Source organism: Lepidochelys olivacea, assembly GCF_965140295.1.
Source record: "Lepidochelys olivacea isolate rLepOli2 genome assembly, chromosome: 4".
In the NCBI taxonomy this organism is placed as follows: Eukaryota; Metazoa; Chordata; order Testudines; family Cheloniidae; genus Lepidochelys; species Lepidochelys olivacea.
This window is the reverse complement of record NC_140414.1, coordinates 144,349,931-144,491,578: the sequence shown is the minus strand read 5'-3', so window position 1 is coordinate 144,491,578 and position 141,648 is coordinate 144,349,931. Positions and strand designations below refer to the sequence as shown.

Here is a 141,648-nt window from a genome sequence, read left to right as displayed (position 1 = left end):
CCATGCTGCTCATTTTAGTGCGCGTCTGTCTACCCATGCTGGGAATCACCCCCCGCCCCCAGCTGCGGTGTAGACGGATCCCCACAGGCTGTGTCCCTTACACTCATCCCACGTGGAATGAAACGGTGAGACGCAGAACCGTGCTCAGGGTGCGGCGTTTGACAAGATCTTGCACTTGGAGCCATGTGAATGTCCCGGCATCTCGGTGACTGGATAATGCTGCTTGCTCTTTACTGACAGCAAGTTCAGAGGCAACAACAAGCGAGCTGGGCTTTGGTTTTCCCGGCGTTTGACTGGCAAATGCGCTGGGCAGGCACAATTAGTGGGCAATTCTTTACCACTCTCATGCTTGCAGAGTTGATCACCCATAGTGACAGAGGGCCACCCAGGCCTCCCTGGCCCACCACAGCTCATTTGTGTTTTGTAGCAACGTAAGGGGTAACCCATCAACCAGGAAGGAACCTTGGCAATTAGTGTGCTGCAGACCGGTGAACTTGCCAGCTCTTGGAAGCCAGGTGTGGTCAGGTCTGTTCCAGACATGAATGGGTGACTATGGAGAATTGGAGGTGGTAGAAGATGGCGTTGGGATTTCTGTAGGTGGCACTCTTCCCAGCTGGGTCGCCCTCCCTCAGGATGGTCTGGGGGCTAAGGCCCTTATCTAAGCCTTCAGGGAGCTGGGTTCAAGTTCTTGCTATTCCATAACCGTTCTCTGTGATCTTGAGCAAGTTACTCCATTTTTGTGTTTCAATCCTCCACCAGTACAATGGGGATCATTCTTTCACTATTGCCTGTTTCTATGGCAAAGCACTTTGGGGCATGGACGACTACCTCCTCCTAGGCAGGTGTACAGCGCCTAACACAATAGAACCTTTAGGTGTTGTGATAATTGGGGGTGGGGGGGGCTCAGTACTGAGCTGAATCCTGGTGCTGCGCTGACGGAGGTGTCATCTCTTGGTTTGGATGTAAAACTCATGACATAAGGAATAACACAACAGTGATCATTAAAGAACCAGTAGCGTTTTTCATCAGGGTTATCCCTGGATACCCAGGGCAAATCCCCATAACCGTCTGCCTTCCTGAATTCCCCCTGCGACTGGATTGGGGATCCTTCTTCACTTCCCATCCTAAACCGCTCTGCGGTGTTGCTGTCAGCTGGCAGACAGCTGGAGCCAAAGTTACAAACGCATTTAGACACGGAAAGAGGCAGGTAGGTGCCTCGTGGGATTTCCACGAGCACCTAAGTGAATTAGGTGCCTAACTTGCTTAGGCACTTTTGTAAATTCCAGTAGGTGCTGATCTGCTTCTGTAGGTGCCTAAATATCTTTGTGAATCTGGCCTTACACCTCAGAGGGGACTGCATTTCAATGGTGGGAGAAGTGATCTTTGTATATAAAGCACCTTGGGGACGAAAGATGGGATATAACTCTTGGATGATAGCGCTGATTACTATTATTGGTGCAATTCCTTTATTTGTACCGGAGTAGCACCTAGCGGCCTTGACGAGGGCAGGGTCCCGTTGCGCTAGGCGCTGTACAAACAGCAAATGACAGCCCCTGCCCTAAAGAGCTCACAGTCCCACAGGAAAGCGATTTCGGTGTTTAAAAAGGCTTTGATATCACTCCGCTTTTCAAAGGGGACCTAGTGCTGGGGTCAGCACTATAGACTGACTCCATGTAGCCACAGTATGGACAGCACCAAAACTAAGGTGACTGCTGCCATCTTAGCCAATACCAGAGGCCTTCCAGAGTATATAAGTGTAAGTCTCACCGGCTTGAGCTAAAGAGATCAGAGCTCCAGCTGGGAGCTGGAACAGACTCATATCCTCTGTGGATCACCTATAGCAAGGATCCCCTATCACACCCTGACCAGTGGTTTACAATTGGACCTGCCATGCTACTCCACTTCCACCCCCGAGTGTCAACACCCCAACCCTGAGCGGGAAGGAGCGCGCCTAGCATTTTCTATGGCCCAGTCCATATTTGGCTTCTCAGCTAGGGACGATGGTTGGAACCCCCAGCCCAGACACCTCCAAACCACATCCACCTCCCTGTCTCTGCTGTCAACAGGGATCCCTGTTTCTGTGATGCAGAGACCTACCATCTAATTTAATGCAGGCCGCTGAGTACGTTTAAGGCCTTATAACTGGTGGATTTCCCTAAGAATGACCTGAGAATTACTTATCCAGCGATTTCTGCCAGCTGAGAGACCAATCTCTCACTGGTAAATGGATTATCCAAGTGACACTTGGGACTGATAGCTCAGTGATGCATCCTGAATGGCCCTCAGCTTGAACCATAACTTTGGGCCAACGACTATAGAACTTCCACCTCACAGGCCCCTTCAGCTTTCAGTTGCCATCTGTACCAGTGACTCACTGCGCAGGTTTGGTCATGTCACTTCCCCTCTCTAACTGTGTCTACACTGCAATTAAAACCCGTGGCTGGCCCTTGCCAGCTGACTCAGGCTAAGGGGCTCTTTAATTGTGGTGTAGATGTTTGGGCTTGGACTGGAGCCCGGGTTGTAGGACCTTGTGAGGTTGGTGGGTCCCAGAGCTTGGGCTGCAGCCCCTTTGCCCGAGCCTCTTAACCTGAATCAGCTGGCATGGGCCAGCCACTAGTGTCTAATTGCAGTGTAGACATACCCTTAGTGTGCCCGTAAAGGGTGGGGGGAGGCACACACTTTAAAAAGGAGATTCTCAGAGGAAAGGCACTGTACACCCTTGTGCAAGTCACTTCCCCTCGCTGTGACTCAGTTTCCCTTCCAGGGACGGGGTAAACAGTGAGGTGGCAAAATTTGCAGATGATACAAAACTACTCAAGTTAGTTAAGTCAAAGGCAGACTGTGAAGAGATACAAAAGGATCTCTCAGAAAGTGACTGGCAAAAAAATGGCTGATGAAATTCAATGTTGATAAATGCAAAGTAATACACATTGGAAAACATAATCCCAATTATACATATAAAATGATGGGGTCTAAATTAGCTGTTACCACTCAAGAAAGAGACCTTGGAGTCATTGTGGATAGTTCTCTGGAAACATCCACTCAATGCGCACCAGCAGTCAAAAAAGCAAACAGAATATTGGGAATCATTAAGAAAGGGATAGATAATAAGACAGAAAATATCATATTGCCTCTATATAAATCCATGGTACCCCCACATCTTGAATACTGCATGCAGATATGGTCGCCCCATATCAAAAAATCTATATTGGAACTGGAAAAGGTTCAGAAAAGGGCAACAAAAATTATTAGGGATATGGAACAGCTGCCATATGAGGAGAGATTAATAAGTCTGGGACTTTTCAGCTTGGAAAAGAGATGACTAAGGGGGGATATGACAGAGTTCTATAAAATCATGACTGGTGTGGAGAAAGTAAATAAGGAAGTGTTATTTACTCCTTCTCATAACACAAGAAACTAGGGGACACCAAATGAAATTAATAGGTAGCAGGTTTAAAACAAAGAAAATGAAGTATTTTTTCACACAACGCACACTCAACCTGTGGAACTCCTTGCCAGATGATTTTGTGAAGGCCAAAACTATAACAGCATTCAAAAAAGAACTAGATAAATTCATGGAGGATAGGTCCATCAATGGCTATTAGCCATGATGGGCAGGGATGGTGTCCCTAGCATCTGTTTGCCAGAAGCTGGGAATGGGCGACGGGGGATGGATCACTTGGTGATTCCCTGTTCTGTTCATTCCGTCTGGGGCACCTGGCATTGGCCACTGTTGGAAAACAGGACGTTAGATGGACGTTTGGTCTGACCCAGTATGCTCGTTCTTATGTTCTTATCCTTTGTCGGTTTTGTCAGTTTGGATGGTGAGCTCTCTGGGGTAGGGACTCTCTCTTACTCTGTGTCTCTTACTCTGTGCCTTGACCCCAGTTTGGGCTTCTAGGCACTACTATAATACACATAACAGGGTTAATCCTCGAACCTGGCCAGAGAGTTGTTGCAAAACCCAAACCATCTTTGCTAGCTCATTGCAGTCTCTTGGGCCCATCCCAGATTATTACAAAGACTTCATTTCCCGCCAGCAGTCTGAGAGAACAGACCAGTGCTGGGTTACATAGCACCTGTTAACATCATTGGGTTGGTCCATTTGTGACCTTTCATGTCATCTCGGTGGTGTTGAACTTTTCTGATTCTGGTAGCTCTATGGAAGGGGAAAGGTCGGGGCAAGCACAGATAACAGGATAGAGAGAGAACAGAACAGTGTGTGTTGGGAAATGAACTGAGGCATCCACTCATCATTCTGCAGCTGTTCATGCTGTATGGTTACCCGTTAGTTGAAGACCATTAAAAACAGCCCTGATATTTAGAGTGACCAGATAATATTGGGACGGTCCGCATATTAGGGGCTTTGTATTATATATGCAACTATTACCCCCCACCTTTGGGGGAAAAAAAGTGTCCCAATTTTTCACACTTACTATTTTGTCACCCTACTTATACAACACTTGGTCTCAAACCATTTCACATGATCTTTAATGTATTTATCCACACAACCCCCCCACTGGATAAGCCAGTGCTATCAGCTCCATTGTACAGGTGGGGAACCAAGGCAGGGATCCTCAAAGATACTTTGGTATTTCTATTGATTTCAGTGACATTTGGGGCCTAGACTAGGGCCTGAGAGGCTAAGTGACTTGCCCAAGGTTGCATAGGCAGGTAGTGGCAGAGCAAGGAATTGAACCCCTGTCCTAAGTTCCTTCCCTGCACAGTTTGCATATTAAGCAACAAGGGCACAAAGTAAGTGATGCTGATGGCTGCATGGACAACCTGGGCTATGTGGTCCCAGTGCTTAAGTTGTAATGAAAGAGGTGCCAGGGCTCAAGGAATATTTTTACTTTCATAACTGATGCGGCAAGCCCAGAGGTGCCAGGGCTATGAAGTGCCAAGCCTAGACATGCCAGGGCTCAGCCCTGGCACAAATTAAGCATTGATGGCACCCTGTTAGCATACTGTCTGCTTCCTCCTGTTGGCTTCACTCTGTTCTTGCTCATCTCACAGCTGATCTATAGTTCTGTATTGAACCTTGCCAGAGAAAAGTCTCATAGGCCAGACCATGAATCCCTGACTCACAGGAGCTGTCCTGCTGAAGTTCTAACCACAAGAACCAGCCTTCCACCATGCTGGCGGCGAATTCAGAAAACATGTTGATTTATTATTGACTTTAAAGGGACCACAAACTGTGCTTAGAGGAAAGGGGATCCCAGACTGGCCCATAATAACTGTCAATATCAAATTGTTCTCTGGCATAACTCCACTGACATCTTTAGAGTTACACCAGGAATATATGTTACTTATATGTGCCCTAAATAATGCTCTGTTAAGTGCTAAGAAGACTGAAGTTTTAGTTTAAAACTGATTCCTCCCCCCCGCCCTTCAAAACAAAGTCACGTTAATTGGAGAAATGCTGGAAAGGGGAGCCTTTGAGGGAATAACGTTGAACCCTGTGCATGATCATAACAGGCAAACACGCCACATATTAGAGAATGATATTGACCTCCTTTGTAAAGCCTTTTGAGATCTGTGGCTAAATAGTGCTAGACAAGAGCTAGGTATTTATTAATTAATTAATATTATTATTAGGGTATTTGCTTTTGGGGAACTTCTCTCTCTTTTTGGTGGTGGGGGTTGATTTCTGCCTAACCCATTTTTTACACGAACTAAGGAAAGAAAAAGAAACATTTTGACTCCTTTTTTGGTGATCTGGTTTTATATCATGAGAGTCAATGGCAATTTTGCCCCTGAATTCAGTGGGACCAGGAACTGGCCTTTGTTGTGATAGATTTATTTAGACCCTCATCTTGTTGATATAGTCAGTAAATTTGGTCTGGATCTCTAACAATCAGGTACCAAAAGATAACTGTAATCCTCAGTGGAGCTAGAGGATATTATTTAGTAGGAAAGCCATAGAATTTAGATAGATGGACAGTTAATGGGTGGATGGAATGGATGACAGTGGCTAGACAGATTGATACAGTGAATAGACAGGTGCAGTAGATAGATACAATGAGTAGATCTATGCAGTAGGTACAATAGACAGCTAGATACCACACAGTAGGTAACAGGTTTCAGAGGGGTAGCCGATAGCTTGTATCAGCAAAATCAACGAGGAGCCCAAATACATTTGTTAGTCTCTAAGGTGCCACAAGGACTCCTCGTTGTTTATGCAGTATGTAGACACTGGAAGATGTAGTAGGTCAGCAAATGGGCATGAGGGTTTGTGGTTTCTGGTTCCAGGGCAGATTGAACCAAAAAGTCTCATAAAAATCCCAAAGCAAGGAGACCAGGCCTCCATCTAACCTCTAGACTTCACTTTCTTGCCTGCATAGCCAAACCAGACAGTCAATCCACAAAATGCCATGGAGCACTTCACCTTCAGCCCATCCCTTTCTTAGGCAAGCTCCAAATGCAATTGGCTTGCTAATGACCATCATTGTTATTAATTAGCTCCGAGCTTCTCTGCTCCAAGGCCCTGTGGATTAAAGAGGTTACACCTTGGGAGCAAGCATGAGACCCATTAGGGATAGTCAGTCAGTTTGCACTCTAATTGTTAACTAATGAAGACTACTGTTTGGGGACTGGCTAAGCTAAGTGTTTGCTGTCTGAAGTGAGTGCCTGGCAGAGAAAAGGGCTGTCCTGTTTATTATTGAGGTGCTCTGGCTCACAATTAGGAAGGCTAGTACTCAGAAGTGTAATCTGCAGAACTCAATGGGCCTCCAAACTGCTCTTTATTACTTAATGAAATGCAGAAAGGCAATGCTTGTTGTTAAATAATGATACCTTGCACCTTCCAAGCTCATGATGGCAAAGCTCTTTGCAAACGCTAATTAATTAAGTCTCCCAATGCCTCCCCCCAGGCAGGGAAGAATTATCATACATGGAAAGATAAGGAAACTGAGGTACAGAGAGGTGGGAGGGACTTCCACCAAGGCACACAGGCCATCTGGGACAGAGCTAGAAGCAGAAACCAGGATTTCCTGAGTCACAATGCTGGGTCTTCTTCACAAGTCCATGCCACCATCCATTCAGAAACAGACTGATTTATGATGAATGTATTAACACACACACTCTCCAGAAGGGACGTGGGAGAGATTAGCCCCCACCCCAGAGAATCTACAGCAAACAGATGAAGGGTGGTGGGAGGGGAGAAGGTGAAAGCAGATAGACAGAGTAGCCTGGGAGATACCTGGCAAAAAATAGGGCAATTCTCAATGGAAATAACAAGCCATTTGCCAATTATGCATATAGTACCTATTTGTCATTTGTTACCATTGTCCATTTTTGCTCATTTAAGCCCTGATCCTGCAAGAAGATCCCTCCGATTGTTGTGTCTAATTTAAATCTATTTAATAACAATTAGATTACAATGCATCTCTTACATGTAATTGTTTAAATTAATTTAAACCACACAGCAGGCTAGGAATTGAACTCAGGCCTCCAGAATCTCCATCCAGTGCTGTATAGGATGCACTACCTCCCTCTAAGAGCTTCATGTGCCAGGATATTCTGCTTGGCACCTTTCAAACGATCAGATGCCAGGGGCCACACCACATACATTGGATGTGCCTGCCCTAGAAGAATCCGTATTCCTGCTGCAGCACTGCCAGTGAGCCATTAGCAGTACGGTATGATGTGATGGAAACCAGGCTGGCTGCATTGTGGGGGCTCAGTTCTTTAGACTGAACAAGGCCTTGCAGTCTGGCCAACCCCAAACATTCAAAAATCCTGAGTCAGGCTCACCAAAAATCCTGAGAGTGGCTTTAAAATCATGAGATTATGTAACAATAATAGCTTTGGGGTTCTTGTTATTTGCCTTCTGCTTTTTGAGCCTTTTAGGTGCACTGGGGTCTCATTTTGAAGCTTTCTCCTCAGCCACGAGGGCTAGCAAGTTACCTTTGCTTTAAGAATGAAGGCGGAAATCATCACATACCCACTCGACTCCAGGAGCCGGGGCTTTAAGGAAAACAATAATTAACTACCAGGAGACTCAGGACCAAATCAGGAGAGTTGGCAACCCACTGTCTGAACCTTATTCTCACTCAGGAGACACAGGGGAGCCAGAAATACAGGTCTGCAGGTTCTGGCTTCCACACAAGATGTCACAAGTCTTCCAGGCCTGGGCACTCAAACCAGACAGTTAATACACAAACAGCTGGGGAGGGGCTAAGCTCCCAGACAGCTTCTATTCAAGGTGCAGTTATCAAAGAAAGCCCACCCCAGCTGACTGACATGAATGGGCTATTGAGGCCTGTATCAGCTCCCTTATGCAGGTGGCCCAGGCCCAGGCCTTTGATAAGCCATCATGATCATCTTTGCTGGGCAGATAACCCAGCCATTGCAGGCCTGTTAAAGGGAACAATGAAATCAGGTCCATTTTCCTCTGGTACCTTGGGGCAGGGCTACCTCCCTGCTGTTATTTAACCCTTGCAGTGCCAGGGATGGGAGATTAGGCCATGCTGAACTGTGGCTAAGGAAGTCAAGCATGGTGAGTGCAGTGTTATGCAGAAGCAGTGTTATGCTGAGGGGGGCAACAGGAGTTGGTAACCAAAGCAAAGGGATCACTCAGTGGGCGAGCATTGCAGGTCCAATGGGTTGGTAGTGGTGGGGAGGCTTTCTGGACTTTAGCAGTGCTTGGGTTCAGGGTGAGGTTACAGTTCATGTTTAATAAATTAGGTGCGTCCCTGAAAACAGGTACCTGCAGGGAAATGAGGGCCATGCTCTGTGCTCTGACACAGCTCTTGCCACCCTGTAACAATCTGAAGTGCTTTACAAAGAAAAGGAACTGTCATTATCCTCAACTGATAGATGGGGAAACTGAGGCACAGAGCTCCACTTTTCAGACTCACTGAAGAAGCCCCATTGACTTGCACTGAAACATAGGCTCCTGAAGACCCGATCCTCAACAGAGTTCGGCCCAGATACTCCTGGGCATTTAGGCACCTAACTCCTATTGAAATGAATGGGCATTAGGAACCTAAATGCCTTTGCGATTTGCCCAGAATCACACAGGGAGTCAGCAGCAATGTCCGGAAGAGAACCAAGGTTGCATGATGCCCAGCCTCGTGCACTAAGCTCCCCTGCGCAGCTTTCTGCAGTGATGACAAGCTCTGGAGGGGGCTGGGTTACAATGGCCCACAAGAGCCATCGGCACTGGGCTATTCTAAAAGGGATGCAGGAGGCAGACCCGAGAAGGCTGCAGCTGGGGTGCAGAGGGTGGGCTGACTGTCAGCTGGGTCAATGGGTGGCACAAGGAACTCAGCTGAAAGTCGGTATTGAGCAAATCCGTTGGGACCTGCACAGTTTCGTGGACGGGGCCTTGGAGTGGGGCTCAGGAGACCTGGGAGCTAGGCCTGACGCTACCACTGACCTTTTGGGTGATCTCTGTTCTTCTGTTTCTTCTTGGATTGGCTTGTCTATTGAGGTTGTACTCTGGGGGGAGGGAGGAGCAGAGACAGTCTCTCACCGTGCGCACGTACAGCACCTAGCCCTGTAATATAAATAATACTGGGTAAGTAAAACAGGGCCTCCTAACGTCTCTGTCCCAGAGCTGAAACCAACAAAGATCAAGCAAAAGAGAAGGATTCCCACACAGCCATACAACCTCCTGTGCCCTTGGGAAAACACATGCCATTGTTTGCAGCTATCTGGCCTGGATGGAGGAGACCTATTCGGTGATGTAATTAAAAGGGGATTACAAACCCTTGAGGAAGCGCACATGCAGGGGTTAATGCTGCCACCTCAGGATCTCAGCAAGGAACGGAGAGCCGCTGAATTAGGGAAGCAAAGGGAAAGAAAGTCGTTTGACCTGAATGTTTTAGGGAGTTTTCAACAGACAGTTTAGGGCTGTTAGCTGCGTCCCTCGAAAGCCAGACAGACTGTGAGACTCCTGTGCACTACAGCATGACCCCCACACACGCACCCTCCCCCCACTTAAAACACTGTCAGGTCCCATCTCTACATATAAAATGGTCAGGGGGCAGATAGAAGGTTCTGGGTTAGTCTGGTCTCCGTACAGGAAAACCAAGGGGGCTGCGGCTTTGCAAAGACAAGGGCAGGGCAGGTTCAGACCCCCGGGGGGTAAGTGAGAGGGTTGGATACAAATTGTCTAGGACAGATGAGTCGACTTCTGGGTCCCACCCTTCTTCCACTTAAGAAAAATGGCAGAACTGCTATTAAAATTGCCCCATCCAGGGCTGCCGATACCGCCCGGAATCCGCTCTGACGATGTGGTTTAGCATAGTGCTTCTTCCCCTGGATGTTATTTTTTTGTTTGGTTTACTGTAACCGGCAATAAACCCAGTGAATGGGTTAGCATGAGCTGAAGCTGTCCCGTTCTCCAGGGCAGGGGAGTGGACAGATGTCTGTGTGTTTTATTGCAAAAAGGAAAGGCCACGCCACCTGCCTGGGTGCTATAAATGAAACAGGACCAGCATGGGAGGAGAGGGAGGTCTGAGAACAGCGCCTCTGCATTCTAAACAGCACCAGCTCCCCAAGTGTTACAGGTTCACATGGCAAACTGGACCAATTCCAGAAGTGCGAGAGGTGCAAAGGGGTTTCCACTCTGTGTGCAATACGGACCTGGGGAGAAGGAAAATCCACCTGAATGTTTTGCTGGGCAGCACTGCTGAGACTGCAAGCTGGGTCTGCAGTATGCACTGTAGCGAACCAGATGGATACATGACATAGGGCTGAGAGATGGAGCATAGTGCAGGGAAATCATTTTGGGGCCTGTTCCTGCTCCCATTAAAGCTGCCTATGTATGAGGACGCAAACCAAAACCGCAGAGCCAAGCCCCATTCCCGATGCCAGGAAAGTCCTGACCCACTAGCTTGAAGCCTGAACAGCTGAGCTGAAATGCTACGAGCAGAAAACGCTGGTCCATGTGCCAGCTTTCTGTCTGCAGCCTGGATGGGGAGAGGGGCAGTTTTAGTGCCAAAGGGAAGGGGCAGGTGGGAGCCCAGCTGTTCCCGGGGGAGGAGGAGAGCAGAGAGAGACACATCTCTTGTAAACAAAGCTGAGGCCAGGGTAGCTTCCCCTCCATTCACTTGCCCAGCAAGGTGTGGGGCTGACAAGGGGAGGGGCTCGGAAGATCTGTTGACCCGCCAAACACGGCTGTGTTTGCCCATCTCTTCTGCAAGGGGATGTCAGGGAGGAAAAGTAATTTGGAAGCTCGGCAGTCACAGGGGGCTGATGCTCCGAACAAGCGTTTGAAGGTGTGTAACCCCCCTGGATTTGGGACGAGGAGGGGGCAAAGTTTGCTGAGCTGCCTTGTTTTGAAAAGGGAAAGTACACACGAATGAAATGGGGTGAGCATGCCCATCTCCCCCTTTTAAAGGAGCCGTACTCCTTTTTATCTCGGGCCTTTCAAGGCTGGTAATTAAGAACTAATAATGACATATCTGCTTTGCAAGGCTGCCCTTTCATCTCGCCTCTCACACAGCCCTTTATTTGCATCGGCCCGCAGCAGATGCTGGACGCTCCCCACAAAGATAAAAAGCAAGACAACCGAACCCAAGCTGGCTCTTCGCTTGTGGGGCGGCCACCTTGAACTTTTATGGCTTCTTCAAATTGCAGCTGGAGCAAATCCCTCCTTGCGGGGACGTCACTGATGGCGATGGAGTTTACACCCAGGGTGGATGTGTCCCACTGGCTCTGTATTTTCAAATCCGCCTCCACCCCACCAAGACGCTGAGGAACAGTCAGGTTGCTGAAGCTGAGTTGTACGCAGTCAGGCCCAGATCCTCAAAGGTGTTTTGGTGCCTAACTCCCATTGGTGGCGTTAGGCTTTTTTGGGGATCTGGGCCTTACTTCCCCCACATCTGGTGCAGAAAGAGAACAGGGTGGGGAGGTTTGTCCTGAAGTCTCCAGGAATCAAAGATTAATCTTTAATGAGAGACGATGTCATGGGATGAAACCTCCAGGTATACGTCCAACCAACACTGGCATCCCTATCTCTGATTGAAAGCCTGGTAACTTTGGGCCCCATCCAGCATTGTCTATTTTCCCTTAGCATCAGTGGGCAAGGAATGCAGCATCCGGCCCTAAAATGTGCTCCTCGGGGGTGGGGAAACCTGGAGCATTTGCAGTGGGGTCAAAGGGCCGGGGGTGAGCGTACACCCCTGGCCGTCATGGGAGCCCAAGAGGGGGCAGCGTGAGCAGGAGCAGAGGGCGACCCCCTGGGAACACCAAAGCCCGTTAATGAGCAGATTAAAACTGGGAAGACAACAGCAAACCTTCCAGCCCTGTGATTCCTGCCTTGTGTGTGCGTGTGTCTGCAGGTGTCCCAACCTGTGATTCCTGCCACCTTGGGGGGGGGGGGTGCGCTGCTTCAAATGAGCCCCATAATGACTTTCTCAGCTCTGGGAGTGGGCCCTTCATTTCCCTTGCTTTTATGGCGGGGCTCTCCCCTCAGCAGGCTCGGTCCCTGGAACCTAGTGAAACCAAAGCTAAGGGGAGACGGAGGGGGGTGGGGGGTGGGACATTACACTGTCTCTTGCCTGGCCTTGCAGGGGGAAACGCTTTGCAGATGTTTTGGGCCCTGGCTTGCTCTCTCCCTCAACTCCCATTTCCTCCCCAATAAAAAGAAAGCCATGCTGGAGTCTGTTGACTGGGGCCAGCCCCCGCCCCCGCAGGGCCCCGGACGGAGGTGTGACTTTTCCCAGCTCATTAGGGAAAGGTGTACAATTTTCAGAATTTCAAAACCTAATGACCATCTGAATCCCATCAGTGGAGCCCGCCACGATGACCAGGTAGCAGCAGCAGCCAGTGCTGGGAAAAGATGCAGGGGTTTGGGTGCTGGCCTGGGACACCTGGGTTCAATTCTCTGCCACAAACTCCTTGTGCGACCTTGGTAAGTCACTTAGACGCAGATCCCCAAGGGTACCTAGATGCTTAATTCCCATTGATTTCAACTTGAGTTAGATGCCTAAATACTTCTGCAGATCTGGGCTGTATTCGCTCTGTGCCTCAGTTCCCCATCTGTAAAATGGGGATAAAAGCATTTCCCTACCTCACAATAATGCTCAAATGCTATGGTAACAGGGGCCATATCAGAACCTGGGATCAGTAGCTCCATAGACAGCAGCAGCACGGGTCTGGGCGCATGAAATGCCGGATTCTGCCACCCCTATGCACATTGAGTATCGCCGCATTCTGCAAGTTGTCCCACTGAAATCAAGCAAGGTGCTTCTCGGCATGAGTGGGGGGAGGGGGGGACAGGATCCGACCCTAAAGGGTTAATTCATAAGAACAAAGAGCCCCCAAATGCAGAGGGCATCAAGCGAGAGAGGGGAGTGAGGCACAAGGAAAAGCAAAGGAATCACTACCTCAAATGGAGATATAAATCGGTGCCACCAATAACCGTGCAGCCTGCATTCCCCTAACCAGGAGGAAGTCCCCGGAAGCTAGAGTGTTCCCATGTGAGCCAAGCTTTGCTTCCTTACTCTTCAGGCCTGTGGGCCCCTTCCACTGCCCTAACTCTGGCTCTGGGGGTGGCATATTTCCAACCAAGGAACCAGGGCAGAAATTGGCAAGGAAAAGGGGGTTGGGAGAGAGGAGACCTTGGGGCGCTTTGCCTCCTGGATTTATGTACATAGAACCTCTCCCCCCATCTCCCGTTTGTTGCCATATCCATGGGCTGGCAGCTCCACCGGAGTTGACAAATTGGAAACAATGGGATGGAAGTGACTCTGGAGGTTTGTGTGTGTGTAAACCCAAGGGGCACGGCACCAGCGACCCTGGGATCTTGGGAGATTTCTGAAGCTCCTGTCAAGTGGATCTCACCCCACCCCCCTTTCCAGCTCCCCGGCCCATCCATTAATTGGATCCCTTGTTGGTCCGGACACCTTTTTCATCTGCTACTTAGGGGCGAACAAAAGCTCAGCAGGAGCCATTAGCACTTCAGGGTCCCTGCTCCGGATATAAGGGAGGGAGCGGGGCTGGCCTGTCTGTATGATCAGGCCAGGAGCGCGCTCAGCCCCTCACCTGCCGCCTCCGCCTCCTCCCGGTGCAGGGACCCCCTCGCCGATCTCTGGCACAGCCTGGCCATGCTGACTACGACCCTGCTGCCCTTTGGGCTGCCCGCTCCGGCCCTGCTGACTCACCCCGGCCCCCAGCTCCCCGGACACTCCCCCAAGGCTCCGGCGGGGAAATCCTTCACCATCAACGCTCTGCTGGGCCGGGCAGACCCCTCGCCGCCGCCGCCGCCGCCGCCTCCTGGCCCCGGGCGCTGGGACCCCGTCTGGCCAGACAGCGCCTGGCCGGGCGGTGCGCTCCAGCTGTGCGCCCAGGCGCATCCCCTCCTGCAGCCTCGGCCGCTCTATCCCGTCTGCTACCCGGGCTGGCGGGCCCCTCTGAGAGCCCCAGGTAAGAGCCTGATGTCCCCCGACTCTCCCCACCGCTCCCCCCGCCCCGGCCGGGGCCCCCCACTCGTGGCCACGCAGCCCGCGCCTCTCCTCTGAGCTGTTTCGTCTTTACGCACAGGGTATCTGCTCTCCAAATGCTGCTTCCCAGGCTTCAGAGCCAAGTCGGGCAAATCCAAGCGGGTCAGGACCATCTTCAGCAGCGACCAGCTGGCCCGGCTGGAGAAGGAGTTCGCCCGGCAGCAGTACATGGTGGGCACCGAGCGGTGTCTGCTGGCCTCCGCTCTCCACCTCACCGAGGAGCAAGTAAGACAAGCCTGTCTCTCCCCCAGCCCTGTACCTAGATGGTAGGGATGGCAGTGCCAGGGGAACCCAGGAGGATAGCGCCTCCTCCGTCTGCAAAGTGGCCTGCGCCATGGCCTGGATCCCCAGTGTGTCCAGCTCCAAGGGGGACAGAAAGAGTCAGATGAAGCCACCCAGGGCTTGAGCCCTACATAGGCTTCACAGGTTTCTCTGCATCCTCCCTGGAGTTGGGCACACATTCCCGTTGACTTCAATACAAGTTTTCCTCCAAATAAGGATGCTCCAAATAAGGGCTGCAAGATGGAGCATTTCCCAATTCTCCACCCCCCACCCCCCAGTGCAGGACTCACTCTCCCATGGGCTTTCTCTAGCTTTTCTATGGGGGGGGGGGGAGAAGGGACTGTATACATAAGAACCTCCCAAGGGAAGGGGAGTAGAAACCTTCTGGAGTCCAAGGCAGACTGAATAAAGTCCTTGAGAACAAATAGGGGTGTGTGTGGAGGGGAGAATTCCAGCAGCAGCTCCCATCTAGGAACAATGTGGAAACCTCTGTGAGCTTGATTCTGTCCTCCTTACTCTAGGCCTGACCCAGAGCCCACAGAAGTAGATGGGACTTCTCCTGCTGGCTCCAGGGCTTTGGATCAGGCTCTCTGAGTAGCTCAATGGCTGTGGCTCAAGGTGCTACTCACTGGGAGTAAGCGGGGAAGACTCTAGTTCCAGAGGCTCTTAAAAGCTGGATTTTTTGTACCTATTTCTCTTGCTGCAGTCTGGGATAGTAACAAGTCTCTGAAGTCTGAGCTTTCCAAAACAGGGCCCAGTATTATTGCTTATATCGCAGCAACAGCTCCACTTAGGAACTGGGTCCCATTATCCTAGGTGCTATAGGACCCCTGGTCAGAAGCAATATCTTCCCCCAAAAGCTTACAATCTAAATAGACAAGACAAAGTACTATTCCCCTTCTTCTCCAGGTGGGGAACTGAGGAACAGACAAGCCTGTAGCAGAACAGGGAATTCACCCCAGACTAACCATTGGACCATTCCCCACTCAACACCCCTGGATGCTGCTACCGTGGCAAGCTGCCCTGATGAGATCCAGCTGATGGCTAGGGCCCAGATCCTGAAAGGTATTTAGGTACCTAATGCCCATTGAACTCAATTGGAATTAGACACCTAAAGAACTCTGAGGATCTGGGCCTAGGTTCTCAGCATCTCACAGGAAGGAGGAATCAAACCCAGCTCTCCTGAGTCAGTCAACACCCCTTTACCCCCATTCAGGGATAACTGGCTCTCTCCAGCAACTAGTCAAATGTGTATTTCGACTGATCCTGATCTGACCAAAACCAATGGGAGTTTGACAGCTAATCGGCACAGGATGGGGCCCTCGGATGGGCCTGTTAGACAGGGATCCATGAGGAGAGGCAGAGGGGGCTGGCTGTCATCTCCCACACCCCCACACAAACTTTTCAACCAGGGAGGCGTCTCTGAAGCTCCATCTACCTCAGGTTTTGCATGGGTGTCCGTCACCACAGCATCTGAGCCCTTCCAACGTTACTAGGGCTGTGTCTACACTGCCCCTTTCAGCGCTAAACTTGAGTCGTTCAGGGTTGTGAAAAAACACCCCCGAGTGACAAGTTTTAGTGCTGAGAAGGGCCAGTGTAGACAGCGCTTTATAAATAATAAATAAATAATAAAGCGACCACCCCTCATTCGGGGGGGGGGGGGGTGTTATCGCCCTGGCAATAAAGTATGTCTACACTGCCCACATCATGGCGCAGCTGCGGCAGTGTAGATGTATCCTAGATCTGCTTAGCGAAGGTCCCTGGTAGAGTCTGGGTTTTAAAAGTGAAGCGTTTTCTGTTCCAAAGGTAAAAGTGTGGTTCCAGAACAGACGGATTAAGTGGAGGAAGCAGAGCCTGGAACAGCAACAAGCCAAACTGGTGAAGATGGGTCTGGCCACTCCCCAAAGGAGCCAGGATTCGCAGACCTACGAGGGAGAGGAAGGGGACAGGGACTTTACCAAGGAATCTACCAATGATCAGGAAGGTTTGTCCTCCCCTCACTTGGAGTAATCTACTGCACATCTCTCTGGACAGACTCTCCTGTTCTGTGCTTCGGGTCCTCACCCCTGTACATACTGTATTATAGCTGGCAACGTGCATATATAATATATACAGTGTAGGGATTATTTTTTGCAGTGCAAAAATAGATTAATTTATGCAATTGTTTAAAAAATAAAACACAATTAATCTGCTACTCTAGCCGGCTCAGGTTCTTACACCAGGCCTGTCACTGGGCTCTGGGCACCTACATGTGAATTACGTAGTCATTGGCTCTGTAATGTAAAACAGTAGCACTCAGTAGGCTTCTCTGAATCGGTGTCAGGATAAAAATGTATCCCAAAGTCATCGCCCCCTTCTTATTTATTTAACAACCCCTCCTCCCCCACCCCCTTCATAATAAATCTCTGATTTAGCCTGGAACGCTGCCTTTCTTTGTTCATGGTAACGCACTTGCAGGATTTTTTTTCGTCTTACTGGCATGACTTCTCGTTGCCTAGCTGCTCTTTGTATAAACAACAAAACTTTTTGGTGAAGTGGGGAGATAAAATAAAGGCACTTTCCCCCACCCCCAAACAGAATGGATTCTCGATGAGTGGGGCATAGTAGGAATAACAGCTTCATTCTGGCAAAAGAATAAGATAATGGACAAATATGGAGATGTTGGGTTCGCTCCTTTCACACACCCTCTAAATCAGAGGATAAGAATCAAAACTGGTGGGTCTGAGAGATTTACACTGCACTAGTCCAGCTGCGCCACTGTACTGCTTCAGGGAAGATGCTACCATGTCAGCGGGAGAGTTTCTCCCATTGGCGTAGCTAATCCATCTCCGCGAGAGGCGGTAGCTATGTCTACCCTGGGGTTAGACTGGTAGCGTTCAGAGGTGTGGATTTTTCACACCCCTGAGTGACACCGTTCACTAGTGTAAGTTTACAGGGTAGACCTGGCCTTGGTTTGTTCTAACCTCTCTTTGTTTCCAGTGTTGTAGCCATGTTGGTCTCAGGATATGTGAGTGCCGAGGCTATCCAGCCAAATGAGAGCCTGTCCAGGGAATGAGGGAGTTTACAGTAGTCCAGACAAAGGGGAGCAGAGAGGCAACGGGACTTGCCCACGGTCACACACAGGGCAATGGCAGTGGCTGGGAATAGAACCCAGGCATCCTGACTCCCACTCGAGCACACTAAGAAAGATAAAAAGCAAACAGCGCTGCTACCTCTGTGTTCGTTATTCCACAAGGAATTTTTGTTAATGCTGAAAGAGAAGAGATAATATTGTGTCTTATAACATCGCTTGGCAAATGCACATTGCCCTTAAAAACGGGCAAGGGCTGCAGGCTAGGACCCCGCTCATGCACAAACAGCTGGGAGTAGTCCGAGCTTCCAGGTGCCTTATGCGTGGGAGTAAGCACAGTTTCCCCACTGAGTGTTTTCAGAAGCAGGGCCGAAAGTAAGATAAATGTGGTGTGTAGCCACATGACAGGTTAATGCCCTCCACTAGAAGAGCTAGGGGGTTTAGCACTGTATTAAATGGTGATATTTTTATTATTTGATTTTAAAGGGCATGTAGTGAAAAATGTTTAAAATACATGGGGTTGATTCTACTGCCTTTACACACCTTGCTTTTCAGTAAGCATCAAGCACCTGCCCTCTCAAAATCAAGCCCCTTCAAAGTGTCTCAAATTGGGTCCCCCAAATCACCAGTCACTTGAACAGGTTTCGTTCCTCTGTGACTCAGTTTCCCATCTGTACAATGGGAATAATAGTGCTACCCTACCTCTTGGGACAAATATATTAAAAATTGTGAGGCAATAAGATATTCTGGCACTGGAGGGAAGATAAGTAGCTTAGAGTTTAACAAATTAGAAACATCAAGAAAATGCGGCATGATTGAATGGATGTACTGAAGCTGTCAGAAGGTGAATTTACCAGCCTGACTGCCAGGGATCCAATCCAGGTCTGCACAGACTTCAGGAGAAAGGGCCCAGTCCTCAAGTTACAAAACACGTGGCCCAGATCCACACAGGTATTTAGGGTCCTAACTTCACTGAAATCCACACTAAGTTAGGTACCTAAATACCTTTGAGGAGCTGGGTCTTGCTGGTTTAAATAGGGGCAGGATTGGGCCCAGATGTCAGTAATTCCAGAAGAAAAACATGCATGAGGAATATTTTGATCTTCTCCCAGTGTTTTACTTTGGACAGTCACAAAGACAGAGGTCCAACACCGTGGAGTCACTCCTGATTTAACACTGGCTTGAGTGAGAGCAGAATTAAGCCCACAGTAAAACACAGAGCCAGATTTATCACACGTCCCGCTGAAATCTCTGGTAGCTGCCGGTGCTCAGAAAAGCAGGTCTGTACTCAATACTTCTGAGCCTGTGTGGGCATCATGAGGCTCAGAATCCAGGGGGAAGGAGTGGCTCAGAAACATGGAAGAGTTTGTCTACACTTGGAAGTGGTTTCTGATTCAGGGAGCGGGTGAATTGAAAGTACTATAGCTGCCCCTGAATAATTCCATGTGTGGACACGCTTACTCTGGAATAAGAGTGTTCATACATTGAGTTAATCAGAAACAAATCTATGTGCAGACAAGCTAAGACAGGGAAAAAATAACATCGCTGATTTTTATTCAGAACTTTCTATTGAAATGAATGGGGACCTTTGGAGCCAGTTCCCACACCCATGAAGCCAACGGTATCACAGGGCTGGGCACAGTATAAAGTGTGGGACTGGCTGGATTGCATCCTGAAACTGGTAGAAAAGTACTGATCGTGTCTTCAAAACCATGGGGAAAGGCATAACCCCCCACCTCATCACCCCCTCCAATGATCCCCCAGGCTCAATAATCCACATCCCCAGTGATGGGAGGGGACGAAACCCAATAGGATCAGAGACTTTATTCCGGCAGAAGGGAAACACAAAGCATCAGCAGAGGTAAGAGAAGAGGATGATGTGATTGAAGCTGCCCTTTGTTCCTACTGTTTCCAGAGCTGGGATTAGCTGGAGTCTCAAAGAGCCCAAACTGTGCTAATGTCTTTAGCTGTCTGGTGTGACCCGATGGCGTGTTTGCCGGCTTGAACTCTGTCATCTCGGATGCCACTAGCTTTACTGGGCTCTGCCTACAGACCACAAGAGCGACCCCGGGCATTTGAAATATAACATTGCTGGGGAGGCAGCTTCTGAGACGGAGCAGCACCAGGTTCTCAGGACCAGGGGAATCCAGCATCTTGCAGATTTGGGCTCTTAGACACAAAACTTTACCGGTGTTTCGGCCCTTCCATATGACCAGCCTGCTATGAGGGGCCTGATCCTGCAGTGTCCTGCACGCTCCAAACTCAGGAAGAGTTTAGGTGGAAAAGGGGATCTAGGACACTTTACTAGCCTAGCCCAGCCCTGCAGTCCTGACTTCAGGGAAGTTTTGACCGGGTATAGGCTGCCTGCCTGGGCATTCTAGTGGGAACCTATGTGAATTACAGTCTCTAGTTTGATCTATGTTTGCTATGGACAAAATTTTTAAATCCTGCCTAAAAAAGCATCACAGAGTTTGGCATTAACAGTTTCCTCTCTGTGGCAGGGGGACTCTCTTTCCTGGGTTGGCATCATGAGCTAATTGATGAGGCACTGGACTGGAACTCAGGAGACCTGAGTTCTATGCCCAGCTCTGCCAGTGACTTTGGGCAAGTCCATGTGCCTCAGTTTCCCCTCCCATGCTTTATCTGTTTAGACTGTAAGCTCTTCAGGGAGGGAGGGACTATCAGTGTGCATCTGTGCAAAACCATGGGGCCCTGATCCCAGCTGGGGCCTCTAGGCACTACCATGCTATAGATAATAATACAAATAAACAACGACAAAGGGCCTGATCCTGAAAACCATCACTAGTGGGACAAATTTCAGTGTCTCCAGAACAGCTGCACTGACTTCAATAGCGCCATCCCAGGGTTGCACTGGTAGATTTCCCGCAGGCTAATCACTCTCAGACCTTGGTACCCTCGCGTAGGGGCTCGTAGGCTCAGGTCCCACGTCAGGTGTCAAATGTCTGCCAGACACATTGCACAACTTCATCACAAGAAGGCACATGGCTTCCAAGTGAATCCCGGAGCAGCTGAGGCTTGCCATAGCAGGTGTGCAAATAGGGCCTGATCCTGGAAGTGCGGGCGGTCTGGAGTCAATGGGAGGTGCCGAACACCTTGTCACGTAATAAATACTCTGGGTGCGGGTGGAGTGCTGGTTATGGAAGGAGAAACCTCTAGCACAGAGGCCACTGGGCCGTAAGGAGCAACCTGCACATTCATTCAGACCTACCGGCAGCATTCTCTGTGCTAGCAATTCACGCCTTGGGAGATCCCTCTTTGGGACTAACACGGGGCGCTCTGCAGTTCTTGTTCCCTCTCGGGGGTTCCCATCCTGCAGTCCGCACTCAAGCAAAATGCCAAATAGACCCTGGCTGGGTTTTACTGGAATAAGTGCTACAGGTTTGGGTTCCTGAAGGAGAAATTGATGGACTTGGGCATGACCCCACAAAACCCTTACTCACACGAGGAGGCCCATCGAAATCAACGGTGTTACTCATGGGAGTAAGATGTGCAGAGGTTGGCATGGCAGGTGCATAGGGCCAGATCCTCAGCTGGCGCAAACGGGCATTGCTCCGTCAGAACGACACCAGCGTACACCAGATGCAGATCTGACCTATTGACTTCAATGGAGCTACACCCATTCACACCAGCCAGGGATCTATAATGCCCCTCAGCCACCCCCTCTCCATACAATATGGGCCCATGCTCCCTCTGTAGCTCATTATAGTTATTCATATTGGTGCCTGCCACAAAATGAACTTTCTCCTGTCCTGGGAATAAGGTTTTAAGGTTCCCCTTGGAGGCTATAAAAATGCTGGGAATTGAGGCATCTGCACGTGTATTTTTACAGCCCAGCGATTTCCCCTCTTTGCACATAGGACCCCGGGAGGAATGAAACCGAAGAAAGTGAATTACAACAGCCCGCGAGCTGCTGCAGGGGTCTGCCCCCTCCTACAGAGACAGGCGTGGGGCAGGATAAGGTAGCAACACTTTACCCGGGTGCCGAGATAGAGACCAGGAAATCAGCGCGGGGTCATCTCGCTGGCTGGGAACGGGGTGGAGGGGAAAATCAGAACTTGGCTCTCAGGCATGGACTGGGAAATGGACTTATTGCCAGCTGCAAGAGGTAGTGATCACAGGGGGAAGGGATAACAAGGAGAGGGGAAACATATCAGAAGAGCTGAAAACACTGGACTCTTTTCCCCATTAAATTTAGGGAGCTTTTAGTTTAACTGTTAGCTTAATTAGATCATTTAGTTATGTTAAATCACGTACAGTTTGTAAAGAGCCTTGACGATTAAAGGAATTCTAGCTCACTATCTCTCTCCATTACTTTCTTTCTGTTATCCCCACCCACACCCCTCAATCTATCCATCCATCCTCATCCGTACCCCTCTATCTATCCGTCCATCCCCACCCACACCCCTCAGTCTATCCATCCATCCACACCCACACCCCTCACTCTATCCATCCATCCCCATCCGTCTATCTATCCCTGCCCACACCCCTCAATCTATCCATCCATCCCCATCCCTCTGTCTATCCCCAACCACCCCCCTCAATCTATCCATCCATCCCCATACCTCTATCCCCACCCACCCCCTCAATCTATCCGTACATTCCCATCCACACCCCTCAATCTATCCATCCATCCCCACTCACACCCCTGTCTATCCATCCATCCCCATCCACACCCCTCTATCCATTCATCCCCATCCACATGCTTCTATCTCACCCTATCCACACCCCTCAATCTATCCCGATCCCATCCACATCCCTCAATCCATCCCCATCCACACCCCTCTATCCATCCATCCATCCATCCATCCCCATCCTCACCCCCTATCCATCCATCCCCATCACACCCCTCAATCTATCCGTCCATCTCCATCCACTCCCCTCTATCATTCCATCCATCCCCATCACATCCCTCTATATATTCACACCCACACCCCTCTATCTATCCCTCCATCCCCACCCACACCCCTCTATCTATCTCCAGCCACATCCCTCTATCTATCCTCATACACATCCTTCTATCCATCCATCTCCAAACATGCCTCTATCTAATCTATTCGTCCTTTCCCATCCACACCCCTCTATCATCCCTCCACATCCACACCCCTTTACCTATCTGTCCCCATAGACACCCCTCTATCTAATCTCTCACTTGACATTCTTAAAGCCCTGCACAAACATTAATTAAGTGCTAGGTTATAGAATGCTGTCATTACTATTTGTTATTATTCTAGATACAGTTAGGTTATTGTTATTCTGCATTATTGGGCCACATGGTGACATGCAAGGCGATAGCCCCCTCGCCAGGCCAATGCAACAGGGTGGGCCAGCTGCCTCCATGGCATTCCCACCTCCAGGCCCTGGATCACCTGGGGAACCAGCGCAGCCTGAGGGATCCCCACCTGGGCGGAGGCAGGCTGGGCCCCACCCTGAGTGTGATGCACACACTGCCTCCCCTCCCTCCAGCGCCATGCCCACAGAGAAAGCCAACACAGCCAAAGGCTGCCTTCGTTTTTCTGGAGCCCCCATTCCATCCTGTACAACAGCCCCTGGAGAGGCGTAGCAGCCAGGCCCCATGGACACTGGAAGGGAGCTGGGGAGTGGGGAGCCAATCCAGAAGCACAGGGCCTCCAGCGAATCCCTTAATATCTACAGGAATCTCAAGAGATCCACAGGTTCTGGAGCCCAGCCCCTCTGCAATCCACACCCCCTCCAACACAATAAACTGGGGAACCTTCCCAGCTTCTCCTGGCCTCCGGCCCCATCCAGGGGAAGGGCTGATCTGGCTCATTAACATCAGTTCCAGGTTGGTATATGTACACACCAGTCAAATTCTCACTTCTCAGGGACAGAGCAGGGGACATGGGTGGCTTTCAAAGCCAGCCACCATGATACTAAATCACGTCCCTTAGCATCTCCGTGCTAGCCAGGGGCAAGGGGACGCAGCGCAGCGTTCATGGCCTCACTGCATTGCACTGAACATCTTTCATTATCTGAGTCAAGTCAGGAAGAGTGGTCTTCAACCCAAGGATATTCCCAGGGGAGCTGCTTGTCTCTTGGAAGCTTTGGGCTATATAGCCAGAGCAGAGAGTCTTTCCCTGGTCTGTTTCATTTCAAAGAATTCCTCCCTCCTTTCCCCAAATTTCCATCCCAAAATATGTTGTCAAGTTTCAATCTTCAGGGCAGGGACTTGTCTGCAAAGTAGCTATCTTACTTCCAGGGCTAGAGACATATTAATAAGTGCTAATAATCCTTATTAAGAGGATTAACTTGCATGAGATTGACCTTAACGATGGAGCGCTGGGCTGCTGTGCTGATAAACCATATATCAATGCCGGCGGGTAGATAGGAATGGATCAGATGAAGTTGCAACACGAGGGTCCGACCATGCCCACCCAACCTTACATGAGTAGGACTTACTCACGCGACTAGTCCTACTGAAAACATCAAAATCAATGGGATTATTTGCATGAGTAATTATTACTCGGGTGAGTAAAGGCTTGCAAGAGTGCACCCTTAAATAAAAACCCAGTTGACTGAAAGCTTAAGTAATACGGGCCTGATCCAAAGCCCATCAAACTCAATGGGAATCTTTATTGGGGCAGTGCCCCCAGACCAGCCAACAATGGGGCCCCATTGTGTTAGGCGCTGTACAAACAGGGTAGTAGATCTGCCATCTGCCATCTGCCACCTGCCATCGATCTTTGGGTCAGGCCCTACAGGGGATACATGTCTAAATTACAACAAGTGGCCAAAGAATTCACTTGAAGCCTGTGTTTTATTTGCCTCCTTTGCGGGTCAGCTAGACGCATTTCAATGCAAACTGGATGTCAACCCCGCAGCGAGCAGCACAGCCTAGACTGATGTTAAGGGCCAGATTGTGAATCCTTCCCCCAGAACAGCCACTCCACACGTGGTCCTAGCCGTGTCATTGGGAGGCTCTGCAGCATAAAGTGCTCCTCGGTGTAAGTGACGGGACACCGGATGGGGAGGGCTCTGAGTTACTACAGCGGATTCTTTCCCAGGTGTCTGGCTGGTGGATCTTGCCCATATGCTCAGGGTCTAACCGATCATCATATTTGGGGTCAGGAAGGAATTTTCTTCTGGGTCAGATTGGCAGAGATCCTGTTAGGGTTTCGCCTTCCTCTGCAGCGTGGGGCCTGGGTCACTTGCAGGTTTGAACCAGTGTAAATGGTGGATGCTCTGTAATTTGAAGTCTTTAAACCATGATTCGAGGACATCATTAATTCAGCCAGTCTGTTGCAGGAGTGGGAGGGTGAGGTTCTGTGGCCTGCCATGTGCAGGAGAGGTCAGACTAGATGATCATGATGGTCCCTTCTGGCCTTAAAGTCTCTGAATCTATGAGTAAGGGGGGTCGCTGCCTCGCCCTGCTTGTCTCCCTGGGGTAACTGGTCCATGTGGTTGACCAGAGGAAAGAGCCTTCATTGGACCCTGGCTGGACTAAGCTGTGACTCCTGCTGAATAAGCAGAGCCGTGTGCAGTGGTAGCGTTCTGGCCATTTTTAGCGTGGATTGGGACGGTGGGAGCCTCCCACCCTTGCTAATGCGCTTGGACCTGTGCAAACAGAAGTCCCTCTCCATAATCTGATTGTTTCCAAATCCCCTCTGGGTGCTCTGCATTTTGGGGCTGGGGCTAGGGCAAGGCTGAGAGGCGCTGGCTTTGCATTCCCAGACCTTTCTGCATTCCACCTGCTAATCCTTTCAGCCAGGGGATCCAACTCACCCCTTGCCACAAAGACTGAACCCAATGGAAGCAGACGATGAGCGAGGCCAGAGCCAGATCCTGCTCACACGTACCTTGATGGGCATCTTCCCACGGACATTAGTTGGCACAGGATTGGGCCAACGAGGGGTGTTTCTGCCTCTTTTAGGGCCTAATCTTGCAAGGTACTGAGTGTCTCGGGTCCAACCCTGTACCCTTTAAGTCAATGAGTCTAGGGCAAGCGTTTGCCCTAGATGTGAATGAGAATTGAGCACACTCAGCCCCATTTAGGATTAGGCTCTTACTCCCAACTAAACCACTTTTTACATAAAACCAAGTGGGCCAAATTCTGCCTTTGCACCTGAAGATGATGGATCAGATTCTGATTGAAGTGACTGCCCAGGGGTGTAAATCTGGGGGAAATCCTAACAGGAATTCTGGTAATTTGGAAATAATTCCACATCACTGGTGTTGTACCATTACACGTGGGCAGTTCTTTTACAATGATCATATTTGAGCTGGTCTATGAATTTTGTGTCTTCATTTTTCCTCCCTTTCCTGATGCACATTTCTAGTAACCATTTGTGGCTTTTGGGATGCTTCCTAACCTAAGTTCAGTGCAGTCACTCAGTTGTTATGATCCCTGTGCTATTTTCCTTTGCTAGGTTGTTGTGTTGTCGTGGTCGTGGTGTCTGTCAGTCTGTCTGTCTCTCTCTCTCTCATTCATTCCAGAGTCTTGGCCTATCAATTCAGCTCAGTGTGGTGACAGACCACTGGGGGAAGGGTTCAAGGAAAAAGATCTATCTAGATCCATGTATCAAAGGTTAAGGGGTCAGCCATACTTGTCTCCAGTCTCTGTCTCGTCATGTAATCTTGTTAAATGGTTAGGAAGCTCTTTTCCTTAATTCCTGATTGGAACATCAAATAAAGCAGCTCAGGGACATCTGGACAGCTCCAACCGACTGGCTTGAGCTGAAAAGGGACCTCGGAACTGAAAGCAATTGCATATCATTCCTCAAACATTACAAAACATGCCTGGCTCAAATTCTGCATCCTTAATTGGGCAAAATCCCAATAACTTCAGCGTGGCCCCATGATGTTTTGAAGAATGACAGAACAGCTGCATTCCATACATACAATCCCTCATTTCCCTTATGAATCTGCCAATGACTGAGCACCCAAAACTCCCATTGGAGTAAAAATTAAGCAGGGCTAGGAGCCAACATTTATTTTATATTGACTTTAATGTTATTCTTCATATCTTTACTTTTATTTTTAAAAAATTCAACAGCCTAGTTCATGTTAAAATTGCTTAATGGATCCCCTTACCCAGAAAAAACGCTATTTGTTTAACAATGAGGGCAGGGATTGCTATTCCAGAAGTGCTCCAAAGAAAACATCTTCCTTTGGCTACTGGCTGGAGGCCTTGTCTACATACAAAAGCCAGAGCACTTTAACAATATAGATTTAGTTCAAGTGATACAACCCCTGCCCTATGAAGGCAGCCATGTCAGTATAGAAGTGCTTATACCAGTATAGCATATTCCCATACGGCTGGGAAGGGAAATAAGCTACATCAGTAAATAAGGCACCTTTATACTAGACAAACTGCATGCCCATTAGGAGTTACGGCAGTATAACCATCACACCACTCAGCAAACTAGTTATAATGGTATAAAATCAGTGTATACATGTAGCCTGAAACTAGGGTGACCAGACAGCAAGTGTGACAAATCGGGACGGGGATGGGGGGGTAATAGGAGCCTATATAAGAAAAAGACCCAAGTATCGGGACTGTCCCTATAAAATCAGGACATCTGGTCACCCCACCTGAAACACAGATCCGAATCGTAAAGCTGTAATTATCAAATAGCAATCAAACAAATACTACACACAGTATACACTGAGGATCTCTGAGACCATAACTTAGAGATGGCCTAGATGAGGACAACCTGCATCTGTGCAACTTAGTCCAGCAGATCAATGACTTCATGAGACGTAAGCATATGCTTACTGTTAAGTACGTGCTTAAGTGCTGTGCTGAATTAGGATCTTCACTACTCTTTGCCTCCGTTTCCCCTCTGTACCATGAAGATAACACTTAACTTCTTCCCACCCTTTGTCTATTATAATAATACCACTACCTAAGGACACTTTTTGAAAGGTATTTATGTGCCTACCTCACACTGAAATCAATGGGAGTTAGGTGCCTAAAGACCTTTAAAAAATCTGGCCCCTACCTCTCATAGAGCACTTTTCATTCATAAACCTCAAAGTGCTTTACAAAGGAGGTCAGGATCATTCCCCCTATTTTACAGATAGGGAAACTGAGGCACGGGGTTTCCCAAAGTCACACCGGTAGAGCCAGGACTAGAACCCATGTCTCCCAAATAGCAGGTCAGGGCTTTAGTTACTAGACCACACTGCCTCACATAAGCACTTTGGGGCAGGGACTCTCTCTTTGGCCACACAAACGTGTATTGGTTTAATTATACCAGTTTGTTTAGTTTCAGCTAAATCAGTTTTCAAAAGCTCACCTTACGCCAGGGGCGGCCATGAGGGCCGCATTGGGTTTCGAAAATTGTATGGAGGGACAGTTAGGGAAGCGGGGGGCAGGCGTGCCCCGGCCCCCACCCCCTATCCACCCTCCCACCGCTTCTCGCCCCTTGACAGCCCCCCCCCCAGGACTCCTGCCCCATCCAACCCCCCCTGCTCCCTGACGGCCTCCCCAGGACTCCTGCCCCATCCAACCACCCCTTCTCTCTGTCCTCTGACTGTCCCCCGCCACCCCCATCCAAACCCCCCTTTCCTTCCTTACTGCCCCCTCGGACTCCTGCTCCCATTCAACCCCCCCCGTTCCCCACCCTCTGACTGCCCTGACCCTATCCACCCCCCCACCCCCTGACCACCCCCCTGAACTCCCCTGCCCTCTATCCAACCCCCCCTTTCCTTCCTTACTGCCCCCCCAGGACCCCTGCCCCACCCAACCACCCCTTCTCCCTGTCCCCTGACTGCCCCCAGAACCCTTGCCCCTGACTGCCCGCCACTGCCCCATCCAACCCCCCCCCTTCCTGACTGCCCCCCCAGGACCCCTGCTCCCATTAAAACCCCCTGTTCCCCGCCCTCTGACCACCCCAACCCCTATCCACCCCCCCGACCACCCCCCTGAACTCCCCTGCCCTCTATCCAACCCGCCCTGCTCCCTGCCCCCTTACCGCACAGCACAGAGCACCAGGTCAGGCTGGGCTCTGCAGCTACACTGCCCCAAGAGCTCGCAGCCCCGCTGCACCGCCTGGAGCATTGTGCTGAGGATGCGGGCGAGGGGGAACAGCCAGGGAGGGGCCGGGGGCAAATCTCCCGGGCCAGGGGCCGGGCAGGAGAGGCCCGCGGGCTGGAAGTGGCCCGCAGGCCGTAGTTTGCCCACCTCTGCCTTGAGCTAAATTGATACAGCTTAAAGACGTCCTTACTATGTGTTTGTACAGCACCTCGCACAATGAAACCCCTACAATAAAACAATCCAGTAATCAGAATGTGTAAATAGAGAATGACAGACAATGGAACTCTGGGTAATTCGGAGCCACAGTAACAAGGCTAGCTTTAGTAGCCCCCAGACATTACAATGACTAGCACCATGGCCAAGATTTTCAAAAAGGACTAGTCATTTTGGGGATGCAGTTTGAGACACCTTAGAGGAGCCTGATTTAGAGATTTGGAATCCAGGCACCTCCTGAAAACCTTTTAGGGGTCTCCAGGTGCCCCCCCCACCCCACAATCATTGGCCTCTCTTTGAAATCTTGGCCTCTTCGCATAACAAGAACAGCCCCCGTGTTTTTCCCCATGCTTGGCTTGAGCCTCCCTACTATCGGAAAGATCAGAGCTCAGGAGAGGGCTGCCTTGTTCTTGAATGAGATCTTCTCTCAAAGGAATGGCACACTGGTGACAAAAGATGCTCCGTATGTTGCTCTAGAGTTCAGACAAGGGCCTGTTTGTTTTTTCCCTGGCGTGAGCGAAGGCTGGTTAAACACAGCAATCACACACACAGGTGATTCTTCCCGGCTAAGAGCCACCGAACTGTCCTTCCCCACCGGAGAAGCCCCCAGCTGTACTATTATTATTCTTTATCTGGCAACAGTATCGAAAAGCCCCAGCCATGGAAGCCCACTGTGCTAGGTGCTGTACAAACACAGAACAAAGCGATGGCTCCGGCTCCAAAGATCTTATCATCTAAGTCATCTCATACATTGGGAGGTTCTGTGGTAATTGTGTCCCACTTACTCAAGACCAAATTTGTTCAGTTTTCATAGATCCACGCCTCACTCCAGCTACCAGCTCTGCAAATGCCCCCCCGGGCTCTGGCAGCCAGGCTGGCTTCTTTCCTACTCACCCACCATCACTAGGAATATGGAGGTTGCAGGTCAAACTGTGCCCCCATCGACACCCACAATACAATTCCACTCCAGAGGGACAACTTGCATATGGCCCATAGGCCGTATAATCAGTAATGTTTGTAAAGTACCCGGAGGTCCATTTGCAGGGCAGGCACCATGTGAGTGGCATATTTTCTAAATCATTAGTAAGATCAGTCAGGCAAATTAATAATAATACGGCTGGGGAGAAAAGATGCTCTTGTTGCAAGGCACATAAGCAGGAGATCTGGGCCCTGTTCTTGGCTCTGCTAAAAGCTTCCCTGGTGTTCTTGGGAGAGTAACATAGCCTGTCTGTGCCTCAGTTTCCCCATCAATAAAATGAGGATAATACGACTACTCTACCTTCCAGGGGGCTAAATTAATGATTAGTATTTTCAAAGCATGTTAAGCTGTTCAGATAATAGGCCAGATCCCCACCTGGTGTAAATTGGTGTAGCGCCATTGAAATCAATGGGCCAGATCCCCAGTTGATGTAACTCCGTGTCGCTCCATTAATGTCAATGGATCTATGCCAATTTGCATCAGTTGAGAAGCTGGCCTAGATAGTGCAAACCCTGGTTATTACTGGAAATATTAAGTAATATTAAGTAATATTAAGTATCCCGTCAATGGCATGACTTATATTTTTATGCATGAGTCCAGTGTCAGCTTTGGATTGCAGTCCCAAAGGACCACGCTTCTCGATCATCATGCTTCTCTGTTTTAAACCGGGCTGTGACATGGGGCACAATCCTGTGCTTCTGGCTTGCCTGAGTGTGCCCGCTGGGCTGGCTTCTGATCTCACTTACACCTGTGCAATCAGGAGTAACTCAGCGCAGCTACATCCATGCAGAAACCGCAATCCAGACCAGCCTCTTCCAGCAGCGGCGCTCATGTGAGCAAGTCAGGGCAGGATCGGGCCCATGGCCCAAACTTCCCCCACCAGTGTCTATTGATTTAATAAGATGGAAAGGAATAAAAGGAGAGGGAGCATTAAAATAATGAAAGATGAACAAAGGGGAGTCGCCAACAAAGATGCTGCCAGCTTTTAATGATGCAGCCCGACAGATCCCCTGCTATTCCTCCCTTTGGAGGGGCGATTAAGAACATACTGTTATTGTTAGGGAAGAAAGATAAATCCCTGCACCGTTTCTGATGCGATCAGCCTGCGCTTCTCCCTACAATTTGTGATCCTATTGTGGACGGTTGTTTGCCTTAGGCAAGGAGAGTCTGGGAACCACTTAGGAACTATCCTTTGGTCATTAGCATCCCAATTAGGAGAGAACAATGCATAAGCAAAAGATAATTGAAGGCAGCACTGGGATTATGGCTTGCTCATGCTAAATCAAAGGTCATTTTGTTTATAATTCCCAATTAATTTAAAATTTAAGGTTTCAGAACTTTATCTCCCGGCTCTAATACGCTCTATTAAAATCTCTTGAAAGGTACATATACAGTGCACCTCTATTCAGGGACTGCATGTGATTAGGAGCCGCTGGGAAGACATTAAAGGGCCGCCTTGCATCAACACACTCTGTACGGGGTGCGCTTTGCTTTGACCCATGCCATGAGCTGGATTCTTGGTTCTGTGCTGCAGGGAACGGTGGTTACTTGCTTTGCAGCAAAGAACACCCGGCCAGATCTCACCATGTGGCTTCTGTGGTGAGGAATGATTGAAAGCTCTGCAGGATGGGCAAGTTGGGTTTGTACAAGGCGCCGGTGAGACAGAGAGTTTTGCTGGTATCGACCCAGCAGGAGAAATTCAGCGGTAAATGGGTATGGTGTAGACCTGACTGGTGCATGCTTTCGACCGGTCAAACAGGCCTGCCTGAGGTCAGCTTTCCCTGCAACACATTCAGAGAAGCTTTCCCACTGAAGTCAATGGGCCTGATTCTCTCCCACATACCCTGGCTTTAATCCATTTTAAGGCCTTGTCTATACACAAACGTTGCACCAGTGTAAGGCCTTGTCTACATGAAAAAGTTGCACTGGTTTAATGTAAATTGGTTTTTAAATAGATGAAGTTAAACTGGTGCAAATCCCTGCGTGCACACCCTTATTTCAAGTATCAGAGGGGTAGCCGTGTTAGTCTGGATCTGTAAAAGCGGCAAGGAGTCCTGTGGACTCTGATAGACGTATTGGAGGATAAGCTTTCGTGGGTGACTACCCACTTCGTCGGAAAGCTTATGCTCCCATACATCTGTTAGTCTATAAGGTACCACAGGACTCTTTGCCACTCTTATTTCAGTTTAAAAGTGGCTTATCTGGAGGTATTTTAAGCAGATTCCCAATCAGTTTAACCGAAACCCAAATGAGCCTGGTTTAATCTGAAATAAGAGTGTCCACACAGCTGTCTCCCTCAGTGGAACCACACTGGTCTAAAAATCACACCTTTAGTTAAAATCTTCTCAAGCCTTACCACATTGCAGGCACCAGACACACTTTTCTGACCTCCCTTCTAACATAAACACAGAGCAGCCGGAAAATTTAAAAAGAAAATCAGCACCCCACCCCACCCCCACTGAAACAAAACACTCCACTGCACATATGCAACAGATGTTCCTTGTGTCATTTCATGTGCTAATGGAAGGTGCTTAGATACCATGGCGATGATGGCAGCATAAGGTCCGGAACAGATTAGAATCAGTGCAACTCTGAATATAGACAAAACCTCAGTTCCACAGGTGTAAACCTAAACAACTTCAACTGACTTCAGTTCAGTTATTTTGGATTTACAGAAGCATAACAGAGGGTAGAATCTGGTCCTTGGTGATTTTTAAAGTGTAGTCGTAGTTCAGCGCTACACTAGAAACTTTCACCAGTATATAGTTTAGGGGGGTGATTTTCTGTGACATTTCTATCCCAGCAGAAGCCCTAGTGTAGACGCAGTTATAGTGGCAGAAAAGTGCTTTTGTTGCTATTGCTTATTTCACGTGGGGAATTAGTATAAGCATAAGCTGCACTCGGAGAGTTTGCCACTATTTCTGTACCAGGGCAAGGCTTTTCTAGTGTAGACTGGGCCCTAGCGGATATCTGGCCTTAAGCAACTGTAAATACTGGCTGGTTTCAGAGTAACAGCCGTGTTAGTCTGTATTCGCGAAAAGAAAAGGAGGACTTGTGGCACCTTAGAGACTAACCAATGTATCTGAGCATAAGCTTTCGTGAGCTACATCCAATGAAGTGAGCTGTAGCTCACAAAAGCTTATGCTCAAATACATTGGTTAGTCTCTAAGGTGCCACAAGTGCTCCTTTTCTTTTTGTAAATACTGGATCTCTCCACTTGTGTGTGGCTTCCACCATGCAATTGAACACGTAGCAACAGAATAACAATGGGGCCTGGAAAAGCGAGAGGAAGAAGTCACTGGAGCCCAAGCTGAGTATGTAAAGATCGCCCTCTCCATTAGAGTCACAAAATGGTCCATTTTCCAACTGGATAGCTGTAGAGAGTACATGCCTGGGGTCACTGAGGTGGGAGAGGACCTGAAATGCTACAGGATGCTTGACATTATCAAGTGCTAATGAGAACGGCATGTGGCTAAGAAGCTTTCCAGTGCCATTACCGAAAATTAACCTGACAATGCAACCTGAGCAGGGAGTGTCTGAAACTTGGCCTGGTTTGTGTATTCACTGTCTGGGTCTGGAAGGCAGAGAAGGGCAGATAAACAGGCCTTTTGTGCTAGCCAAGCTGCCTGCTTCTTTCACGTTTTCTCTTTGTTCACCTCCATCAAAGCCAAGGGCTAAAATATTGAAGGGCCCAATCCTGCAACTGGATCCCTACAAAGGTGTGGGATCGGGGCCATAATGCCCAACTCCTTCCCAAAGGAGCCCAGTGAACAAGGAATAATGGCTCCGACCCTGCAAGGTGCTAAGCACGGTCAGCTCCCAGGCCCTGTCTATACTAAGGGGATTTCTATAAAGGGCCCACCTTTGCGAACACTAATTCAGCCCCACCAATGCTAACACCTTGTAATCCCAAAATCAGGAAGATCTGCTCGGAGCAGGGCTGGAGGGCAGTGTTAACAATGCCAGTAGCCTCCCTGCGCTGGGGCGCCTGACACTGGTGGATCTGAAACAGCCTTAGCCACAACCTGGATGTTTTTAGAAAATCTCCTGCATGCAGAGGGCCCCTGGGACTTAGTTCAGGGCGAGATGAAGGTGCTCCAGGTGGCTCGATGATCGTGTCAAGAACTGCAATTGAATTAGGCAGACAGTGGGGCCGTTTCCGTCTTCAGTTCCACCCGGGGGAGCATTGCCAAATAGCTGAGGACTCGGCCAACACATCTCTACTGGAGCAGGGCCCCGATCCTGAAATGGCTTACGCTGCATGCCGACTTCACGTCGCCCTCTGGGAACTGACCCACTGGCTTCCACGGCACCACTCGCAGAGCATCCCGCCAAGTCTTCTGCACTACTAACACATCCCAGCTCTCTGAGCACTATCATGCTTAGGGCCGCATCCAAAGCCTATGGGAGTCAGTCCAGTGATCCTGAGTCAGGCCCTAAGTCGGTGAAACCAGGCTTTGGCTATCTGCAGCTACCACCGCTCCCTCTGGCCACAGGGAAGCAACGGGTGGGACTTCTGTGTGTGCATCAGGTCCAATGCAAGCAAAGTAGAAAATCTGCTGAGCTACAAAGCAATTTGATCCCCCAGATCTTAGGGAAACCACCCCCTGTATGCAAGAAATTCCCTGCAGAACCACACCCCCTCTCACATAGTATTATTTGTATTACAGTAGCATCTAGAAGTCCCAATCAGGCTCAAGACCCAGTCGCGCTGGGTGCTGTACAAGTGCAAAGTAAGAGAGAGATGGTAAGCTCTTGAGGGCAGAGACTAACTAGAGAAATAGAGGGGGGAACTGAGGCACAGTGAGAGGGAGTGATATGCCCCAGGTAACAAAGAGGGAGCGTATAGCAGAGTTGGAGCCTGAACTCAAGAGTTGCGTTGCATACAATCCTGGCCCAGTAGAAGGTGGGGATTGAGAGAATTAGAGGAAGGGAGACAATATCTGGGCCTAAGGGGAAAAGATCTGCTCTAGTCCAGCCAGAAGTTACGGGCTTGATTCAGGAAGGACTGAAGCCATGGTTGTATGCAGCGTAGTCGTAATTGCTGTGATGGTGGGTGTATCTTTCCCAGGCCTGAAGAGGAGCTCTGTGTGGCCCAAATGGTTGCCTTTCTCACCAACAGAAGATGGTCTAATCAAAGATATTCCCTCGCCCCATAGGCGCTGACTCTGTGGGTGCTCTGGGGCTGGCGCACCCATGGGGAAAAATTGGTGGGTGCTCTGCAGCCACCAGTAGCTCCCCGCCCTCTCCCCACCCCACATCCCTACCCCATCCCAGATCACCTCCGCTTTGCCTCCACCTCCTACCCTCTCCATCCCCCAGCATGATTATATTGCGTTATTTTGACAAATAAAATATGCAAAATTTTGCAGAATTTTAAAATCTTGTGCGCAGAATTTTTAATTTTTTGGCGCAGAATTTCCCCAGGAGTAATAGCACCCTAGTGTGGACACTGCCTATGCTCACAGAGCTTCTGCTGACACAGTGTCACCAACTCCCTGAACCACACTAGCTATGCTGACAGAAGCACTCTTCTTTCAGCCTAGCTGCATCTACACTGAGGCTAGGCCTATACTTCAAACGCTACAGCGGAATAGCTGTGTTGCCGTGGCACTTCAGTGTAGACACTCACTACAGCAACAGGAGGGCTTCTCCTGTCCCTGTGATCCACCTCTCCAGAGGGCAGTAGCTAGGTCAATGAAAGAAGTCCTCTGTCATCTTAGCACGATCTACACCAGGGGTGAGGTCAGCATAGCTATGTCTTTCAGGGTGTGGATTTTTCACACCCCTGCAGCATAGCTGTGCTGATGTAGACCATCCCTTAGGTTCTGGCAGTATCTCTATCACATAGGGGGTGTGAATTTCTCAACTCCTAGCTGACCTGGCTATGGCAGCAGGGCCTGGTAGTGCAAACCAGACCTTGGTGAAATTCTCTAGCCTGTGTTCTTCGGGAGATCATATTTGATGATCATGATGGTTTCCTCCGGTCTTAAAATTTATGAATCTCCTGAGACCCAGCCCAGTGTCTTTAGCCCACAACCATCCTTCCTCTCACAGCTCCAACAGCAAATGGTTTGTTGTGGGCGACCAATGCATGCTAAGAGAGATGGTACACAGACTCTGCCATTGGGCTAGGAGATGTGAACGACAAAGAGAAACTCTGCTTAAATGCCTAAAAACCATGGGTCCAAAGATCTCTCACTCTTGAAGATGCAGCTGGAGCCCGGGGTCTGAAACCCAACCAGGTGGGAGGGTCTCATAGTGCGGGATCCAACCTGAGCTCTAATGGCTACTCTGCTATTTTTAGCCCCGTAGCCTGAGCCCCAATGAATTGACCCAGGCTCTGAGACTCAGTGCTGGGGGTTTTTCTTTGCAGTGTAGATGTACTGGAAGGGAGCTGGGCACTCAGCTCCCATTGAAAAATCTCCTATTATGAAGATATAAAATGGCTTGAATATTATCGGGCCATCAGTTTTCCAATACTGCTAACCCCAAGCATTCAAATATCATGTGTCTGGCCTCAAAAAGTCCTCAGATTGGCTTAAAAAAATCACGAGATTTACAAAAAAAAATAATAATAGATTGTGGGGGTAGTTTATTTGCTTTCCGCTTTCTGAGCCTTTAGGAGGTACTCGGGTCATGTTTTCAAGTTTTTCCCTGCAACCACAAGGGCTAGAAACTGTTTTTAATGAAACCTGGGATTCTCACTTCATCACATGACTCCAGGAGCTGGGGCTTTAAGCACAACTATCAAACGCTGTTAGGATGACCAGACAGCAAATATGAAAAATCAGGACGGGGGTGGGGGGTAATAGAAGCCTATATAAGAAAAAGACCCAAGAATCGGGACTGTCCCTATAAAATCGGGACATCTGGTCACCCTAAACGCCGTGAAACTTGCAGAAAAATGGTGACTTTTGGCAACACGTTGAGAGGAAGGGTGCTCTAGTTGGTTAAGCTAAGGGACAAGGAGGCAGTAAATAAATCTGTGCTGACCTGACAGCTTTGGCTCTTGTTTGGTGTGTGACCTTGGGAAAGTCAAGCTTAACTTCTTTGTGCCTCCATTCCCCTTTTGTAAATCGAGGACAAAAGTGCCTTCCAAGCCTTCGCTGCTGTTGTGAGGCGCTCAGACACAGGGAGGGTCTGACTCTCTCTTTTCCCTGATGGCAGTCCCAAGCGGCTGTAAAATGCTACCAGACCAGAACGAAAGCATGGCTCCCTCACTTAGCACTAGTGGGCACGGCCATGGAGAATCAGGCCCACTGATTCCAGTGGGGAGTGCCGACAGGAAGGAATGGCCCATTATTATTTATCACAGGCACTTTCATTTGTCCTTTCAAACGCTTAATCCGTTTTAGAGATGGCAACTCGACGCGTACAATGGAGCATACTGCAGCGATTCAAACGGGCGCAGCACGGAACTCATGGCCCAGGGGATGGGGGAGAAACGAAGGAGGCTTTAAACCACCTCAATAGTCTCCCAAGCCTAGGTTGCTTCAGGGCCTGGAGAGACCCCTGGCATAATGCAGATAGCCCTAAGGGCCTGTCTGAATTATAGCAGCCTCGTGGGACTGCCCTATGGGTGGAAGACGAAGAGCTGCCCGGAATCTCTGTCGCGCTGTATGCTATGGCCCGGCCCCCAACACGCCCCCTCCCCAGCCCCTTGCAAGCCCCCTAAACGGGGTCCTTGAGAGGTAGCCGTAGGCTGTCCTCCGCAGTACCTGTTCTCCCTCCCGGCTGCAACCAAAGCTTTTATGGCCCCTTTATGCCCTGTGCAACAGAAAGGGGCCAGAACGGGAGTGAGGACGTTTGTATTGGCTTTAAATAACAATCAATAGCAAGGAGCCCCCAGCCCTCGCGGCCTAGCAGAGAGCAGTTCGGTCAGGTTACAGTACCAGCCCGACCCCGCAGAGCGCTTCGGCCCACGCGCAGTGGGAAATCCCAGCCCAGCACTACACACCTGCTGAACTTTATACACCAGAACCCGATCCAAATTCCATTGAAGGCAGCGGGATTGCGGCCGCCTGTGAAGGTCAGCGTGCTGACGCCCGCAGGATCGGGCCCTCGGGGAGTAGCAGATCCGAAGGAAATCAGGGTTCCCACAAAAATCTCATCCCAGGAAAATGGCGAAATGTAACTCGACATTTTTTTTTTTTTGGAAAGAAAAGTATTCATCCGCCCGACTTTGTAGCAGTGAAAATCAAGCCCGGTGGGTGAAAATCTTGGTTCCCCTGAAGCAATGGCAAAATTCCCGTTGATTTCAGTGGGGCCAGGGTTTCCCCCTGGGGACTTCAGTCTCAGTGAGAATTTTGCTATTGTCTTCAGTGGGGCCCGGATCAAACCCTTTGTGGCCAATTGACACCGCTCTTTACCACCCTACTGACATTAAACCAGACTTCCATGGATGTAGCACCCCACTAGCTGGCACACGACAATTCCCACAGCATCCACAACTCAGGCCCTGGCACATACCTAGGGTGTGACAGGATGATGCACGGGGTGAGCAATACCCCTTTAGAGAGACCTTGCCGGGGGCGGGGGTGTGTGTGCAATTTAGGCAAAAATGCAGATTTTTGTAAACTAAAAAAGATGGGATTGGAGTACAAGCAAAAGTTAGAAATAAGCTTGGATCAATATTAGAAATACTGAACTGGAATAATGCTCGATAGAGGATCAAACCTGCATATAAATGTTTTCACTGCGTTACCGGAAAATTACATGAAATCAGATTTCCAGCTTACCTTGGCACCCAGACAAGGCAGCACTGGACAAGTACATGGGAATCAGAAGGTGAAACTGACTTTGCCTCGCTCTTCACTGCAGAACAAAACAAAACAAAGGTGTGGGAGGGTTACAGTGGGATAACTCACATGCTTTAGCTAGCCCGCTGCAGAAGTGCTGGAATGAGGGGTGCTGCAGCACCCCTTGGTTCAAAGTGGTTTCCATTATATACAGGGCTTACAGTTTGGTTCTATGGCTCTCAGCACCCCCACTATACACATTCTTCCAAACCCCCGTCCTGCTGTGAAATTGTACCTGTATTTTTTTCTGCAAGGTAGCTAGGGCGAGGTCAGTATTATGTCCCTGTCCATGGTTGACCTTGCCTAGGCTGCTGCTGGGCTGAGAAGCCAGCCTGTCATGCTAACCCAGTATTGTCCCATTGTTTCCTTGAGCTCCCTGGTCAGTCTGTCTGTACCCATCTGTTATTGTTCGTCTTAAGTTATCTGAAAAGGTTCAGAGGAAGGCAACAAAGATGATCAAGAGTATGGAACGGCTTCCAGAGGAGGAGAGGCTGAAAAGGTTAGGGCTGTTCATCTTAGAAAAGAGACAGCTAAGGGGGGATACAACAGAGGTCTCTATAAGATCATGAGTGGTGTGGAGAGATTGAATAGAGAAGTTTTACTCTTTCACACCGTACAAAAACCAGGCGTCACCCGATGAAATTAATAGGCAGCAAGTTGAATACAAAGAAGAGGAAGTACTTCGTCACACAGTGCATAACTAACCTGTGGAACTCATTGCCAGGGGATGTTGTGAAGGCTATAATGGGGTTCAAAACAGAACTGGATAAGTTCACAGCGGATAGGTCCATCACTGGCTATTAGCTGAGCTGGTCAGGGATGCAACCCCATGCTCCGGGTGTCCCTAAACCTCTGACTACCAGCCGTTGGGAGTGGAAGACGGGGTGGATCACTTCATAATCCGATGAAGTGAGCTGTAGCTCACGAAAGCTTATGCTCAAATAAATTGGTTAGTCTCTAAGGTGCCACAAGTACTCCTTTTCTTTTTGCGAATACAGACTAACATGGCTGTTACTCTGAAACCTTTCATAATTACTCTAATGAAGCCCTGGTATGGGCCACTGTGGGAGATAGAATACTGGAATAGATGGACAATGGCCCAACCCAGTAGGGCAGCCTTTATGTCCTACACCTAGATTTTGTTCTATGTTCGTACAGCGCCCAGCACAAGGGGGTCCTGGTTCATGACGGGGCTTTGAGATGCTACACAAATACAAATTAACAACAACAATAGTAGTTTACCTCATGGTAAAACTACAGAGCTTGTCTCTACTAGGATTTTACAGCCCAACAGAGAATGCACGTTAGTTATCCCACAGTTAGAAACATACCTTTTTTTTGGCAGTGAGGACAAAGCATTATTTTCACTCTCCAAGCTGAATACAGTGGGATTTCAGCTTGAGCAAAGACTGTGAGATGGAACTCTCAGCTCCTGGAGTTACCTGATTATGTACAATCCCAGCTCTCATTTAAAAAAGTCAGGAAGCTTCTAGCCCTTGTGGGTGCGGAAGTAAAGCTTGAAAATCTGACCCTAGCATAACCTAGGCTAAAGGTTCGAATGGCAGAAGCCAAACACAAAGAACTCCAAAGTTCTTCTTCTTCTTCTTAGTTTAATCTCAAGATTTTTAAGCCAATCTCCTTAGTTTTGGTGGGGGAGGGGGCTGACTTGTCGGTTTTGAGCCTTGGAGGTTGGCGATGCTGAAATTGTCAACATGCTAAATTAGAACTAACATCTAACAAATCAATGCCGGAGCCCTTACGATCTAGCCTGCCCCTGCGCTCAGACCACTGCCGGGCATGCTGGCCTGTTTCACTGTTTCCCTTATTGGTCTGTCTGTATCCACCTGCTGTTTCTTTGTCGCCTAAATAGATTGTAAACTTTGTGGGGACAGGGACCATCTTGTGTTTGTACAGCACCTAGCACAATGCGGGTTCCTCAGCGCTACTGCGATACAAATAATAAATAATAATCATTGGGGTTAATCCTTTACCCTGCACCAGAGGAGCTGAATGCAAAGATTTCTTCCATTGTGACGCTTTTGTGCGTTAAAAGCGATTTAAGCCCCTGGTTTAAAGATTCCCCGGTCACATTTTTTGGTTTGTTTGTTTTGCTTTTAGGAAATTTCCACCGCATCTTTGTCTGCTGAGGAGGCTGGCTGTTCAAGTCAGATGGAAATGCAGCCAGGTCCTCCCCATTGAAAGAGGCTAGGTGTGAAATTTCTCATGGGCAAAGAAGTGAGAGCTGCAGGGTGTCTAGAGGAAGGTGGGCGAGAGAGGGGAAAAAATCAGAAGCCAGAAAGAGAGAGAAATTCTGAAAGCCGCAGCTCCATTTCTAAGGTGGGGGGAAAGGAGCTTTCTATGACGGGATTGTAAAATGCACTCCCCCGGGCCTGGGGAACAAGGCCCCCCACTCCATCTAATAATCATTAGCATCAATTAGAATCCTTTGAAGTGGGCAGCATCTTTGTCTCTTTGCAAAAAAAAAGAAAGAAAGAAAGAAAGAAAACCCTTTCAGGGAGCCCGTAACAACATCTGGAGCAAGAAGAGGCTGGACTCAAGTTCCCCACTTTCATCTCTTGTCAAGGTGCTTGGAATGTTAATACAGCTCCATTCTTTAATGGAGTTGTCAGGAAATGCTTGTCACCCGGGGTTCCTTTGGCTCAAGGGGGGATGTTTACAAAGGGCTTTTATTTAAAGTGTTCTAAGAAACTCCCCCTCCCCTTTCATTTTCTACCCCCTTTAAAAACAAAACAAAACCAAAAAAAAAAAGGAGGATCAGGGACATCCTTTTATCTCCCCTGCCTGCTCCCCTGCAAAAGCTTCCCCTCCACTGGGCACTTGGGTTGGAAACAGACCCCATGCAAACCCCAACCTGGCAGCCCTGTGGCAGAGTCAGGGCCACTTGGAAAGGAGGGGGTGTTGTTAGCATGGCAAGTGCCTGGCTCCCCGGAGCAGGGCCCCCCCTGTTTTGCTGGCTGGCTGGTGCGACATTTCCCAAGACATTTCCCAACTCGTTACCGCTGGGTGAAAATCCCCAGCTTTTTAACAGAAATACATTAGCGGAGCACACAGTGCTAATGGGAGACAAAATGCCTCATTAGCCAGCTAATTCTACCACTGGGGCAGAATACAAAACTCACCTTACTGTCACCGCTGCCTGTCCATCCAACTCCCCCTTTCTTTCTACCTCCCTAATTTCTCTCTCCCACATCTTTGCTGTGTCCCCACGGCTCTGCCCACCATCTCTCAGATCCCCCTGACTCTGGATTCCCCCCACTCTGGCTACAAGAGCTGCTTGATGGAACACAATGCACCAGGCAGCCCCATAAGGAGTTGTGGGGTTTTTTTTGCTTCCTTTTAACTGGCCAGGTTCTTGCTACCTTTCATTTCACCCCAGTTGGGGTTCATAGATTTGAGAAAGGAATCACCCTCTCTTACCGCCTTAGTTAGTGTGAGCTTCCCTTTGGATATCTGTGAATATCTTCCTCGTCCCTAATTTAAAAGCAAAATTCCGCACTTGGTTGGATTCTATCCCAGTCCAGTTTGACAGTTGGAATTTTAGCATTGACTCCAATGGGAAGATCAAAAGCATTGTTACTTTATTTTTGGTTTATGCTTCCCCCCCCCTTTATTAATTTGTATGGGATGTCTCATGTGAAAGAAGTTAGTGTACATTTTTTTCCCATTCATCCATCCACCCATCAATCAATCCCCATTCACACCTCTCTATCTGTATTCTAATATTGGGCTATGTATTGTTCCATCAATATCAAATCACTGGGAAGATCTGCTTAAAAGCAGATGGGCTGAGGGCCATTATTATTAATGCATTGTCATTTTTATAATAGTAATTAATTATAGCTACATTAAATTTATATATATATATAAATAAATTATCAGATTCTCTCTGAAGTTTGCACAAGGCAAAATTGTATTTTCTCCATTTAAGTTTTGTATTTATTTGCAAATATTTCAGAGGATTTTATTCCACATAATAGTTATTATTTTCAGTAACTATATGCTTTCCGAATACTTATATAATGTGCAATAATTATAAGAGTTATTAATCATTAGATAGAGAATATTAAAGATGCTAACCAGAACAAGTTACATTATTTGGAATTTAAAACTTGGACAAGAGTAACAGACTATTGACCCCTGCAAACCTATTGCAAAACATCAAAGAGGAACTGGAGCTGGAAAACATCCGTCTCTGGGGAGTTTGGAAGGCTACTTTTTTATTGCCTGAGTCTCCAATTTTGCAAGCTGCTTAAGCATATGCCCTAACTTCAAGCACGTGACTTCAGTTAGGAAGGGTTTGCAGGACTGGGACCTTACATTGTAACAAGGAGCAATAAAACCTCAGCTGTATTTTTTTATTTAAGTATTTCCAAATTGTCACGGAAGGCAGCTTGCTAAACGGGAGAAGTAAACACTTTACAGAAAAGGCTGATGGTTTCTTTTGTACCAGCACCTGATTATCATCTCTCTCTCTAGGTTCTTGCATGGGCACCCATTTCCAGGATATTTCCTTACTAACGAGATAGGCTAATAGTATTCCAATATGGTTTCTTGATTTACATTTGCCTCAGAGTGTAAAAACACTGAGTCTGATTCTCTGTTACAGTAAAGCGCATTTACACGGCTCTGGCAGCTTAACGGAACTTTAACGCATGCGTTTACATTTGTGCCCACTTTAAGGCAGGTTTGTTAATACACACACACTTATACATATATCTACGTTTTATTTTCAAGTTAAAGCCAAAAGGTTCGTAGCCTCTGATGTCTGTGCCAAACAAATCTAGGGCTTGAAGGCACAGACTTTGCCAGGACTCAGACATAAGCAATGGGAGATGCAGTTTCTTGAGGGTGACAGAATGAAGAGAGAGATCAAAAAGGATAAAGTGCTGGAAAGGACCCTGAAAACCCCCAGCTTCCAAGGGAATGCTGGGATCACACCGCAATGCCTCCTGACTTGTGTGACAGTAGAAAGGCAGACAGGGAGGCAGGAATCAGCCCTAGGATGTGGATGGAACAGTACAGAGACATGCAGACAATTACACACACTAGTGTACACACACACACACACACAAACTGAAATAGGTTGCAAATTAACAGTGAATTTCTGCTCCATATCTCAGCACCCTCTTGCACAGAGACGTGTGTGTGTTTAGGTGCATTAGCACATATAGGCATGTGCATGTGTACACATTGTGTGTGCGTGCTTGCAGTTACTGGCATGTATATATTTGTGGTGATGTGTGTTTGTGTGCGTATATGCATGTGTCTGCACATTTCTGTGCTTATCCTGTGTGTGTATAACCGTATTTTTACATTTATCTTGTAGATGTTTGTGTGTCATTCTCTGTACTTTTGTATCTCGGTGTTGTGTGTTGTGTATACAGCTACGCTTGTATTGATATTGTGTATATTTGTGGGGGGGGGGGCTTTTAGATGCATGTTATGTGTGTGTGTATTTGTATGGGATGTGAGACCTCCCTTCCCATTCCAATTTGATCTTTCCAAGCAGACCTGGCCCTTGTCTTAGGCCATGCTAGGCTGTCCTCTGCCTGTCCCAGCCCAGAGACACACCCTGTCCTGCAAGCACCCAGCAGAGCATCAGGCCTTGGAACAGCCTCTCCTTTCTCCACCCAGCTGCAGCCTGCTTTGCATATTAATGTCTTATTTACACTTCACAGGGGAAGCCCTCGATATAAAGCCACCTTGGGCCCTTCCTCTGTATAAAGAGCCAGCCAGGCAGCGGGCTGAGGCTGGGGCTAGGAGCCTGCAGCTTGCAAGGCATCTGGAAAGCAACAAGCCCAGGCTAAGGAACCTGCTCAGTCCAGCCTCCCCATCAGCCACAGAACTGCTGACTGAACATGCTCCAGAGCCTGGTCTCCCCAGGTCCGCTCAGCAACATCCTGGCAGCAGCAACAGACTCATCTGGCCCCCCAGCTTCTCCAGATGTTCCCCAGCCCCCTCAGAAGACCCCCTTTAACATTGACGCCATCCTCTCCAAGCCAGAGCCCCAGAAGGAAGGTGCAGCCTCTGCCAGATGGTCCTCCAAGCTGCCTCTGGAGTGGCACAGCTGGATTTACCCAGCCACCTACTCCATTGGCCTCATGACTCACCCAGCCATGTACCTGGCTAAGCCGGGCTATGGGGTCGTGCATCAGCAGCTGCAGTACAGATTGCAGAGGGGCTGCCTGTTCTCTTATCCCAGCTGTAAGCAAGACAGTAAGTAGTGTTTAAGCTGGCAGGGCTATGGGGTGGGTGGGTGCGTGTGTTCTGGGGGGGGGCGGGCTGGGGGGTGTGAGTGGAGGGTGGGGTGTGTCTGTTCCTAGGGTGTTTCTGTCTAGTGTGTATGGGGGTGTGCGCACGCAAGGGGTGTTTGCCTGGTCTGTGTATGTGTCTGAGATGTTTCTGTCAGTGTGTGAATGGGTGTGGCGGTCTGTCTCAGGGGTTCTCAAACTTGGGGTCACGAGGTTATTACATGGGGGTCGTGAGCTGTCAGCCTCCACCCGCAAGGCCCGCTTTGCCTCCGGCATTTATAATAGTGTTCCATATGAAAAAATGTGTTTTTAATTTACGGGGGGGGGTCACACTCAGAGGCTTGCTGTGTGAAGGAAGGTCCCCAATACAAAAGTTTGAGAACCACTGGTACTATATCCAGATCTGCGAATGGGGTTGCCGTCTGATATGTGTGTACGTTTGGAGGTATGAGGGGTGTACGGGTATGTGGCATGTCTGCATGTGTGAGGCATACCTGGATTGTGTATAGGGTGCATGTGTGTGTGTGTGTGTCTGTCTAAACTGTAGGGTGTTTCCATCCAGTATGTGTGCACACGTACTGTGGTGGGTGAGGGGTGTACGATTCTGACCCATTTCTGCCAGTGTATTTGTGTGTGTCTATCTGTGTGGGGGGTGTTTCTGTCCTGGTGTAGTCTGGGTGGAGGTGGGTTTGTATGTCTATGTGGGTAGAGGATGTGTGGCAGATGTCCTGCATAGGAACTAGGTATTATTATATGTCATAGAATTATAATATATATGTAATATATGTCATATATTATATGTCAGCGTGTCATAGAATCAAAGGACTGGAAGGGACCTCGAGAAGGGGCAGCTGTGTCTGTGGAGCTGTAAGAGGTTGTCTGGAGGATGGCAAGCGTTCTGCCTTATTCTTTAGGTAGCTTGGCAAGGGATACAGACTCATCAGGATTGGGCAGGAGCAAACTGTGACCCTTGGAGCTTTGACTTTTTCTGGACTAAACTAAACTAGCAGAAAACCCAAAAAGTTTTTTTTCAAATTCTGTTAGGACCCCTGAGGTTTCTGGGGTGCATCTCACACCCCAGGCCCAGCTAGTCTGTTGTTGGCTATGATACATTCACAGACAGAAATTCAGTTTAATTTCCTGCCGTTTCCAGACTATGCTCAGTTTCTGTGTGCAGGGAAGCAGGGGAGGAGAGAGCCCGGTAATTTTCCAATATTTATTTCTGTTTCTGGGTTAAAGGGGCTGATGCTTATTAATCCTGAGAAGCTGATGGGCGAAGGGAGCCCAGGGATCGGGATTTATTTTCTTAGGGGCTGATTCTGCAGATTTGTGCTTTGCTGCAGTTGGAACTACTGATCTGAGTAAAATTACTCTCACGTGTGTTTGCAGAATCTGACCCCAAAGTTTGTTAGGCTTTTTAATGTAAATGCAACGAGAGCAAAAAGAGATTTTTGTTTTTAAAGTTACAGATTAATTTGGGTTTCATGGGAAGAACCAGAGCCCCATGGAGTTGGATTGCTGTAGCAGAGGGCAGATTTTAGTTCAGTGTGTGTATATTCTTGTCTCATTAAACCATATGGTACCATTGATTTTTAAGCAAAATTAACCCTTTGTCTCAGTGAGTAACCTTGATTAAAACTAGATGGTACACTACGGCCCATTGAAATTTATTATCATAGAGCGTGCGGGGGCCAATCCCAGGGGTGTTAACAGAGGCAAAACTACCCACCTAAATCAATGAAGATTTTTGCCCGCATAAGAAACCAAGATTTGAGCCCTAGAGTTTTTTAAGATTTAGATACTAAAAGTTTTGTTTATATTCAGAAACCTTTAAAAACTATTTAATGTAGTTATGTAATTCATATTATCTCTTTTTTTAGACCGTTTAATCTATGTACATGTATATATTACATTATAATTACATTGCTAGGTGGCGACAGTACGCTTGGGCAATTTGTAAAAATGATTTTAGAAATTATTTAATTCCAAATCCTATTTACTGCTATAATAAATATATCGTAATTTAGTTATTATATGACAGCCCTTCTGGTGTAAATAGGCTGAGTTCTATTGAATTCAAATTAATGTTGATTTATACCAGCAGAGAATCGGGTCCTACATTATAAGTGTTTATACACTCAGATATTTTTAAATAGCTATCACACATTAGTTTTATTCTCCAAACATGTTTTTTATAGATATAACAGCTACAAATATTATATCTTAATGAATAAAACTACGGCCCTGATCTTGCAAACACATAACGCACCTGGTTAGCTTTACACACTGGAGTAATCCCATTTATCCAGTGAGATTACGCTTGTTAAGCATGTGTAGAAGAAATTTGTAGGATCAAGGCCTATAATTCTAACAATTTATAATTGCATTCTGCCTATATTTATTGCCAGAAACATTTTGCTATCGACATTTCAAATTCCCAGCGGTTTACATAACTACATTTTGATACTTGGAAACCTTTTTAACTCCTACCATGATCGTATCGGACCATGATCCCACAGGCTGATCCATGCAGGTGGATCCCTATGCTTTTGCAGAGCCCTTCTAAAGTCAGTGGGGCTCAGTAGGGGAACAGGGACTCACACATGTGGATCCAACTGCAGGATCAGGGCTTTCCAGTGTAACTATGTATTAGCAAGGGGCCTAACTGCAAACCCTGTGCCTCCAGCCCTCCACATTCTGGGATGGTCAAAATCAGAACCCAGATCCAAAGCACGGGCAGAACCAACACCTCGGATCCTAACACTCCTAGACTTAGGAGGGATGGGTTCAAAATTCAGAAAACTCCCACTTATTCATTATGCAAAGGCCCCCATCCTGCAACCCTCCTGGGTTATGGGGATCCCTGAAGTCAGCGGATGACTCACATAAGTAAGGCTTACTCATGTGAGTAAGGCTGGCAGGCCCAAGCTCTGCATTTATTTTGTGTAACAATTTGAAATGCGTGGGAAAGAGTTGGCGGCTCAGGGCCTGAGAAGCAATGTTGCCTGTTCTTGAGTTTGTGCAGTTTGGTATAATAATATGGAATTCTTAATAAAAAATCATCAATCAGACACTTCTGAATAATATAGTAATTATTGTTATGCCAGCAATATACATGGGACTATGCAGAACACAAAAACCAGATCCACCTTGCCATGGAGAACTCACAATCCAGCTCCCCAGTACATAGGCACATTATTATCTTTACTCTGGAGCAATCCCACTGAATCGCAGTGTTTGCTGGATCTGGCCCTGAACAAGAACTTCCAGTATAAGCCATGCATGGAGCGGGTCAAATCCAGCTCACCTCAATCACTCACTGACTTCCTTGGGACCACGGTTGGCCCTTTGTCAATAAAGGGATCCCCAGTTATACTGGCTAGCAGAGGCTGGCTGTTTCTTTCCTCAGGGCATTACTGTTCCTTCTCTTCCATCCCTCTTTAGCCCCCTGTGGACTGCAGCGGCCCTGCTCCGAAACAAGCCACAGCTGTAGCTAGCAGGGCTTGGAACAGGTAAAACACATTCACCCACAGTAACGAGGCTTAACAAGGGCTGTGGCGGGTGCTGTCTTTACGTACACGCGTCAGGCAGTCCCTGCAAGGCAAATCGGGCTGTTTCTGCCTTTCGCCCTGCTGACTCTTGCCCCTTGCTCGCAGGTCTGGAATTGTCTGGTTGCGTAGGACCTGTCTCGCTGGGCCCTCCTGTTCCTTGGAGATCCAGGGAGCCCTGTAAGATGAAGAGGGTCCGCACAGTCTTCAAACCAGAGCAGCTGGAGAGGCTGGAGCAGGAGTTCCTCAAACAGCAATACATGGTGGGCACGGAGAGGGTGGATCTGGCAGCCACCCTGCACCTCACAGAGACCCAGGTAGGAAATCTACTCCCTTCCCCTGAGGCCATGATCAATCTGGGATCTATACATGGTCCCTGGGGGATCTATACATGGTCCCTTCCTGGGACTGCAGCCGGAAATGACAGCAGGAGATGAGCCACCTAGTAAGTTTCAGGGCTTCTGTCTCTGTTATAGTGTGAGCAGCTTCAGTCAGAAGGAGCTGATTCTCCCCAGAAATGGGGAGGGTCCCTGGGGGTCCCAAGGGAGATTCCATGACTAGGGATATTTAAAACTAGATGAGACAACGCACGGGCGAATACACGATGCATAGGTAACCTGTGGCCCTACCCTACGAGATAGCACTGAGACGGGAGGCAAAATAGGCTTAGAAATGTGTCTGACTACTAACAACCTCCACTGATACATCCATTAAGTAGGCTAAAAATGCATTTGGGGTGTAGATGCTCCTGGTTCAGGGCCCAAGCCAGCCAAAGTGTTGTAGGTTAGAAAGAATCTTCCTCTGTGGGAAGGTTACTGTGCAATTGTCCAAATGGGGCCATCGTACCTCTGCAGCAGCGGATACTGGCCACAGCTGGAGACAGGAGACTGGAGTAGGTGGGCCACTGGTTTGATGCAGCCTGGCTCTTCCTATTGTACTGCAAGGACCAGTTCTGCATTTTCTAGAGGAGGTGGACTAGACAAGCTCATTTTCCATCTCTAGTTTCTATGATTCTTGATTTTGTCACTGTGCACGCACCCGAATGCGACCGTCCTGGGGGCTGAGGGGCACAAAGACCCCTGGAAACTGGGGACTCTTTCCATGATCGCTGATTTGTGTCACTTTAAAGAAGGCCTAGGCGTCGGCCCCCACCTTGCCAAGCCTGCGGCACTGTTCCCCGAGCTCTTCTCCTGCTTTCGCTGATCATTGCGGGTCCTGGTTGGATGACCCAGAGGGAGTTTTGCCATTGACCCCATCGGGAGCAGGACCGGGCCTTTTCTTAACTGGTCTAATCAGCCCCTTCTTGCCAAGGTGGCTGGCACATGGCGCTGCTTAGGGAGAGCTGCGTTCAGACTGAGTCACATTAATTTTTATACCCTTTTCATGCTCAGGCACGCCCAGATTGCACATTCCCGTCCAGAGTGAAACCGCTGCCTAGCTGGGGCCACCACATATGAAATCTGCCAGCTGGTGGGTCCATGGCATAAGTCAAAGCACCGTAGATGGGACCACACTGTGCTCCTGAATTGTGCTGCAGCCCTTCTAAAGTCTCAGCGGCTCCCGCTGCTCCCATCAAAGCCAATGGTCAAACTCCTATTGGCCTTCATGGGGATGCAGCTAAAGAAACCCCGTCAATCTGGTCTGTGCTGCATGACCCAGGTTTTAACCAGAATGGCTGTTCTGCAACTGGGTTCCCCCAGTGTGACAGTTATTGCAATGTAGCCAGGATCTATGACGGGAGGGCTCATGAGGTTATGGATCTTGTCTCACGTTCCATGACAGACCCAGGAGGGTAGCTCAGGAAATGGCAGAAATCACTCAGTGCCGAGATTTAGCACTCAGAGCCTCTGCCTGCTGGGAACAACACAGCTGCTTATTTAATTTTAAACACATTTCGGATACACAGGGGCAGGGCGTGGCGGTGGGAATCCTGGCCCCACTGCGCTGAATGGGAGTCTTGCCGCTGACTCAGTGGGGCCAGGATTTCACTCCTCGTTTTGGGACGTTTATAATTTAAAGACAGCACAATCAGGGTGAAGGTTTTGGGGAAGGAGTTTGGGTCTAGTAGGTAAAGCCAGGGACAGGGAGTCAGGACTCCTGTGATCCGTTTCACTATTGTCTGTGTGCAAATGGCATGACCGCCATATGATTCAGTTTCCCCGTCTGTAAACCAGGGATAATACCACTTACCAACCTCGCTGGGCAGTTGGCAGGCTTAGGTAAATGTCTGTAAAGTGCTTTGAGAGCCTCAAAAGAAAAGAGCCACTGCTTTATTTATAACTATTATTAATAATCCTCATGGCCCATGTTGCCCAGAGCCTCTTAGCACCAACTCCAGGAGTCAAGGAGACTTGCCTGTGGAGGGATTACAGGATCAGGCCCTGCTGACAGTATTTTAGCACACTTCAAAGACTTGCAGGGTCAGGGCTTTAATGCGCCCGAGCCTTGGCCCAGAGCGAGTGGTTTTCATTGCCCATTGTGCTGAACCTCTCCTAGGTGAAAGTCTGGTTCCAGAACCGGAGGATCAAATGGAGAAAGCAGAGCCTGGAGCAGAAGAAAGCGAAGCTGTTGCAGTTCGGAGAAATGCAGCCTGTTCCTACGGACTCGATGGACCTCGAGAACAACGAGGAAGACACGGTGGACGTGGAGGTCTAAATGGCTTGAGAATTCCCTGTTGCAGACGTTGCTCTTGCGATGGAACTAGCAGGGGTTTACAGCTATGCCCAAGGAGAAGACTGACCGATGAAGCTACCAGGGAGTTAAGCAGCTGCTCCACACATGCGCTTCTCCAGCCAGATAAAAAGATCAAGCTCTTTATCTGAATGCTGAGGATACCGGACTGACCTGGTGCTGTCTAGGATGAGTCCATGATATGCAACACCCACTGTCTGGCAACCTCATACTAGACACCCGGGGCCTGCTGCTCATCAGGTCAGTTGCGCATGGGCAGCTTCCAGATAACCCACACGTCTTTCTTTTCTCTGTTGAAATGCCATAAAGCATGGTCCCTTTCCAGCAGAAAGACTGGGGTTAAATTTAGAGATGGGGGGGCAGTCCTCGATTTCCAATCCAAACATCAGTGCATGTAAATGCAGTGCTATTGTGGTTTATCAGCCCCCTGGTGGTGCTGAGCTACCAGGTAGGGTAGCCCTGGCAGGGAGAGTGATAAGAGAATCAGACTAATGATTTTTTCCCCAAGTAGCCTCCCTAGTTAATTTTATTTCCATGTCAGGTTTGCAGTTCAGATCTGCACAAAAAGTGCTCCACTAAAATTTGCAGTAAAGTAAACGGGATCTGAGCAAACTAAGGAGAAAAAAGCCCAGCGGGCCATAATTGAGGGCTTGATACTGCCATAAGCACAATTGTCATGGATTTCAATGGGAGCTCCGTGAAGAGCATGATGCTGCTGTCCCTATATACTGACCCCGATTCTGAGCTTACTTACACCGATCCTTCACCGATGTAACTCCATTATCTGCCATGGAGTTAGTCCTGATTCATAGAGGCATGAGAGGAGACTCAAGTCCTTGCAGTTCCATGTAAGACAGCAGGATCAGGCTGTAAAGATAAACATTTGCAGCCCAAGGGGTAGTTTTCTGAAAGCTGTAAGTGCCTAGGGCTTAGAATGAAAGTGCCTCCAGGCAGCCCTCCTGCAGCGTTACAATAAGGATTTGTACATTTTTGCCTCTCTCCTGGCCTGCAAAGCCCAGATCAAAGACCTCAGTCCACCCCTACGCACATATTGCATTACCTTTACCATGCAGAGAGGCACTCAAGTGGCAAAATCTGGGCCTAGCTTTCAGTTACCTCTCTCCATCGGGCAGCGTCTGGATCTGGGATTTTGCCTTGGCCCATTATACAAATTTTGCTTTGGATTTCGAACACCTTCTTTATACCAAGCATGGTATTACCCCCCACCCCAGCAATGCACATACACTCGTTAGGACTGCAGCTGTAGTTGCTATGTTGTGTTTTCTATCTCTGCATTGTGTACCGTGTGTCAGAGGAAACAGCATCTGGTGGTTTTGCCCAGTATCTCAGAATAGAGCCAGCGATTGTATTTTTAACAGGAGAGCAAACTGAGTTTGTGACCGTTGAGGACAGGTGAGGCTCAATCCCTCTTGTACCTCATTGTATCAGGTGTGCTTTGAGTTCACATTGCCAGCTGCTAAGGGCGCTCTTCGCACCCAAAAGCTCAGGATAATTTATTGTGCTTCTTTTTGAACCAGAACATTGTAAATAACACGACTCTTGTATTATTTATAGACATAGCCCCACTTTTCGGACACTGTAATTTATTTATTTGCTTCACGTTCGACCCTAATAAAATCTAGTCTATTTCAAAAGAGCTACAAAGCGATGGGAACTGGGAGGCAGTATTTTCTTCCAAGCAAATGTGTGTCTGGGTGGCTCGCAGGGAGATAGGACCCTGTGGGTGATGGGGCTCAGACTGCACCACCTCGGCAGATGGTTCATACGTTCAGTCAGTTTCAGGCTGCAATTTCCCGTCACTGGTGCGCTAGCCATTTTCCCTCTTATTTCATCTACAAACCAGGATTACCCGTAAGAGGGAAGCCAGCCGAAGCGGTGGCTAGGGGCCACGGTATCTCTGGTAATGAACAAAAGACTGTAATGTGGGCCAGCCAAACCACTGAAAGGGTGATCTGCCTGCTGATTTTCCACAGTGCCTCGCACAACAGGGCCCTGATCTCTGATCCAAGTAACTCATAAAAAGAGAGTTGGTTCCTCAGACCTCTCTGGATTCCCTGATGCTCCCTCAGCCTCTAGGACCAGACCGTTCAAACAGGTCCTTCAACCCTGTAGGAAAGGTCCCACCACAATTCACAGGAGGTGATGCTCTGCCCAGGCCACGTCCCCCTTTCTTCCAACCCCATCACAGATACTAGATTCAGCTCAGTGAGCTGAGTCAGAAACCACCCAGGACAGGGCCATAGTCACCACAGCAACCATGAATTCCTGGGATGAGCCAGAAGTATCAATCCACTTGGACCTGCGCCTCATCGAACACCCTGAGGCTTGGTTCCTCCAGGGAGGAGCCTGACCCGCTCAGCAAGGCGCTCTTTGGTGTCTCAGGACACCAGTTCAAGCCCAAATGCTCATTTACATCCACCACTGGCCTGGGAGACTTCCTACATCTGCAATTTGGTGCAAAAGGCACAGCCACACGTCCTGCTCACCTCATGTTGCACTGTGCGCCTGTAGACCTCCTGCTGCTGTCGCACAAAGTCCTACCCTTCAGGGTAAAGAAAAATCTCCGTTAACTGCTAGCAGTGTAAGGCCTCTGATGCACTGTCAAGCAGTTCTCAGTCCATCCAGCAGAGGGCAGACTCTTTCACATGTGTCAGAGTAGCAGCCATGTTAGTCTGTATTCTCAAAAAGAAAAGGAGGACTTGTGGGACCTTAGAGACTAACCAATTTATTAGTCTCTAAGGTGCCACAAGTCCTCCTTTTCTTATTTCACATGAGTGACATTTCTTTAAAACATGCTGTATGTACGTATCACCTGGAAAATATTCTGTCACGCGGCATTCTAAAGGTGTCACTACCAATTAGATCTGGTTGGAAAATGGGATTATTTTCCCCCTGGAATGATTCATGGGGGGAAAGAATAAAGGTATAATTTTTAATTCTCAAAGTTTCCTTCCATTTTTTGTTCCTTTTAAATCCCCTATCCGTCTTCCCCATCCCCGCAATGGAAAGTAAAGAAGTGTTAGGAAAATGGGGGAAAATCCACATTCTCTCCTTTTTATTGTTTCCCAACCGACAAAACATCACTTTTAAAACAATAAACAGGTGTCTACACATTTAAACCTTTCACTATGGGACATACCTGTGAAGGTGTGAAAAATAGGTTGTACTCCCCCCCCTACTAATTGTTTTCCCAACTTTGGCCATCTGAAAAACAGTAGCACAGGGCTGGGAAGTACTGGAAAAGCCCACAATTTCAAAACCAAAATACTTCGGTGCTGGGGGAAGGGGGGGTAATTAAATTTCTCATTTTGAAAAATGTCAGGGTTTTTCCGCAACATTTTTTTTTTAACATTAATAAATTTCATTTAATGAAACTATTTTCTCATGAAAAAGGTTTTTATTGGAAAATTTTTTTTGACCAGGAGCTCCCACTAAAGGAACCAGTCAAGATTGGAGCCCCGTTGTGCAAGGTGATGTATAAACTCAAATGGAGAGACAGTCTCTGCCTTAAGAAAAGGAGGACTTGTGGCACCTTAGAGACTAACCAATTTATTTGAGCATGAGCTTTCGTGAGCTACAGCTCACTTCATCGGATGTAGCTCACGAAAGCTCATGCTCAAATAAATTGGTTAGTCTCTAAGGTGCCACGAGTACTCCTTTTCTTTTTGTGAATACAGACTAACACGGCTGTTACTCTGAAACCAGTCTCTGCCTTGAAGAGTTTACAGTCAAGAGCAAAGCAGAGTGGCAAATTCCTTTCACTCCCTTGTTCAACTGGGCAGGGTTCATCCTAGTGGTTGCAGGTGAAAGGCTCTGTAGCTCATTAGCTGTGCCCTGAAGCAGCCAATTCCCCATAAGTGCTGATGTGACACCATTGAGAATAAAGTTACTTTCTGGAAAGGTGAGTTTATTAAATCAAGTTCTGACCTTTTTGGAACTCAGGCACGGTCTCCTGCTTTCTGTGCAGGTTGGAAAAATCTCCCACACACTGCTCAAAATCTCAAACACACTCTGTCTGCCACACTCTGTTCTTAAAGGCACAGCTCCTATTATAACAATCCGTAGTTTATATAGCACTCGTTCATCCATAGCTCTCAAAGCACTTTATAAAGGAGGTCAGAAGCATTCTCCCCATTTTACACAAGGGGAAACTGAGGCACAGAGGTCAAGTGAGCTGCCCAAGTTCACCCAACCAATAAATGGCAGAGCCAGAAACACAGGGCTCCTGAGTCCCAGTCTAGTGCTCTGTTCACTAGGCAACACTGTCTCCCCATTAACCGCCTACAAAGAAAGTCCAAGGCAGAAGAAACTACCAAAAATAAATATAACAATTACCTGTATCTGCCACACTTGTCTGTGCCACTTAGTGGATCATACCAACATAGTTCTCATTGCATAGGCAAGTGGTGGAAGCCCTGCACTGGCTGATTGGTACATGTTCCCCCCCCCCCCCCACACACACACAGGTTAGCTCATGACTAAACCCTATTTTGAGGCTTTATGTAGGATGTAAGTGGGGTGTCGGCCTTGTGATGGCTCTCTGTATAGTGGGGAAATTCCCCCTAGGTGATCAAATAGCTCTGTTCTCTCTCCAATTTTTCTGATTCCAAGGGAGGTAACCGGGCACCTTTAGACTAGCATTCACAAGCTGCAGCCTAAAGCAGGATGCTACATGTCAATACGTTACTTACCTTGCTTCCTTCGAAGACAGATTTCAGAGTAACAGCCGTGTTAGTCTGTATTCGCAAAAAGAAAAGGAGTACTAGTGAGGTCCTGCAAAACGTCCTGAATGCACTCACCAATGCCATTGGGAATTAAGGGCAACTCAGCACTTTACAGGAAGGTGCTAAGGCCCTGGTAGATTTGAGCCCTTATTTGACTGAACTTTTTCTGAAAGTCAGCGGCCAGCCAGAAAGCCTGCAGCGACATCTAATGCCCAAAGAGCGGCCATGCTACAGAGCCCTGGGTTTGACTGAGCCGAAAGGGGGGTGGGGGGGAAGGCAGCTATGCTTACAGCCTGTGTAGAGGGGATTTCAAGTTTCTTAAAGGAACATGCAAAGGCAACTCTGATAGCAGCCGGAGCTCAGCACAAGTGCAGTGTAGCAAATGATCCTTTGGTGTCAGCTGGGGGGGGGCGGGAAGGGAGAGCAAACAAAAGGCCAGTTCGCGTCAAGAGCGGATGAGGCCCACTTAACTCCATGAAAATGGCTGCCATCACGGTGATTTTTTAAGATGCTGAGCTGCAATTGCTGCCCCAGAAACAGAGGCGGACTAAGATTTATTGGGACCCTGGGCACAAAGAATATTTGGGCTCCCCACACCCGGGCGCCCAGGAACACCAGCACCGGGGGGTGCCATGCCCCTGCCCACTTTTTAACATGAGCGTAGTACCCTCCGGCAGGCGGGAAGCAGCGGCATGGGCATAGTTTCGGGGGACATTGCCCCCCCCCAACTGTGAGCCTTGAGTCAGAGGCGACAGGAAGAGCGGAGCCGCACGTGGTCACTACCGCAGACACAAATCCCAGGGGGCAGCGGGGGGACACAGGCTGGGGGCTGCTCTTGGGCCCCCTGGCCTGCACCCAGGGCAGGGGGAGGGTCCAAGGCTTCCCACAGTGGCCCGGGCTCCCTGGGCGGCTCTTACCACTGCCTGGCTCCGGCTTCCAGCCTGGCCAGGGGACGGGGCCTCAGGGGGAAGAGGAGGAGCAGGGGGCAGGGCCACAGATCTGACACCGGTGGCCCCCCTCCCCCCGGCTTCTATCCAGGTTCTGGCGCTCCTGTGGGGGTCCCCAAATTGGCCAGAGCCTGTGCGTTAATCCGCCACTGCCCAGGAAGCTGCATCCTTGCTTGTCCCTGTGGTGAAATATGGAGTTCAGTGGCCAGTGCCACCCTTTGGCTTCTTTAGTGTACAGCAAAAACCTGAATTGACTGCGTTGCCAACTCTTGTGACTTTATTGGGAGCGTTGAGATATTTGGGATGTTTTTTTTAAAGTGCCAGCTCCTGGAGTCATATGATTAGGTGAGAATCTCAGGTTTTTTCCCTAAGGTCCAACACGACAAGTAGTTTCTGGCAGACCATTTCCTATAACTTCTGCCAAAGGGGTTGTAGATTCTCGGGGACCTTTTCCCCCAGCTTCGTATCCACGTGATGGTAGGCTAGGTGGGTTTGTTCTTGCAATGCTAAGACCTCCCAGGGAAGGTCTTCAATTCATATTTGCTGTTTCTATTCAGGCCAAAATCATGGATTAAGGGCACTTGTGGGCCTGTTGGATCATACTAAAGAAGTTCTGTATTAAAATCACAAATGAGTTTGATTCCCCAGAGTTTCAATTCCAGGGTATTACCAATTAAGAGGTCTCTTGGTTTTTGGTGCTGTTTCTCTCCCTCTGTGTGTGAAACTTGCAAGCTGCTAACTGTGTTAGTACATTCTAAGACAGAGTCTGTTCTCAAAGCAATTCTTTGTAACAACAACTACTCATGCACAGAGAGAGACTCAAAGCAATACTCTGTAACAACAGAAACAGCACCCAGAGACTCCCCGCCCTTTTGTTGCATTCATCTCGCTTTGTTAACAATTGTGAGTAAAATAGAGGATGTATGTGGATGGATGCTTGGTGTGGATAATAACTGAATGATCAGGGAGGTGCCAGCCTAAGAATCCAGTGTCCATCGACTGAAGGAGGCGTCAAGTGGAAATAACCAGAGGACCACCCCCCCCGCCTCCCGAGGGCAGACTGGAATCCACCCAACACCCTCAAGAATGGGAGAGCCAAAGAACAAGATAACGTCTGGCATCACGGAGCCGTCAGGAATGTGCCATCTGCTGACTGATTCAGCAAAAGCATGATGAAGCAATTCCCTTAATAAATTGGTTAGTCTCTAAGGTGCCACAAGTACTCCTTTTCTTTTTATGATAACAACCTTGCAGAACCTGTGTGTGTGTGTATGAATGAATGTGTGAATAAATATGAGATTGAATGGAATGTTATAGCTATAACTAACTGCTTACTATGATTCTGTCTGTATTCACAATAAATGTGGCATTTTGCCTTTTCCCCTTTAATAAGATCCTGCTGGTTTTTATTTTATTGGTATAACAGGCCAAGCTCAGGTTCCAGTGGAAAAGGCATTATGAGGAGGCCCTCTTGATCCTTCCAAGCCTTCAGCAGGTTCATGTGGTATACCTGGATCTATTTTCTCTTCCCTGGATGGTGGATTTCAAAATCAACTACCCTTGCCCTTTTTACAACCTTGAAGGATCCTTGCCACTTAGCCAGCAGTTTTGACTTCATGGTTGGCAGCAACAACAAATCCTATCATTGGGGTTAAATTTTCACATCCTGGCCCTTTTACTGTAGGCCCATTCCTGGTTCTAGTGAGATTTCAGCTGGTTCTCTCTCAAGAAAGCCCACAGCGTCTCTAAGTTTTCCCTCAAAAAGAACATGTAGTGTTCCATGTTGGTTGTTCCTGGGTCTGGCTCCTCCCATGTCTTTTGGAGGAGATCCAGGATCCTGTGGGTCTGCTTCCCATATAGTAGCTCAAATGGGGATAATAGGAGGGGTGGGATCAACAGGGCTCAGTGATCGGTATCTGAGGCCTTGGCCCTCCAGCCGGTTCACCAGTTGAGTTCTGGGTTGTCAGAGTCCAACCAAATGTTTACAGTCCAACGTCCCCACAAAAGAAAAGGTCTTCACCCCACCTCTGGTAGCCTGTGAGTGGCACACCCTTGGCTCAAGCCTTATAATGTCTCTGTCCTCTCCAAGGGACGGAAAAGGTGTTTATGTCCCACATACAAAATGGGAAATGACGGCCTAGGAAGGAGTACTGTGGAAAAGGATCTGGGGGTGATAGTACACAACAAGCTAAATATGAGTCAACAGTGTAACGCTGTTGCAAAAAAAAGCAAACATAATTCTGGGATCTATTAGCAGCAGTGTTGTAAGCAAGACACAAGAAGTAATTCTTCCACTCTACTCCACACTGATGAGGCCTCAACTGGAGTACTGTGTCCAGTTCTGGGCACCACATTTCAAAAAAGATGTGAACAAATTGGAGAAAATCCAGAGAAGAGGAACAAAAAAGATTAAAGGTCTAGAAAACATGACCTATGAGGGAAGATTGAAAAAACTGGCTTTGTTTAGTCTGGAAAAGAGACAAGGAGGAGGGAGAAAAATTGTTCTTCTTAACCTCTGAGGACAGGACAAGAAGCAATGGGCTTAAATTGCAGCAAGGGCAGTTTAGGTTGGACATTTGGAAAAACTTCCTAACTATCAGGGTGGTTAAGCACTGGATTAAATTGCCTAGGGGTGACCGGATGTCCAGATTTTATAGGGATAGTCCCGCTATTTGAGGCTTTTTCTTATGTAGATGCCTATTACCCCCCACCCTCTGTCCTGATTTTTCACACTTTCTATCTGGTCACCCTAGGGAGGTGGGGAACCCACCTGCCTCCTCCACTGGGTTCCAGCTCAGGACCCTCAAGTTAGACAAGGAGACCTTGACAGTGCCCTAAGCTCCTTCCTACCTTCCCTCCGGCCTCTGCAGGCTCTTCAGTCTGTTGGCCTGTTCGTCCCTTTCAGAGATGTTATCCTTGGACAGCTCTCTAGCAGGAGTCCTTTCCCCTGCCTGCTCACTCTTCTTTAGTGCCCCTCCAGCTGCTTCCCGGCCCTTTTACCCTCCCAGCTGCTGTTAGCTTGCCAATCCACAGTGGCTGGCAGGGCCTGTATTAACCCTTTGGCTGCTGGGCTAGTGCAGAGTACATACACCTCATGACAGGCCCCCTTTTAAACTCCTGCTCCAGCTTGAGCAAGTTCTGCAGGTGCAGTGGCGGGGGGGGGGGGGGGAAGGATCACAACGGCCCAGCACTGCTCCCTAACCCCTCCTGGCCCAGTGTGGGGTTATACACCCCATCGCAGGTGTCCTAAGAGGTGCAGTCCCTGCGGAGCCATGGGCACGCGGTGAAAGGATCGGAGGCGCATCACCTTGGCCGTGACGTCCTCCTGCCTCAAGAGAACAAGAACCTGTCAGAGACGTGGTGCTCCCAGGAATCAGGGGAGATTAAATGTCGGCTGGAACCCTGAAACTGACTCTTGTCTTCCTCTCCAGTGACCTCCTGTGCCAAACACCCCCGCCCCATTGCAGGGGGAGCTCCTGCCTCCGTTTCCTCAGTCTTCCTGTGACAGCTGTTCCTTGGCAGCTTCTCTTTACAAGATTTCTCTTGTTGGTTTCCGGTGCCTGTATTCTTCCATTCCCATTGGTGGCTACACAGTGGGGAACCCTCACTGCATCCCTGGCCCAACAGAATAGCAAGGCTCTCTCCAGTGGGTGGAGTATCCTGGGTGCATGGGGAGGGGGGTTGATCCTAAATTGGGGTGGGGGATCATCCAGCTGGGGTCAATCTCAGAGCTGTTGATGGGTTTTGGCAGAGGTTCCAGGTGGGGTCAGTCTCAGATGGGAGGGGGGCTCATTTCTTCAGGGGTCCTGTTGCCCGGCTTCCATCAGTGTCACTCTTCTTTGGGGTCCCATTTCCCAGCTGGGTTTCATAGATATTAAGGTCAGAAGGGACCATTATGATTATCTAATCTGACCTCCTGCACAATGCAGGCCACAGAATCTCACCCACCCACTCCTGCGAAAAACCTCTCACCTATGTCGGAGCTACTGAAGTCCTCAAATCGTGGTTTAAAAACCTCAAGGAGCAGAGAATCCTCCAGCAAGTGACCCATGCCCCATGCTACAGAGGAAAGTGAAAAACCTCCAGGGCCTCTTCCAATCTGCCCTGGAGGAAAATTCCTTCTCGACCCCAAATATGGCGATCAGCTAAACCCTGAGCATGTGGGCAAGACTTACCAGCCAGACACCCAGGAAAGAATTCTCTGTAGTAACTCAGATCCCACCCCATCTAACATCCCATCACAGGCCATTGGGCCTATTTACCATGAATATTTAAAGACCAATTAATTGCCAAAATCATGTTATCCCATCATACCATCTCCTCCATAAACTTATCAAGTTTAATCTTAAAACCAGATAGGTCTTTTGCCCCCACTGCTTCCTTTGGAAGGCTATTCCAAAACTTTCCTTACCTCTCTGGTGTAGCAGCAGCCGATAGAGCCGGTAAATCCCCGCCCTAACACGCCAGCTGGTGTCATAGAATCATCGAAGATTGGGGTTGGAAGGGACCTCACGAGGTCATCTAGTCCAATACCCTGCTCAAAGCAGGACCAGCACTAACTAAATCATCCCAGCCAAGGCTTTGTCAAGCCAGGCCTTAAAAACCTCTAAGGATGGAGATTCCACCATCTCTCTAGGTAACCCATTCCAGTGCTTCAGCACCCTCCTAGGCCGTGTCCTTGGTTGGGTTACTGATGTACAGACCAAGTTGAGCCATGAGGTTCCCCATCTTGGGGAACTGTGCTGAGTTCTAATGGAAGGGAGAGGAGATGGGGATCATCAGCTCCCAGTCTCCCAAAGGCCAAGAGTCTCTCTGCCCTGGGTCCCTGTGAAGGAGATGCTGGGGCAGAGGAGCTAGGGCCAGACACCTTAGTTTTCTCTGCCCCCAAGGAAGCCTGGAGCACGGGGATGTGCCCTCACTGAGAACTTGCATCTCCAGCTGCTCCAGGATGACAAGAAGGGACAAAGGCCAGGCATGAACCTGGCTGGAGCATGGTCCCCTTAAAGGCCCAGGGTCACCACTGAACCAGGAAAAGAAGAACTCAACTTAAGCTTATTTCATTCCCTGCTCTGACTCTACCCCCACTCCCCCGGCAAGAAGAACACTCCCAACCCACAGACCCCACTGCAGCAGATCCTACAGCCTGTCAGAGCCAGCCCACCTATGCCTGCAGTCAGGAAGCTGGGGGTCAGAGGTCACTTTTGTCAAATTTGGGGAGAATGATGGTGAATCAGAGCAGAGCTGCGCTGCTCCTTATGGCCCTGGCTCTCTCCTGGGACACTCTGGACCTGTTCCAGAAGTTGACATGTTGTGGGGGAAGGAGGTAGTTCGGGATCAATGGGTAGGTGTAGATGCTGTGCAAATAAGCCCCTCCCCATTCCCAGGGGGCTGAGATATTGTGCTCAGGGTGGAATATCTGATTCAGTAACCGTAGAGCTTTGGAAGGGGATTGCTGCAACCAGGACGATGCTTGTATCTGGCAGGGCACTTGTCTCTGTCTCTCTAGATTGGGACAATGTTCAGTGTTGGGGTTGGTCCCATCCTCTCTGAATCCCTGATTCAGGAACAGCTCATCAGGAAGGAGAGAGAGACACCGCCCCCATGCCTGACTCTAAAGCCCTTGGTGGGACAATTTCTCCAGGAATCTCAGTACTCGTAGGAGAGAGGGGCTGACTGCCTGGGGATCCTCCTGTTTCTCTAGGAAGGAGTTAGTGACTCTTCTCCAAGGACCATCTTGTGGATCTCATGGAGTGGAGGGTTTGAGGCTCACTCCCCAAGCCAGCTGGGTCCCTGTGATTACTGCTCAATAGAACCAGGCAGAGCCCTGGCTTGAAGTCCCACCTTCTTCCCCTGTCCCTGCAGGAGGAAGGGCCCAACATTGCATTGCACTGACTGCCCTGAGCAAGTATTTTAGAAGAACTAACACGTTAGAGAGAATCATGAACTTCTCAGAGAAAACTAATGGGGAGACGAGGCAAAATTAATCAAATACATGATTAGTTGTGACTTATTTGCTTGGTCTTAAAAAGAACAAAAGGACATGAATCTCCTCCCTGTCAATAGCCCCCTGCTCAGCCAAACAGTATTGAGACTCTGAAAGGCGGGAGGCTGAGGGGTCTCACCAGATACCCCAAAGGATGGCCCAGGTGACCACCGAAGGGGATCACTCTCAGAGCGTTGTTCCAGTCCCATCTCATTGTGAGGGCCTCCCACATTGAGAGCAACCCCCTGCATCTGCTTGGTGGAGGGAGGGAAGCAGGGAAAAGGGAACAAGAGAAGAGAAAGGAGGGAGGGACAGAGGAAAAGGGAAACCAAAAAGGACAAACCCCAATGTCCCCCATGATTCTACAGGACAAAGTCCGAGGTAGGAGATCAAATTCTGCCACCTTAACCTACCATTTTCAGTGCCTAGAATTCAGCCAGCAGCAGGTGGATCAGACTGAACAAGTTCCAAACCTCTCTGAGCCTCTTACCTTCTAAACAAGGACTTGGGTTTTCTAGCAAAATCAGTAGTAGGGAAGGAGAAAACTCCAAAGAGGGTCCTCCTCACGCTCACGTACGGGAATCCTAATTCTCTCTCACTCCTCAAGGAGAGACCTCGAGGAGGAGACTTGCTGCAGCAAAGCCACGGGGCTCACTTTGGTTGCCCCAGCCCTGCTCCTCTGTCCTGCCTGGCTGTTGTCAGGGTCTCTCTGTGAGATCACCGCCTCCCCATCACCTTTGCCCAATAGGCTGAGGTCCTAAAAAAGGCTTTTGTGATGTCACTGCCACGCCCACCCCTCCCCTGGAAGGCTGATGTCCTGCCTCTGGCTAGTCTCTTTGGATGTTTGAGTTGCTTTCCCTGGATCACCTCACTCAGTGACTGTTGAGTCTGGGGATCAAGCCGGCTACACAGTAAAACATCAGAAGCTGCTCCCCATGCCACGCTCAGGTTTTCATAAATTGGTAGACTTTAAGGCCAGAAGGGACCATTAGATCATCTAATCCAGGGGTTCTCAACTTGTTTCTTTCTGAGGCTTCCCCAACAAGCTATAAAAACTCCACAGCCCACCTGTGCCACAACACCTGTTTTCCTGCACATAAAAGCCAGGGCCAGAAGTAGGCAGTAGCAATCAAGGCAATTGTCGGGGCCCCCACACCACAGGGCTTCATCTTTCTGCCCTGGGCCCCAGCAAGTCTAATGCCGGCTCTGCTTGGCAGACCCCTTGAATCCAGCTTGAGGTCCCCCCAGTGGGCCCCGGACCCCTGGTTGAGAAGCTCTGATCTAATCTGAGTCCCTGCACATCACAGCCCTCCGCTTTTTCACAATATCTGCTTTATGACTAAAGCACCTTCCCGAAAGGCATCTAGTCTTTCTCTGAAGACATCAAGAGATGGAGAGTCCATCACTTCTCCTGGTAATTTGTTCCAATGATGAATCACCCTCACTCTTACGAATCTATGCCTTATTCTAATTCGAATTTTTCTGATTTCTGCTTCCAGCCATTGCCTCCTGCTATGCCTTTCTCTGCGAGGTTAAAGAACCCTTTCATACCTGGTGTTTTCTCTCCATGAAGGCACTTACACACTGCAATCAGCTCACCTCTCAATCTGCTTTTTAATAAACTAAGCAGATTGAGCTTGGTCAAGGCCTCATTATAAAGTGTCCTCTCCATCTCTCAAATATGGCTCTTTTCTGCACCATCTCCAATTTTTTAACGTAATTTTTTGAAATGTGCACACCAGAACTGGATGCAGTATTCCAGTATCAGACTCACCCATGCTGAATCATCTCCCTGTCCATACTATGTTTATCTATCCATGGATGGCTTCTGCCCTTTTTACCACAGATCACAAACGCTCATATTGAGCGACTTGTCCACTAGGGCCCCTAAATCCTTTCAAAAGTCACTGTTTCCAGGGGACAGTCCCCCATTCTGTAGGTGCCTGCCTCCTTTGTCCTAGATGTATAGGTTTGTATATGGCTTTATTCAAGCCTAATTATTCAGTTAAGTATTTTAGAAGAACGACAGGATTAGTGAGAGAATCATGAACTGCTCAGAGACAATTAATGGGGAGAAGCAGCAAGATTAAACAAATACATGATTGGTTGTGACTTATTTGCTTGGTCTTAAGAGAGAAGTTTTGCCAGAAGCTGGGAATGGGCGACAGGGGATGGATCACTTGATGATTACCTGTTCTGGTCATTCCCTCTGGGGCACCTGGCATTGGTCACTGTCAGAAGACAGGATACTGGGCTAGATGGACCAGTGGTCTGACCCAGTACGGCCGTTCTTATGTCTAGCAAAGATTACAGTTGAGTTTTGCTTTTGAGAAGGGTTTAATATGAGATAGTATCCTGTCCTAATCGAATATTTGAGAATTAAGTTCTACACACAAGCAATGACACGCAAAACAGCACTAAGGACTGGCTTGAGAGACAAAATAATAGTTGCAAAAGGTAATCCCCATTGGTGGATCAAATGAAAATTAAGTTTTTACCCTAGGCCAGGAAATCAGTCAGACTGGAAGTATCATGATTCAACAGAATAAACTTGTGCTATAAAAATAAGAAGAAAAAGTTAGAATTAAAAAATCCAAATGAAAAATCACAGTAAAAAACATAGCAAGTGCTATACTAGAAACACAGATGTCATTGCTAAAACTACTTACTTACAAAATATTTTCAGTGAGTATTTGCTATTAAACTATAAAATAAACAGCACTGTCAAGGTTCCTTCCGCACTCTGAACTCTAGGGTACAGATGTGAGGAACTGCATGAAAAACCCCCTAAGCTTATTTTTACCACCTTAGGTTAAAACTTCCCCAAGGTACAAACTATTTTACCTTTTGCCCTTGGACTTTATTGCTGCCACTATCAAGCATCTAACAAATATATAACAGGGAAAGAGCCCGCTTGGAAACGTCTTTCCCCCCAAAATCCTCCCAAACCCTACAGCCCCTTTTCTGGGGAAGGCTTGACAAAAATCCTCACCAATTTGCATAGGTGAGCACAGACCCAAACCCTTGGATTTTAAGAACAAGGAAAAAGCAATCAGGTTCTTAAAAGAAGACTTTTAATAGAAGAAAAAGTAAAAGAATCATCTCTGTAAAATCAGGATGGTAAATACCTTACAGGGTAATCAGATTCAAAACACAAGAGAATCCCTCTAGGCAAAACCTTAAGTTACAAAAACAGGAATATCCATTCCATTCAGCACAGCTTATTTTATCAACCATTTAAACAAAACAGAATCTAACACATATCTAGCTAGATTACTTACTAAGTTCTAAGACTCCATTTCTGTTCTGTTCCTGGCAAAAAAACATCACACAGCCAGAGAGAGCTTTTGTTTCTCCCCCCTCCAGCTTTAAAAGTATCTTGTCTCCTCATTGGTCATTTTGGATAGGTACCAGCAAGGTTATCCTAGCTTCTTAACCCTTTACAGGTGAAAGGGTTTTTCCTCTGGCCAGGAGGGATTTTAAAGGTGTTTACCCTTCCCTTTATGTTTATGACAAGCACAAGGACATGGATCTGCACAATGATACCAAAGGTGAACGATAAGGTGCTCAGAGTAATAAAAATCACATTTTAAAAAGTAAACAATTAAAAGGAGTAAAACTCTATTTAAAATGGATTACAAAGACGGGAGTGCGCTTCAGGGAATCCCAGCTGCGGATAAGACAAGTCTGTGAACTGCTGTGAGACTTTAGGCAGACCCGTAAACTGATAAGGGATTCTTTTAAATACTCAAACTGTGACACAGAGTTTTTGGGGGTGTATGTAAAATATTTCACTGAATCAAGGCTCCTGTAGCCCTTCTGCATCTTATATCACAGGGGTGGCCAAACTTACTGGACCTCTGAGTCACATACAACAATCTGCAGAAGTTTGAGAGCTGGGGCGCACCTGCGGGGGCTCAGGGCTTCAGCCCCACTCCTGCTGAAGCCCTGAACACCAGAAGGAGCGCCCTGCAGGGCTGAAGCCGAGACCCCCCCTACCACGCCCCCCCACTGCAAGGTCAAAGAGCTGCAAGTGGCTTGTGAGCCACAGTTTGGCCACCCCTGTAATAGATCAGCGAGGGAAGAGCTGCCGTGTCTAGGCATGGGGAGGGCCTGGGCCTTTAGGAGCCCAGCCCTGGGAAGCGGGGTGCTGGCTGGTGAGAGGGGACATAAAAAAAGCCCCCCGCCCCCACCCTCTATTTGCAAACACGGCAGGTGGCTCATCCCATCGGGGCAAACTGTAAGCCGCCCCCCTTCCCAGTGCCAGGGCTTTGTCCTCTGCCCCCGTCTAGCAGCGCCCCCCCCGGGCTGAACCCCGGTTCCTATCCCGGCCTGAACCCAGCCTGAACCGCGGCTCCTACCCCTCGCCCCCCTTCCCAGGGCTGAACCCTGGCTCCTACCCCGGCCTGAACCCCGGCTCCTACCCCCCGCCCTCCCCCCGGGGCTGAACCCCGGCTCCTACCCCGGCCTGAACCCAGCCTGAACCCCAGCCTGAACCGCGGCTCCTACCCCTCGACCCCCTTCCCGGGGCTGAATCCCGGCTCCTACCCCGGCCTGAACCCCGGCTCCTACCCCCCGCCCTCCCCCCAGGGCTGAACCCCGGCTCCTACCCCCCGCCCTCCCCCCAGGGCTGAACCCCGGCTCCTACCCCGGCCTGAACCCCGGCTCCTACCCCCCGCCCTCCCCCCAGGGCTGAACCCCGGCTCCTACCCCCCGCCCTCCCCCCAGGGCTGAACCCCGGCTCCTACCCTGGCCTGAACCCAGACTGAACCCCGGCTCCTACCCACCCACCCCCCGGCCTGAACCCCGGCTCCTACCCACCCACCCCCCCGGCTTGAACCCCGGCTCCTACCCCTCGCCCCCCCCCCGGGGCTGAACCCAGACTGAACCCCGGCTCCTACCCCCCGCCTCCCCGGCCCCTACCCTCCCAGCCCCGTCCCTGATTTTTGCCCCTCATCCGCCTCTCCTCAGCCTCCAGCTGCTCGACTCCCCCCGCCCGCAAACAGCAGGCAGCCGCCGCGGATTCCCAGCCAGGGCAGCGGGTGCAGCGGCTGCTCGGCGCAGGCCCGGCGGCAGGGCCCAGGAGGAGGAGGAGGAGGAGGAAGAGGAAGACTTTCCCGCTCCCCCACCAGGTCAGAGGTGGGAGGGCGCCCAAGATGGCTGCCTCCATGGGTGACCTGTTCTGCTTTTGTGCGGATCCTGCGGGCCCGGCCCGGGCCATGGTGGAAGTGAGATTCATCAGCAGCCTCAAGGTGAGGGTCCTCCCCCACACACACCCTGGCCAGGGGATCAGATCCTCCCCCCCACACACACCGGCCAGGGGATCAGATCCCCCCCCCCCCACACACACCGGCCAGGGGATCAGATTCCCCCCCACACACACACACACCGGCCAGGGGATCAGATCCCTCCCCCCCACACACACACACCGGCCAGGGGATCAGATTCCCTCCCCCCCCCACACACTGGCCAGGGGATCAGATTCCCCCCTCCCAACACACACGGGCCAGGGGATCAGATCCCTCCCCCCCCCACACACACACCGGCCAGGGGATCAGATTCCCCCCCACACACACACACACTGGCCAGGGGATCAGATTCCCTCCCCCCCCCACACACTGGCCAGGGGATCAGATTCCCCCCCCCCACACACACACACACTGGCCAGGGGATCAGATTCCCTCCCCCCAACACACACACACTGACCAGGGGATCAGATTCCCCCCCACCCAACACACACACACACACACTGACCAGGGGATCAGATTCCCCCCCCAACACACACACACCGGCCAGGGGATCAGATTCCTCCCCCCAAACACACACACACACACCGGCCAGGGGATCAGATTCCCCCCCCCCAACACACACACACCGGCCAGGGGATCAGATTCCCCCCCCCAAACACACACACACCGGCCAGGGGATCAGATTCCCCCCCCCCAACACACACACACCGGCCAGGGGATCAGATTCCCCCCCCCCCCCCCCCCAGCCACCCACCCACCCAAACTCAGGTCCCTCCTTCCAGGCTGGCATGAGGGTGGCTCTGCTGCTGCTGGGAGAGACTCCGCTTTGTGCAGCTTGGCACAGCCCTGGGCATTGCTCCACCCTGGGGGGTCCCTCCGGGATCCCTCCCCTCGCAGCCCCGATGGGGTCCTGTCCAGCCTGCACTGCCCTTCCTTGGCTGGGAGACCCGCTTCTCTCTCACACACGCCCCCCTTCCCCACTCTAGGGACTATTAAACCTCCATCTGTGGCTTCTGCCAGGGGGGAGCGTGATCTGTCCCTTTCCATCAGCCCCCATCTCCCGCCTTGGTGCTCCTTGCAAAGCAAGGGGGTCCCTGTTCTTCCTGCCCCTGAATGGGGAGCCTTTCCTGGCTGGATCAGCCGCCACCCCACCTGTTTGTCTGGTTCCTGCCCCACCCCAATTAAAAACAGCGATTTTTTAAAAAAAAAACAACATGGTTGAGCCTCCCTTCCCCCAGCTTCCCCTTTCCGGGAATTTGGACAGCTGAATGGGCTGGAATAGCTGGGCGCATCGGAGGTGTGCTGGGGGGCCAGTGGTGGTGAAGTCCAAGGCTGGAATTGCAAGGGAAAGAGGATTGCAGGTCAGGACTGAGGTGCATCAGCAGAGTGGGGTGGGGCGATCTATGGACTGGATTATAAAAATCATACTTCAGATACATTGGCAGGGCTTGGGGGGTGATGCTGGGGAAGCTGTTCTAAAGAGTGTTAGACAATTTTTGTTCTTGCTTGTGTGACTCCAAAGTGGCAGAATGAATTTGACTCAAAAGCTCCAGAAGAATTAATTCTTTTTCAAGGCTGATCTCAGCCCAAATGTGAACTTTCCCCAGAGACACGGGAGTGAAAACAGGGGAATGCTATAAAGCTTATAGCTGCTGTTAGCTTTAGCTTTGGGGCCCAAAATATCTATAATGCCAGGTTCATTTTATTGTCCTCACTATGTCGTGCTCTTGCAGATGCTTCTGTACTGGCTTATCTTTGTGCATGAGTTGTCCCCTTGATTTCAATGGAGCTATTCATATGTGTAACATTAAGTCAGTGTGGAACTATTTGCAGGATCGGTGTCTGTATTTGTTCCTGAGTATTTGTGTGTTATGATGGGATGGGAAGTCTTTTATGTTGAATTATTTTTACTCATTGATGCTAAAATGATGAGCAACAGATCACATAATAAAGAAATAGTACCAAGCTAGGCCAGTAGGGCTACACGGTCAAATCCTAGACCTTACTGCAGCCCTAGAGAAAATTACCTTACCAGTGATGACACAGCTTTCACCTCTTAGGAGGCTAGGAGGGGTTTGAATCGCAGTGTTTACCAAGGATCTCCTAATTTTATGCTCTAAATGAAAATGTTGTTGGGGCTGCTATGTTTGCCAGTTGACATGATACGCCCCCAGAGGTTGTTGCATTTCAGTGCTGCATGAAATGATCTTGTGTATTTAATAAGGCTGTCAAGCGATTAAAAAAATTAATTGCAATTAATTGTGTGATTAATCACACTGGTAATAATAGAATACCATTTATTTAAATATTTTTGGATGTTTTCCACGTTTTCAAATATATTGATTTCAGTTACAACACAGAATACAAAGGGTACAGTGTTCACTTTATATTATTTTTATTTCAAATATTTGCACTGTAAAAAACAAAATAAATTGTATTTTTCAATTCCCTTAATACAAGTACTGTAGTGCAGTCTCTTTATCATGCAAGTTGAACTTACAAATGTAGAATTATGTACAAAAAATAACTGCACTCAAAAATAAAACAATGTAAGACTTTAGAGTCTACAAGTCCACTCAGTCCTACTTCAGCCAATCGCTCAGACAAAACAAGTTTGGTTACAATTTGCAGGAGATGATGCTGCCCACTTGTTTACCATGTCACCTGAAAGTGAGAACAGGCGTTCTCATGGCACTGTTGTAGCTGGTGTCGCAAGATATTTACGTGCCAGATGCACTAAAAATTCATATGTCCCTTCATGCTTCAGTCACCATTCCAGAGGACATGCGTCCATGCTGATGATGGGTTCTGCTCGATAACGATCCAAAGCAGTGCAGACCAATGCATGTTTATTTTCATCATCTGAGTCAGATGCCACCAGCAGAAGGTTGATTTTCTTTTTTGCTGGTTCGGGGTCTGTAAGTTTCCGCTTCGGAGTGTTCCTCTTTTAAGACTTCTGAAAGCCTGCGCCACACCTCGTCCCTCTCAGATTTTGGAAGGCGCTTCAGACTCTTAAACCTTGGGTCGAGTGCTGTAGCTATTTTTAGAAATCTCACATTGGTACCTTCTTTGCCTTTTGTCAAATCTGCAGTGAAAGTGTTCTTAAAATGAACATGTGCTGGGTCATCACCTGAGCCTGCTATAACATGAACTATATGGCAGAATGCGGGTAAAACAGAGCAGGAGACGCACAATTCTTCCCCAAGGGGTTCAGTCACAAATTTAATTAATTCGTTATTTTTTTTAACAAGCATCATCTGCATGGAAGCATGTCCTCTGGAATGGTGGCTGAAGCATGAAGGGGCATACGAATGTTTAGCATATCTGGCACGTAAATACCTTGCAACGCCAGCTACAAAAGAGCCATTCAAATGCTTATTTTCGCTTCCTGGTTACATTATAAATAAGAAGCGGGCAGCAGTATCTCCCGTAAATGTAAACAAACTTGTTTGTCTTAACGATTGGCTGAACAAGAAGTAGGACCAAGTGGACTTGTAGTCTCTAAAGTTTTACATTGTTTTATTTTTGAGAGCAGCTATGTAACCAAAAAACCCTACATTTGTAAGTTACACTTTCATGATAAAGAGATTGTACTACAGTACACCTCATTGTATGAGGTAAATTGAAAAATACTATTTCTTTTGTTTATCATTTTTACAGTGCAAATATTTGTAATAAAAATAATAATATAAAGTAAGCACTGTACACTTCGTATTCTCTGTTGTAATAGAAATCAATATATTTGAAAATATAGAAAAACATCCAAAATATTTAATACATTTCAATTGGTATTCTGTTGTTTAACAGTGCGATTAATTGCGATTAATTTTTTTGACTTAATCACATGAGTTAACTGCGATTCATCGACAGCCCCAGTATTTAACTTTGAGATCCTTTCAGGTGAAAGATAAAGTTGAGGGGTGAAATCCTGGCCCTACTGGAGTCAGTGGGAGTTTTGCCCTAGTTTGCCCCCTGGAGCAGTCTGTGGGAGGGGGCACAAGCCATAAACATTTGGATCTGGATTCTACAGCTCTGGATCTGGGTTCCACCCTACATTCTCAGAGCCAGGGTTTTGGCTTAGGACACTGGACTTGGCGTCGGTCCGTCGGAAGACATGGACTCTATTCCTAACTCTTGGTCTGCCCTGAGAGTGGAACTCACAGCTAGCTGGGGAGATGGAATAGCCCTAACTGAACTTGCAGTGCTGCAAATTGCTACAGACTGGGAGTCACTCTTGTTTCTCCATTCAAAGGGAAAAGGCTTATTTGCCACCAGGAATATCCATAAAGGGGAAACGATCTTCTTGGAGAAGCCTGTGGTGTCATCCCAGTTCCTCTGGAACGTGCTGTACAGATATAAAGGTGAGAGGAGAGTCATTGGTTTTAAGACCAGGAGGGGACCCTTAGTTCACCGACTCTGATGTCCTGCATAACAAAGCACTGAGAAAGAAGCAGTGACCCTGATGTCGTGCCCCAGAAAATTACACTGGCCCAAGGTCTGAGACTTGCTGTATTCAGTCTGTGGCCTATGCGGAACAAAATGCTGGTGGTCAAAAGACTAGTGACAGTTTAAAGACTGATGTCTTTCAAACCACCAATGCGAGGAATAAATGCTTGATAGCCTGGAAAAGCTGTACAAACCCAGCACGTCAGTGGTATAAACCGCTGATCTCTAAATATGGTGCTCCATGAAATATCTTCTGCAAAAATCATATTGTTATTGAAGTAAAGGGGGCGGGATAGCAAGATGATAATCAAAAGAACATGGTTTTAAGGTTGGATACCTCATGGCCTTCCAGGGGTTAGAAACACTGTGCTGGACAAAGAATGTTTCCAAGTTCTCATCCCAGACCCGTGGCCTGAAGGGAGAAAAATGCCGATCCCAGGGAATATAATGTGATTTGCAAGTTGGATGTAATCAGTGCAAAAGGTGGGAGCCACACAGAAGCAATAATATCTAGGGATCATTCTTTGAACCCTGTTGCAGTATACCTTGGCTTCACCGGGCACTGTGTCTTTTATACCATCAATCCCTAAACATGGAACAGGGTTAAATAATGATGACAGATCGGGGGATAGAAACTAAAAAAGAGCTTTAGGACAGGGAGAAAAGGTTTCCAGTTGAGATTTGAAGTGGCATGAAGAATCAGTGAGGTAGGGAGATACGTGATGGTTGTTTCGGATGGCAGGAGCTGTGTAGCAGAAGGGTTTCTCATCGCAGATCAGTTTGGGGACTCATGATGCAGGTGAAGTTTGGTGGCAAAGGGAGTTGAAGAATGCGGGAAGTGATGCAGATAATGAGGGCCGTGTTTCTACAGACGGTGTTGGGCCTGTGCTGTTTTCAGAGTGGTGGTTTAGAGTGGGATAGTGAACCAGATTCTCAGCACCTGTAAACCAGTGTTGCACCACTGAAGTTAATGGACCCACCCTGAAACAGCAGCCGAGGATCTGGCCCACTGCATGCAAACGCATCTGTTCTTTTAGAAGGAGGTTCTCTCTATCTCTGTCATCTGGCTCGTTCCTTCTTCCCCAGCCTGTGACCACTGCCTGCGGGCCCTGGAGACGGCAGAGGAGAACGCACAGAGGCTTCTGGGGAAAAGCCGTCGGGTCCTGCCTCACCCAGAGCAGTGCAGCATCCGGAAGGATTTGCATCAGCACTGCCCCCATTGCCAGGTACCGGGTTGCTGGGGAGAGCTGGGAGCTGCCATTGCTGTGGCCTTGTGTTGATCGATTGGGATGGGGCTTGATCTGCAAGGAGGCCACGTCCCTTTCAGATCTGCCATTGTTGCTGCAGCCGCCCTGGTGTTGGGGCGCTCTCATCGGGAAGGTTGAATTGCTTTCCTAGCTACTGATGGAGAGAGCATCTGACGGGGCAGGACCACTTGGGTCGTCTAGGCCAGTTCTTCCCACTCTACAGCCTCGTCGTACACAATGGGGGTGCAGGGGAGAATTTTCATATCCTGGTGCTCACAGGGGCATCTGTGTCCGAGGAGGGGTTCACCCAGGGGGAAGGCACATGCCTTTGCTACCCCCTGCTCTTTCTTGCAATAGATAGGGCCAGGACTCTGTACTAAGGGGAGGTGGGCTGGTGTAGGACTGCTCCCAGGAACCCCCTCCTCCGTACCACAGTGCTCTCCCTAGGTCACTAGGAAAATGGCTGGCCTTTAAGGGTTGCTCACTTTCCTGAGGGCTAAGTTCCTAGGTTACTCTTCCGCTGACTGACGTGTGTCGCTGTCTCTGTTGCTCTCCAGGTTGCGTATTGCAGTGCTGAATGCAGGCAATCTGCCTTCGAGCAGTACCACCAGGTGCTGTGCCTGGGCCCCTCCCGAGAGGACCCCAAACATCCCCTCAACAAACTGCAGGAGGCCTGGAGGTAGGAGCACTGGATGTTTGTAGGACCAGAACTACCTACTGAATAGACTGGCTCTGGCTCGTTCGAGAGCAGAGACGGGGACTCACCCTGTGTCCAGCTGAAGGTAGTTTGGAGCAGGGTCAGTTACTGCTCTGTCTCTGCAGAGGCACCCACGGCTCCATTGTTCCAGCCTATAACCAGCCAGGGCCTCCTACGATATGCAGTTGTCACTGTGCTGCATCCCACCGCCACTCAGAACTTCACGGCATCAGTGAGAACAGAGCGAGGAGCCTCCTGCTCCTGAAGCACAAGCCTCTGTCGCTTGAGCTAAGAGAGAATCTCCTTTAGCTATATAGAGGCTGTGACACCCAGCTGAGCAATTCTGATTCCATCCAGCAGAGGGCAATAGAGTGTGTATACACCAGTCAGTTGATTATAATACTTTGCAGTTCTGTGGCACCATCTGTGGATCCCAAAGCACTTCACAGACATTATTGAATTAAGCCTCCCAACACCTCTGTGTGTGAGAGAGAGAAGGATTATTATCCCCGCTTGCAGATGAGGAAACTGAGGCACAGAGAAGGGATGTGATCAAGGTGGTAACAGAGCCCAGTTCTCCTGACTCCAGCCCTCTGCTGAAACATGAGACAACAACTCACTAGGTGTAACACGTACGTTTTTAGTTGGCTCTTCAGTTATTTTTATTATAGTAGCACCCAGAGACCCCTATCAGAGCTGTAATTGCATTGTGCTGGGGGCTGTACATACATAGAGTAACTGTAGTCCCTGCCCCAAAGAATTTACAATCTGAATAGACAACGGGTGGGAAGGGAAGGCGGGGACCTGACTTACCGAAGGTCACATGACAGAGCTGGGACTAGAGCTGCAGTCTCTCGAGTGCTGGAGCCCCTGGGCCTTGCTGCCTTTAGCCGTTTCACTGTCAACAAGCAGAGAAATGCGCGGTAGACCCGACTTGGAAGGTCCCCTGCTAGAGTCCAAAGGCAGGGCAGGAAGTTGCCCCTTTGGCCAGACCTCCATCAGTGCCCCGGCTGAGCCTTTTAGAACTTCCCCCGCGGAGCTCCTGGGCTGTTGGTGTCAGTCCGATGTCTGCGTCTGAACAAGGCTGTGTGTGGGATTCCAGTCCTTGGCTCCCTTCGAGCTGCAAACACCCTGCTTGCCCTTTCAGTGCCAGGACATCTCTGCTCCTCTCACTCTCGCTCTGTGATTCCTCCCCCTTGTACAGAAACATCCATTACCCACCGGAGACGTCCAGCATCATGCTGCTGGTGAGGATGGTAGCCACCGTCAAACAGGTGCGTGCCTCTGTTTGCTGCTGGCGGCACCTCCTGTACGTTGCTCCCGGTGTCTGCCCTCTCCTCTCTAGGGCTACGCCTGCGTTGCAAAGTGAAGGGATGATTGTAGCACCAGTAGGCATGCCTGTCACTAGCTAGCGGGGTTCACAGCCGTAGCGACAACATGGTGGCACAGGTTATCAACCCGCGGACATGTCCAGAGTCCTGTGCAGGCTTTTACTTGGTTGTTAGCCCATAAGACCGGCCAGACTGGGTCAGACCAAAGGCCCAGCTAGCCCAGTCTCCTGTCTTCCGACAGTGGCCAGTGCCCAGAGGGAATGAACAGAACAGGGAATCATCAAGTGATCCATCCCGTCACTCATTCCCAGCTTCTGGGAGGAGGGATAGCTCAGTGGTTTGAGCATTGGCTTGCTAAACCCAGGGTTGTGAGTTCAATCCTTGAGGGGGCCGTTTAGGGATCTGGGGCAAAAATTGGGGATTGGTCCTGCTTTGAGCAGGGGGTTGGACTAGATGACCTCCTAAGGTCCCTTCCAACCCTATGATTCTGATTCTATGACACCATCCCTGCCCATTCTGGCAAACAGCCATTGATGGACCTATCCGCCATGAACTTATCTAGTTCTTTTTTGAACCCTGTTACACTCTTGGCCTTCACAACATCCTCTAGTAAGGAGTTCCACAGGTTAACTGTGCGTTGTGTGAAGAAACACTTCCCTTTGTTTGTTTTAAACCCACTGCCTATTCATTTCATTTGGGGGCCCCTGCTGGATCCTGTGCTGACATGTCTTCCCTACATCTTCACTGCTAAGGTTAAAGCTAGCCTGGGTAGGCTACAAGCACACCTTCGCTTTGCAGTGTAGACTTCTGTAAGGTAACCTCCCGGCACGTCAGCATGCGGGGCTGGGGATGTCTCACTGCACTGCACGCACTTACCAGCACTAGCGAGCGTTCGTTGCTGAGACAGCATGCAGCAGAGAAGGACCTCATGACCTTCCGCCCCAGAAGCAGACCCTCCTTCCGCTGTCATTCGCTCGAGAGCATCTAAGCCCTTTGGACACAGATGTGTCGGGCAGGTCGGATTCCACCCGGCAGTGGGACACAGACACACCAGCCAGGATGTCCCACCACAGCCTGGGTCTCTGTGTCACTGTCCTGACCGCGTGACACTGCTCCAGCTCCTGTCTCAGGGCTTGTGCTGGGCGCTTGTTTGAGCTAGGCGCTGAAGATGCCTCTTGCTGCGGGAATCAGAGGCTGCTGGCAGCACAGATTCTGTAAGGGCCTTGGATACCATGGTGATAAGGGCGGAATAAATATGCACACCCACCCGTGTGGCGTAGCTGTGCCGTGGGAGGTGATCTTTATGGGCTAACATCTGGGTTAGTGTGTCCTGAGAAGGCATCTGTCATCTGCATGATGAGTGATCTCCTGCTCCTATTCCCTGGGTCTTCCCACTGGCCTGGGAGAGCTCTTTAAAATGAGGGTTGTGGCTGTGTACGAAGCAGCCCCTTGACTATGCGTTTCCTGCTTTTCCTAATGGTGGAGTTTGGGGTTTTGACGTCCCTCATCCCATCGTGTTACCGGGAGTCAAAGCTGTTGTCGCACATCTGTGGCTTCCCCTCCACCTTAGCAAAGGGAGACCTGAGTTTGCCTAGAACAAAAACTATCACTGTGGAACTGGGCTGAGCCCATCACATTAATACCCCCCCATGGCGTACTCTCCTTGGCTTCTCCTGCCCTCTCTGTCTAGCTCCGCACATGGGCCCCACTGCTGTGTGTCTCACCTGTATTTCCCCACCGCTCCCATCTCAAGTAGAGAAGTATTATCCTTATGTCACAGATGGGGAAACTGAGGCACCGAGTGACTTGCCCAAAGTCACAGAGGCTGTCTGTGGCAGAACAGGGAATTGAACCCCACTCTCCTGAGTTCCCACCCTGTGCGTTAAACACAAAACCAGCCTTCCTCCCCTTTCCTTTCTCTGGCTCACTTGTATTCCAAGGGTTAAACATCGCTGTAGCAGTGCTAATGTTCTGGCCTAAATAGCGTCCAGATCTGGGTGTCCTGCCATCTCGCATAGCCCCCTCCCACTTCCCTCCTGCTGGAGTGCCAGTTTGAGCGGCTGTTTGATATGTTTCAGGCAAAGGACAAAGACTGGTGGATAAAGCTTTTCTCTCAGTTCTGCAGTAAAACGGCCAACGAAGAAGAGGAGATCGTCCACAAGCTGCTGGGGGACAAATTTAAGGTCAGTGCGTCACACCACTGGAGTGCTTTGGCCTTTTGGGGGGATCCCTGAGTTCCTCTCCTTTCCCTCTGAAGGCCCCACTTGTGTACAAACCCTTGGTCACAGAGAGAGAGACATCACGGTCCCCAGCAGTGACCAGAACCGGAACGGTCAGTGTCCAAACCACGGGCCTTCTCCACTTGAGCTAAAGGAGTTCTCCTCTCGTGCTCAGTACACGGCAGGCTGTTGGACCAGCCACTAGAGGCAGCCATGGCCATTTAGCCAGTGTATTGCCCTGGCTCCGTGGTAGACGGACCAAGCTGTGGCCTGTCCACTGAGAAAGGAGCAGTTAGTGCCAGTGGTTTCCATGCTGAGGTTGCTTCTCCCATAGGGAGTGGCCAGATACCAGTGCTTTGCTCGTGGGCACGCAGCCACAGGTGGTGGTGGCTTTTGATAGCTGCCAGCTTGGGGGCAATTCAGACGAGCAGCTTCTTGACCAGAAGTGGTGGCGCAAAGAGCCTTCAGGCTGCTCCAGACTCTGCTCGTCGGCTGGATTTAAAGCTGCCACACCTGTCCTGGGGCTCCTCTCCTCGCTCACTTTGTGGCCATGTGTCTCCAGGGCCAGCTAGAGCTCCTCCGGCGGCTCTTCACGGATGCCCTTTACGAAGAACATCTCAGCAGGGTGAGTGGTGAGTCCTTGACACCCCCTTCCCCACCCCCGGCAGAGTCCTGTGCACCCCAGAGAGAGTGCTGAGGAGCCCCCGTTTCTCCCTAGTCCCTCTGACACCCCGAAAGTGGGGTGTCCTGGTTGCCGTTCCTCCTGACAGTACTGAGGGGCTAAGGTTTGACCTGAAGCCCATTGGTGCCTCACCCTTACCCCAGCGGGGCTGAGGTGGGATATGAGGGACAACCTCTTTCTCTAGCACCTGAGCATTTAACCCCCTCAATGCTCTGAGCTTAGATGGACTCAGGGGATAACAAGAATCATAGAAAGGTAGGGCTGGAAGGGACCTTGAGAGGTCACCTAGTCCAGCCCCCTCACTGAGGCCGGACCACGTGACCCTCTCTAGACCATCCCTGGCCGGTGTTTGTCCGACCTGTTCTTCAAAACCTCCAGTGACAGGGATTCCACAGCCTCCCTTGGAAGCCTGTTTCAAGTGCTCAGCTCCCCTGAGAGTTTGAAAGTTTTTCCTCATAGCCAACCTCAGTCTCCCTTGCCGCAGATTAAGCCCAATACGTCTTGTCCTCCCTTCAGTGGACTCGGAGAGTAATGGATTCCCGTCCTCTTTGTAACAGCCGTTACCATATTTGCAGATTGTTGTCAGTCCCCCCCTCAGACTTCTTTTCTCAAGACTAACCATGTCCAGGGGTTTTTAACGTTCCCCGTGGGTCAGGTTTTCTAAACCTTTTCTCATTTTTGTTGCTCTCCTCTGGACTCCCTCCAGTTTGTCCACATCTTTCCTAAGTGTGGCGCCCAGGATGGGACCCAGCTGAGGTCTCACCAGTGCTGAGCGGAGTGGGATATTACCTCCTGTATCTTACATACGACTCTGGAACACGTACAGCTGTTCAGCATTTCCCCTTGCTGCTGCCTTACAGGGGACGTACCCGGGGGAAAGAAATACAATGTAATAGGCTTGTGCCCTCTCCGGTGCTCTATGGCTCTGGAGTGACTGTACTTGGAATCCACCGTTGAGTAGCAGAAAGGAGAGACGAGGCCAACGGGGAGCTGGGAGGGATCCCTAAGAACTGGGTGGGGCCAGAACCATCTGAGAAGGTTGTAAATGCCTACTAGGGGGAGGAATTGTTTGGGACAGGACACCACAAGGAGTAATGGGGTGAAGCCGAGGGAGGGAGAACGTAGGCTGAGTCTGAGGGGAGCCCTGCTGACCCTGGATTCTGCTGGAGGATGGAGCCCCTTTGCTTGACGGGTCAGATTTGTCAAAGGTGCTGCTCTCCCACTGAAGACAGTGGATGCGAAGTGCTGATGAAAATCAAGCCACTAAGCTCTGTGCCTCACTTTCTCCGTCCAGATCTCTCTCACGGGGCATTTCTAGGGACCGCCGCCTTGTGTCCCGGCTTTGTTATTACAGGACGCTAGACCTGGGTCACAGCAGAGCTGAGGCTCGGTTCGCTGCTGGTCGTAATAGCATGAGGGCCCGTTCTACGGCAGCTCCAGCCCCAGCCCCGCGTCCCATCACGTGATTCTGCAGTGGATCCGACAAGTGAGGCTGCGAGCTAGAGCAGTGTTTCTCAGCAACTGGTCCGTGGACCGGGGCCGATCCCTGAAATCTCCCTGACGCAGTGCAGGAAGGCAGCAGCCTGGTCCCTGGCATCAAACAGGTTGAGAAACACTGAGCTTGAGCAAATGGGAGCCACTGAGATGGTAGCTAGCCCTACAGTCCTGACAGGTAAACTGATCCTCTTGCTTCTTGGCCTCTCTGCAGTGGTTTACTCCAGAAGGGTTCCGATCGCTGTTTGCCCTGGTGGGGACCAATGGCCAAGGCATAGGAACAAGGTAACCAGTGGATTCGCCATTGCGCTCTGGCTGTGCATGGGGAACTGTTGAGAAATCGGCATGGAAGTCATGAGAGTCCCAAAGCTCTCTAGGGCTCTGGGCTCCCCTCAGCGATTGCATGGATCCCCTCTGCCGTCTGAAGGAGTCATCCGTGCACATCCCTCAGCCCAGCTGATGGGAGCTACTTAAGTACCTAGAGCGAGAGCAGAGAAAAAACCTTGTATGTATTGCTGAGGTTCTGTAAAAGCGGCTCTTTACCGCCTTTCTGTCAAGTAGAACAGGACCTCCCCAGTGCCCTCAATCCAAAGCCTCCCAAAGTTCAGGTCTGGTTTTGCATCAGAACTTTGCCTCTTGGGGCCATTGGACAGTTGAACCCTGGGAGCCCCAAAGAGTCTCTCCTCCCTCCTGAGTGTTCTGTGCTGAAGAACGAAAGCCAGTGCCGTGAGCACCCGTGCCGGCTCCCGAGGTGTGATCACAGCTCTCCCTAGCACTGGGGTACGGGTGGCTCTCTCGCCCACCCGGCCAGATCCAGAGACCTTTGGAAACATAACCATGTTCTGTCTGGTTTCCGCTAGTTCCCTGAGCCAGTGGGTCCATGCCTGCGATGCATTAGAGCTTCCCCCGCATGAGCGAGAGCAGCTAGACGCCTTCATAGACCAGCTCTATAAGGATATCGAGAAAGGTAACTGCAGCAGGAAGCGTTGGTGAGGTCCCCGGGTGGCTGTCGGTGCGGTTCTCTGGGTCATTGTCTTCTCCAGGCCAGTCAGGGACCAGGGAACGGGCAGGGCTGGGCGTGGAACTCAGCAGCGATCGCAGTTGGCCGATTTTGTGGGCTGCATTGGCCGGTGCTGTCTGAAGGCCCTGGCAGGGTCCATGAGCTGCCGTTAGCGGTCCCGGCTGCAGTGTAGCTGTACCCTGAGAGAACTCTGCTCAGGGACAAGGCCCCTCCTTCCCATTCAACATTGGGGCCAGGACTGGTTTGCTGCCATTTTTCTGGATTCACCAAACCCTCAACAGTCTCAACAGCCAGGGGATCTGGCTCCCAAATACTGGGAAGTGTGGCTGAGGGGAGGCGAGCTGCAGGGAGCAGCTCCTGGGGCTGGTGGAGGGAGATGGGTGTGTCCCCAGGCGATGGCAACCAGTTTTTAAAACCCAGCTCCCCGTCTTGCTGGTTGTGATGGGCGCAGATGCGGACCAGTAGGTGTCTGCTTGATTTGTGGGTGCAGTTAAGTAATTAATTGGATGTTTCCGTGCCTTCAGTTCCTCCCACAGCTATCTGGGGGTCAACTAGGGGGTCTGGCCCCTTTAAATACCGACCCCCAGCCGTCCAGTCCCCAAGCTCCCTGGGAAGCTGAAGTGGATTGGTGTGATTGGCCCAGGTGAACCGGTACAAAACGGCTCTGCCCTGGTCGAATTTGCCCATCCTGCTGTTTCCCCACGCGCTCACTCTCCTGGAGTGAGGGTTTGGCTGGAGAAGTTGTCCAGTGCTGTAACCCTCCCTTTCTGCTTCAGAGACCGGGGAGTTCTTGAACTGCGAGGGATCCGGCCTCTATGTGCTCCAGAGCTGCTGTAAGTAACGGGCTGATGCCCCCTCCCTCTTTGGCTGAACCATTCTAACGGTCCAAAGGTTTCAAGAGATGCCGGCGTGGTCGGGCGGGTCACAGCCTGGCCTGCCTTCTCGTTTCCTTGCGTCCATTTGCAAAAGCCACGCGTTATTTATATGATGCTTCTCAAAAACGAACACGCCAGAGCTTTTCAAACAAGCAAATAAATGCCAGCAGCTCAGCACACGTGAGCAACCCTACAATAACAAACCAGGGTCTGCAATCTATCGCCAAGTTAACCTCCAGTGCATTCATATTCCTACCGAGCCCAAAATGCGCCAGGCATGTTAGAGACAAATACCATGTGACTCAAACCCCAGAGTGCTTTCTGCATGCAATGGGGTAAAAATACCTTGGTGAGGAAACCGTCTCCAGTCTTAGCTGCCTCCTGTTATTAAAGAAAGGGCAATCAGAGACTGGTTTATTAACGAGAAGGGAGGGAGCCTAGAGATAACGCAGCCGTCTCGGTGCTGCAGGGAGTATCTCAGCCAGGGTGGTGGGGAAATCTGTACAACAGGCAGGCTTATGGAGAAGGGAGCAGGATCTACAATAGGAATATTTTCCTCCGTTGCTTCTCACCCCATTAAACGACCAGTGGGGAGACTAGTTGGTTCAGAGAAAGGCGAACAGCATCCCAAGCCTTTCACCTCCAGCTCACCACGTTGAGCCCAGGGTAGAACTGATCGAAGCCCTCCCCGTCTGCTGGCTGTTCCGCGGTGCAGTGCAGTGAATGGGGTCTCCTGCCTCTGTGTGTCACTCACTGGCTCTGGTGCCCGTCTCTTCCCTGCTGCAGGTAACCACAGCTGCATCCCCAACGCTGAGACGTCCTTCCCGGATAACAACTTCCTCCTGCACCTCATCGCCCTGGAGGAGATCAAGCCGGGAGAGGTGAGCCTGCAGGGAAGGGAATGGCTGGTTTGTTTGGGGAAGGCCAAAGCCTGTAGCCCTCTCTCAGGCCAAACTCCTCCTGAAGGCAGTGGCTGTCCAGCCTGTGTAAGACCAGTAGGGTTCTGTCTATGTGCTTACATGATCCCCCCATTACCATAGTATCCAAGCACCTCCCAACCCCCATAGGAGGTAACATCCCTATTGTATGGATGGGGAAACTGAGGCACGGAGAGATGCCGTGACTGGCCCAGGGTCAGACAGGGAGTCTGTGGCAGAGCTGTGGGTTGAACCCTGGTCTTCTGAGTCCCAGTTCAGGGTCTTTGCTAAAAGACCATTAACCCTCTGTGGCCCTTTGCTGAGGAAAGGACAAGGGTCATCATGAGCTGCGGTTCAGCCCAGCTGGGTTTTCGAGCCGTTCTGGACCCTGATTATTTTGTGAGCAATCGGGGAGCCCCAGGCAATCTCTGCTGTCCAGATTAGAGATGGGCCCGACCGCCGAGCCCCTGAACGTCGGGGCAGTTCAGATCTGACCTTCGCCCCCCCCGGCCTGCAGCGTCGCTAAAGTGGAGGAAGGCATGGGACCGGGCTGTCAGGACAACAAAGGAGATTCCTCACTGGGGCTGCAGGACACACATGGACCCTCTGTTTCTCTCTGGCTCTCCACGTCCCCTGTGCTGCCTGGTGTCACCATGCAGCAGCCCCTTGAGTCCTGGCCGGGCCTCCCAGCCATGGAAAGGTCCGCTGATTGCTTTGCTGGGTCAGTCTCTCCATAGGGCTGGATTCTGATTTCTACCTGCCCTGGAAGTTAGCCCTGCTGGATGCTGTATTCTGCTTTAGCCCTGCCAGTTCCCTCTGCTCTCTGGCAGTGCTTTGTCCCCAGTGACTTGCTGCACTTTCCCCTCTGTTCCTGGAAAGCATCCCTCCCCCCGGGGCGGGGGAGCCCGGCAGTGGTTCAGTGCAATGGGAACTGACTCTCAGCCGGGCCTGTTTCTCTTGTCTTGGCAGGAAATCTGCATTAGCTATTTAGACTGCTGCCAGCGGGAGCGGAGTAGACACAGCCGCCACAAGATACTCAGGTAGGAGTAGTCACCCACGCCGCCACAAGATACTCAGGTAGGAGTAGTCACCCACGCCGGTCGGACTCTGCTGGCCAGGGGGCCCTGGGGACAGATCGGGGTAGAAGCAGCGGTGGGAGGAAGGGTTGCCAAGGCATGGGTGGAGCAAAGTGGTTCTGCAGAATATTGTCAATTTATTTTCAGGGATCAGGGGACACCCCCACCCCCGCATCTTTACTCTGTTCTTGGATGTAATGGCATCGTCTGGCCTCAGTCTGCTGCACCCGTCCCTCTGGCTGAGCAGGGCAGGTCGCAGTGCACACTCGCCCACTCACACTCTCACACACACCACACCCCTCCCCCCCCCCCCCCCGGCCTCCCTTCCCTGGCCCTCCCTCAGGCTGAGCAGGGCGGGGCCCGGTGCGTGCTCTAATACTGCCAGCCACAGAGGGATACTTGAGATCAACCCGAGTTGCTCCATTCAGCCTCTGCCCCAAGAGCTGAGCCTGCTGCTTCTGCCCTCATCGCCCTGTGGCCTGCATCTGCGCCTTTGTACGGTGCCTCCTGGTCTCTGTTGGGCTGGCTTTGCAGCGTTCGTGTACATGCAGCCTGCTGGGATGGGCCACTGTGTCCTCCGCGGTCCGAAGGGTGTTGGGCCGAACGTACAGCCTGTGTGCACTCTCGGCACGCTCGCCCTTCGGGATGGACAGATGGGGTCGGCACACCAGCATGCACGATATGCAGGCAGGAGGATCACACAGCCGGCATGCACTGGGATTCGTCTGCACTGTGAGCTGATGACGCCTTCTCCCCAGCTCCTGGCAAAGTCCTGAGCCCCGGGGCTTTCTTGCCGTCCGTGTTTTGCAGGGAGCGTGTAGCTCCTAACCTGTCAAGCAGCATGAACCCTGGGAGTGGACACAGCAACACCTGCAGGGTCCATCTACACAGCAGTGAGCGTGTGTGTGGCCTGGGCGGGCATGCCCGGGCGAGCTTTAACCTAGGCAATGATAGCAGCGTTGACGTGGGGGCACAGATTTCAGCGTGGGCGAGTAACCTGAGTTTGTACCCAGGGACCCTGGTGGGCTCATGCTGGGGCAGCTACCCTGCGCTGAGGCCCGTGTCACTGCATCTCCGCTGCTCCTGTCACCTGTGCAAGCTGGATCAAAGCGAGCCTGGTATACCTGCCTGCAGTGCACCTGCAGTGGGGACCTGCAGGTGGGGACCGACCCAAGGATGCATCTCGCCCAAGCTTGTCTTATTCCTGAGCTATCAGAATGCTAGGATAGGAAAGGGATGGATAATAAACCAGGAAATGCCATAATGCCACTATATAACTCCCTTCTACGGCCACGCCTTCAGAGCTGCGGGCAGATCTGGTCGCCCCATCTCCAAAAAGATGTATTAGAATTTGAAAAGGTTCAGAGAAGGGCAACAAAAATGATGAGGGGGATGGAACAGCTTCCATGTGAGGAGAGATTCAAAAGACTGGGACTTTTCAGCTTGGGAAAGAGACGACCAAGGGGGGATATGACAGTGGTCTATAAAATCCTGAGTGGCGCGGCGAAAGTGACCAGGGAAGTATTATTTACTCCTCACAACACAAGAACCAGGGTCACCCAGTGACATTAACAGGTTTAATACTAGCCAGAGGAAGAATTTCTTCTCACAACACACAGTCAACCTGGGGAACGTGTTGCCAGGGGATGCTGTGAAGGCTTCTAAAAAAGAATTAGAGAAGTTCCTGGAGGGTGGGTCCAGCAATGGCTCCTAGCCAAGATGGCCAGGGATTCAACCCCATGCTCTGAGTGTCCCTAGCCTCTGACTGCCAGAAGCTGGGACTGGGCGATGGGATGGATCACTTGCTGATTCCCTGTTCTGTTCATTCCCTCTGGGGCACCTGGCATTGGCCACTGTCGGAAGACAGGAGACTGGGCTAGATGGACCCTTGCTCTGACCCCGTCTGGCCGTTCTTATGTAGCTATAGTGTGTGATCAGGTTAGAACGACAGAGACCAGAGGCTTCTTGTCCAGCATAACTCACGGCTCAGGCTACAAGCCTGCCCGCCCTGGGGAGCTCTCCCTGCCCAGAGGGAGGGATAAGTGGGGAGTTAACCCCCGAAAGGCTGGCTCTACGGAAGGGTTCTGCGCTCCAGCCTGCAAAGTCCCTTGACGTGGTTCTCTCTCTCCTGCTCCCCTCAGGGAACACTACCTGTTCACCTGCTCATGCCCCAAGTGCCTGGCTCAAGCCGATGACGCCAGCCTGACTTCAGAGGAGGAGGAGGAGCTGGAGGGCGAAGGAGAGACGGATGACGCGGAGCTGGAGGATGAGATGACGGATGTTTGATCCTGGGCCCAGGGATGGGGTTCGGCTTTGTACCGGAGACGGGACCGTGGGGAGGGACTGGTGCTGCGGCAGGGAGAGAGCATGTTAAGGTTTGGCTAGGTTGGGCAGTGGAGGAAGCGGGGATCTTCCCTGCTCCTGACCATCCTTCTGAGGGAGTGTCTGTAGCCCCCTCTCTCTAGGTAACGGCTCCGCTTGTCCCAACCACTCCTCCACGGCTGAGGGAGATATCAGCCCACCCAGACATCGCCTTGGTCTCCTTGTTTGTGTCTGACCCTGCACACAGAGCAATACGCCAGGGCAGGGGAGATGGCGCAGGCAGGGAAAGTCCCCTCCCCTTCTGAGCACAGCGCACAAGCCTGAGCACAAGTCTTGCTCCTGACGCCGGGCGAACAACCAGCTACTCCGGGACTTCCTCCGGTGTCAATATCTAAGTGATCTGAGAACTTGGAGAGCGGAGTCCGGGGGGATTTGGGCACATGACTTTCTCGGGGCTGTGGAGGGGGGGAGAACAGAGGTTTAACCCTGTGGAGACAGTGGCTGTGCAGAGAGGTTGTAGTCTCATGGACTCAGCACAAGACTGGGAGCCAGGACTCCTGGGTTCTAGTCCTTGCTCTGTCGCTGACTTGCGGTGTGAGCAAGTCACTTACTCTCGCTGGCTCTCAGATTAAAATGAGGGGGGATGATCAGACTTTCCTAGCTTGCGGGGGGGCGAGGCGGGAGTTGGGAGGATTAGCTGCTCCATGTCTGGACAGGGCTGAGTATTTTGAGTTGTAGATATATATACTCTTAGTGCCAGCAGGTGAAGGGTTAAGTAGCTCTGGGGGTGGATACAGTCAGCTGGTGGAGTCTCACACTCCTTACCTTGGGCTCCTGCTCCTGCTGCCGTCGCGGGTTGGCCTTGTACTTTTGTTGTGGGGGTTTCACCATGGGGAGGTCTGTCTGCCCCACCGGGGCATCGGGCTCAGCGGTGCTGGCCTGTGAGGGGCTCCTGAACGGACCCCAAAGGGAAATCCTGACCCAGCTTGTCGCAGGGGGCTCGACACCTGGGGCCAGTTATAACGGTCCGCAGGCATTCCTCTGCTCAGCACTGTAGCGCCAAAACTCGTTGTCAGAAGGGAGTTAGGCGCTTAGGAGCCTATTGACTGTCAGTGCGGTTTTGGCTCTTAGGTGCCTAAATCCCTTTTAACAAGGAGACATAGGCTCCTGAATCAGCTAGGCATTGGAATGCTGAGCCCAGCAATGGCTAAATACCTCTAAAAACCTGGGCCCCGGTTCTTCTGCAAAGGACCAGGAAGGGGGGGCTGGTCCCACCCCAGGTGGATTTGCCAAGCCCAGCCCTGGAGCGCGAAGGGAGAAACAGTCGACTCTATTGTGTCTGGGGGGTGGCTGGAGGGATCCATCCTCAGCCTTCCCTTGTGTGTATTATCCCACTGACCTCCAAGGGGTGCAAAGGCTGCAGGGCTGGGTCCTGGGGTATCACGTGACCTTCAGCCAGGCTCTGGAGGCTGAGTCTGCAAGGAGCTGGCAGCTCCTTCTAGACCCACTAGTGTAAGCTCCCCAAGGGACCGCCTGGGTCTGAGCGGTGCCCAGCGCCCACAGCTCCTCTCCAGGCCAGTGGGTGTTGCGAGTGCTCAGCCCCTCTCAGATCAAACCCTATCAGAGCAGCGTGGAGCTCTCGGGGGGGAGGGCGAAGGATCCAGATGAGAGTTCAGGCCGCCTAGTACCAGAGCCGGAGATGGGAAGATGCCAGTCGATGCGGGAGTCCGTTCCCCTGTGAGGGCAGGACCTGCCCTGCAATAGAGACTGAGCCGCTTAGAAATATCTCTGCCTTCTACGAGGCAGGCAGCTTTGAAATACGACTGTTGAACCTATCTTAGCCTTGTGACAGCACATTTTGAGGGCTTTTACATTCTGCGGGCCTGGAGCTGGGAGACTGACCTAGAAACTTGGTGCCTGCAGATCACAGGCCAAATCCTACAGTGGTGTAAATCTGGAATAGCTTCACTGATTTCCTCGGAGTTACTCCAAATTCACACTGGTGTCGCTGAGATCAGAATTTGTTTTCACCTTCTTAAGCCCTTGCTGCACAAGAAGTTGTACTTTGATTTTTGATCTTGCTTGAAACAATACAGCAATATGTTTATTTGACGTGGTGCTAATGCCCGTGATGATAGAACTGTAGTGAATGAAGGGAGTACGCTGGTATGGAGTAGACCGACTGTTAAACCGTGGCCTACAATGGCTCCGGAACATTGCTTGAGCAAAGCAGTCTTCCAAAAACCCACATGGTGCAAGGATCTCAAACAAGGTCCCACCTGTAGAAGAAAAATGTTACATTTGAGAGCAAGGAATTGTGGTTGAACAAAGACCTGCTAACCAAAGTGATCAGGCTAGATGTGAATTACAGTGACAACACTATCCAGATGAAAATGATATTGCAGGAAAGCCCTATCTGTGACGAATGAGGTGTTTAAAAAAACCAAAACGTAAAATGGGAGATTTAACAACCACCACCCCCCAAGCCTTGTCTCCATTTACGCGGCTTCCTTTTTGCAGGCCAGCTTGAGCGGTGTCACTATATTGGTCAGTTTCACTTCTTGGTTCTCATGCCCGGGCACAATTCCCTTGCGTGTGGGTTTCCTGTGCAATGCTTCAGCTCTAAATAATCCCTCCTCTTTCGAATGTATACACCCTGCCTGCCGGTGTCCTGAAGAACCAGAGCACTGCGGCTAGCCCTGCCTTGGATATTTTGTTGGCCAACCTTGAGTTTTAAAGTTGCCAACATCCATCTCCCTACGACGAGCTTTCCGCCTAAGGCTTTAAGTTAACGCGTTTCAGTTCAGAGAGAGTTGGGAAGCAGGCCCACCTCCTCTTACTGTTGTGCTTGTAACCAACAGCCCGACGTTCCTTTTGGGATGGGGCGAGTGGCAGTCTTGTTTCAGGAGAGGTAGGCAAAGCCATTTGATCGGTATATTCTCACGTAAGCAGAGATCGGTGCGTGCTACAAACCGTGGATCCAGATTCCCAAACAGCCTGAATGCCGAGCCTGGGGTTGGGTTGGGTCCACTTGCAAAACGGGGAGTATTTGGCGTGGGAGGTTTTGGTGCTTCGCTGGATGAGCCCCAGCAAACCGCCGTAGCGTGGGGTGCAAAGCAGCTCTGTTTAACAGTAGTTGCCTTTTGATGGAAGCTGCCACTAATCTTTTTGAAACAGAAAAGCGGGTGGGCCAGGCTGGGCTGCCCTTGCTGAGGTCATCTGCAATCTGCGCCCAGTTCGGCCACCTGGCTTTTATTTTCTGCATTGTTCGATTCACGGCAAAGCAGAATTCTAGTGCCATTCTCCTACACCTCACCCTACCCCGTCACATCCACGCTCTGCACAGCTTCCCTGCGGTCACAAACGGCCTTGGGTAAATGAGCCTCATCAGCCCCCCTCCTCGCAGGTTCCTGGTTCAGGGCTTGGGACGTCCTCCCCCGTGGACTGTAGCCAGACATGTCTCCAGAGTAGGGTTGCCAACCGTCTAATCACACAAACCCACAGCCTTGCCCTGCCCCTGCCCTGAGGCCCGGCCCCGCTCACTCCATCCCCCCCTCCCTCCGTTGCTCACTCTCCCCCACTCTCATTCACCGGGCTGAGGCAGGGGGTTGGGATGAAGGAGGGGGTGAGGGCTCCGGCAGGGGTGTGTGTGTGGACTCTGGGGTGGGGCCAGAAATGAGGGGTTCAAGGTGTGGGAGGGGGCTCTGTGCTGGGGCAGGAGGTTGGGCTGTGGGAATGGGTGAGGGGTGCAGGCTTTGGGAGGGAATTTGGATGCAGAAAGGGGCTCCGGGCAGGGGGTTGAGGTGCAGGAGGGGTGCGGGCTCTGGGAGGGAGTTTGGATGCAGGAGGCGGCTCAGGGCTGAGGCAGGGAGTTTGGGTACAGGAGGGGGCTCAGGATTGGGGAAGGGGGTTGGGGTACAGGATGCAAGCTCTGGGGGGGAGTTTGGATAAAGGAGGGGGCTCAGGGCTGAGGCAGGAGGTTGGAGTGCAGGAGGGGGTGTGGGCTCTGGGAGGGAGTTTGGGTACAGGAGGGGGTTCAGGATTGGGGAAGGGGGTTGGGGTACAGGATGCAAGCTCTGGGGGGGAGTTTGGATAAAGGAGGAGGCTCAGGGCTGAGGCAGGAGGTTGGAGTGCAGGCTCTGGGAGGGAGTTTGGGTACAGGAGGGGGCTCAGGGCTGGGGCAGGGGTGCAGGCTCTGGGGGGGAGTTTGGACAAAGGAGGGGGCTCAGGGCTGAGGCAGGAGGTTGGAGTGCAGGAGGGGGTGTGGGCTCTGGGAGGGAGTTTGGATGCAGGAGGGGGCTCAGGGCTGGGGCAGGGGTTTGGGGTGCAGGAGGGAGTGAGGGCTCCGGCTGCTTCCAGTTAGCAGCACAATAGAGCTAAGGCAGGCTCCTTGCCTGCCCCGGCCCTGCGCTGCGGCTGGTACGTCCCTGTGGCGGGCAGGAGGTGCTGCATTGCCCCCGCCTGCAGGCACCACCCCCACAGTTCCCATTGGCTGCCATTCCCAGTCAATGGGAGCTTTGGGGGTGGGGGCGGTGCATGGAGACTCCCTGCCCCTCCCGCCCCCCAGGACCACAGGGACGTGCTGGCCGCTTCCAGGAGTGGCGCGGGGCCAGGGCAGGCAAGGAGCCTGCCTTGGCCCTGCTGTGCTGCCGGACTTTTAGTGGCCTGAAATCTCCCAGTTTGGTTTTAGTAGCCTCCAAGAGATAGAGCCCGATTCCAGGAGACCCCCAGCGAAACTGGGAGAGTTGGCAACCCTACCCCATAGAGAGGGGCTACTGCACACCCCACCTTCTATAATCACTGTGTTCACACTGATGCAGGTGTGGTGAGACTGAAGTCAATAGAGCTTTTCAATCAGTTGGTATGGTGTCTGTCTGTACATAATGCATGATGAGAGAGCTGGTATACACCTGAATGAAAATAAATCAAACCACGATAACCCCCGCTGATTTGGACTCTGCAAGCTTCCCACAGCATTTGAACTTTGTGGAACTGTTTCTTCTGTCCGTTTCAGTCTGTCCTTTTGGTGGTAAGATCTAGGGGAACTTGCGAAGCCAAAATGGGCACATCCTCCCTCTCCAACGATATCAGCCCATAAAGCGCTGCACCTGGTCCTTGTCACCCGTCCCACTGCCATCCCTGTGGCATCGTGCCCTTCGGTGACCTCAATAAAATGATAGTGGTAAGACCTGGGGCTGGGCCTGTTTCTTTGAATTAAACATGGATGGTGATCACTTGTTCTCCACGTTTGCGAGTGGTTTGGTAAATACGGTCAGAGGCTTTAGAAACTCTTAAATTTCATAGTTTCAGATTTTAAAATCTGAAATGTCACAGTGTCAGAACCGTGGGGGTCCTGATCCAAAAGGGAAGGGTCGCAAGGCTATTATAGGGGAGCCATGGTATTGCCATCCTTAGTTCTGCACTGGTGCGAATGGCAGTGCTGCCTTCAGAGCTGGCCACCCGGCCAGCAGCCACCCAGCTCTAAAGGCAACCTAGGAGTAAGGGTGGCAATACAGCGACCCCCCTACCATAGCCAGATTTCACGGGGGAGACCAGATTTCACGGTCTGTGATGCGTTTTTCACAGCATGAATTTGTTAGGGCCCTTGTGATGCTAGGGCAGGAAGTAATCAGCTTTATCTGCAGCAGGGGTGATTTAGGTAAGAACAGGTTAGAGAGACACCTGTCAGGGATGGTCTAGTTTAAAGCAAGCCCAGGCTAGTAGTGACTGGAAGTTGCCATCTGATGGTTGGTGGGCTTTGTGAAAGCAATTGATTATCTTATTCCAGTTCCAAGTGGCCAGCTGACCACATCAGGGTTCTTACCCGCAGCTGTGGAACAGACACGTCCTCCCCTTATCCCAGAGTCGGCCCTTCCAGGAGAGGGGTGGGGCTGAGTGCTGGGTGAAGGACACACTACTGCCGCTGTGACCCAGCCCTGCCTGGCCTTCGTTCCTGCCAGTCCAGCCCTGACATCACACCCTGTTGGTGGAAAGTTGCACACAACTCTGTGACTCTCGTGGTGAAGGGTGTGCGAAAGCAAATCACTGTGCTAACAGCAAAGAGACAGTAAACTTAGACATACCCGTGGCTCGTTCACCTTCTCTGTCGGCACCTAAAGCCTCAGCGCTGGGGCGAGCAGGGCAGGGAGGACGGTTGTTCTCCTGACCTTTTGGTCCTCTGGGCTCGGAGCAAAGCCGCCCCTGGAACAGGCACTGACCCTACAAATGCAGCACTCCCCATAAAAAATACATCTCAGCAGCAGCCATTCCTTCCCCAGCCCTGTCGAGCAAATCTGGAACGACCTAAGCACGGAGCCTTGCGTTGTCACAGCTCCAAACGTGCCTCAATTGATGTTATTTTGCCCAGTTATAAATCTCTATACACCCACTCATGGGAGGTCAAGAAACCAGACGGCTGAGAGCTTCAGGCTTTATTAGAGAGATTAAAGAAGAGGTTCATGTTACAAATGAATATAGCCCCGACAGCATGAAGGCAAACGCCAGCTGGCAGCTGTGGTGTCAGACAGGTCCTGGGAGCTGGAGGGGGCATGATCTAGTGGGATCTGCCTGCCCAGCGCCGGCAGCAGCATGGAAGGAACAAGTTAGCAGGGAGTGGGGCTGCAGTTCACACGCTCCCTGCCTGGGTGACAGCGATGGAGGAACTGAAAGCTGCAGCCAGGCTGAACCAGGCCAAGACCCACACAGCCCTAGTGCCATTCAGCCACCTTCAGCTAACAGGAGTGCAGGGCAAGCAGCACTGGGCCTGAGTGTGTCCTGGGTCAGTGGAACCTGCTGTCTGATGGGGACTTTCCCAGTGCATCAACCCTGGAACATGCCAGTGATCTGGGCTCCCTCTGCTGCAACAGCCTCTGGGCTACAGGATCTTGCAGAAGGCTGGGCTTCAAATCATGTGGCCACGAATGAATCCTGACTGCAGCATTCAAGAGACGATGACAAGGCTCCGATCCATGGGAGTGTCATGTACACTGGGTTCCAGGGCCGGGGGGGGAGAGTTAAGGCTGCCCCATCTCCCTCCTCCATTCCCAAGGGCCTCCACCATCCTCCCCGTTGCTAATTATAGCTCCTTCCTTCTCCTCATCCCCAGCAGCCCACATCCTCCCCAACCCACTCCAAACAGCCTCCATGCACTGAGCTCTCTGCTCATTCCTCTTTGCTCCCTTCCCCCCTTGCTGGCCTCATGTCTGAGGCAGAGCTAGCTGGGGGAAGGCATAGGGGGTCCAGCCAGGGGCAAAGCCAAACTGGTCTAGATTGGTCCTACACCCAGCACTGCCCCCGCATCAGCCAGGCAGCCTTGGGGCTCCCTGACCCCACGCCCTCTAGCGTACGGCCCCAAGCCCCTAGAACCTGGCCAAGCCTTAACTCAGAACAGCCGCGTGTTAAAGCTTCCCAAGGGTCAGAAGCAGAGCTGGGCCTGAGCTGAGACCCTGGCTCGGAACAACCTCAGCATTAGGGGCGTAAAAGGGGTCAAGATCTGAACCCAGCTGGGAACTTTACGACCCTCCTGCCCTGGCCAGCCCCACCCTGCTCTGGCCCGCCACAAAACATTCCAAATCCAGGGCTAGCTTCGCCCACGTCGCATTAAACCGCTGCGCTCCTGCCTCCACTGGGAATCATGGTCCAAGGGCCAGATCCAAAGACTTGGGACCTGACTGAAGTGAAGGGAACAGGATCAGGCCTTTGAACAGTATAAGGTATTAGAGGCTCCCGTCACCTTGCAGTTGCCAGGGAACGTGTCAGGCTCGTGCACTGGTGAAGCCAGTGGGGTTGTGCTGGCTTAGGCCAGAGGTGAATCTGGCCCATGCAGTTGATTTGGACCTTTACGTTCCTGTATCCGCTTGTGGTTATGGGCTGTCTCCAGCCCAGCCTCAGGCTCCAGCAGCCTCATTCCCTTTGACGTGACGGAGTCCAAGCCCAGATCCTCCCAGAGATTTAGGTGCCTAACTCCCATTGATTTCAATGGGAGGGATCTCTCTCTTCTGAGCCCCATCTCTGAAAGACAAACCCACACAGAGCCACTTCCTCTCTCCTCCAGGCACCCTCGTCTTGCCTGAGTTTACACTTCTGGCTCCACTCAGCTACAAAATATAAACCTCTGGCCAACCTGGTGGGTCCTGTTAGCCCAGGATGATCCCCTGTGCATTGCTCTTTCCCCTCTTTACGCTTTATCCACACGTTACCATTTCGCTTGAGATTGGCCGTGCACACCCGACATTGTTTGCAATGCAATGCTATCTGACAGCTCCTCAAAATGCTTCTCTAGCACGCTCTGGCCTCTCGGACTCTGGGGCGTCTGCCTCCCTGCCCGGAAATAGTTACTAAGGAAGTCATCCGGCAGTGACGGTGAATGATATGATGATGTCGGAGTTTAGCTGGCTACCAGCTGCAACACAATAATTCCAGTGGGAATCACCCAGTGAGTTTGGATTGTGGAGTTTTGGGGCAGGCAGGGGCTGTTCTTCAAGGCCAATCCCTTCAACAAATCCATCCAGAAGGCTCCAAGACCTTCCCTTTCTCTCCCCACTACCAGAAGGTCCATGGAGGCTGCATCGTTTCATAGGCTGGGATGCTGGTAACGTTGACAGGGATGGAGATGATGGCCCAAGGGAGTCCGTGCTGTTCCAAGGAGCGTCGGATCATGTACCTAGACACACACACACACGCATCTTGACGGAGTGAATCAGGAAAGAGGTGCTTAGTCCTTAGACGCGCTCTGGAGCCAACCCAAGAGTGCAAGGTCAAGACCAACTCAACCCCACAGAACAAATACAACTGACTCCACTAAGGGTCTCACTGACAGGGCCTGATTCTGGGAGGTGCTGAGCACCCTTAGCTCCCACTGATCTCGGAGGGAAGTGAAGTCACTTAGCCCTTCCCATGGGATACTCAGCACCTTGTAGAGTCTGGCCTTCAACAGGGGAAGCCGGAACTTTCTGACGGACGGCTGCCCTGGCAACTTGCCAGGAGAGTGAGCGCTGCACATAAGCTGCCTAAACAATTTCCATGCTTAAGAATCAAGCCAGGCAGCCAAGTGTGATTGCAGATGCCTCTTGCTTGCTGGATGAACAGGGATGGCTGAGTGGAGGGCCACGGTGGCTCATCAGCACTGGGCCAGCCCTGCAGAGACACAGGCTATGGCCTGCAGTTTATGATCTCTGCTGTAAGTGCTAGCTTTATCATTTATTCTACATTAACATGCTGCCGATAAAGGGAGCACTTCCCTCTCCATGGCTGGCCAGAGCCCATGGACATTAAAGATCTGGAGAACATCTGAGGTGCCGGAAACAAAGGTGCCAGTGCGATCCTTCATTTCATCCACACAACCAGACTGACTTCAATGGGGCTGCATGGTACAACGGGGCGGCACAATCTGTGAAGATACAGGTGTGTGTGCATGTTGGGGAAAGGCACCTACCCATCCCTGCCCAGGAGGAAGAGAGCAGGAATGTCCGCCGTCAGCCTTGTGCTGTCCTGGATCATTTCGACGTAGAAGCTGTCGTTGTCGTACGCGTTATCGGCGATAATCACTGCCCTCCCGCCGTGCTCCTGGACGACGCGTGTCTTCGACAAGAAGGAACAACCCCTGCGGCAGAACATAACACTGTGTCTCAGAGACCCGCTCGGCCAGCTGTCTGCACAGCGCAATGCCTATGTCTCCCCCTTCAAAGACATCACCCCTTCCCAGCTGACGCGCTTCGTGTGCTTCATACAATCGCCACCCGCAGAAGTGAAGGGTGAAAAGGGCCACACTTATGTCTGAGTGGGGGAATAGGAAGCGAATGGCCCATTTTAACCATAGGATTTTTATTGTTCATAATAATAATAGGCACTTCTCTATCTTTGCTTCACCAACATTATCCCGACACCCAGGAAACATCAGTGAGGGAGCAGGTGAGAAAACTGAGGCAGAGCAGTGCAGTGATTTGCCCCAGGATGCAGAAGGAATCTGTGTCAGAGCTGGGTTTAGGATTCTGCAGCACCTGGCTCCCAGGCCTGTGCTCGGACCGGGCCTCATTAATATTACTGTCTGAGCAAATGTAGTAATTAACCATTGGAACAACTTACCAAGGGTCACGGTGGATTCACCGTCACTGGCTGGTTTTAAATCAAATTAGTCTAAAAGCTCTGCCCTAGGAATTCGTGTGGGGCAGGTCTCTGGCCTGTGTTATGCAGAGGGACAGACTACAGTCCCTTCTGCACTTGGGATCTATGAAAGCATCTCCCCTAATTCTCTTCTTTTACTTTCTCGGTCTTCAGTGCACCTCAGCTACACTCTCCAGTGCTCGTAGGGTAACACTCCACCGCAAGAGCAAGTGAGCGACTCTGCTGGCTTGTCTTGGCCCCCTTCACTCAGCACCAGCTGTGATCGCCGGCCTGTCTGGGACGTTGTCCTAACACTGACACTTGCCCGGCAATCCTCCACTGGCACAGCCCTGCTGGCTTCTGCTTGGGAGCGCAGACTCCTTTGCTAACAGTGCCTGGGAGATAGCTGCTTGCTGACCAGCGGGCAGGGAGCAGGTGGTCTCACTCCCACGGAGCAGGTGCTCTTGTCGCAAAAACCGCTGATCCAGCATAATCAGTGCCCTTGTACAGTCCACCTACACACAATCGGAGGTGTAACTGCAGCACGCGTGGGCATGCCGAGCTGGCTTCGAGTGAGCTAACCAGCTAGAAACAGCAGACATGCCGCAGCAGCTGCTGCTAGCTGCCTGGCTGCAGTGTGGACAGACCCCGAAAGTCTCAGCAGCGAGGCCAAGACCGAATGGGTCCTTCCCTTCTCTGCTTGGGAATGCATCCCTGCAACTCGGAACTGGGGCGGTGGTGGGCAGGGTAGAGCTGGCTGGCCCTGGCAGTGCCCACACTGTACCTGTTCTGTGGTTATTAGCCAGGAGGCTTCAGCCTCCTCTAACCAAGCCCCAATCGCCAGGGGAAAGCTGGATGCTTTAGGAAAATGGTCTCAGTGAGTAGGGCCTCTCCAGGCTCCTGGCTGCTAGACCACATAGCTGCTCTCAGAATGCCGGAGCTAAGATTCTGCATGAGCAGAGAGGCCGCTGTGGGGCTGAATTCCCCCAGCGTGATGCCTTGCAGCACTGGGCCCACTGCGAGGAGGCAGGACCTTGGCAGCAGGGCCCGGGAGGAGTGGAGTTGGGGGGCAGCATTGTTCCCTGCTCAGTTTCCTCGAGGAAATCCAGGAGGGCATTAACAATTCCTGAAGCTACATTAGTCCCCTCAGCGTCTGCTATTGAGTAAGCGACAGCAGTCCCATGCCAGACGTCTCCAGCTCCGATTGAGCTGGGAGGTTTCCTTTTCAGCAGACCCACCCCCTCGTCTGTGGGGCTGGGAGGCTCACCTGGGCCCCTTCCACAGCCCCCTAAATGTCTCATGAGAAAGGGTGATGCCCCAAACACTGCCCAAGATGAACCTCAGAGCTGTCAGAGGATTCCCTGGGGAAGGAGTACATGACTGGCCTGTTTCCTTTATATTAAACAGCAGTAGCTGCCTTCCTTCCGGGACCTCTCTGTACAGACATACGGCAGAGGGGAAAGCTGACGATGGAGTCAGTTTTGTCAGACTAGAAAGTAACAGGGGACGGGAGACTATCACGTTTCAGGTTTTGTCTACAAGGAAAAAACGACCAGCGTACACAGCTCCCCAGGTGGACTCACCATCCCAGGAGAAGACTGTCCCCACGAGGAGCTTTACTGGCATAGCTACGTAGCAATAATGCCAGCAGTACAGTAATACCTCAGTAATATTCTCCAGGCAGAGGAGCCTCTGCTGTCAGAGGACTATGATAAAAATGAACAGGAGCCAAAATCTCCACGGGACCGTTCCCCAGGCAGGTGCTCTGCGACGTGCCAGATTTCATTCGCCCGATCTCGTTGGTGGAAAAAAACCAACCCGCCCACGCCCTGCACGCCACTGTTCTAGAATCACACTATAAATAGCTCCCCCCCTCCATCGGTAAAACAGATCTGTCATCAAACCTACCCACGCTCCACCAGGGCGATCTGATCTTGGATGAAGACTCCATTGTTTAGCTCCCCGCATGCCTCTGGAGGGTCTGCCGGGACCAGGTGTATCTGCTCATATCTTGTGTTCTCGGAGAGGAAAGGAAAGAAGCAGACTGGAAGTAACGGCAGGGGGCAACACTTGGGGCAGGGGGAGCGGCTAGGTTTGCTAACTTAGATCTATTCTGGGGTCTGCAGCAACAGGCTCTCTTTGTTCTGGTTAAGGCCAGCTTCATACAACAGTTCTCACCCTCCTGCCCTAACTAAACCGAAGAAAACTACAAAGACAGTCAGATCTAGCCTTGTTATTGCTAGACTCCTATATACTTTGCAGGTCTATAGCACCTAAGGGTCTAATATTAAACCCTGCAAAACCTCATGGAGCTATCAGAGGAGTTTGAGTACAATGTATTAGCTAGTACTTCCTCTTTCCTCTTCCTTGCCATTGCACCTTTCTGCCAACTATTCCTCAACCCCCACAACCATGGCAGGTAGGCAATGCTTATTACCCTCATTTTACAGATGGGGAAACTGAGGCACAGAGCAGTTCCATCACACGCCCAGAGACACACAGTGAGTCCGTGGCAGAGCAGGGAACAGTACTTAGGTCTCTTGACTTGCAGTTCTGGGCTCTAAGCCCTGGATGGCACTCCCTCTCCTTGCTGCGTGTGGTTCAGCTCCAGTGTGGGAGGCTCACAGTTTCATTAGTCCTGTGGGAGACCAGGCAGGGAATTACAGGGAGGTCCTGTCTAAGGCAGGTCCTTCCTGCAGTTGTTCTTAGGGATCCAGGATTGGACGTGAGTGTCTCACCGTGAACTCATGTTCATGGTGTACGTGTCCATAACCAGATAATGTAGCTCCCTGTCTTTGATCTCCCTGGCCTGTGAGGGCTGTCCCAGATGCTGTGCATGGTAGAGAAATGCCTCTTGCTGGATTTGCCCAGCCTGCAGCTTCAGGCAGGTCTGTTCACGTGTTTCTTACTGAACTCATCCCCCCTCACCTCCTTTTTTTATTACAGGGCCAAGGTCCCATTTGTGCAGGTCACTGAATCACAGTTTGCAGAGTGGACAGGCACTGCTGGCTTGTCAGTCCATCGGAGTTGTGTACAGTGCGGCCCCTCAGAGGCTGCTTGGGTCACTCTGCCAGCTGCCCGGGTCACTCTGCCAGCTGCCCGGGTCACTCTGCCAGCTGCCCATCCTTGCTCTATGCTGGCTTACTTTCTTTTGGACCTGATTCTCCATGGCCCTGTGCAAAGCGGCGACAAGATGAGCACGGCAGCATCTCACACGCTTGGCATCACACCAGGTGCAGGGCAATGGTGAATGAGGCCCTCGGCCTTATCTCAGCCGAATCCCACAAGAGGCATTCCCTACCATGCCACGCTGGACGCCCTGCTGATGGTGGAGAAATGGCAACATACGGCAGTATCCCTTTGTTCTAGTATAAAGAGAATCTAGGGTCCAGATCTTCAAAAGTAATTATGCTCCTAATGCTCATTGATTTAAATGGAAGTTAGGAGCCTAAATAGCTTTCAGGATCTGGGCCTAGAAGCTCAGAGGTAGGGTCTAATCACAGGACTTGGAGCTAGAAACTTGTGATCTCATGGACTGAGCATCGGCCTAGGAGCCACGAACTCTTGAAATTAAAGCCTGCCTCTAACACTGTCCTGCTGTGTGGTCTTCGGCAAATCACTTAAGTCGCCTGCCTCAGTTTCCCCAGTCTGTAAAATGGGGATTAAAAATATCTACCTACCTTGCAGTGGTGTTGTGATGGTTATACAGTTAACATTTGCAAGACACTTTGAGGCTAAAATGTGTTACTACTAACTAGTACATAGGTAGCACTGGTAATTGCTTGTTGGAGATTTGTAATAGGTCATCTGCATCTATGAGGGATTTCAGAAATGCAAATTGCTTGCACAGATGTCTCTGCAGTTAGTATAACAACAATTTATAATTCTGGCACTTAGCCAGTCAGTTACGGGCCAGGCATCTCACACAAGATTAGGCAGACAGGGAGAGCAGCTCACACAGCATAGCACTGATACCCTCCCAAATCTCTCCCAGGCAAAATCACACAGAGACTGAACTGCACAAGGCTGGATAGATTCCTGGCCACCCACACCCCAATCTATCTCGCAGAAATAACTTCTTAAGCAGTTCCAGCATTTTTCTTACACATGGATCTGCTTTTCGGACCATGTTAACATAGGAACTCATTTGTTTTGCATGTCCCAGATTGAGCAGGAACTGCAGTGTTCCCAAGGGAAGGTAAATGGATCACAGAGATTTTGGAGTAGCTTCATCAGAATTCCTTGGCAAATTCCAAAGTTCAATCTGCACACTTCGGGCCAGACTCGGAGCTCTCTTACAGGAGTGTAAATCAGAGCAACCCCACCAGTTTCAATAATTGACACTGATGTAACTGAACTCAGAATCTGGCCCGCTGTTTCTAAGGGGCAACAAATGTAAGAAACGACCACATGAAGATCAGGTTTCAAATCCACTAGTTGCTGTTGAGAAAAATCTAGAAATGAAAGGTCTAATACATATCTGATCCTCATACTTACAAACACGCCTCCAAAATCTTTGGCCGGAGTAGCAGTGAAGATGTAGCGGATATCTCTGGGACTCAGCACTTGGAAATATAAATATTCATGGATGCGTAACCCTGTGTATTTAAAAAGACAAAAAATAGACAAGGGGGGAAAATGGAAAAGCTCTTGGGAAATTCCTTGGTGATATTTAAAACTAAATTCACAATCACGCGGCTGTGAAAATAGCTCTTCTCAATGGGGGTGAGAGAAGCAACAGGTTATATAACATTTCATCTATACAGCACCTTTCATCTAATAGCGGCTGAATATACAAGGCACAATTCACCTGCCACTCTGATGCAGCCAGTTCTGGTGTGCGTGTGTGCGGAGGGAGCTGTTCAACAGCGCACAGCAATGCTGCGTAACTGTTTAGAGCAGGAAGCCAAGCATATGGCATTCCACTGAAATCACAAGGGATGTTTCAGGGAGGCAGAATTGAAATGACTCCTGGTGTAATTTGGCCAGGACACCTGCACGTACACCCCGGTGCTTGTGAAAATACATCACGGGCCCTTTTTCCAACCCCTTCTCCATAATTTTCTTAAGCCACCTCAATGCCATACCCCAGCGAAGGCTGCCCCACAGAAGCTATGATTGCATTCAGGATCATGAAAAGATCTATTGATGCCACTCTCTGGAACAATGCTTGGTGCCAATTCTGCTCCTGCAAATGTCCCATGTGTATTACGTCGCCTCCAAACAAACAGGCTTTGTAACAGTACCCCTAATGAAAGGGTTGGGGAATGGCTACCTGGCCAGTCAGGACAAAGTGCTCCCAATCCTGGCGCGATGAGGTCCCTTTTTCAGTGCCTAACACATGCCACCTGACAAAATGGTCCGCAAAACTCCAGCAGGCTTAACACGGCTGCGTTCCGGGCACAGCAGATGCACAACGATCATTAGCTGAATCCCAAGGCGCTGCCATAGAAGTGCTTTAATTAAGAGCTCCAAATGTCCTGCCTCCGCGACTAATTCTGGAGCCACTTATTTCCCACGGAAGCAATTAGGGACCCATTGACAAGCAGTGGGTGGAAAGCTTAATGCTGAATTTGCTATGGCACAGAAGCTGTCAGAGTTATGCTGGATCTCCTGAGAGCCTCTTAAAGGTGTGTCCTCTTTTTCTCTGCTCCAACTGAGCCAGGGCAGGGGTGATGGTCTCCCACTGAGATGGCCCCTTCACCTGTAGTTTGAATCAGCACTTCCTGAAAGAGGCTTTGAAGACTCAGGATGGCTCTTTTACATCTTGGGAAGGGAGTGCTGGCTAGCAGTTACAGCAGGAGCATGGGCAGCGGGACACGTGGGTTCTGTTGCACTGACACCCTGTGTGATCCTGGGAGGCTCACTTAGACCAGCATTTTCACCGACATCCATTGACTTCTGGGTACCCCCAATTTTTGCAGTTTGAGGCACCCTGGGCCGGATTTCCCAAGTTCCTTGAGCACCCACAGCTCCAGATGAAGTCAATGGAGCTGCTGGTGCTTAGCACCAGTGGACATCAGGACCCTGGAGGTGTGTCAAGTTGGGTGCCCAAAAATCACCAGTCCCTTTTCAAACACACTGCCCTTACCCTTTCTCTGCCTCAGTTTCCCCTCCAATAGTAAATGGGAATAACACTTGACCATGGCACAAGGGAGTTGGGAGGCGCGGTTAATGCAGGTGAAGCATAGAATATGCTCTAGCAATCCAATTCACCATCTAAATTAAAAGGAGAGGACAGCTTTAGCCCACCACACCTGGGCTTGGTTGTGATCTCTTTGTGAGAGGCTGAAGTGAATGAAAAAAGACATTGACAAAAGCCCCAAAGGGTCAAACTGCTCTAGCAGCCCAGAAGACTGATCCACATGGACGCACTGATGCTAGCACTACGGAAACCCCCTTCCCTTGCAACCACAGACACCTCTTGAGGGTTGCAGTGTCACTTAGCGGGGAGGTGTCTAGCGGCTGGAGCAGGGGAGCCTGGGGATGTGGGTTCTATTCCTGGCTTTGCCACTAACTGGCTGCGAGTCCTCGGGCACGTCGCTTCATTGTTCTGTGCCTCAGTTTCCCCATCTGTACAATCTGGGAAATGATCCTTATTAACCTGCCTCTCAAGGGCACCATGAGGCTTAAAGCGCTCCGACATCCTTGGATATAAAGTGCCTTGTCAGTGGGAGTTATTAATTACTACAGTGTTCAGAGGACGGGATGGGAGGGTACAAGGGTGAATGACAAATAAGGGCCTTATCCTGAGAGGTGCTGAGCACCCACAGCTCTTGCCTACATCAACAGGAGCGGTCAGTGTTCAGCACCTGTCCAGCTGGAGCCCTAACCCTCTGTACTGTTGAGAGCATTCTGACATCCTGCAGCAGCACTTCTGCTAACCTTCCATGAACTAAGCAACACTAACCAAATCCCCCAGCCGCGGCCAGAAAATGAATTTGTGCGAGCAGCTTTGGACCCATCACAAGACTCCTCCACAGTGTGACATAAAAACAGGCTGCTAGCCCTTTGGAAAGTGCCTCCAAACTGAACAAAGGTAGTTTCTAGAATCCAGCGGAGCAACCGCCCCTCTGGGATCTTCTCCTTTGCTTTCTCAATTTTTTAACTGCTGTAGTCTCCCCTTATTTACCTGCTGGCTGCCCCTCAATCCTGCATTCCCTCCATCTTCCTTTCCAAATCTCTTTGCATGAGTTTTGGGGCTGATTAACGGTGCTCTAATGGACAAAACTCTTCCCTCTAGCCCCCAAACAAAGGCAGCAGCAGTGCAAGATTCTCCCACCTCAGCTGTGACCTGCAGGGATCACATCTCAGGGCAAGAGGATGTTGCATTATATTTTTCTTTGGCTCGCTCACTGCTTTCAAAGCCAAGACACAGGGGAAAAAAATTAAAAGCACAAGGCATTCAGAAACCCTGGATCATGTGCCGAGAGATCCTCCTGAGCCGGATTGCCACTGCTTTGCAGAATATAGAAGTGAAAATGGGAATTTATAAATAGACTAAAAACCTGACAGGTTTGGCAGGTCTCCACGACAGCAAATAAAGCAGAGCGAGGAGAATACAAAGAATAATAATCACAAATTCACCCCAAAGGGAAGCACTCAAGAAGATTTTTTTTAACCCCCTCCCCATGCCTTTATTTAAGGCCAACAGAGTATCTGAGCACAAGGCTAGCTGCTGCATCAGAGCACAAGACTTTGAACAGGCAGCTCAATGTGCATATTAAATGCTTTCTTGTCAGGTCAGCACAGTCCAGCTTTGCAAGCTTACTGGAAAAGGTGCCGACCCAATGCAAGCACTGGGGCACCCTCCAGCCCCCGAGTGGCCAGTACTCACCATCAACAAAAGGCCAGGCGCAGAGAGAGAGCACCAAACGCAACCAGCTGCCAGTGCCAAGTAGTGCAGCCATCTGCCAGTGCACCAACTTCCCCGCAGCTCCCAAATGCACCTCTTACTGTAGAAGTCTCAAACTGGCAAGAGAGCAGAGCTCTGCCTCTAGTTTCCACTCACTGGTGAGCTCAAGCAGCTGCTGATCTCATTGGTGAAGGTTTCAGTCAATCCACTGCTGGCTACAAGAGGGTTGAAATTACCGACTGGTTCCTAGTAGAGAGGAAGCAAAAAAATAATTTAATCCCAGGCTCACAAATTCAGCCCCCACTGAAATTAGCAGGAGATTTTTCAGCAAGATCAGCAGCAAAATAACTGGAAGCAAATTCCTCCTTTTCCACCCACTCCGCTTCCTGAAAAGAAGAGTGAGTGTCTCGTTGCATATTCCCAGGAGAGGGCTGTGGCTGCTTCACAGGCCTGGGTGTAGGTGGGGTTTTACTTCAGCCTCTGCTATAGACAGGCTGTGTGACCTTGACCAAGGCATTGCACTGTGTGCCTCAGTTTCCCCCTCCGAGCCTAACCATTCAAAGAGGGGACTGCGAGTTTAATTCAATAAGGTTTGCTTACACCAGGGTGCCTTTACTTAAAATGTGTAGCCCCATTCCCTACAATAGAGCTGCTCCCAACAGTCATAAAGCTGCACAGGTACCTGCAGGACTGGGGGTAGACGCAATGTTTGTTGCTTTCACTCAATGAGGAGGGAAAGGAGGGCAAGGGTTGCAGTAATAAGACCCTGGATGCTGGTTTTGTTTTTTACAAATGTGATTTTAATGAGGCGATCGCTATTGCTTCTCTTTCCGATTCTCCAGCCTACTCTGCTCCCACTCGGCCCTTGACTACCACCTGCCATCTCTGCACAGCATTTCACTAGCTTCACAACTACAGCAGCTGCCCCAGCCCGTCTCACTGCCTCAAACCCCACTCCCCCATTAATTTTGCTGTATGCACATTTGACATTTTTAAACCCTTCAAATCCCATCTAGGCTGAATTTGAGTCGCTGTCATGGTAACTGCACTGGTGTAAGCCCCGAATGAGGAAGTGCTACGCTGATGTAAAGCAGGCTCACACCAACACAGCTTAATCCAGTGGAAATTTCTCTAATGCAGACAGGGAATGGGTGCCCCTCTGCCCATGACCCTCCACCATCAGACCCTCTAGTCTGGCCCATTTCCCTCCCTCTCGCTGCACTCCAGGTCCCTGGGGAACCCATCTACCCGCTCCTTGTTCACCAGCACCATTCCCCCACCTTGGCCCAGGTATCACTGCTCCACCCCACAGCAATGGGTGCTGTATATGGACTTGGACAGCAGATATCGGACAAGTGAGCCCTACCGGTGCTCTCCCTGCCGCCCGCCAGTCAGCGAGCCCCGCCAGCGAGCCCCACGAGTCCGCCCCCCGCCCGCCAGCGAGCCCCACCAGTCCCGCCCCACAGCGAGTCCCGCCCCCCGCCCGCCAGCGAGCCCCACCAGTCCGCCCCCCGCCCGCCAGTCAGCGAGCCCCACCAGTCCGCCCCCCGCCCGCCAGACAGCGAGCCCCACCAGTCCCGCCCCACAGCGAGCCCCGCCGGTCCCGCCCGCCAGTCAGCGAGCCCCACCAGTCCCGCCCCACAGCGAGTCTCGCCCCCCGCCCGCGAGCCCCACCAGTCCCGCCCCACAGCGAGTCCCGCCCGCCCGCCAGTCAGCGAGCCCCACCAGTCCGCCCCCCGCCCGCCAGTCAGCGAGCCCCGCCAGCGAGCCCCACGAGTCCGCCCCCCGCCCGCCAGACAGCGAGCCCCCCCAGTCCCGCCCCCCAGTCAGCGAGCCCCGCCGGTCCCGCCCCCCAGTCAGCGAGCCCCGCCGGTCCCGCCCGCCAGATACTGAGCCGCCCCAGTCCTCCTCCTACCAGATAACGAGCTATTCAATGACAACCCCCCACATCCACCCGCCCAGCCTTGCATCTCTATGGTCAGCTGACGGAAGGAAGGGACACCGGCCGGGGCGAGCTGCTGGCTGCCAACCACAGAGTTGTAGCAGGGAGGAGCCGCCCGTTTCCGGTTAGAACTCCTCCCCAAGCCTCGGGAAGTTTCTGTGCGAACGCAGTGCATTGTGGGATCAGCAACCCCCGCTGTCGGAGGAGCCGAACGAGACGTTCCGTCAAAATGATGGTGAGTGGGATCGGCGCGGCCCGCTCCATCCGCCGCCATCCGTCCCGGGGATGGGCCCTCCCGGCCCGACAGCGGCTCCCCCCGCCGCTGGCGGGCTCTGGCCGGCCGGGAGCCGCCGTTATTTGTGGGGGATGGCGGGCTTTTGCCGGAGCGGCGGGGATCCGGAGCCGCTGCCCCGTCTCTCAGCACAGCCCGGCGGCAGTGAGGGCGAGGGGCGCTGCGGCCTAGTCCTGGAGCAGCCCATTGAGCGGGGGGCCTTGGGGTTTCGGGACAGCCTGGTTACGGTGGGCGAATAGTGGTCTCGCCGAGACTACCAGTCCCATCAGGCAACGCGCACGACCTTGCCCCCGAGTTGGGGGAGCAACTGGTGCATTGCATGCTGGGGATTGTAGTGTGTAGGTCGAAACGGCAGGGAAGGTGCAGGAAGCCTCCGGGTATTACAATTGTTACCCTGTCCTGTGGCTTCTCAAACCATTGCATGCTGGCATCTGTAGTCCTCGGGCTTCCTCTCCCTGTTACAGCCGCGGGGCCCATGATTGCCCACATTGGCTGCTGTGGGCAAGGTGAGCGTTGCATGTTGGGAGCTGTAGTCATTATGGTCCCCACGGTTCCGTTGGAGATGGGCGTGGCTCATTTTGATTCTGGCACCTGCTGTCCCCAAGTTGTGCAGACCAAGGGGCTGTTCTGCAAAGCTCAGACCTGTCATTTCTGTGGAGGGCACTTCCCCCTGCCTACGCTAAAGGCAGCCTTAGGAATGTCCAGACAGAGACTGTTACAAAATATAGAACATAAGAAGGGCCGTACTGGGTCAGACCAAAGGTCCATCTAGCCCAGTCTCCTGTCTTCCGACAGCGGCCAATGCCAGGTGCCCCGGAGGGAATGAAGAGAACAGGTAATCATCAAGTGGTCCTTCCCCTGTTGCCCATTCCCAGCTTCTGGCAAACAGAGGCTGGGGACACTATCCGTGCCCATCCTGGCTAATAGCCATTGATGGACCTATCCTCGATGAATTTATCTAGTTCTTTTTTGAATGCTGTTATAGTCTTGGCCTTCACAACATCTTCTGGCAAGGAGTTCCACAGGTTGACTGTGCATTGTGTGAAGAAATACTTCCTTTTGTTTGTTTTAAACCTGCTGCCTATTAATTTAATTTGGTAATTCCTAGTTCTTGTGTTCTGAGAAGGAGTAAATAACACTTCCTTATTTACTTTCTCCACACCAGTCATGATTTTATAGACCTCTATCGTATCCCCCCCTTATTCGTCTCTTTTCCAAGCTGAAAAGTCCCAGTCTTCTTAATCTCTCCTCAGAGGGAAGCTGTTCCATACCCCTAATAATTTCTGTTGCCCTTTTCTGAACCTTTTCCAATTCCAGTATAGATTTTTTGAGATGGGGCGACCACATCTGCACGCGGTATTATTACACTGCATATAACTTGATTTTTTTCAAAGGCAGAATAATTGGATTTCCTTTGTAAACTTCCGTTTAGGGTTATTCTGACAGAGGTAGAAGATCCTTGTTTCTATTTCACAACATATTCTTCAAACTTGAATTGAGGGCATATATTTAATTTTCATGCCCCACCTCTGTCCCCCTTGTCCCACAGATCTCAAAACGCAACTTTGTAATTGTTTTGAATCATAGTGGTCTTTCCGTAAAATGATTTATTGCTAATGGCTCAATCTCTCACATTACCATCATGGTGTAAGGATAATCATCATGTTTGGTTAGGTGTTGGACTAGCTTCCTCTTTAAGCGATACCATCTTGTTCTGATTTTTCAAAGGTAGTGAGAGATGAAAACTGGTTGCTGGCTAGCAGGGTGTGTGGTATGGGACCATAGAATCATAGAATATCAGGGTTGGAAGGGACCCCAGAAGGTCATCTAGTCCAACCCCCTGCTCAAAGCAGGACCAATTCCCAGTTAAATCATCCCAGCCAGGGCTTTGTCAAGCCTGACCTTAAAAACCTCTAAGGAGGGAGATTCTACCACCTCCCTAGGTAACGCATTCCAGTGTTTCACCACCCTCTTAGTGAAAAAGTTTTTCCTAATATCCAATCTAAACCTCCCCCACTGCAACCATCCTAGAGCACAGTGAAGATCCATTGGCTGGATGTTACCATGGCCTTTTAGAGTCCCCCAGTCATTCTCTTAAGAGCATAAGAATGGCCACACTGGTTCAGATCAATGGTCCATCTAGCTCAGTGTCTTTTCCCTGGCAGTTGCCAGTGCCAGATGCTTTAGAGAGAATCAACAGAACAGGGCAATTTTGAGTCATCCAGCTTCTGTCCATTCCCAGTTTTCTGGGGGTTGCAGGGTTAGGAACCTAGAGCATGGAGTTGCATCCCTGACCATCTTGACTAATAGCTATTTATGGACCTATCCTCCATGAACTTGCCTAATTTTGTTGTTGCTTTCAGTTATCTTATCTGTAGTTTTGACACTGTCCAGCCGTTTTCCCTGTCAGCCAAGTGTGAGGGACCCAAAATGTTCCCTCTCAGGCCTTGTCTACACTACAGAATTCAGGGCTTGTCTGCAACACAGCTGCAGCGCTTCAGTGTTGATGTTACCTATGCCAACGTTAGGGATTCTCCCGTTGGCATAGGTAATCCAGAGCTGGTAGCTAGGCCCATGGAAGAATTCTGTTGACCTAGAGCTCTCCACACAGGGACTTAGTTAGCTTAACTAAGCCCCTCTGGTGTAGATTTTTCACATCCCTGAGTGATGATGTTGTGCCCTAATTTTCTTGTGTCGATCAGGCCTCATTATCTGCATATCGGTTACCACCAGCAACGGATACAGCTGTGCTGGTGGCAGCACCAATGCAAGAGTGGACAGGGCTCGGGTGTTCATACCGTGGCATCATGAAAAATCTCTCAACAAGTTTACATGACAAAGTGGTAGGAATGCCTTTGCCCCATCCACGCTGCCTGCCTAGCATTTCGGTACTGTTGCCGGCTGTTGCAGTAGTATGGGTACTGCGTATCTAGTGCAGAGTTGAAGCTGGAGGGTATTCATTTCATTGTGCTTCATGCTGTTGAAGGGGGAAGGGCCAGGAATTCAGCCTCTGACGGGGGTTGCAGAACATATCCATGACTGCTTTCAGAGTAGCAGCCGACAGGTAACCAGATTTAATGTTAACAGGATCTGCTCATTTGCTTGCTTTTGTTGAATTGTGATTGTATTCTAGAAGAAAATGGATCTTGACCTCGGGTCTTGGTTATCCTTCATGTTAGTTGTATTTTTCAGACAAATCTAAATTAAGGTTGAATCCAGCTTAGTAATGTAAAGGTTAAACAACCAAAAACCGCTTACAAGAGTAGTGAACTACATTCATTAGAAACTCAAGTAATTCAAGGTCAAGATTAAATTCAGAAGAAAACCCCCAAACAGCTGAAAAATAGGGAAATCCTTAGTTCTAAGACATCCAATCTTCAGATTTATAGAGCCTAAGGCGGGGGGTAGACTTTGGTTTCAGCCTTAGATATGGAATTGCAAGCAGTGACACTGTAATACAGTGAACTGATTTCCTAAATTGTTCCCATGAGGGAACTTATTCAATAATATTAATTAGCTGAGCTAGAAAATTTTGATATGCACAGTTATTTTTAGGGGGACTAGTTGGCCTATTAAAATCTGAGCAAGGCATTGGCTAACGTATGTTGTCTTTTCAGCCCACACCAGTTATCTTGTTGAAGGAAGGCACAGATACCTCCCAAGGGATTCCTCAGCTTCTAAGTAACATCAGTGCTTGCCAGGTAATCGCAGAAGCAGTTCGCACCACCCTTGGCCCCCGGGGCATGGACAAACTTATTGTTGATGACAGAGGTAAGTCTAAAGTATCATGACTCTTAACACTTCAGGTTACCACATGTAAGGCAGTGGCTTTTGACTGACTAACAAATAACGTCCCTGCACGATACATATTATATGGTACTTCTGTGTTCAAGTTGGGGGGGGAAGCCCAAACTAAAGATTAGCTAATTTAGAGCTAAGGTTGATAGTCCTGTTCCCCTGTCGTGTTCCGTCCCCCCCCGCCCCCAAGTCATCAACCACCGGTTAACCCAGCGTTCATAGACCTCAGCACGCTTACCTCACCCCCATTCTCATTCCGACTCTCAATTACACAATAGCTTTCAGTTCTAACGGAGACCCTCCTTCTAGTGCACACATCTGATTTCTTGTGATCACATTCAAACTTAAAACCTTTACTCCAGCCTCAGCTAGTTCAAGATATTTTAGTGACAGAAATACCAATAGCTTTAAAGGGATGTATTGTTTATCCAGGAGACTGAGTTAAGGTAGCTTTTTTTTCTTTCTTTCTAAAAAATACCCCAAACCTAGGTGGTCATGACAGGGAGGTGCCATAGTACTGGTTAGATCCTGTCATAGTGTGGCCCAAGTGTTGTGAAAGTTTTTGTCTCTCCAGTTCTACCAGTGTACCTCAAACCTGGTCTACAAACTTCTTTGCCTCATAGACTTTAAAGTCAGAAGGGACCGTCATGATCATCCTGCACATCGCAGGCCACTGAATCTCACCCAACCACTCCTGTAATAGACCCATAACCTCTGGCTGAGTTACTCAAGTCCTTAAATCATGATTTAAAGACTTCAAACCACAGAGAATCCACCATTTACACTAGTTTAAACCTGCAAATGACCCTTGCCCCATGCTGCAGAGGAAGGCATAAAACCTCCAGGCTGTCTGCCAGTCTAATCCCAGGGGGAAATGCCTTCCCAGCCCCAAATATGGCGAGCAGTTAGACCCCTAGTATGTGGGCAAGACCCACGAGCCAGACACCTGGGAAAGAATTCTCTTTAGTAACTCAGAGCCCTCCCCATCTAGTGCCCCATCACTGGCTGTTGGAGATACTTGCCTCTCTAGTTATGAACCTGTCTTAAGCCAGAGATGGCCTGCAGCGCTGAGTTGTTTGGCTCTTTGTGGAAGTGCTGTGCCTGAGCAGGGAGTGAACTGACATTGCTGAACTTATTTTCTCTTGTTTCACAACTAAGCCCAGGTGTCTGTGGTAGAGAGAGAGCCTGATGCCAAATCTGAGGCCTGAACCAGAGGCCATGAACCAGAGTCAGGCCATGTATCAAAGCAGGTGCTTATAAGTTCACTGTCTAGTACATTAATTTGGCAAAGTTGCTGCTACTGTACTAGGCACTGGATATTTACGGAAATATATTCCAGCTAGTACAGCTATATCCCAATCTAGTACAAGATAAGATGGCTTGACAAAATAATAATAATGTTTTGTTCAAAATACCAGGTAAAAAATAGACGTTATAAAATATGTACAGTGGTACACAACTTGTTTATCCCAGTTGTTTGTCTTGGTCTATAAATGTTGGGGTACCTCACCTTAACACTTTGCCCAACCGAGAGGGCCGCAGAAAGTCCCACTGCTGACTGGCTGAGTCCATTGTAACGAGCATGCATGTGTTTGTGTACCTGAGACATAGATCCAGGGAGCTACTGTGCTTCGTTGATAATAAACTTGGCCGAGCACCTTCTCCATTGAACCAAGTCTGTGGTCTTTCTTTGAGTAACATCAAGGTCTGTTGAATGAGCAGACTGCAGAATCTGCTGTTAGCAGTGACAACATTGGAGCTCCAAGAACAGAAGCACTGGGCAGCCTGAAGAGCGTTACTGAGGCAATGACATTCCAGCCTTCAACACTTAACAGTTTCCTTATATGAAAAGTTATTGTTAACCCTCTGTGGCACCTAGCATGCTCCATTTGTAAAACCAGAATGGGAAGGAGAGTGAGGTGATGTTATCAAGCAGGGTTGTTAGAGGCACTCTTACATCAAAATTCATGTTTTTTAAAAAATGCTTAGCTACATTAAGATTAAGACTGGCCATCTTTCAAACCCATTTTGCTTTTCACCATTTATACTGTTTACTGTTTTACTTTTTTCTCAGCTTGAACTATTTCCTGTCCTTTTCAGCTGATTTGTAGTCAGTAGTCAGTCACTTTGAACTTGTGGGAATGTGTGGAAATACAGCAGTGATCATGTTCCATATGCTTTTGAGGGACAGTCATTTGTCTGAAGAAAAGTTGTCTTTAATGAGGATTTAGGGCTTGATTCTCTGCTCATTGAAATCAATGGCAAAGCTCATGGTGCAGGAATCACGCATTTAGAGAATTTATGGAAACCTTTCTACCTTAGCAAAAGCCAGGAGCCCAATTTTTCCTGAAAAGGAAAATAGAGAGAGGTGTAGTGAGGTTTCCTGGTGTGTTAAACTAATCAAAATATTAATCTAACTGGTCTTGAGTTCTAAATAACTCCATCAAATGCTGGAGCTTACATCTATCTTTGGAGCAGGTAGGCAAGTGTCTTCAGTCAGGAACTTTGGACTTAACTCTTCTTCTAAAACCATAGGCAAAGCAACTATCTCAAATGATGGCGCCACAATCCTGAAACTTCTTGATGTCGTCCACCCTGCTGCTAAGACGTTAGTGGACATTGCCAAATCTCAGGATGCAGAGGTATGAATGTGAACAACTGTGCTTCTGAAGCATAAACACATGAGGACAAAGAGGAAGCATACAGTAACTCCTCACTTAACATTGTAGTTATGTTCCTGAAAAATCCGATTTTAAGTGAAATGAAGTTAAGCAAATCCAATTTTCCCCATAAGAGTGAATGTAAATGCGGGGGTTAGGTTCCAGGGAAATTTTTTTTTTGCCATACAGTACAGTGCAGCACTATAGTTGGGAGGTGCCCCCCCTTACCCCACACAGGCACAGCCCACTGGCACTGGAGACAATGAAGCAGGCAAGGAGTCTGAAGGTGCTGTAGGCTAGGAGAAGTACAGTGCACGGCGGCAGCTTCCCCTATTCTGCAGGCACCAGGGGCGGGGGGCTCAACCCTCGGCTCGCTCACTCCACCCCTCCACCCAAGCCCCAATCCTTAACCCGCCTCTTCTTCCCCCCGTCCTCCCTCTTTACTCCACACCCTGTGTCCTCATGCCTGCCTCCTGCCCGTGGCAATCAGCTGCCTTGTGGCGTTAAGAAGGGAGGGGGGAGGAGCGAGGACATGGTGCGCAGCCTCCCCTGCCTCCTGCCCGCGGCAATCAGCTGGTTTGCGGCGTTGAGGAGGGAGGGGGAGCCTGCACGCCGAGTCCTTGCTCCTCCCCCCTCCCTCCTGAATGCCACAAGCCAGCTGATTGCCGCGGGCAGGAAGGCGCTGATCCGCAGGGTCTGTTGGCGGGCGGGAGGCGCTGTGGGGGGAACATAGGGGGGCTGCCAACTGTGGGCAAAGCAGGCAGCCAAACGACGTTATGGCGAAGCATTGCACAACTTTAAATGGAGCATGTTCTGTAATTGAGCAGGGACATAAGTTCAAAACAACGTTAAGCGAGAGGACGTTAAGTGGGGAGTTACTGTACTATGAAATGCTGGGATACCAAGTGGGGCCGTGTGTGTTGCTCAGGTCTCTGGAAGGCACTGGCAGCATAAGTGTCTAAGTCAAATGTCCATGTTTGCATTCAAAGTATGTACACCTCATGCTTAAGGGTGGGATGTCTTTCTGAAACTGTACTTTATGGGTTTGATGAACTTGTGCTAATGTAGAACCTTTAGGATGTGATGGTGATATGAACAAACTTCCTTGTGGTGCTGCAGGTTGGCGATGGCACGACCTCTGTGACTATGCTGGCTGCAGAATTCCTGAAACAAGTGAAGCCCTACGTGGAGGAAGGTGTGCATCCTCAGATCATCATCCGAGCCTTCCGCACTGCAACCGAGCTGGTAGGGAAATGCATAGGCTTGTGGGGAGTCCGTCTGTTACCACAAAATTGTATAGTTGTCTAGAACATCTTGGACAGTGATTCTTTACCAGAAGAACGCAAAAACCATCTCTAAAATGGATTGGGGGCGGGGGAGAGTATCATGAGCAGTAACAATCCCTTCCAACCCACTGCAAAATATCAGCTGGCTTCTTTAAAACACAACAGCAGCCATTAATCCTTTATGACTTTAAATCTCATCTCAGTTGTTACTACTAGTAACTTTATAATGGCTTCTTTCTTAGCCTGACCGAATGTGGAAGATCTGGCTTAAAATGCCCAAAGGCTCACTTCAGGGTCCTGTCCCAACATTGTTAGAACAGTGTTTTGGAGGGAGCATCAGGGAACGTAGTCATTTTAAAAAGGAAGTGAAAATAGTTTACTACCCCATCCTCTGCGTCCATAGGAATTTTGCTTGCACTTAAAAGTGTGCTTGAGTTACACACATGGCTTCAGCATATTTCATCTGCGTCTAGATCTGGTTTCCTATCATTGCTTGTGCTGACAGCAGTAGAGCAGTTCCAGTGATATTTGTAGAATCATAGAATATCAGGGTTGGAAGGGACCTCAGGAGGTCATCTAGCCCAGCCCCCTGCTCAAAGCAGGACCAATCCCCAACTAAATCATCCCAGCCAGGGCTTTGTGAAGCCTGACTGTAAAAACTTCAAAGGAAGGAGATTCCACTACCTCCCTAGGTAACCCATTCCAGTGCTTCACACCCTCCTAGTGAGAAAGTTTTTCCTAATATCCAACCTAAACCTCCCCCACTGCAACGTGAGACCATTACTCCTTGTTCTGTCACCTGCTACCACTGAGAACAGTCTAGATCCATCCTCTTTGGAACCCCCTTTCAGGTAGTTGAAAGCAGCTGTCAAATCCCCCCCTCATTCTTCTCTTCCGCAGACTAAACAATCCTAGTTCCCTCAACCTCTCCTCATAACTCATGTGTTCCAGTCCCCTAATCATTTTTGTTGCCCTCCGCTGGACATTTTCCAATTTTTCCGCCTCCTTCTTATAGTGTGGGGCCCAAAACTGGACACAGTACTCCAGATGAGGCCTCACCAATGTCGAATGGAGGGGAACAATCACATCCTTGATCTGCTGGCAGTGCCCCTACTTATACATCCCAAAACGCCATTGGCCTTCTTGGCAACAAGGGCACACTGCTGACTCATATCCAGCTTTTCGTCCACTGTCACCCCTAGGTCCTTTTCTGCAGAACTGCTCCCTAGTCTGTAGCGGTGCATGGGATTCTTCCGTCCTAAGTGCAGGACTCTGCACTTGTCCTTGTTGAACCTCATCAGATTTATTTTGGCCCAATCCTCTAATTTATCTAGGTCCCTCTGTATTCTATCCCTACCCTCCAGCGTATCTACCACTCCTCCTAGTTTATTATAGATCCTGGGTTTCTTGCAGAGCAGCGATGTTTAAGGAGATGGTTCTTGATTACTGGACTGGAAGCAGTAGAATAGGTGAAATACTTGGATAGGTCCATCAATGGCTATTAGCCAAGAAGGTCAGGGACACAACCCCATGCTCTGGGTGTCTCTTAAATCTCCAACTGCCACAAGCTGGGACTGGATGACAGCATGGATCACTCAGAATTACCCTGTTGTGTTCAATCCCTCTGAAGCTTCTGGCTCTGGCCACTGACAGGGGTGGGATACTGGGCTAGATGACCGTTGATCTTTCCCACTGTGGCCGTTCTTGTGTACTTAAAATTTCAACTACATCAAAAGAAGCAATGAAGGTTGAAATACAAATACAAGAATATGCTGGAGGGCTGATCACATTCTTAAATGTGAGCCACTAATTCCAGCTACTGGCTTTTGTTTTGACAGGCTGTAAATAAGATCAAAGAGATTTCGGTGACAGTGAAGAAGGACGATAAAGAGTAAGTTCCTATTTGAGTTTGAGAAGCCTATATTGTGACTAGATGGTAGATCTGCCCCAGGAAGTGCCTTGTTGGTTCAGAGGCATTTTAAAGTTGTTTTTTGCTGCACTTTATGTGGTCCTAGGTTGAAGATTCCAGGCCAGATTCAGATCTGGGATGAGCAGCTGCAGCCACAGCTAGATTTTTCTCTGAATTTGGAATCTGTAGGTCTGACTAAGAAGATGCAGTGCTATCTCTCCAAGGCTGTTACTCCAGAAGAGTATCTAGGCCATTGTTTGCCAGCTTGGGTGCATAATGCTAGGCGCCTAAATAAATGGCCTGATTTTTCACACTGGGAACTGAACCACCTGTAGCTCCCACTGAAATCAGCAAGCATCTTAGATGCTCAGCATGTCTCTGAAAATCAGGCCACTTACTATGTCCCTTGCCTTATGTACCCCTGTGGGCAGCTTTTGGCCCTAATGAACTGAGCTGCTCTAATGAGGAGGGAATGTTGCACACTGAATGGTTTTTATTATTCCTACTAACTGTGGGGGAAGCCCTTGCACATCCATCAGTGGATGCAAAATACAGTAGTTCTGGTAACCGTTAGTAAACATAGGAGTGAGCTCAGGTCCCTGCCCTCTTACAACTTCTAACAAGTAGTGTAAGCCAAAGGTTTCAAAATGGCCTCTAGTTTGGGTGCCCCATTTGAGATCCTTGGGGTCTGTGTTTCAGAACAGCTGAACGCTTGTGGCTTCCGTGGACTTTGGTTGGAGTTGTGGGTTCTGAGCACTTCTGACATCTGGACCCATGGTGTCTGAGGCGGAGCTCTGTAAATTAGAGAGGCCCTTTCTGAAAACTTGGGCCTCAAACACTGTGTGCCTCGGTTTCCCTCTCTGCAAAAGGGGGCTAATACTTCCTCATTTGGGCTGGAGGTGGGAGTGAGGCTTAAGAAATGCATATAAAATGCTTTGCGATCTGGCAAAGGGCACTAAGACATGTGCAAAATGTGACTTTTCTTTTCTCTTGCAGCGAGCAAAGAAGGCTGCTGGAGAAGTGTGCAGCCACAGCCCTCAACTCCAAGCTGATCTCACAGCAGAAGGACTTCTTCTCCCGGATGGTGGTAGATGCCGTCATGATGCTTGATGAGTTGTTGCAGCTCAAAATGATTGGAATAAAGAAGGTGCAGGGAGGTGCCCTGGAAGTAAGTTCTTTCTGAGTCTCCTGTTAGCTCAGAGGAGTTCTTAGGGTATGTCTACACAGCAAAGAAAACCCCACGGCTGGCCTGTGCACATACCCATAGAGCCCTAATCATTTGCTCCTGCTCGGTGCCAGGGTTTTCATGCCCAAAGCATCCCCCACGCTGGTCAGTGGTTCCTTGTTTTGCCTTCTGTCTGTAATTCCCCACTTTAGTTTGCAAACAGGCAGGAGTGGGTAGGGTTGTGTTTCTGTGCACAACGGACCAGCCAGATCCTCCACAGCACTGCCCTTTGTACAAAGCGGGTCTGCAATGCTATTACTGATTGTAGTGGTGACTTCTGTGTTTCTGGCTTTCACTACACCTGCTTCATGCGGGGATGAAGGACTCCACAAGGCAGTAGAGAAGTCAGGTCTTCAGCCCTTATTCAGGTGGTAGTTCTTACATTTCTTTGGTTCTAGAAGTAACTAACATCCTTGTTTACATACCACAAGGAGACTTATCCTGAATTGGCCAGGGGGAATAGACTGTATGAGCTGCGAAGGGTTGTCCATTTCCATTTGTTTGCCTAGGTTCTTATGTGGTGCCCATCACCATAGTGTCTGACCACCTGTGGTACATAGTGTTAAACGTACATACCACGTAGAAAACCGTTCCTGGGGTAAAAGGTGGTTGGTGCTATCTCAGTCTCTTATATCTTAATCCCATGTAGATGGTGGGTTAGTTGGCATATCTCCACTGAAAACTGGAGCCTGTCCTAGTCTCTAGTGAGTGAATTGTTATTCTGTGGTGGTTTCTGCCTGTAAATACTTCACACAAGCATTTCCATGGAGAAAAGAGGTGATCACTACTGCATTATCTCACCCAGACAGGTAATGTAGTCAATCAGAATTGGTTCTGCATGCACCCAGTCATAACTGAGGGTCTGCAAGCATTTCAGAGAGTCACAGAAAACTCCCTCCAGCTGACTTGAGATGGGAGAGACCATCCTATTTCCTTACTTTCTAAGGAAAATCATTTCAGCTGTTCCTGGCAGGAGCTACAGAGAATGGAAGCTAGTTTTGTCAGATGCTGTTTGCCCTTGAATTTGATTTTGTACAGGTTTGAGGATAGTTTTTTCCCCCCAGTTGCCACTTTGAGGAGTTTGGCAGGGTAGGTCTGTGAGCCTGAGGATATTGCAGCATCCTGCTTTCCAGGGTATTGGTTGAACTCTTGAGGTAACTCTGCTCCAGGCCTAGTGAAGGTTTTGGGTCACCTTGAGGGTCATGCTCATGTACCCTAGGGAAGGGTTTTGTGGCTTTGGCAGCTCCTCCTGGTCACAATGGATGTGCTGCATCTGGGTTCTTGATGCTCAGGATTGGAGCTGCCAGCATGGTTGCTGAGTTTGGGGTGAGGCAGGAGGTTGTTGTAACTCAAGGGCTGGAGCTGTGCCCTGACTCCTCCCAGAGGGCAGGAGACCAGGGAGTGCTGTGAAAAGAAACTGGCATTTTCTGAAGGCCTGATGCAGAAGCCCCATTCTAATGACCTTGAGACTATACTTTCCTGGGGTAGTTGACCCTGCAGGAAAGCCTGCTGGGGAGAAATCCACATGGAAACTAGTGGGTTGTTAGAAAGATGTAGGATGGGGAGAGAATGTAACACTGACTTTTTTCCAACATGGAGTGTTATCGGGGGCAGCGTTGGGCAAGCCAGTCTCATGTGCTTAGCAGCTCCCATCCCGAGATTGCTGTAATCTAGAATAAGGCAGGAAAAGATCAAGTTTAGGGAGGTGGTTGAGCGGGGGTAGGCATCTTCAAAGGGTACAAATGGGAAAGGCATCAGTGAGAGACTGGAGAGTTGAGCCTGAGTTTTTGTATAGTGCCTTTTGCGATGGTATCTTTTGTGCTGGGAAGGATCTGATGGGAGAGGTTGGTTTCCTGGGCAGAGGAGATAAATGTTTGCCACTTGTGTTCTGTGAGGGTGGGTTAATCAAAAGAAACAGCTGTCGTAGGGTAAATGGCACTTTGCCTTATACATTGATTCTGAAGCAGGGAGTCCTGCAGGATCTCGCTAACCCCAACATCCAACCCCCTTCTTTCAGGAGTCCCAGCTAGTGGCTGGAGTTGCCTTTAAGAAAACGTTCTCTTATGCCGGGTTTGAGATGCAGCCGAAAAAGTACGAGTCCCCCAAGATCGCTCTGCTGAACGTTGAGCTAGAGCTCAAAGCAGAGAAAGACAATGCTGAAGTGAGAGTCAACAACGTGAAGGTAAGAGCTGAAAGGAAAGATCAGGACCAAAACTAATGTGCACTTCCAATGCAGAATGAGGCTTCTCTGACTATTTCCGAGCCTCTTCTAAACCTTATGGTGCAGGAGAGTTGCTGTTCCCTCCTGGATGGGGTTGGGTTGTTGCCCTTCCACACGTAACTATCGCTGCATTATGTACCCTTGTCTTACCAGCTCAGATTGATATGCATCATTGGCCTTATTTAAGGACCTGGGCAGGCTGTTCCAACTGAAACCCAGTATTCCAGGTCCGAAGGGAAGTCTACCATCCCGCGGCTGAGTTGTCCCTGGCCAATATGGAAAGGACAGTACCACTATGTTTTTCTGTAGCCTAGTAATTCCCAAACTTGTTTGTGCCACCCCTGACGCGCCCTTGGACTCATCTCTGTTAATGTGACCCCCCCCAGAGGTCTGAGATAGAGCCCTGTGACCCAAACCCAATGGGACCTGACAACAGCCTGTGCAAGGTCAGGTCAGAAAACAACCTAACTCCCTTGGGCTTGGCTCGACTCCCTCCCACTGTGCATATGGGATTGGCGCAGCAGCAGCTGTGAGCCCCATTCTGCTAGTCGATGCCACCTCGCTGTACTGTCCTGTGTGTGCTGCAGAGCGACTGTGCTGCTGATCCAGCGCTGTCCCTGCCCAGCGCACGCAGTACAGCGAGCCAGTGGTAGCCAGGGCACACAGCTGCCCCATGTGCAGCATGTACATCTTGTGACGCCCCCTGGTCATGGGGCAGGGTTGTGACCCACAGTTTGGCAAACTCTGCATCTGGCCTCTGGCTCCTGCTGCATTTATTCCAGTGACCGGCCCTTTGGATAAACTGGAACTGAGCAGTGTCCTAAGTGCTGATTTTCATACATGTGTGGAAATCACTAGAGTGTCACATAGTGCATTAAAACAAGGTGAAGCTTTTAGCCACTGGGCATGTGCAGCTTCTGATAAACACAGGAACATCACGTGGGAGGAAGCTCAAGGCAAAACTACGGGGAGACTGTTAGGGCTGAGAATTTAATTGAGGGTTGAGTTGCTAATTTTTGGTTCCCACAGCAGTTGTGGTCACCCGAGATCCCCTTGCTGTTTATGTGGGAACAGAGGGGTAATCTTGGTTTCTTGGCCATGTTACAGTCTGGGTAGTTACTCTGTTCCCCATAAATTCTCCAGGCCATCCCAGCAAACATGGCTTCCTTTACGGTCTGTCCTGAATGGTTCTATAGTGTTGCTGTTCCTGGTTTAAATCCTTGCCACCCAGCAGTGGCTGCATTTTATTGATGGCTGGAATGACTCTTTTGTGTCTGGTTTGTAAAATCTGAGCACTATGGAAAACACAAGATCGATACCCGTTGCTATCTGCATCCTTCTCTGTTGCAGTGTGTGCTATGTTAGTTCCTTGCGCTAACTGCATTAGACCGTCTCCTCTCCTTCCTATAAATAACACTCAGATATTTGCACAACCCTTCCTTTCTCCTCCCCATTAATCACCTGTTATCAGGATACACTGAGCTGTCACTGTCTTCCTGTTAGTTCCTCCAATCCCTTTATCTGTTAGTCATGCTGCTTTGAGCTTTGTAACTTTCTCTGTGTCTCCTTATAAAATGAGTGACCTAAAATTGCCTGGAAGTGTGTAAAGTGAACATCTTTCCAAGGCTGCATAAAGCAGCATTATCGCTGCCTTTTGTCTCACAAGGGATCTCCCTGTGCAGGTAACTTGTGATGACATTTGCAATTCTTTGTAATGAAACTGCATTGCAAGCTCATCTCTGATTCTTTTCCGCTAGGATTACCAGGCCATTGTGGATGCAGAGTGGAGCATCTTGTATGACAAGTTAGACAAAATCCACAAGTCGGGAGCCAAAGTCGTCTTGTCCAAGCTTCCGATTGGTGATGTAGCTACTCAGTACTTCGCAGACAGAGATCTGTTTTGTGCTGGTCGAGTTCCGGAAGAAGATCTCAAAAGGACTATGATGGTAACTTCCATCTCTTTGTAATAAGGGGTTTAGATTTGCTATTAATCCTTCAAGGCTTTTTTCACTCCCTCCCTGCCCTGTACTGAACTGTAAGCCGGTGGTTCTTAGCCCGGCGTACACGAGTACCCCCAGAGGGTACTCAACTCATTTAGATCATTGTTTCTCAACCTGGGGTTGCAGCCCCCAGAGGGGTCACGGGACACGTTTTGAGAGGTTGCAAGTGCGGGGCTGGCGTTAGGGGGGTGGCAAGTAGGGCAAATGTAACAACGCAGATGGCATGAGGAAAGGGACGTTACGAGTGAAGATTTTAAAAGATCTTTTAAACCATTTGATGCTTTGCTAACGCATGGAGGAGCATATTGAAAGCTCTGCTGTACGGGGGATTGTGCTGTAGTGGTTGGAGTAGGACTCCTGCGTTCTTTTTGCTGACTTTACTACAGTAATTTGATGGCTTTGAGCAAGTCACTCAGGCTGGGATTTTCAGAGGAGCCGGAGAGAGTTCGGTGTCCACGTCCCAGTGGGAGATTGGGAGTTCAGTGCCCTTCTTACACTTTTTTTTTTACTTGTACCTCAGTTTATCCATCTGGAAATAGGTGGGATATTTAACCTATGTCACTTGACTGGTGTCTGCAAAACATGAGCTCCTCTGCCAGAAGGATCTCTGTAAGCATAATGTGTTCTGTCTACTGCTTCGGCCTGCTCTGCACCCAGTGTCTGTATCAGTAGAAGTCTGTCGTTTGTGAGGAGGGGGGTTAACTGATACGGTTACACTGGTGTAACAGTCAGGTTTTCCGAACCCTTCATGTGCTGCCCCTGGCATTTCTGGTCTCTCTTGCTGGTCGCTTCTTAAGCCTTCTCCTGGGGGTGGCTACAGCCAAGGCTGCTCTGTGTCTGGGAGTTAGAGGTCACAGTCATTCCAACCAGTTACAAGGCTCTGTGACTATGATGCCATTGCACAACAGTAACCTGCTGTCCGGGCTTGTCCCTCTGCTGTTACACTAAAGCCACCTTGTCTCTTCTGTACGTTGCAGGCCTGTGGTGGGTCTATTCAGACTAGTGTTAATGCCCTCACAGATGATGTTCTGGGACAGTGTGCACTCTTCGAGGAGGCCCAGATTGGAGGGGAGAGGTAAATATACTGTAGCTTGAACTGTGGCATTTTAATTTGTGTTGGAATATTACTGCTGTAAGAGTAACATTTCTGACCAGTAAAATGCTAACCTGGTGAAATCTCAGCGTGTCTGAGTATCTTTCCATGTTTTGGCTTGATGTCTGGCCAAGCGTATCGCACCTCGTCACACCTCTTGAGGTCCGGTGGACTTAATATAGTGTCTTGTATGTACATAGTGACTTTGTATGTACAAAGGATCCTGCAGCAATATACAAACAGTATATCCTAGAATCATAGAATATCAGGGTTGGAAGGGACCTCAGGAGGTCATCTAGCCCAGCCCCCTGCTCAAAGCGGGACGAATCCCCAACTAAATCGTGGAAGCATCCCTTCATCCGTCACCTGCAATGCAGCCCCTTCTCGGGTTGAGTGGGGCATCTGTGTTAATACCCCACAGCCACATTGTACATCAGCTAGCACAAATTAAGCTTAATACCATACCTCAGTGGATTTTCAGCTTTTCCATCCTGTGGCCCATCTCAAGGGAGAGATCCTCTTGGGGACCAATCCCAACATCCTAACCCCTCTTGCTGTTTGTTTCTCCCCAGTTAACTGCTTCAGCACAGACTCAGGCAGGGGCAAATACCTGGGTATTTGCAGAAGAACTTGCATCCCATTCATAGACTAATCTGGCCCTCCCCTGTGTCTCTAGAGGCTCAACAGGGTCACAGTATAAGTTAGAAGGGCTGCAGATGTGTTTGGCTTTGGAAAGGAATATCTCTCTTGCCAGGTCACCCACGAAGCACCTTTTGAAGCTGTCTGAGGACTTGTCTCGATGAACACTTAGTTCGCAGCAAGTTGGGGGGTAAGTCTGCCATGTGCTAGCCTGCTGCACGTCGTTTGGCTGGGCGTTAACAGTTCCCTGGTGTGTTTTGATCGCTCCCATTTCCACGCACGCTGTGTAAGAACGCATTACAGAACTGTCAGCAAGTGACAGCGGGTTCTGCAGCCAGTCTGTGCATGGCAGGCTAGCGCTGGGTAGACTTACACCCCAGCTTGGTGCAAACCACGTGTTTGTGTAGATGAGCCCCAGGTGCTGGTTATCCTGGCAGTGCTAACCCTTGACATGCTCTGCTCTCGGCAGGTACAACTTCTTCACAGGCTGCCCAAAGGCAAAGACGTGCACGCTTCTACTGCGAGGAGGTGCAGAGCAGTTTATGGAAGAGACTGAGAGGTCCCTACATGATGCCATCATGATAGTCAGAAGAGCAATCAAGGTATGGAGGAGCTGGAGACGTTGCCCAGCTGTTTACGTTTGCCATAGGCCAGGGTTCTTGTTTAAAAGGCTATCACGGTCTGTCTAGGACTCGAAACTTACCTTCCTTAGCAAGGAGGTAAATCCCATGCAGCACCTTGGATGGAGGGATGTTTTGGGAAAGTGTGTGGGGCAAGGAAAGCGGGAACGTGTTTGTTTGGGGGCAGGAGGATCCTGCCTCTCAGGAGAAGCAATACGGTGGGTCTCCACTCCCATAGTGCAGTGAACAGAAAGCTGGCCAGTGTTGAAGGGACAGTGTCCAAAGTAACACAGGCCCCTTGAAGCCAGCCACCCTTGAACGCTGTCTGGCATTCTCCTCTAGCACAGCCCTGGAGGCTAGAACTGCCCCCTGACCAAATGGGGCGTGTATGTGCTAACCCCAGTCCGATGGGTGATCAGGAATCTCCGGGGGTGCAGAATGGCTCTTCCATTTGGTTTGGATGGTGCCTTAGCAGAGTACCCCGACACACATGCCTGCTTCTCTCTCATCTTCTTTCGAGGCTTTTTTCACTCTCACTCTGCCTCGCACTCCACGTAAGCTATCGGCCCTCTCCTTGAAACGCATTCTGGTGACTCTCCAAGCAGCTAGCTAACTGATATGAGTCAGGGCTAGGGGCACCGGGACAGTGATATTTATCTATGTCTACATGTGTTATCCCCCCGCCCCCCCCATGTGCTTGTCATCTTTGATAGCTTGTAGGCATCTCTGGATAGTACGTCACGTGTACAGGTGTGTTAGCATACATTGAGGTAAGGGATTCTCAGAGCACGGGTGCTTTGGGGGACATAAGAGGAAGCAGTTTAGGATTTTGGACCATTTTCTTCTAGCAAAGACTCCTCAATCTGTGATTTACCAAAGGAAATGCAGGAGAAATAGCTGGTAGCGGCACTTGGCAGCAAAGCAATTGCTTCGCGAAAATGGCACATCAGGCTTGTGCCATCTTTTTGACCACTTGATGGAAGTGAAAGTAACTTAATTCACTACTAGTCAGGTCTGTGTCTGGCCTGAGAGAATGTGGAGCTGGAGAAAAGGCACCCACGTATGTCTGTGGCAGGGTAAGCTCCCCTTCCAGAGCATCTCCTCCCAAGCCTGGAGGAGCCACTGGCCCTCTGCAGAAAGTACCTGCAAAGCAGGCAGGTTGTCCTGACGGTGGTGGTGGCTTGCATGATGTGGATACTCCAGATCCAGAGATGCCATCAGACAGATCTGTAACAGGTTAATTTCGTGTCCTGGGCTTTCTCCTCTAACTAGTTTCAGTGTAATCGTTGTGTTTGGAGAAAGGTCATGGAACGTTTTACTCTTGCTCTGTTTCAGAACGACTCCGTTGTTGCTGGCGGTGGTGCTATAGAAATGGAACTTTCGAAATACCTCCGGGACTACTCCAGGACCATTCCAGGCAAACAACAGTTGCTCATAGGAGCTTATGCTAAAGCCCTTGAGATCATTCCACGCCAGCTCTGTGACAATGCCGGGTTTGATGCCACCAACATTCTGAACAAACTGAGAGCCAAACATGCACAGGTGGGCTCGCCCCGTTGAACGAACATGTTCCCGGGAGAACCGATAACACTGAATTTCTGAAGCATGCAGAACAGAGCAATGATACAACTGTGACTGTTTCAGTTGCTGCCTCTTTGATTAAGTACTGTGAATGGTTTTCACATGTGATGAGGAATCTGCTGCTGCTCATAAAGAGAAACTATTCTCCTTTTAGAAAAGGAGGGCTTGTGGCACCTTAGAGACTAACCAATTTATTTGAGCATAAGCTTTTGTGAGCTACAGCTCCCTTCATATGATGCATCCGATGAAGTGAGCTGTAGCTCACGAAAGCTTGTGCTCAAATAAATTGGTTAGTCTCTAAGGTGCCACAAGTCCTCCTTTTCTTTTTGCGAATACAGATTAACACGGCTGCTACTCTGAAACCTATTTTCCTTTTGATTGCAGCTGTGGGGTGACTTTTTTAGAGCTGCTACTGGGATTTGATTTGCTTTTGAAAAGGCATCACTTGTCAGGAGGAGTCTTCGCTTTTAAACCTTAAAGTGATGGATTATAAAGGTTGATCGTGCTTTTCCAATGAAATGCAAACCTGGCCGGATTCCAGTTCAGACAATTATATGTTGCCTCCTTAAGTGCCCCTGGAAATTTCACTTGACTCCAGTATTGGTCTTCGCTTCTTAGCAAATGGTTGGGCAGTATTTGTGATCTTTGCCATGTCCCACCCCAGAGCTGACTGCATCTAAGTACTGTTAGCCATGAGGTTGATAGCAAGGGAGAGTTTGTAAAATGCTGTATGCAAGATAAGTGATTGCATCTTTTGGTTAGGAAAGATGCAATCTGAGCCCAGGGCTAGGAGCTGGCAATTCCTGAGATCTGGTTTGGGTGTGAGGGGCACTTTGATCTCTCTCTGTTAGCTTCTCTGTACATTAAGTGGTGTGAATGCCAGAGAACAGTGTGAGGCATAGTTAATGGTTTGTAATGCAGTTGGCAGATGGAAAGTGCTAAGAGCTAATACTTTCCTCAAGCAAGACTCTTTCTGATTGCAAGTGAGGTTAATGAGGAGAAGAATTGCTGTCCCCTGCTGTATGTCCAGCGAAGGGCAACAAAAATGATTAGGGGTCTGGAACACATGAGTTATGAGGAGAGGCTGAGGGAACTGGGATTGTTTAGTCTGCAGAAGAGAAGAATGAGGGGGGATTTGGTAGCTGCTTTCAACTTCCTGAGAGGTGGTTCCAGAGAGGATGGTTCTAGACTGTTCTCAGTGGTAGAAGAGGACAGGACAAGGAGTAATGGTCTCAAGTTGCAGTGGGGGAGGTTTAGGTTGGATATTAGGAAAAACTTTTTCACTAGGAGGGTGGTGAAACACTGGAATGCGTTGCCTAGGGAGGTGGTGGAATCTCCTTCCTTAGAAGTTTTTAAGGTCAGGCTTGACAAAGCCCTGGCTGGGATGATTTAATTGGGGATTGGTCCTGCTTTTGAGCAGGGGGTTGGACTAGATGACCTCCTGAGGTCCCTTCCAACCCTGATATTCTGTGATTCTATGTTAGCACATAGGAGCCATCTTCCTTCTCCCTGTCCTCTTGTCTGCATCCTCCTGTTTTGCTGCGTAACTGATGTTTCCTCCTGTTGTCTTCCTCAGGGAGGTACCTGGTATGGCGTGGACGTGAACAACGAAGATATCGCCGATAATTTTGAAGCCTACGTGTGGGAGCCGGCCATTGTGCGCATCAACGCGCTGACGGCCGCGTCTGAGGCTGCTTGCCTTATTGTGTCTGTAGATGAAACCATCAAGAATCCCCGTTCTACAGTAGATGCCCCTCCTGGTGGGCGGGGAAGGGGAAGGGGCAGGCCACACAACCACTGAGAACGTGTCTTTGTCAATGTGGTATGACGTGGGGCACAGGGACGACACTGGTGGCTACTATCTCCTAAAATATCCCACTTTAAAAAAGGAATTGATGCCTAGCTTCTCCCAATTTGCAAACCATTTACCACCTGGCTACTTGATGGGTTTACAGCCCACTGAGAGAAACCAAATCTGAGTCAATAGCAGCAGCCTCTTGTGGAACCCTGGTCCCCATGTCTTCTAGACAGCACAGGTCCCACTCTGGGCTCTCTTGTTGTCCTTCCAGTTGGAAGCCGCGCTGTATGGAACTCCTTGCAGTGTTGACATAGGGCAGACCATGCATGTGGCAGTTCGTGATTGTATTTATTGGTTTTTCTATTGGAGTTTTGACCTGAGCCACAAACACAAATAAATAGTTACAAGCAACTTGGGGCTAGTTGTGGATTCTCTTGTTTTTCTCTGATTAGAATCTGCTTTGATGTGGAAACACCCAGGGTGGTTGTAGGATTCTTAAAACAGCCTCTGTTTCTGTGAAACGCTGTCAGCTATGTGCTTTAGTTGGCAGGATCTGGGGCAGACCTGCTCAGATGCTTTTTCTTTGCCTCAGAAGGCAAATCTCCCTGTTTGTTTGTCTCTCAGAGCACTCCCAGACTGCTTAATGATGTTTATTTGCCTGAGTTTAGTAACCCATGAAATCCTCTGTTTAATGAAACCCCATTTAGGATACATGTTATTGCAGCACAGCTGATGCTGTCCTGGAAGCCTGTCTGATTGCCATTGGAAAGCTGTAAAGCGCAGATGGCGCCTTCCCTCCCATCTCTGCTGCATCAGAATTGTGGGTACTTGGGTCTCCATCAATGAGTAATGGGGTTGGAGAGGCTGGGGACTATGGCAGTTATGTACTAGATCATGGTATATTATAAGCGTGGCCCTTCTATGTAGGCTAAAGGCTTTCCTTCGTGTGCCTGGCAAACCTGGATGACTTGCCAAACTGATGATGTGGTGGTGGGGGGGTTTGCTGTTTAGCGGCTACTGCTGAGGTCGTATGATGGTGGGGGCTGGGATGAACAGCTGTGGGAAGAGAGCTGAAAGAATTGTATTGATCTGGTATCAATCCATTGAGCTCTCATTTCAACAGGCAAGTTTAGACTTGGTTGCACCACAAATCACATTATTACTTATTGCAGGCTATCTGCAAACACGTAGCATGCCCATCCCAGCTTCAGCACTGTGAAATCCTTGCTTGGAAGGACCAAAGGAAATGCTAATTATTACAAACAGAAAAGCAAATGCTTCCTGGGTGTAACCTTCATCTTACCAGGAACGTGTTAACCAGTCACAAGCCAGCAGTGTCCAAGAATGGGGAAAATCATAGTTTTGACGTTGCAAAACGAGTTTGAAGAGTGAGGAAAGGCCTGGCAACGCTAATTAACTTACATTGATTTCCTGCTAGAAAAGTGTTAAGTGAGTTACAAGTTTAGAAGACATGCAGAGAGGAAGGATGGACTGGTGGTTTAGGGCCCTGACCTAAGAGACCTGGGTTTGATTCCCTGCTCTGCCACAGACTCTGGCACACCGTGGGCAAGTCACAGTCTCTGGGCCTCAGCTGCCCATCTGTACAATGGGCATAGCAGCACTGTCCCACCTCACAAGGGGTGTTATGAGGATAAATCTGTTAAAGATTGTGAGGTGGTCATACTACAGGGATAGGGGGCTTTACACATCTAAAGATAGCAACATTCATCCTGGTCTGGATTTTCAAAGCACTTCACGTCTTCCATTAATATCCGTTCCTTGGGCCTGCTGACTTCTACTGCTGTTATCCTTTGTTAGCTCCAGATTAGGCTACTGCAATGACCTCTACGTGTGGCTACATCTTAAAGCCATTTGTAGAGGAAAGCTGGTGCAGAACACAGCTGCTTATTGAGCAGGGCATCTTGCTGGGAGTATCATACACACTGCTCTGGAGCCTGGACTGGTTTCCCCTTTGGTTGCCAAGTTGTTTAAGGTGCTGGCTATTCCCTATAAAGCCCTCTATGGCTGGGAGCGGCCTACCTGAGGGAATCACCTCTCCCCTGGCTGTACTACAGCTGAGGCCAGCAGAGCTGCTGGAGTTCGCTCTCCCTCGTTATCAGGCAGCAGCTGGCAGGGTGTTCTCTATGAGGGGTCTGACTCTTGAACTCCCCCTCCTCCCCCAGCTCCGAAACAGCCTGAACTTGGTGACCTGGGTGCACAGCGGAAGACACCTGTTCCACAGGGACTTAGGACAGGCCTGGGGTCTGCTTCCTGGAGCCATGAAGGAATGAGTTTTTGTAGGTGTCATTCTGGCAGAGCTCCACTCTGCGTGATGATTTAAACGCTACTGGGATTATGTTGTCACACTGATGGGGTGTGAAGGTGCCTCAGGCCTTACACTGGCGTCTTTATCATTTACATAGAAATAGTTATTTATAACTTCCAGGGAAGATGTGTCCATCTCTTGGCTGCTCTGACTGTCTGCCCCATTGTCCATGCACACGTATTGACCAGGGCCTACCATGTCTTGTTGAGATAAATCCTGCTGCGCCTCTTTAGCCATTGAAAAGGAGTGACAAAGACCATGTCCATGAAACCGTGGTCACACCTTTGTCACTGGGTGTCACAAGCACTGGCCCTTCCCTATGTACTTTGGCTTCATCAGCAGGAAGCAGAAGGAACAAGAAGTCTCCGAGCCAACCTCACAAGCCCAGACCTACCTACTCCCGCTTTTCTGCTCACCATTATGTTGTGACCCAAGAGCCCTAGTCATCCGCTGGGGCCCCAGTGTGCAAGGCACTGTACAAACAGAACACGGAAGTGGTTCCCGCCCCTAAGAACTTTCACTTGACAGGGGCGCACAAGGAAATATGGAGATGTTACTCCTCAGTGACGGAAGTGGTGTTTTGCAGTAGCTGTCACAGCAAAGGAGAGTTTAGAGGAGGCATTCCCTCTCTTAGCATGCTTCTGCAAAGCGGCTTACGGAGTCAGGCATCCTTCCTTTGGACATCAAGCTGCAGCTACAGGTGTAAAGCCATCCACAATGGAAGGTTAATCCGCACCCACCAACTGATGTAAATGTACCCAAACAGATCTCGGGGGCTTCGGCATTACTGCTACAACCCAGAGCACTGGAACACCACTGTGGGTGTGGCTGAGACTGGTCTGCCCTAAGGAAGGAAGAAGTGGGGCCGAGCATGGCCCGCAACTCAACACAAGAACAAGGGGACATTTGACAAAATGTAAAGGTGGCAAATCCTGAACAGATAAAGGGAAATACTGTTACGTACAATGCATAATTAGACTGTGGAACTCTTTGCCACAGGATGTCACTGAGGCCAAGAACTTAACAAGAGTCAAAAAGAGACTGGTCATGTCTATGGATAATAAAACTATCCATTTTGTAATAACTACTGTTAACAAGCATTTTGGAAGGGGTATTAAACCTCATGCTTCAGGGTTCAAGCCAATCTCTAGCTTTCAGAGATCAGGATGAGATCTAGTGTCAGGGTCAGATTATCCCCCTACTGCGGGGTTCTTGCACCTTTCTCTGAAGCATCTGCTGTTAGTCCCTGGCAGAGATCTGTAGCTAGGCGCGGTGGGCATCGGGTCTGAGCCACAATGGCAAGTCCTATGTTCTTTGCACTGGCTCAGACAGGCCACTGGTCACATGTGAGTTTAAAAAAACTAGAAGAGGAATCCTGAAACAGGGGAGAGACTTAACAGGGCTAAATAGCCAAGTGGGGCATCCTGATTCCAAAGTCAAAACATCAAGTCAAATGGATGTGTGGCCCGGTCAGGTACATGAGATGTAGCGTTCTGCCCTTGACTGGTAAAGACTGGCTATATACCCATAGGCAGGTCCTTCAACCTTTCTCCCTCATGTTCTCCAGCTACAAAATGCTGGTTGCGGCTAATGTTGCAACCACCTGCTGTATCTTTGAGGACTATATTGTATGAAGTTTGAGTGTTTTTTTGTGTGTCATTGTGGGCCAGGGATTGTATGCAACTCCATGGGGGAGGGGATGTTACCCACAATCCCCCAAGAGCCAAAAACAAGGGGGTGTTGTGTGTGATTACTAGAATCCCTGAGATTATAAACACCTCCGGAGAAGTACCACCTTTAGGCTGGTTTGCATACACTGGGTCAGGCTGGGTTTTGAGGAGGCCAGGAAACAAAGAAAGGGCTTGTGGTATATCAAGGCTGAGTTTGGGGAAGGTTGGAGGGGTCTTCTTTTTGACTCAACAAACAGGATCTTGGGTCCTAGGGGAACCCCAACCCTTGCTGAAAAGTTGGAAATAATTTGGCTTGCATGAGCCCCACAAGATGGATGCGTGAGTCCTGGTGTAATTAGCAAGTGCATGCAGGTTCTTGGGTTTTCAGGTTTTCTCCGTAATGCTTTTGCCCTAATAAAAATGTATTTTGCCTTGTGAAGGCTGGCTGGTAACTGCTCTCCAGCGGTGTAGCATCTGGGAAAGGAGAACAACAGGTGCTGGATGCCAGGCAGAGCTTCTGGGGACATGGCAGCAAGGAGCAGAAGGACTGCAAGCTTAAACCCCGGTCTGGAGCGAGAGAGATGTGGGAGACCAGAAAGGAAGGAAGCCAGAAACCTTAAGTGGGTGCCCTTGAGGAAGACTGGGGTCTGTGTGTGTGAAGGTGCAGTTACTCCTGAAATGGTAGCAGTGGTAATTCTTGCCCACCTCGCAGGACTCTTGTGGATCCCTCAAGGTTGGTGAAGCAGCAGGTGCTATGCAAGGGCAGGTTGTTAATTTGCTGCTCTGGAAATCACTTGGGTGGGGGAGATGCCACCTGAGGGCTGTTTGGTGATTGGGCCGAATTCACACACCTGTCCCTTCAGCTGGTGACGTCTGCCTGGCCTCTGGCAGGCTCACGGGGAGTGAGTTCACTGGGACCTGGACGCTGAGTGTGCCCTTTTACACACAATCTCTACAGCTCAGGGCTGAAGCTAGGGTTGCCAACTTCCTAATTGCACAAACCTGAACATCCTTGCCCTGTCCCTTCCCTGAGGTCCCACCCATGTCCCGCCCCTTCTCCAAGACCCCACCCCCGCTCACTCCATCCCCCTTCCCTCCATCGCTCACTCTGCCCCACCCTTACTCACTTTCATGGAGTTGGGGCAGGGGGTTGGGGTGCGGGAGGGAGGCAGGATTCTGGGGTGGGGCCAAGGGGTTCGGCGTGTGGGACAGGGCTCTGGGCAGGGGTAGACGGGTTTAGAGTACAGGGGAGCTGAAGGATTTGGAGTGCAGAAGGGGGCTCAGGGCTGGGGCAGGGGGTCGGGGTGTGGGCTCTGGGTGAGAGTTTGGGTGCAGGGTTGGGGTGCAGGATGGGTGAGGGGTGCGGGCTTATCTCGGGCGGCTCCTGGAAGCGACCAGCATGTCCAGCTCCTAGGTGCAGGGACGGCCAGGCAGTTCCTGGCCAATGGGAGCTGCGGAGTAGGTGCTTGGGGTGGGGGCAGCATGTGGCCGCCCCTACACCTAGGAGCCGGACATGCTGGCCACTTCCAGGAGCCGCGCGGAGCCAGGGCAGGGAGGGAGTCTACCTTAGCCCCCCTGTGCCGTCGACTGGACTTTTAGCAGCCTATTAAAATCTACCGGATTGCTTTCAATAGTCACCAGGAGCTCGATGCTGATTCTGGATGACTCCTGACCAATCTGGGCAGGTTGGGAACTCTAGCTGAGGCACACAGTTTGGGGGGGCATGGGGCCAATCTGCCCCGTGTATGGGCTTCTAGCCCCCCTTGCTGCCAGGCTGGCACTTGAGCAGCACTAAAATTTCCCTGGTATTGAAATGACTATTTCCAGCAAAACACGATCAAGTCATCTCTATCCCTACGGCCCTTGAAGAAAGAGCAGGCCCGAGCCCCATACAAGAAGCTGCACCAGGTGATCAGTCTGCGTTCACTCAGGAAGCTGAATGAGAGTCTCACCGGGGGTTAGCGTAACCAAGGAAACTGCCCCTCAGTTAGTGAGATACAGCCGGGCATGTCACTGAATGCTCACTTGGGATTCGGGTGACCAGATCTCCCGATTTTATAGGGACAGTCCTGATTTTTGGGTCATTTTCTTATATAGGCTTCTATTACTCACCACTCCCTGTCCCGATTTTTCACACTTGCTGTCTGGTCACCCTACGCTGGGTGCCTGGCTGGAGTCCCAGCTGGGCTGGGCTGCATTATGTCTCTCAGGGCTGTGAAAACTCCATGCAGTTAAGCTGACCTCACTACACCATTGCCCCACCAATGGAAGGGAAATTCACACTCCCGGGCTCGTTCCGTCCTCGGCCTCTCCTCTGAGCAGGGGAGTGGCTTTGGTGGTGTGTGTGGTAGATACCGTGGTCTGGGCTGTACCTACGAGGGGCCAGCACCCCATCCCCACAAGGGGTGTTTCTATCCTGTACTGGGTGTCCGCCCACATGCTAGCCAGTGCAGCTGAGTCAGCAGGGGTGGGGTGGGGACAGGATTAGTAACAGACCTGACAGAGGCCAATAACACATTTCTGCACCCAGGACCAAAGAGAAAATCGGATGAACTGAGTGGGACTTCTAGGTGCCAATGCCTCTGGGGGGGGACATCATTCCTTGCTCAGGCTGTACCTAAAGTCACTAACTCGCCCATTATTTGCCCAGCAGCTTCAGGTCCGATGCAGCACCTCTTCTTTCACTGCGGTGGTGGCTCCTCGCTCGGAGCAGGCTGGCCCTGCTAGCCCTTTACTCAGTTTCTCAGGGAAGACCGGCCTACCTAGCTGCAGCTGGTATCTGAGCTCCTTTGGCGAAGCCAGGTCAAACAGCATGTGGCTTGTGATTGGCAGGTCTTTATAGACCCGTCATGGATCTGCAGGCACACACACAGACGTCAGAGAGGCAGGCTGGCTGTTTATCACCACCTCTCCTTCTCCGACCCAAAGGGCTCTGTGCAGTGAGACTGGGGCCTTTAACCACGCCTCTGCCAATTGGAGCTGATTGCCAGTTATCCATCATTAGCCCCAATCAGCTGGTCTGGCTCTTGTAGCAGGAAGGAGCAAAGCATGGAACCCAAAAGGAATCAACCGGCGTTAAGGATGGTTCACGGCTAGCTTCTGATCCTGAGGAGGTTGACAGACTGGAGGTGGAGCATTTGACTTTCAATCCTCCCCTGGCTGGCTTTGCTAGCAGAGTGGGCCTTGCATGGAGCCCCTGCTCTTGTTGCTACATCTGCCTGCTCTCAGGAGTAGTTGCAGTGTTTACACTTGGGGGTTTAGATGATGTGTTTCAAGCAAACTCTTGGAGAGACTTTCCAATCGGGCCTTCTATGGTGATCATTCCCATTTAATTGCTTGCACCTGTCCTCATGCAGGATCCCCTAGGTGCTGGACACACTGAGATGTGACATCTATATCGCTATCCCTTTGTTCCCCCAAAATGTAGCCCCTTCTGGGGTGGAACACGACAGCAGTTTACCAGCACACAGGGACACTAAATAAGCTCAAGGAGCAAAGAACAGTGATGCGGCAGGGAGATTTGAGGCAGACAACACGTTGCTACTCCAGGAGGCATTTAGCTGCAACTCAAGGGTTAGTGCAGGTCTGCTCTGGTCTGGCAGGATGAGCCCTGGGATCATTAATGAACACGAAGGGGCAGGGTGCAGCGCTGTTAAGCTGCATGGTTGGACGCCATGATGCGTTATGCTGCTCACATGCTGTTCCCAAGGCAGGGAGGGCTGAAGCTCCCTGGAGAAGAATGGAAAGGCTGTCAGGCTGGGAGCATGCAGTGCTGAGAGCAGAAGCCACGTCCCAAGCTCCCGGGGAGCAAAGTGAGAAGCTGAGTGCCAAGCCTGGCCGGGCTCAGTCGTCCCTCCCAGCGAGTGAAAGGCTCTGGGGCTGGGTTGGCAAGCGCCAGCCCAGGGTTAGGAAAGGTTCCTGGCTGGCGCACTGTTACTCCTGCACTCTGCCTCTGCTGCTCACCCTGGGCATAGTTTTATTTTTGCTGCTGCTGTTTGTTTTTCGAGCCTGGCTCAGTTTCCCTTTTCCTGTTTCTAAATCCCTGTACGTAGTCCCGTAAACCAGCCAAACACAGGGTGTGGGTATGTGATACTTACCTACTGAGGGGCTAAACACGTATGTAGGCTGCACAGAGGAGGGGAGGGAGACACTTCTGGTCTGTCGATTCTCACAGAACATGGTCCCAACATTTGGGACATTGTCAATGCTGATCTCCCATGATTCCTCTGGGGCTGATCCAAGTCTCACTGAAGTCCATGGAAGTTAGGAGCCTAAATGCCTTTGAGGATCTGGGCCTGCGTCCCCAGGGTGTGTGCTCTGGGGCACATCAAGGGCTCTTGGATCAAACAAAGGCTGGGAGTCTCGGCCAAGTCAATTTTGAGATATGATATGAGCAAAAGGTGCTTTTCAGCCCTTCGGGGCAGGGCCCATATTTTTGCTCTGTGTTTGTACAGCGCATGGCACAACGGGGCCCTGGTCCATGACCGGGGCGCCTAGATCCTGCCACAATACAGATCTATACATAATAACACTCCTTTGTTAATCCTAGTTTCATATCTCCAAAACAGCCTGGCTGGTTCCCCTTGAAACTCCCACTGAAATTCTCCTCCAGACAAACATCCCTTTTTGGATCACCTTTCTCTTGGTCATTTCAAGCAGTAACAGGCCGCCGGATCGATGCTGCAGTGTAATCATCTCCACTCAACGGCTGTTTCTCTGGGCAGCTGGCTCTTTGCCCTCTAGGTGCCCAGCCGAGAGTCTGTCTCCCACGAGTATTAGCCTGGGCTTCAGCTGGTAAAGATGAGAGCATATGCTAATTTCCTAGAAACATACCCCGGGCTGCCATTGTCCCGTGGTGCTGCCACTTTTTGACCCACCGGGTTGAAATCCATCTCTCCTCCCTGCCACAAAGCCCTGCCTGGCTGTGGACTGACTGAGGAGACACTGATGCTCAGAGTTCTCTTTGTTTAAAGCACTCACGGTCCTTTCTTAGAGGAAACCTGAGCCCTCTGCTGGCGGGGGCTGCCTCAGCCCCCTTTCCTTTCCTTTCCTTTCCTTTCCTTTCCTTTCCTTAGTGTTTCCCTCCTTCAGGCCCCTTCCCTGGGTGTTGTTTTAAGTGAGTCTAGTTCTCATGCCTGGTGACAGATGGCACGTTCAGGATGGCTGAAGTCCTCTACAGAGCCACAGATCAGGTTCCTCATGGGCCGCAGCAAAATAAGCTTCTCCATCCCGCAAGCCTCCGCCTCAGGGTTGAAGAGCAGCCCCTGGCAATCAGGAGACCAAGCACAGCCCTCTGTTATATGCATGGAGCCTCAGCGGTGTCGTTGAGAACCTGCACCAGCTTCAATCAGGCCAGCTGCTCATACATTTTGTTGTGAATTTAACCCCTTCGCTAGCAAGGAGCTCGCTCATGACTCAGCCCCCACTGTCTTCAGACATTTGGTATTTGTACGGAGCTGCTGCATTGTTCTGATGAACCACTTTGGGACTATGGCGTGTTTGCCAACGCTTTGTTTTGACTCTTCATCCTTAATGGCACACGACTGGTCACGTAAAGCCCGTGGCCTGGCTTCTGCTCCCTGACTGGCCCGGAGATGAGCATATAGCATGCTCTCAGGGTGTGGCTTTGTGGATGAATAATGCCGCGGGTTCAAATTCGTGAAGCGTAACGAGATTCATGAGCATTTTCCTGAGGTTACCCAAATACTCACCAATAACGAAAAGTATCGCTCCACAAATCAGGGCTCCTCCCCGGGTGGTCCTCTGAGTCACTAAAATATAGCTGGCAAGTATGTTATGATCTCAGGTCTCTCTCTCTCTCTCTCTCTCTCTCTCTCTGGCCCTATCACCACAGAAACTGGGCTTCCCCGTACACCAGCTCTCCCCAGCATGGTGGTGGTGTTTTTTTCCACCTCTAGCCTCTTGGCACTTGCTTGCTACTGGTCATTTCAAACGATCCGTATAATCTAGCCCACCTCCCCCATTTGTCATGTTTCGTCATTTAACCAGGTTTCTTATTCTACTTTGTCCTTCTTGGAGTTGGATGATTCAAGGCAGCGTGGCTTCAAGGCTTTGGAATTTTCTTGGTTCTTGGTCCTGGTTGCTCTTGGAAACCATGCTTTATGCTTATGCGACTGCTGACCTACATCCAGCGCTCAAGTCTTTATCGTAATTCTCAATGACACACAGCAGTGAGGGCAACTTGAGCTCAGCTCGCGTCTCTTGCCGCTGGCCAATACTCCATTGTCTATTCAGCTAGTTCTGCTTGCCAGACCCCCGCCTCAAATCCTGTGGCCTCGTTTCATGGCTCGTTTTCCGGCTGTGGCATAACAATTTTGTTCTACAAGCATCTTCCATCTGCGGGGCTGCAAGCTCTACTGAGTGATCCTGAGAGTGGGTCCCAACACCCCCCAATCTGCAGATGTGACACACAGAGGGGTCAAGGCCCAGATCCTCAAAGGTATTTAGGTGCTGAACTCCTCTTGATTTCAATGGGCAGTAGGTGCCTAGATAAATACCTTTGAGGGTCCAGGCTGCAGTGACTGGCCAAGATCACCCAGCGAGACCTGGCTGTAGCGGTATTGAGACCAGCACACATCACATAGCATCCCAGTCCTGCATCTTAACTGCAAGGCCAGTCTTCCTCCCCAGTGCCAACCAGGCCTTCTCCTCACTGCCACTTGCCACCATTTTAAGGCTCTTAATGCTACTTAAAGCCAGGTAGGCTAATTTGCTAGGCCCAAGAGCAGCAGGAGCCATGGTCACTTACTTCACACCGGCCCATGCTTTTGAGGCCACCCTTGATCGCCAGTCAGACAACTGACGTGCAGCAGGTCCCTAAAGCCTTGCCACGCCCCCTGTATTAATGCTGTGATCTGGGACTGCTTGGAACTCCCCTGCAGTCTTGTGTATGGGTGTGGAAGGGGCTGTACTTCGGGGGGGAGGGGCAATGACCATAAGAGCATCCCCATGCCAGAGGGGTCCAGGGGCTCACTGGTAGCGAGGAGTGAGTATCAGCTGGCCTGACCAGTTCAGCATGCCCCGAGGCACGTATGTCATAATCTGTATCTAGCAGGTGTCCTGTAAGGTGTCTGTAGGAAACCAGTAACGCACTGAGCATGAATAGTCTTGCAGGATGTGTGTACCGTAAATGCCCAAAGGACTGTACAAATGGGAAGAAGTTATGGGCCTAAAATGTGTTGGCACCAGACAAATCTGGGGGGTGGGTAAACAGTTGGTTTTTTCCCAGACAACGGAAAGGTAGTTGGAGCAGCTGGCACTCACCATCACATGGCCATTCGCTGCCGTATCAGAGGCTGCAGGGACAGCCCATGGGGCACTGTAGCAAGCACTGGTGGGGAAGAACCCAGCAGGGAATCTTTTCCATCTGTCCATGGCATCCTCCCCCACAGCGGGGGCACTGGACTTACAGAAGGACTACGGTAACCATATTTTCCCAAAGAGAAAACGGGACACCCCCCCGCCCCAGGCCTGCCCAAGCCCTCCCTGCCTCCCACCGGCAAGGGACCAGGCTCAGGTCCCCCTCCCCCCAGGGCTGGCATCAGCCCCCCACATGGGTGGGGCCACCCAAGCCCTTTCGCCGCCCGCCCATGCGTGGGGCCACCTGAACCCTCCTGCCCACATGGGGCCAGCCTGAGGTCCCCCTCGCAACAGGCACCTGGGGCCGGCCCATGCCCCTCCTCCCCCCACAACCCCTCTCCCACCTGTGTGTGGGGCTGGTCTGAACCCCACTGCCACCTGCCCCCGGCCCCCCTGTGGTCTCCTTGCCCCCTATGAATGGGGCTGCTCTGAGCCCTGCCTTCTCCCCCGTGCATGGGGCTGGTCCTCTGAGACCTCCCCCCTCCCCGCTGCCCACCTACGAGCTGGGCTGGTCATCTGAGCCACCCACCCGTGACTGCCCCCCGTGGCATGCTTCGTCCCCGCCCACAGGGCTGGTGATCCGAGCCCTGCCTGCCCATGTGCAGGGCTGGTGGTCTGAGCCACCCTGCCGAATGCCCCTGTGTGGGGCCGCCCGAGGCCCCCCTCCTGCCCCTGTGTGCGGGGAGGGCCGGACAGCCTGAGCCACTCTCCCTAGCCCTTCCTCCAGCACAGGGCTGGCATTGCCACTCGCCCCCCACCCCACCCCACCCTCATGCCCTGCTAAGAGTCCTACCCCACTTTTTTGACAAAACTGGGCATTTGCCCCATTTGCTCTTGCCAACTGATGATCAGCTGGTGAAGGGTTAAAATCCATTGCTGATGTAATAACCTGGTATATGGATTTGTGTACAGGCCCAAAGTCCAGAGTTTGGTGAAGAGGTCAGAGGCCTAGCAAATAGGGATTAGCTAAGAGAAAGCAGAATAACCAAAAGATAACCTTGTTTTTGTTTAGATATGTCTGGTCAGCAAAATGCCAGATGTTGGGGGCAATAATTGTCTTATTCAAAGTTGCAAACAGAACAAAGAAGCCCTGTTTCTGTTGTGTTAGTTTCTCCTGTAGGGAGATATTCTTCCCACACATCCAACCTTGAGTTTATGAAAGGTTGGAACATGTCAGTATAAGATATGTCTTCCTCCCACCTCCTTTTCCCAGGGACCAATGCCTGACAAAACACAAATAAGCAACTTGAAAGACAATCTTTATTGCCATATACTTTCATTGTTTCTTTGCTTTTACCCCTAAATATGTATCTGTTGGACAACCAAAGGAGCTACTTCATTCCTATGGACCCCAAATTGAATCCAACATATATTCTATACTAATACATTTATTAAAGTACTAATTAAATACTAAATGTTAATTTGTTAACATTGAGACCATGGGCGGAGATATTATGTAACCTTTGACCATTGGCTACTGTGCTATCATGTCTTCCAGCTAAACCTACCCAGGGCTGTGGGACTGCCTACCCCATCACTTTCCCTCGCCCATGGAAAATCCATATATTCCAGTGTAATCAATTGATTGACTGTCTCTGAGCCTAATAAGCGAGGTGACACTCCATCAGCGCTGTATGGAATAAACTCCTATGCTTGACCTCTACATGGTGTGGATTTATGTCCTTCAGTTGACAAGAGCAAACAGGTCAAATGCCCAGTTTTGTCAAACAAGTCAGGATGGCCTGGATTGGACCTAAAAAAGGGACTGTCCTGGCCAAAACGGGCCATATGGTCACCCTAAGAAGGACACATTTCAAAAGTTCCCTGGACTATAAAAGAGAAGGGCAACAAACCCCAAGTTACCCTTCCCCTATGACGACAAAGCAACCGAGCACTTTGGCCTTTGTGGGAGATCCTGACAGCAGGAGGGAGGGAGTAGCCGTCTTGCTGAACGGCTGTGTTGTAAAAGTCATGCCGTGAACCAAGGCTCTAGTTGCTACAATGCATTTGTCATGTGTATTTGTTCGTAACCATTTCTGCCTTTAGCCCTGAACTGACATCAAATCTTGCCGCTTTTTCTTAATTAGCTCATTTTACTTTGAAGCTGAACCAACCCACGGTTTGCACTGAAGTGATTAAGTCCAGTTTAAAGCACCGAACAGCTGGGTTCTTGTCTCTTCAAAGGAGCAAGGGACCTTATTACTCCTGTGACTGGTCCAGGAGAGGGCTGGGCATTTCAGGACAGATGGTTTGGGGGAAATTCGAGACTGGGGGTATGTTGGGGTCATTTGGCTAGTAGTAACCAAGACTGGTGGAGACCAGAGAGAGGCTGTGGTGTAACAGGCAGGCTGCTGGCCTCGGAGCTATTGACCCAGGGCTGCTTAACACAGAGACACTCAGTACATGTTAGTTGACTGGCTGAGAGCATCCAGATAGGGAGCTACAAGAGCTGAGCATTTTAATGTACTTGGGGTTACAGGCCAAGAGGTGACATCACCTCTCACTGGTCTTAATTGCACCCCGAATCATGACAGACAATGGCTAAGTGACCCAAGTAAGGGCCTGCTGCTGGCATCCATGTTAGAGGTTCTCACTCCAGGTGTCCTCATCAAAGTCCTCTTTGGCTAATTACATTTTGCCTGCCTAAAATCCACTTTCCTTTCTCACTGCCT

General features: G+C 50.2%; 5 protein-coding genes across 10 annotated transcripts; 4 read left to right on the top strand and 1 right to left on the bottom strand.

Annotated features, from left to right (window-relative positions):
• Window positions 1-14,060: 14,060 nt before the first annotated feature.
• LOC311520206 (homeobox protein Nkx-6.1-like) lies at window positions 14,061-16,748 on the top strand (the record flags this gene model as incomplete). The annotated part of the gene is made up of 3 exons (XM_084627505.1): window positions 14,061-14,379; window positions 14,497-14,681; window positions 16,545-16,748. 3 exons carry the CDS (start codon window positions 14,061-14,063, stop codon window positions 16,746-16,748), a joined length of 708 nt encoding a protein of 235 aa, XP_084483631.1.
• Window positions 16,749-44,697: 27,949 nt separating this feature from the next.
• LOC311520193 (homeobox protein not2-like) lies at window positions 44,698-51,827 on the top strand (the record flags this gene model as incomplete). Its single annotated transcript, XM_084627493.1, has 3 exons — window positions 44,698-45,055; window positions 48,747-48,955; window positions 51,135-51,827. The coding sequence occupies 3 exons, from the start codon at window positions 44,698-44,700 to the stop codon at window positions 51,291-51,293; spliced, it is 726 nt and encodes a 241-aa protein (XP_084483619.1). The 3' UTR covers window positions 51,294-51,827.
• A 16,285-nt stretch (window positions 51,828-68,112) lies between these two features.
• Window positions 68,113-88,692, top strand: SMYD5 (SMYD family member 5). Its single transcript, XM_084626560.1, has 13 exons — window positions 68,113-68,256; window positions 72,506-72,614; window positions 73,786-73,925; window positions 74,504-74,625; window positions 75,848-75,917; window positions 78,053-78,157; window positions 78,756-78,818; window positions 80,584-80,654; window positions 81,230-81,336; window positions 82,167-82,223; window positions 83,052-83,146; window positions 84,152-84,222; window positions 86,400-88,692. Exons 1-13 carry the CDS (start codon window positions 68,161-68,163, stop codon window positions 86,542-86,544), a joined length of 1,251 nt encoding a protein of 416 aa, XP_084482686.1. The 5' UTR covers window positions 68,113-68,160; the 3' UTR covers window positions 86,545-88,692.
• An 83-nt stretch (window positions 88,693-88,775) lies between these two features.
• On the bottom strand, window positions 88,776-106,556 carry PRADC1 (protease associated domain containing 1). Of its 6 annotated transcripts, none has more exons than XM_084626562.1 (6): window positions 106,452-106,556; window positions 104,519-104,782; window positions 101,179-101,279; window positions 98,590-98,699; window positions 96,014-96,181; window positions 92,997-95,242 (listed from the first exon to the last, which is right to left on the bottom strand). In XM_084626562.1, the coding sequence occupies exons 2-6, from the start codon at window positions 104,589-104,591 to the stop codon at window positions 95,122-95,124; spliced, it is 573 nt and encodes a 190-aa protein (XP_084482688.1). In that variant the 5' UTR covers window positions 104,592-104,782; window positions 106,452-106,556; the 3' UTR covers window positions 92,997-95,121. The 6 variants fall into 6 exon arrangements, with proteins under 6 accessions (XP_084482692.1, XP_084482688.1, XP_084482690.1 ...); XM_084626564.1 differs by lacking the exon at window positions 106,452-106,556 and adding an exon at window positions 102,773-102,900 and having other exon boundaries at window positions 104,519-105,938; XM_084626561.1 differs by lacking the exon at window positions 106,452-106,556 and adding an exon at window positions 105,219-105,937.
• A 26-nt stretch (window positions 106,557-106,582) lies between these two features.
• CCT7 (chaperonin containing TCP1 subunit 7) lies at window positions 106,583-128,011 on the top strand. Its single transcript, XM_084626552.1, has 12 exons — window positions 106,583-106,713; window positions 110,388-110,541; window positions 113,104-113,210; window positions 114,348-114,473; window positions 116,353-116,405; window positions 117,420-117,591; window positions 119,666-119,830; window positions 121,627-121,815; window positions 122,847-122,944; window positions 124,071-124,203; window positions 125,557-125,763; window positions 127,379-128,011. Exons 1-12 carry the CDS (start codon window positions 106,708-106,710, stop codon window positions 127,601-127,603), a joined length of 1,635 nt encoding a protein of 544 aa, XP_084482678.1. The 5' UTR covers window positions 106,583-106,707; the 3' UTR covers window positions 127,604-128,011.
• The last annotated feature ends 13,637 nt before the right edge of the window (window positions 128,012-141,648 follow it).

Bases quoted from the DNA above. Each gene is read 5' to 3' on its own strand.
- PRADC1 (XM_084626562.1), bottom strand. From the start codon at position 104,591: ATGGCTGCACTACTTGGCACTGGCAGCTGGTTGCGTTTGGTGCTCTCT. The intron at 98,700-101,178 runs GTAAGTATGAGG...TTCCTCTCCGAG, and splicing joins AAGATTTTGGAGGCGTGTTT to AACACAAGATATGAGCAGAT. The intron at 95,243-96,013 runs GTAGGTGCCTTT...GTGTGTGTCTAG, and splicing joins TTCCTCCTGGGCAGGGATGG to GTACATGATCCGACGCTCCT.
- SMYD5 (XM_084626560.1), top strand. From the start codon at position 68,161: ATGGCTGCCTCCATGGGTGACCTGTTCTGCTTTTGTGCGGATCCTGCG. The intron at 68,257-72,505 runs GTGAGGGTCCTC...CTCCATTCAAAG, and splicing joins GATTCATCAGCAGCCTCAAG to GGAAAAGGCTTATTTGCCAC. The intron at 73,926-74,503 runs GTACCGGGTTGC...GTTGCTCTCCAG, and splicing joins AGCACTGCCCCCATTGCCAG to GTTGCGTATTGCAGTGCTGA.
- CCT7 (XM_084626552.1), top strand. The intron at 114,474-116,352 runs GTAGGGAAATGC...TTGTTTTGACAG, and splicing joins TCCGCACTGCAACCGAGCTG to GCTGTAAATAAGATCAAAGA. The intron at 121,816-122,846 runs GTAACTTCCATC...TGTACGTTGCAG, and splicing joins ATCTCAAAAGGACTATGATG to GCCTGTGGTGGGTCTATTCA.